The 140,227-nt window shown below is 39.2% G+C and overlaps 1 protein-coding gene across 4 annotated transcripts; it reads left to right on the plus strand.

Annotated features, from left to right (window-relative positions):
• Window positions 1-1,372: 1,372 nt before the first annotated feature.
• DENND3 (DENN domain containing 3) lies at window positions 1,373-118,596 on the plus strand. 4 transcript variants are annotated; one of them, XM_078153774.1, is made up of 24 exons: window positions 1,501-1,575; window positions 4,755-4,934; window positions 26,201-26,480; window positions 29,428-29,543; window positions 31,998-32,140; window positions 36,137-36,248; window positions 40,478-40,597; window positions 42,751-42,969; window positions 45,627-45,757; window positions 51,860-52,015; window positions 54,734-54,830; window positions 61,390-61,493; window positions 72,128-72,330; window positions 73,670-74,191; window positions 86,019-86,278; window positions 89,803-89,973; window positions 91,969-92,098; window positions 94,449-94,556; window positions 100,339-100,478; window positions 105,642-105,802; window positions 107,736-107,875; window positions 112,517-112,635; window positions 112,738-112,875; window positions 115,341-118,596. In XM_078153774.1, exons 2-24 carry the CDS (start codon window positions 4,800-4,802, stop codon window positions 115,539-115,541), a joined length of 3,906 nt encoding a protein of 1,301 aa, XP_078009900.1. In that variant the 5' UTR covers window positions 1,501-1,575; window positions 4,755-4,799; the 3' UTR covers window positions 115,542-118,596. The 4 variants fall into 4 exon arrangements, with proteins under 4 accessions (XP_020822705.1, XP_078009900.1, XP_020822704.1 ...); XM_020967045.2 differs by having other exon boundaries at window positions 107,739-107,875; XM_020967046.2 differs by lacking the exon at window positions 4,755-4,934 and having other exon boundaries at window positions 1,373-1,575.
• Window positions 118,597-140,227: the final 21,631 nt, after the last annotated feature.

The following is a 140,227-nucleotide window of genomic DNA, read 5'->3' on the forward strand; positions in this document are numbered from 1 at the left end:
CAAAATTCAGACTTGAGCTAGAGCTGGCACTCCTTCCACTGGACCATGCTGCCTCTGACTTATAGATGAGGTGATGTAGGGCAACTCAAAACAATTCTAAGATCTCAGAGCTGATGGCACCTGAGAGAGTATCTGGCCCACTCTGTACCTGATAGGAATCTCCTCTTCAATATTCCCAACAAGTGATCTTCAGTCTTTTCTTGGAGCTGTCTAGTGAGGGAGAGCCGGCTACTTCCCCAAGCAGCTCATTCTGCTTTGGGATAGTGTTGGTAGTTAAGATGGTTTCCACAAATCTAAATCTGCCCCTCTACAACTTCTCATACCAATAGTTGGAGCAGAAGATAAAAAATAGTCATCAACTGTATAGGGAGCAAACCAAAACCTCACCTCCTACTCGTATTGTTATGTGGACCATGCAGATCTGGAGAGAAAGGCTCAACTTTTTAGTGATTCTGAGCATTTTCCCCTTGTTAGGGACCTCCACCTCAAGGTAGTGCTATAAATCTGGAAGACTGTATAGGTTTCTGTGGGAGACCAGGATCATTTGAGGGGGTAGGTGGCTTAACTCTCTGACAACCTTAAGTTACTTGAGCCTTGAGGCAGGTGTGGTAGAGTGGATTGAGTTCAACCTGGGAGACTGTACAAGTCCCTGGGAGATGCCAAGACCCACCAGAAAGGAACAGGCTTGGGCAGGAGTCCCTTTGAGTTTTCTATCAGATTAAATAAAGTCTGTCTTATATTTAATATCTTGTTAGCCTGTGTGCTTGCACGGGAACTGAAGGCACTTTTCCTTTCTGGTGAAGACCTAGATACTAGCTAACTTCTGTGGTGGAAATTTTAAACACTGTGCAGACATAAGCCAAATGGCAGGATAAGAAAGGAATCCCCAAGATTGACTATGGTTTTGGTTAACCAGAACTGAGGTTCTGGGCTACTGGGCTTTAGCTTAATGCCTTATCCAAATGTCAGCTATAAACATCATTATTATCATTGTTATAAAACTTGCCAGGGCTCAGTTGACTTTCTGCGTCAGATTTCCTCTTCACCTCACTCTGTATCCTTCACACTCTGGACTCTTCCTTAGCCTTAGCTAAGGCGGCCTCTGAGGTCTCTTGCAGCCCAGACCCATAGTCCTCAGGTAAGGGAAGGGGGGGGGGGCTGGAGATGGAGCCAGGGCCCGTGCACACGTACACACGCGTACACACGCGTACATACACATCGGTGCCCCAAACTTTCCCCGCTCAGCTCCCGACGGAGGACCGCTGCTGTCGGGTGGCGGCTGGGGCGCACGCGCGCCTCTCCGTCTCCTCCCCCTCCCGGCCCCGCCCTCTTCCTCCTCCTCCGGCCCCGCCCCTTCCCTCGGGCTCGCGCATCCTAGCCCAGCTGGGCGCGGGCGCGGGCTCGTCTGGGTCGTGGCGGCCGGAGTTCCAGCTGCTCCTGCTCCCGGTCCATCCGCTTGTCGGAGCCATGGCGGAGCCGGGCTCGGTGCCGCCCCACCTGTTGCTGCCCCCGGGGCTGCTGGAGCTGTGCGCGCTGCTGGGAGCCCCCCGGGAGAGCCTCCGCGATGTGGAGCAGGTGAGCGGGGACCGACGCGGGGATGAAATGGAGTGGGGGCCCCAGTTCAGCCCGTCCCTCCTCTGACCCACACCTCCACCCATTTTACTGCCGGGGAGACTGAGGCCCCGAGAGGCGCTCTCTGGAAATGCCCGGAGCGGTTGCTCTAAGGGACTGTCCCAAGGTCACACAACGAGTGAGGGCAGAAAACTCACCTCTCTTAACTCCCTTTCTAGGACTTTCAGTAGCACTTTGTTTCTCGCCACACATTTTCCTTGCTGTTTGTCGTCAAAGTTAACCTTGTAACAGCAGCTACAACCTTTCCCCCGTTTTTCCTGATGCTTTTCTCTTCCACCGATCTCCCTCCTACTGGGATACCCATCCTCTCCCACCCCGTCCCCCAAGCTCCCCTGGTGCCTTCCCTCCCTCTTCTTCCTTCCTTGTCCAAAGAGTTGTCTATTTTACCACTGTATAAGCCCCACTGGGTGACACGCTGACCCCGAACCCAGCCAGGATGTCTTAGACCAGATCATCTCCAAGGTGATCTTAGCTCTGACAGTCACTGTCTGTTGGTTAGGCCTTGGACATGGTAGGGATGCGCCCCGACTTGGTGGGTTTGTTCATGGTGGATGGTTCTGTAAGAGAGCCCCATTCTTCCTGCCTGGTGAAATTCTGTAGGATCCCCCTCTTCCCTGAAGCTTTCCCTCCTCATCTAGCCAGAAATGAACTTTGCCACTTCTGAGCTTTTTTAAAATGACATTCTACCTTGTCTTATAGTCCCGATAAAAACCCCTGTCTTTTCCCCTTTATCTCCCCCTTTGGAGATCCTTTCGGACTGTCTGACTTTTCTTTGCGTTGTTTAAAGGTTTTGGTTTTTAGTGGGTTTTTGTTTTGTATGTTTGTACTGATTTAATTATGATAGGAGAGCTTAGGGTGTGGAACTTCCTTTGGCATAACACCTTTGCAACTATTTTTTTTTTAATTTGGTTTTGTTTCTGAGAGGTTCTTGGGGCATGAAGAGGATTGGTGACTTGTCATACTTCCTATGGGTGTGCCAGGCCTTCCTGAGCAAGAGACCTTTGCTGTATACAATATATGCTGCCTCTAAAAAAAAGCTGCATTTGCATAATAGATATATATAGATATGTATTGAATTTGAACCCGGTGTTGGGTCTTTTCCTCATGACCATCCTCAGAGATACTCACTCCATGGACCACAAACCTACCTTAGTAATTGCACCCCTAGGTCAGGTTGTCCCTTAGCCTCTGCCAGCTGGAGAGTTATGGAACAAGAAAGGACCATGGAGGATAGAGTATGCAAACCACGTGGTTTTTAGTAGAGATTAGGAAACATTTAAGGAGCATGTAAATGATGGAGGGGGTGGGGAAGAGGGAAGTGTTGCTTCTCAGATCAAAGTTAACTCTGAGGTTGCTGTAGTATGAGAAAACCAAGAACAGGGATAAGTAGCCCTGTGTCCACTGAACAGTTTCCTCGTCTGTCAGATGATTAGGTTGAACTTGGTGGATTAGCTTTCCAGACTTTACATTCTGGGACTCCATTCCCCGCTATAGTGAGAGATACTAGTAAAATGGAAAGAACCTTAGAATGGGAGCCTGGAGACCAGTGCCCTGTTCCTGGCCCTGACACTAGGTACTTGTGTAACTTGGGTAAGACGCTTGACCACTGGGGCCTTGAGCTTCCTTATCTGCAAAATGAGGTTATTGGAGGAGATAACCATGAAAGACCCTCCCAGCTCTAACATTCTGGGATTCTGTGAGCAAATGATCATACCCTCTGAGTTTTGTTCTTCATTCTTCTCCATGGACAGCCACTCATAGTGACAGTTGGAATCACTTGCACGGTTTTACCAACGTGATTCCTCAACTACAGCAATGATGACTATAATATAACATTACCTGGAAGACAGGGGAGGGCACTGAGAGGCAGGAAGCTCTGGATTCAAGTCTCAACTTTGGCATATGCTGGTTGTGTGACCCAGAGCAAATCACTTAACCCCTCAGTGCCCCCTAGTCAGCTCTCAAAGTTACAAAGAAGGTATCATGTGCATTGGGGAAGAGGAAGCTTCTTATTAGGAGGTCCCTACACTGTTGAAATCACTAGTCTAACTCACATCCCTTTCCTATCCCTACCACCAGGATAGCAATTACTTGTATTTGGTCCTGCTACTTCCTAAATGGATTTGCATCTTTTTTTCCTGGAAATATTCCTGTGAGATCTATTATTCTTTATTGCTTTGTATTGAGGTCATGTAGTAGAGAGAGAATAAGTCTTAGATTTAAGAATCCCTGGGTTACCTCCCACACTTCCTAGTGTGTTATACTTAACTTCTTTTGAGACTCAAATTACCTCATCTGCAAAATAAGCATAATAATAATTCCCGTAGTTACTTATAGGGCTATTGTGAGGATTATCCAGATAACTTTGTAAAGCACTTTGCAAACTTCAAAGCACTATAGAAAATTCATTGTTATCATTATTATTATCTTATTTATGTGCATCTGGCAGTACACCCAAATGAATTGTAAGTTCATTTAAGTCAGATACCTCTAGTCTTTTTGCACTGGTAGCACTTAGTGCAACATCTTGTTTAAATATTCAGTTAATTTTTGTTGTTATTCAGTCCAGCTCTTCATGACCCTATTTGGAGTTTTCTTGCCAAAGAAACTGGAGTGATTTGTCATTTCCTTCTCCAGATCATTTTACATATGAGGAAACTAAGGCAAACAGGGCTAAGTGACTTGCTGAGGGTCACATGGTATCTGAGGCAGGATTTGAACTCAGGTCCTCCAGACTCCAGGGCCAGCACTCTATCTGCTGAGGCACTATATAAATGTTATTTATTATTATTATTTAGAATAGTATAAATTCACATACATGCAGCTACTTTAGGGGGTTCTCACTAATAGGAGCCAACTGTACTCTATTGGACTTTGGGCAAATCACTCACATCTCAAAATTGCTTAATGCTTATAGGGCATTATCATCTGTGAGGAATTCCTATCCCAGCAAATATCAATCAATATATGTCCCATAGTTAATTACTTTTGTAGTTGTTGTTTGTCCTTCCGTTCTTGAAGAGAACCAATGACATCACACGGGCGATGTCTTGACTTGAGAGTGAATTGGATTTAAGTGAAGAAGAGTCATGCAAAGTCATCAGCCTCACTCTTTCCTCCAGAGTCATTAAAGTCCAGTGGCAAGATAGAAATGAAGAGGACTGGCAATGGCCTGGCCCTGCATGCAGTGGGTGACGTTGGCCTTTCTTGGTGAAGGTCTTTCCCAAGTCTCAGTTTGTCTGAGAGTTACTTTTGTAGAGTCAAGTCTAAGATCCAGGACATCCAATGCTTTGGAGACTAAAGTAAGTGGTTTTCTCATTTGTGATGGCAACCCCCTTTTCTCTGATTCCACCTCGCCTCATTACTGCCAAGAGAATGTCTGTCACTATCTCTGTGGAAGCTATAGAGGTTCAGATATGCCCATTCTGCTGTGGATTCCTCTAATTCCATACTGACTTCCTTTCCTACCCTTTCTCTGTTAATTCTTAGAGTTCTTAATAATTCAGATTTCTAGTTGAACTCCATTATTCTTTTCTTGCCGGTGTTAGAAACAAAGATGGGTATATTGTAATTTTTCCTTAGTGGGTGAGTGGTGTGGGAATAGTAGCAATATTTTTGATGTATTAGTTAGGTTCAATATTGACTCTGCCACTGAATCTTTATGCTTGTCGTTTAACTTATGATCTAATTTAATCATCTATAAATTATTCCAATTTTTAAAGGGGGCTGTCAATTGAAAATGAAGGCTATAGTCAGTCAATAACCATTTATTAAATGCCTTCTATGTGCCAGGCGCACTGTGCTAAGCACTGGAGATACAAAGAAAGGCAAAAGACAGTCCCTGCTCCCAAAATGCTCATGGTCTAATGGTTATAGGGAAATAACGTCCATTTTTTTTTTGTGGCATTTTACAACTAGGAAGCATAGTGGATAGAGTCATAGGAGATAAAATCAAGAAGATTAAAGTTCAAATCTAGCCTCAGACACTTACTAACAGTGTGACCCTGTGCAAAGCAGACCTTTTTCTGTCTCAGTTTCCTCAACTGTAAAATGGGAATAATGATAACACCTACCTCTCAGGGTTGTTATGAGGATCAAAAGAGAAAATGTCTATAAAGTACTTAGTATGTAGTAGGTGCTTAATAAATGTTTATTTCCTCTTTCCCAACTTCCCAAAAACCTATTGAGGTGAGTAGGGCAAATATTATTGTCTCTGTTTTGTTGACGAAGATCACTGAAATCACAGTGATTATACAAATCAGGGCTGGGGTTCCAACTCAGACCTCTGACTCCAAGTACAGCACAGTTTGCATCATACTACATTGCATTTCTAATAGAAATTAATGAATTTGAAATGACTCATTTCATCTTAATGTCTCAATTTATTACTTCTAATTATATCTTATGAAAAAAAAAGCTGTATTCTATTAGGAAACTATTTCTCCCGTTTCTTTTGTTTTTCCCAGAATAGAAATACTTCCCTTGCCTTTCTCCTCCCCTCCCACCCCAGCTTTGTGCTGTCTTACTTCCTCAAACATGCCAAAATGGCATCTTTCCCATGTCTTTGTGTTTTGAAATCGGAAGTGACCTGCTTTCAATTACTGTACGTCTTACTAGTTATAAAGTATTTTGCTTTTCAGATGGTTACAGCCTCTCTACGTATTTGCCTAGGATTGGGACATCATTCCCAGAGATCAGGATGAGTCCGTTTGAAATGTCTGTAAGTGGTGCACGTAACAAACTGAAGCTGACTGTGGAGCCCTTCTCATTTGATGGAAAGGGCTGCCAACATAAGTAGAAAAGCCCCTTTTATTCTTTTTTCTACATCGTTAAGTGGAAAAGGGGGACAGAAGTAGCCATGCAGTAGGAGAAATGGCAGTGGATGGGCAACCGCTGGCTTTTAAAGTCCCCATAAATGCCATTGTTCATGAAACATTTCATTTGGTTTTGTTTTTATAACACTGTTAATCAGAGTGGCTAAATTATTTCCATTTGTTTTGGTGGTTTTGTCATAATTCTCTGCAACATTGTGGGCAAGTTTTCCAACCTGATGTCAGTGTAGAGCTGAAGTCCACAAGACTGTGAAATAACTTACCAATTCTGGTACACCCTTTCTATGTTATTTTAGGTATGACTATTTAGAGGCAGGTAGGTGGCTAAGTGAATAGAGCACTGGGGCTGGTTCAAGTCTAGTCTTAGACACTTACTAGCTATGTGACCCTAGACAAGTCATTTAACTTTTATGTGCCTCTGTTTCCACATTTGTAAAATGGGCATGATAATAATAATAGCACCTACCTCACAGGAAAGGATCAAATGAGATAATTTTGTAAAGCGTGTTGTAAACCTTTAAAAAGCTATGCAAATACTAGCTATTTTTTTTATTTTATAATTATTTTTATAAAGGATTTTCATATATACGTGTGTATGTATTTATACACACACATATGTTTACTTAGTACGTAGATGGCACAGTGGATAGAGTGCTAGGCATGGAGTCAGGAAGACTCATCTTCTTGAGTTTAAATATGGCCTCAGCTAGATGGTGCAGGGGATAGAGCACCTGCCCTGGATTCAGGAAGACCTCAGTTCAAATGTGCCCTCAAACGCTTGACACTTACTAGCTGTGTGACTCTGGGCAAGTCATTTCACCCCATTGCCTAGCAAGAAAAAAAAAACAAAACCCAAACAAATCTGGCCTCAGACACTTTCTAGCTGTGCGACCTTGGGCAAGTTCCTTAACCCTGTTTGCCTCCATTTCCTCATCTGTAAAATGAGTTGGAGAAGGAAATGGCAAACCACTCAAGTGTCTTTGAAAGAAAACGCCACATGAAGTCACAAAGAATCAGGCAAAACTGAAATGACTGAACAACAAAAAATATAAGGTCACGTGGCTAATGAATGGTGGAGGTAGGAGAGTAATTCAGGATTTTAAACCCTAGATCCAGTGCTTTTTTTTTTTAATCTCATAAAAGGGTGAAGAGTGTCTCATGAAGTCATGATTTCTGGGTTAGCAAGGATTAAGATGGATTATGGATGCAAATCCATAACCCTTACTTGAAAAATAACTTGAGGCATGTTGTTGTTATTCAGTTGTGTCTGACTCATTGTGACCCCATTTGGAGTTGTCTTGGCAAAGATACTGGAATGAATGATTTACCATTTCCTCCATCCACTCATTTTATAGATGAGGAAACTGAGGCAAACAGGGTCACACAACTGGTAAGTGTCTAAGGTCAGATTTGAACTCAGCAAGACAAGTCTTCCTGATTCCAGGCTCTACACCCTATCCACCGTGCTACCTAGTTGCCCTGCAACTTGAGGTGTAAAGTTCACTTAATGAATGCTCATTTATTAAACAATTGAACATGTCTGTTTGTTCAGTAGTCTCATTATTACACACAAAGGTAACACACTATTACCTTTTGAAGTAGAAACAAATTAGAACTCATTTTGTTTTCTAGGGTAATTCTCATTTCTTTCTAAATCCATTAGTAAAGGAGTTCTTAACCTTAACTCTTTGGCAGTCTAGTAAAACCTGTGGACCTCTTTTCAGAATAATTTGTTGTTATGTAAAATAAAATACATAGGACTACAAAGGAAAACAATTATATTTAAATAAAGAGTCCAATTAACATTGAGAATCAGCTAGTAAAAGGATTGTCCAGTTAAGACCAAGTAGCATAAATTTGTGATGGACTTAGTCAGCAGGGTTGAGTGGCTTCCTCCAGCACCTTCAGAAGCATATGAATATGAACAGGGAAGATCGGTAGTAGGGGTACCTTGGAGTTGGGAATTTAGCAAGGCCTGAGTGGTGATAGGACAAGGGGAGAAGGGAAACAGAAATGGAGGAGAGTGTCAAGATTGGAAAGGGAAAGGGAGGAAAGTGAATCCAGAACAAGGATGATAAACTGGGAGAATACTGAGCAGTGGAGGGATTGGAGGTTGCAGTGAGGATAAAGAATACTTATGACCCTGGGCAAGTCACTTCACCCTATTTGCCTCAGTTTCCTCATCTGTAAAATGATCTGGAGAAGGAAATGGTAAACTATTTCAGTATCTTTGCCAAGAAAATTTTGTGGCGTCACAAAGAGTTGGACACGACTGAAAAATGACTGAATAACAACAACAATAATAACCTATTAGAATATGAGCTTCCTGAGAGAATCAGGATGAGACACAAGAGAGTGATGAAAGGGTAGGCTATATCCAGAGAAATTTCAGAGTTATTGATCAAGAAAGTGGAACGTTTGCTTGTGACGATCAGTTCAGGGGTATAGTGTCCAGGTCAGTAGTGCTGTTTTACTCCCTCCTGGTGAAACTCCATCTAGAGTACTGTGCTAACTTCTAAGAACCTCACTTTAGGGGGTGGATATTGACAAACTGGAATATTGAAGGGAGAACAGAATAATAAGAAACTGTCATAGAAAGAGTTTTTGAGGGGATTAGAGATCCTAATGTTTCAGGAAAGTCAGACAACCATCACCACCTTGTCCACCATCTCCCCTCAGACGCTGGAGAGAGCCCAGGACCCCTGAACCCAAGAGCCTAGGGAATAGCAATGCTTCCAGCCCAGTGCCCTTAGTCATCATCCTGGGAGACAGCCAGAGATGGTGCCAGCAGCCTGGCAGCTGCTTCTACAGGTGCTACAGCTACCGCTACTGAAGACCTAGAAGAGAACATTCTTGCCACCAAAGGTTCTTGGTGCTGTCAAAAGGTTCTCCATCAGAAACTGATATCATTTTGTCATTGGAAATGTCATTAAAGAAAAACCATGACCATCTGTTTTGCTGCTGTACCCTAAGGACCATGAGACTTTTCCCTATGACTTACAGCTGAACCCTTCCATATTTGATCTCTCCCTTATTACAATGTGGGGGCAGCTAGATGGTGCGGTGGATAAAGCACCTGCCCTGTAGTCAGGAAGACTTGAGTGAAAAATCTGGCCTCAGATACTTACTAGCTATATGACCCTGGGCAAGTCAGTTCACCATGTTTGCCTCAGTTTCCTTATCTGCAAAATGACCTAGGCAGTGGCAAGCCACTCCAGTATCTTTGCCCCACACGGGGTCACCAAGAGCTGGACATGACTGAAAAATGACTGAACAACAACAAAAACAACAGTAGCAGCAGCAACGACCTATTAGAATGTGAACTCCCCGAGAGCAGGCACAGTCTCTTACTTTGCTGTTTGTATCCCTATTGGCTGGCACTGTGTTTTGTATAAAGTCAGTATTTTGTAAATGCTTTGCTCATCACTTAGCCCAGTGAAGGGAAAGCTTGGGCTCAAGACAGCTGTCTTTCATTTACCAGCTCTTTTGGAAGAGGGATTAACTGTGTTCTTCTTGGCTCCAGAGGACAGGACCAGGAGTAATAATGGCTGACATTGATATAGCGCTTTATCACTTGCAAAGCATTTTTCATATATTTTCATTTGTTCCTCATAACCACCCTTGATAGATGCTGTTATTATTTCCCTCTTACAGATGAAGAGAGTGAAGCTGAGAAAAGTTAAAAGAATTGCTCGGGGTCACTCAGTAAGTTTCTGAGGCAGGATTTAAATTCAGTTCTTCCTGAGTCTAAGTCTAGCATTCTATCCACTATGCCACCTTGCTGCCTGGAATGATAATGTAATCTGTGTTAGTGATAGCACATGCATAAACTATATCAAACTGCCTACCATTTTCAGAAGAGGGAAGAGGAGGGAGGGAAAGAGAGAGGGAGAAAGATTTGGAACTCAAAATCTTGTAAAAATGAATGCTAAAAATTTTCTTGACATGTAACTGAGGGAAAAAATAAAATAGCATTTAAGAAAAAGAAATGTAATCTGTGTGCTCAATAGTAGAAGTTCTAGAGCCCCGGCCTTCTGAATAGATGAGGTGGAATTCTTGGACAGTGTTGAGTTCTTGGTAAATTCTGGGACCCAACCTTGTGGATAAATTCGTGAGGATTTCCTGGGAAGAGTCAAATTCCTGTAGAATTAAGGCACGCAGCTTTCTGAGAGAAGAAGTTCCTGGGCAGCACTAGCCTTCTGGGGAGAAGATAACTGTAGACGTGACCCTGAAAGTAGAACAGCAAGAGACTGAGCCATGATGCAAGGGAACAAAACACCAATACTTTTTTTTGTTATTGTTCAGTCATTCAATTGTGATTGACTCTTTGTGACCTCTATATCTAGCTAGGCCTTTTGTCCTCCACTATCTCCCAGTGTCTGTCAAAGCTTATGTTTCTTGCTTCCATGACACTGTCTATCCATCTCATCCTCTGACATCCCTTTCTCCTTTTGCCTTCAATCTTCCCCAACATCAGGGGCTTTTCTGTTGAGTCCTGTCTTCTTCAGTATTTGACTTCCCAATGAATAGTCTGAATTAATTTCTGTAAATATTGATTGATTTGATCTCCTTGCTGCCCAAGGGACCCTCTTGTGTTCTCTAGCACCATGATTTGAAAGCATCAGTTCTGTGGTGTTCAGTTTTCCTTATAGTCCAACTCTCACAGCCATACATTACTGGAAAAACTTTAGCTTTGACTATATGGACATTTGTAGGAAAGGTGATATCTCTGCTTTTTAGTGTGCTGTCCATATTTGCCATAGCTTTCCTTCCAAGGCACAAGCATCTTTCAAACTCATGGCTGCAGTCACTGTCTGCAGTGATCTTTGAGCTCAAGAATATAAAATCTGACACTGCTTCCATTTCGTCTCCTTCTATTTGCCAAACAATGATGGGGCCAGTTGCCATTATCTTAGTTTTTTTTAATGTTGAACTTTAGGCCAGTTTTTACACTCTCTTCTTTCACCCTCATTGAGAGTCTTCTTAATTCTTCATTTTCTACCATCAGAATGGTATCATCTGCGTATCTGAGATTGTTGATATTTCTGGCTTTTGATTTGTCCAGCCTGCCATTTTGTATGATGTACTCTGCATGCAAGTTAAATAAATAAGGTAACAACATACAGCCTTGTGGAACTCCTTTTCCAACCTTAAAACATATTCCGTGTTGTTCCATGTTTGGTTCAAACTGTTGCTTCTTGACCTGCATACAGTCCTTCAGGAGATAAGTAAGATGATCTGGTGCTCCCATCTCTTTGAGGATTTACCACATTTTGTTGTCATCTGCAGAGTCAAAGGCTTTAGTGTAGTCAATGAAGCAATTTTTTTTTTCCTGGAACTCCCTTGCTTTCTCCATAATCCATCAGATGTTGGCAATTTGGTCCCTAGTTCCTTTGCTTCTTCAAAAACCAGCCTGCTCTTCAGTAATTCTTGGTTCACATATTCTTAAAGCCTAGCTGCAGAATCTTAAGTATAACCTTGCTGGTGTATGAAATGAGCTCAATTGTTATATAATTTGAACGTTCCTTGGCATCATCCTTCTTTAGGATTGAGACATAAATTAATCTTTCCCAATCCAGTAGCCACTGTTGAATTTCCCAAATTTGTTGGCAGATTGAGTGCATCATCTTAACAGCATCATCTTTTAGGATTTTAAATAGCTCAGCTGGAATTCCATCACCTCTACTAGCCTTATTGTTAGCAATGCTTCCTAAGGCCCCCTTGATTTCATTCTTTAGGATGTCTGGCTCAAGATTGGTAACCACGTGGTTATCAGTGATGTTAAGATCTTTCTTGTATAGTTCTTCTGTATATTCTTTTTTTTTTCTTTTGGCTGGGCAGTGGGGTTAAGTGACTTGCCCAGGGTCATACAGCTAGTATATGTTATGTGTCTGAGGCTGGATTTGAACTCAGGTCCTCCTGAATCCAGGGCCGGTGCTCTATCTACTGCACCAGCTAGCTGCCCCTCTTCTGTATATTCTTGCCACTTCTTCTTAATCTCTTCAGCTTCTTTTAAGTCTCATCTCTTATCATGCCCATTTTTCCATGAAATGTTCTGTTGATATCTCTAATTTTCTTAAAGAGAGCTCTTGTCTTTCCCATTTTACTGTTTTCTTTTATTTCTGTGCATTGCTCATTTGAGAAAAACCTACTTATCTCTGGAATTCTGCATTCAGTTGGGTATCTTTTTCCCTTTCACTTTCCTTCTTTCCTCAGCTATTTGTAAAGTCTCACCAGACAGCCATTTTACTTTTTTGCTCTTCTTTTTCTTTTGAATGTGTTTTGCTGCTGCCCCCTGTACAGTGTTGCAAATCTCTGTCCCTAGTTCTTCAGGCACTCTATCTACCAGTTCTAATCCCTTAAATCTACTTACCACTTCCACTTCATATTTATAAGGGATATTATTTAGGTCACACTTATATGGTCTAATGATTTCCCCTACTTTCTTCAATGTAATATGAATTTTGCAATAAGAAGCTCATGATGTGACCCACAGTCAACTCCAGATCTTTTTTTTAACTGACCGTATTGAGCTTCTCCACCTTTGGCTGCAAAGTATATAATCAATATGGTTTTGAAATTGATCATCTGGTGCTGTCCATGTGTAGAGTTGCCTTTTGGGCTGTTGAAAAAGAATGTTTGCTATAACTAGCCAGTTATTTTGACAAAACCATTAGTCTCTGCCCTGCTTCATTTTGTCCTCCAAGGCCAAACTTGCCTATTATTCCAATTATCTTTTGATTTCCTACTTTAGTGTTCCAGCTTCCTATGATGAATGTGACGTCTTTTTTTGGTGTTATTTCTAGAATATGTTGTAGGTCTTCATACAGCTGTTGGCCTATTCAGCATCACTGGTTTGAGCATAGACTTGTATTATTGTCATGTGGAACAATTTGAACAAGTATCGTACTGCCATTTTTGAGATTATACACCAGTGCTGCTTTTCTCATTCTTTTATTGATTTTGAGGGCAATTTCTTCTAAGGGATTCTTGCTCACAGTAGTATAGGTAGTATCACCTGAATTAAATTCACCCATTCCTGGCCATTCCAGTTCACCAACACCCAAGACGTCAATGTTTCCTGTTGACCACATCCAGCTTACCTTGGTTTATAGATCTTATAGATCAAGTTCCTATGCAATATTGATCTTTATAGCATAAGTCTTTCCTTTCGTCACCAGACACAGCTGCAGCTGAGCTTTCTTTTGGTTTTGGCCGAGTACTTCGTTAGTACTGGAGCTACTGGTAGTTGTCCTCTGCTCTTCCCCAGTAGTATGCTGGATGCCTTCCGATCTGAGGAGCTCATCTTTCGATGTCTTTTCTTTTATCATTTTAATACTGTCCCTGGGCAAAGTTACTGGAATGGTTTGCCGTGTCCTTCTGCAGTGGATCACCTTTCATCAGAATCCTCCGCAGGTAACCCTGCGTGACATATGTCATAGTTTCATTGAGTTACTCAGGCCCCTCCACCTCAACAAGACAGTGATACAGGAGGGGACTAGTACTTTATCCTATACTATTACTGTGAATTACTGAGACAGTATAGTGGCAATAGGAAGAAGGTTCTCTCTGTAGCAATCCATCTACCCAATTTTAATTTCCAGGGGAGTCCTAGGCTTTGGTAGTACCATAACACTAGAGGCCTGTATGGATTCCTGGGGTGACAAAGGACCTCACTGGAATGATATCAGATTGTAAGCTTCTTGAGGGCAGGGACTATCTTTTGCTTCTTTTGTATTCCCAGTGCTTAGCACAGTACCTGGTACATAGTAAGTATTTCATAAATGTTTGTTGATTTATTGATACCAGGAGGATGCCTTTTTGGCAACCCTGAAGTCATTTCCCTCATAAAGAGAATCTAAATCACAAGGTGATACTGAGTCTGGAGAACTATGGAGATACCTGGGGGGAAATTGGGACTCACTGGAGAAATAGGAGAATTGGATTGATGATTTGTTGGCTCTTTTGAGACTTCTAAATATTGCCTGCATCTTCTGTGAGGTGGTATAAAAGCTATCCTATGCCTGATATGCATTGTTACCTTGAATGTTTGCGTGGGAGTTAGAGACTTTTACCCACATCTCTGGACACCTATATTCAACAGCTCTATTCAATGTATACACTGAAATTTCTCAGAGGAAACTGTAGATGGGGACAAAGAAAACTGAAGAGATATAATTTTGAAGGGGAGGTGAGTACCTCCAAAGGCTGAACCTTGTCCTTATAAATCCAGAGCTTGAAGCACTGGCCATGAGTCACACAAGGAAGAAATTAGAGCTGTTCAACAGTGGAAGAGGCTGCCTTTTAACGGACTGAGCTTCCTGATGCTGGAGGTATTTAATCAGAGGTGAATAACTGTATTAGAGATTCTGACCTCTTATTTCCCTCTAAACAACTAATATTGTCAGTGTTCCAATCATATGTGCTTGAAACGTGACAACCTTGACTTTTTCAACTCCTTGTACTCCCTGACACGGTGAAATGTGAAGTCTTGCCTTTTAAATCTTTGCAATATCTTTCTTATGATTCTTTTTCCTTCAGTTCCCATTTTTACCTCCCTAGTCCAAGCCCACATCACCTCTCTTCTGGATAATTTCATCAGCTCCATAGGTCTCCTTATCTTTCTAATCCATTTTACAAAAAGTTGCTATACTTGACAAAGTCCTTTATACTATCCTTGGGGTCAAATGGTACAGTTAGGTGGGTTCAGAACTGGTTGAATGACTTACCCTAAAGAGTAATTAATGTCAGTATCAACTTGGAGAAGGATCTTTGGTGGAATGTCATAGGGCTGTCCTTGGCCGTGGGCTGTTCCATTTTTTATCGGTGACTTGGATGAAGACAAAGATGGCACACTTATCGAAGTCAGCTACACACGCACAAAACAGGGAAGCATGGTTAGACAAGGGTTGGTGGATTACAAACTCAGTATGAGTGAACAGTGCTTACTATATGGCACTGATTTGAGGATGGGCTGCAGTAAGACAGGAAAATTTTCATATTAGTCATGTGAAAGAAAACACAGGATTAAAAAAATGAAAAATTGTATGCATTGATCTACATTCGACTCCATGGGTTCTTTTTCTGGAGGTGGATAGCATTTTTCATCATGAGTCCTTTGGAATTGTCTTGGATCATTGTTTTGCTGAGACCAGCTAAGTCATTGGCAGTCGATCATCATACAATATTGCTATTACTGTGTACAGTGTTCTCTTGACTTTGCTCACTTCACTTTGCATCAATTCATGTAAGTTTTTCCAAGTCTTTCTGAAAGCAAGAGGAGAGATAGTCTTATGGAAGAAATATTTGATTTGCTCTACTTGGCTGCAGTAAGAAGAGCTAGGAACAGTGGGTAGAAGTTACAGAAGAGCAGACTGAAGCTTGATTTTCAAAAAACCTTCCCAATAATTGAGATCATAGCATCAGAAAATTCAAGTTGGAAGAGACTTCTTCATTTTCTAGATGAAAAAATGCAGACAGGGAAATTAGGTGACTTGCCTAAAGTCACATAGGTAGTAAGTAGCAGAGCCAAAATTTGAACTCAGATCCCAAGACTTCAGCTTGATCATTCTTTCCTTGGTAATTAGAGCTATCGAACAGTGAGTAGATTTTCGAGCAAATGCTGAATGACCAGCCAACCCACTGGTTGTGGTTGTTTTAGAGGGTTTTTTTTTTCATATATAGGTTGGACTTGCTGGCTTACAAGTTTCCTTCCAACTTTCAAATTATGATTCTATTAATCTTTAATTCTACAAATAAATTCGATGAATATTTATAGAGTTCTTACAGTGTGCAAGGTATTTCTTAATGCAGAGAGCTGATCTTGTCACTTTGCTGCTCAAAAGTTCTCAACGGTTCCCATTTATGTTTTACAATTTATGACTTTATATAATTTATATATAATTTATGTTTACATGTTTGTAAACCTTCATAATTTACAAATCGTATTCCTCCTTGAGTTGGGTAATGCAAGTGTTATGCTTAAACAGTGTTTTTGATTTTGATTTTTGGTTGTAATTGGTTTTGTTGGTGTGGTAGTCTTTACTAGGCATATTATAACCTCTTTTTGATGTAAGGGAATAACCACTAAGAGTTGCTTCTGTTGAAGAATTCATTACGTTGAAGCCAGCTGGTTTGGCAATCCTTTCTGAATTTAGGCTGGTCTTTAGAACACAGACGTATATTATTTAATCTGGACTTGAAATCTTTCTGACACGATAAGAACTACTAGAGGGGCAGCTAGGTGGTGCAGTGGATAGAGCAGCGGCCCAGAAGTCAGGAGGACCTGAGTTCAAATCCTGCCTCAGACCAAACACTTGACACTCACTAGCTGTGTGACCTTGGGCAAATCACTTAACCCTGATTGCCTCATTAAAACAAAACAAAAAAAAACTGCTAGAATTCATGTTTTGCTGGTATACCCTTTGAGGACTTAGGGCCCGCACCCTACCATCACAAGGCACTGGCGTTGTAGTGTCTTCCCACTACCTACAAGGAAACTGAGGCTGAGAAAGATGTAGTGCTTTTGTCCAAGGTCACACAGTAAGTAGCAGGAAGAAGGTTTGAACTGATGCCTATTTATTTTTCTGACTTCATTCTGCTTCCTAAGATCTAAATTCCTCAGGTTGGCTTAGATCTGAAGTACACATGTGTGGAGGCAGGGCTGGGGCAGGGAAGAATAGGGTTGGAATTTGTGATTTCATTAATTTTGAGAATTATGGGGGTGGAACTAATCCAACAATGCAAGTCCACACTTTTTCTTTAACTTACAGTCTTAGAGAGTCATGTGGTTATCTAACTTTTTGTCTTAGGATTCCTTTACACTCTTAAAAATTATCTAGGATTCTTTGATACTCATAAAAATTATTGAAGACTCCAAAGACCTTTTGTTCATACGAAGTATATCCAGGAGTGTGCTGGTAACTCTTTAACCACTGGCTTTCTGGGGAAAAAAGGTACTTTGGACATACTTTTTTTTTTGTCTTTTAAAAAACTCAATCAATTAATTTTTATCATTCACTTTTAAGAATTTTGACTTCTAAATTCTCTCTCTTCCTCCATTCGCTCCCACACTCATTGAGAAGGCAAGCAGTATGATATCAATTATACATGTGAAGTCATTCAAAACATATTTCAGGACATTCTTTTACATTTAATTTGATGTGACCCTGGGCAAGTCACTTAACCCCAGTTGCCTCCCCCTCAAAAAGCCCCAGAGGTTTAATCTGCATTGTTAACATTTTCTCCATCACTTTCTAAAGTCAAAACAATCAAGAAAACAATAAATTAAATCCTGATTTGTAGTTTGCTGATTTCTGAGCTGTAAATGCTTGCCCAAAAATTGGCTTTTGAGAGTCAGTACAATCTGGCTCCAATGCACTTCAGGTTATATCTATTGATATTTATTGCATTAGAAATTAAAACTGATATTCTAAGAATGTTTATTTACTAAAAATTACACTAAATCCATTTCATGTTAGCATAGATAATATATTTCATTAAAAAACTATATTTTCCAAAAGAAAAAAGTAATTGAGAAAAATGGCATTTAAAAACCTTTTTTTTTTTTTGCAAATCTCTTTAATGTCTGCCTTAATAGAATTGAACTGGATTCTCATATCTGCTTCTGCGTTCAGTTTATTATTGTTCTGGTTGAAGTTTATGAAGAAAATTGGCTTCATGTAGGTTTGTAAGTTGAAAAAGGGAAGAATATTTTAATAGGCAAATAACATCTTAGTATTATTATGAAAAGAATTTTGACCTGAAGGACCTCTTGGAATGGTTTTGGGGAACCCCAGGAGTCCTTGGGAAAAGTGTTTGTCTAGAGCTTTGAGACGTTAAGGATTTTCCCAGGGTCATACAACTACTGTGTGTCCAAAGCAGAACTTGAAGCAGCCTTATCTCATGTATCTTCATGTACTCCACACCACTGCCAGACATGGAAATACTCTGTCCTTGCTCACCACTCTGGACTTGATCTTCTGGAATCCTGATTGATCACAGCATTGATCAGAGTTCTGAAGTCTTTTGAGGGTTTTCTTTCTTTACAGTGTTATTATTCCTGCCTATCCATTGTAAAGGGCTCACCCCTTTATGTTTATATTTCAAATTTCAACTAATGCTGAGAGATTCTTTTGTGAGGTAAAAATCCATATAGAAATGTATGGTTAGGAGTAATGAAGCCAGGCTTTCTGATGAATAGTGTTGAGTTTCAGCCAGTGGTTAAAATGGATTGCTTCCAAGAATGATGTATTGATGACCTTTGTTGGTTTTAGCCAACAATTAAAATGGATTGCTTCCAACAATGATGTATTGATGACCTTTCTTAGTGAGGAAAAAAAAAGAATGACTTCCTCTAGTTGGTCACTTCTTTCTGGAGGTGAAGGTATAAACTTTGACATGTTTAAATACTTCTTTTAGAAGCAGAAAAGTTTTTTGACTAAATTTAAAGAGTACTACATAAAAATAATCCTAATGACATGAGAGTATAGTACATAGTTTGAGCTGCTGAGGTATAAAGTGATTATTGTGTGAATTCATTTACTTAGAATAGCTTATTAGACACTGCTTTTGTAATGCTGAAAATTCGAGAAATTTTAACTGCTTTATCTCTTTAACCTATTTCCCTTCTTTCATAGGCAATTTTCTCTTTCTCATTTTTAAATTCAATTTTATTTTCAGTTCTGAATTTTCTCCTTCCCACATTCCCTTCTCCTGCTACTGAGAAAGCAAGGAACATAAATTTGTTGTTATTGTACATCTGTTTTTTAGTTGTCTGACTCTCCGTGACCTCATTTGGGGTTTTCTTGGTGAAGATACTGGAGTGGTTTGTCCTTTTCTTCTCCAGCTCATTTTACAAATGAGGAAACTGAAGCAAACAGGGTGAAGCGACTTGCCCAGGGTCACACAGCTAGTAAGAGTATTTGAACTCAAGTCTTCCTGATTCTAGATCCTGTACTCTATCCACTGTGAGAAACATAAAACCTGTTACAGAAATGTTTAGTCAAGTGTAACAAATTCCTGCATTAGCCATCTCATTCTCATTTTAACATTCATCATCAGGCCTCTCAAAAATTTTTGACCTCCCTTAAGTCTTCTTAATTGCCTGTTGTCTGCACTACAACAGCTTGTCAGTGATGTCTGTTCTTAATTTGGTGCCTTGTGCACTTTCCCTGTGCTAAAAGGGTTTACGTACCATGTACCCTCATTGAAAAAAATCTTTTAAAATTAGTCACTCTACTGTCAGCAGTTCTTTAGTGCTTAGTATTAAGCCATGAACCCAGAACTGTGCAGGAGGTTAGAAAAGGGAGAAGAGCTGAGATTTTATCTTGGTGGTGGTTATTTAATCAATTAGTTATGTCCTACTCTTCATGACCCAATTTGGGGTATTCTTGGCAAAGATAACTAGAGTGGTTTACCACTTCCTTTTCCATCTCATTTTACAGATGAGGAAACTGAGGCAAACAAGGTTAAGTGACTTGCCCAGAGTTACACAGCTGGTTGGTTGTTGTCCTTCATTCTTGGAATCAAGGTACAGTTTGTCCAACTGTGACTGATCAGACCAATAGGAGCTTGGAAGGCTCTATCACAGGTTGGCCATGAATAGTCTACGTGAACATTTGGAGTTAAGATATCTCTAAGTTTGCGCGTCTCACTTGTTTTTTTTTGGAGGAAAAAATCTTTGTCTTTTAAAATTTTAATTAATTTATTTTTAGTTTTCAGCAATCACTTCCATAAGCTTTTGAGTTTTAAGTTTTCTCCCTCTCCTTGCCCACCTCCCTCCCCAAGATGGAGTTCAGTCTGATAAAGGCTCTATATATACCTCTCACATTTCTTTTGAGCTACTGTAACCTTGCTTCACTCATAGAGCACAGCACCTTCTTTAATGTGGGCACGCCATGCTGGGTGCTCCTGTGCCAGTGTCTCCCGTGTCTCACAATTTATTCTAAAGTTCTTCAGAGAGACCCTGAGAATGTTCTTGTATCGTTTTTTCTGACCTCCATATGAGCACTTGCCTTGTGTAAGTTCTCCATACAGTAGTGTTTTAGCCAAATGTATGTTTGGCATTCAAACAATGTGTGCAGCCCATCAGAATTGTGCTCTCTGTAGTAGACTTTGAGTGCTTAGCAGTTCAGCTCAAGAAAGAACCTCAGTGCCTGGTATTTTATCTTGCCAGGTGATCTTCAAAATCTCCCTAAGTTGATTCAAATGGAACAATTCAGTTTCCTGGCATGGCATTGGTATACCGTCCAGGTTTCACAGGTATACAAGTTCAGCACGAGAGCTCTGTAGATCTTCAGTTTGGTAGTCAGTCTAATACCTCTTCTCTGTCACACTTTCCTTCAGAGCATCCCAAACAGAGCTAGCTCTGGCAATGTGTGTGTGTCAGCCTCATTATCTTATGTATACATCCCTGGAAAGTATACTGCCAAGGTAATGGAACTTATCCACAGCATTCAATACTTCTCCAAATGGTTACACATATGGATGGTGTGGTGCTGGTGGGTAGAGAACCTGTGTTTTCTTGGTATTAATTGTTAGGCCAAAATTAGCACAAGCAGCAGAGAATCGATCCATACTTTGTTGTGTCTCAGCCTTAGAGGCTCTGTTGATTGCACAATCATCTGTGAACAAAAAAAAAACACGCACCAACTCTCCCTCCACTTTAGTCTCAGCTTGTAGCCTTTTCAAGTTAAATAATTTACCTCTGTGTGCTAGGTGACCTTGATGCCATTTTCATCCTCATTGAGGGCATCTGATGGCATCACTGAAAACATCATACTAAAAAAAAAAAAAGCACGGGTGGAAGCTCCCAACACTGCTTCATTCTGTTGGTGATTGGGAAAGTATGTGAGTATTGTCCATTATCCAGAACCCATGTAAGCAAGCTATCATGAAACTGGTATACAATACTCTCTCAGGCTTGGACTCACACAACCTCAGTATCTTAAGGTCCTTCTTTACCTTACTTGTTTGTGCACTCCCCTTTTCCTCCAGGGGTGACTATACAACATAGCCTCCAGTGCATATAACAACAACAACAACAATAATAATAGTAATAATAACAAGACAGCAGAATGGAGACATCCCAGGACTGTTTCTTTCTGAAACCCATTGTAAAAGATGAAGAGAATGAGATGATGATAATAATTATTATGATTATAATAACACCTTCAAAGGTCGACCTGTCTTCCATGCCTTGGCAGGCCAGGAAGGCCAGAATGCCAAAGCCGGGGAATATCAGCCAACTTGGGCTTCATGTACCCTGAGACTATTATGATAACTTTGAAGGTTTGCTATGAAACACTTCATACTCAGGAACCCCCAAAAGCTGAGAATTAGGCTTTTGACAATACAACACCACAGTCAAAGTGCTACAATTGTTCCCATCAAAGAAATGGATGGGGCAACACAGAGTTGATTGCTAGCCCTACTTGGTGGGGTCTTGATGATCATCTTGACGCAGAAGATAGCAGGAAAAAATGCTGCTCCTTCTTGTTCTGGTACCACAAAAAGTCAAGACATATCAGAAGAAATCAAAAATAACTATCCCTCACTAGCTGAAAATTCTTTAGTGCGGATGATGCTGACCACTATAGCAGGCAAACCCCAAATAGATATTGAATGGACTGAATCTATGAATGCTTTCATTGTTCTCCAATGAGAGCATAACAAAACAGAGTTCTCCTAGAGCATAACGAAATTAGGAACAGATTGTACTGGTTGCAGGCAAAGATTTCTTTATATTCCTTTTGTGAACAATACCTTCAGCTCCAAGTCACACAATAATGTATTTCTAGCGAGTGCCTGGCTAGATCACAAGAAATCATTTCAACCCTAAATCCAGATTAGATGAGATAAGATTGAGGAGCTACTAAAATCTGAAGGAGGAACAGTTGAGATCATTGATAATCTTCACTTAATGCAAATTGCAGAAACAGTACCTAATAATGAAAGAAATGACAAAACAATGCTGATGTCTCAAATTATTTTGAAGAAGAGATGGTCTTATTTAGGCAGGAATTTTGAAAAGCCCTTTTGAATTAGCACAAATTTAACTAGCAGACCAACCGTTCTAAAACAGAGTAATTTTAAAAGCTGAGATTAGCTATAATCTCCATCAATGAATGCATTTTCCCATAATATTTGACAAATGGTAAAGTCAGTTCAGGACCATGTTCCAGGTCCATTGCAACAATAATGACAATGGGAAGAAAGGTAGAATTATCAAGGAATACTCTTAAGGAGAAACATCACATACCACCATGGAAAATTATCTTGAGAAAGCTTCCAAAGACTAGCAGAAAAACATCAAAGGATTATATCAATATCTAACATGTACACACAGTAGAAAAGTTGAAAGCCATGTCTCCCAGTTAAAGGCAATAAAAAGCAATTTGGAAAGTAAAAGCATATTTGAAATTCTAGAATTATTTAATCAGTAATTGAATATAAAAATCAAAAGATAGCAATATAAGCAATAACTACAGCAGTGTAAATGATAATCAAGAATGAATGTTGCAGAATTACAGAGAACAAACATGGCCCCAAAGAGTCCATATGAGACCCACCATATTCCTTTGCAGAGATAGGAGGTACATGGGTATGGAATACTAAATACATTTTTAGGCTGTTTCTATGTGTTGATCATTTTTGCTGATTTTTTTCTCTTCAACCTCTTCTTTTCTTCCTTTAAAAATATTATATAGGATGATTCTGTGGAATGAGGGAGGGGGAAGGATATTGGGAGCAATTTTGTTGATGTAAAAAAAAGACAAAAATTTCAAAGTCAAACGATTAAAGCAAGGTGAAGAAGAAAAAACATAATTTTATATCAGTTAAGATCTTCATACAGAGGCTTGAATTGCAAGGAAATTTGTGGAAGGAGAGAAAGCCCTTGAAGAAAATGGATATGGAAAATTTCTGGTGATCTGTATGTTTTCAAGAAGTCCAATGTAATGAGAATGCAAGCTATATCAAACATGAATTATAAATACTGACCAGTTACATATTTATGTATTTTATATAACACATTCACAGCTTGTATCACTTAACTTCTGTTTGACTAAGAGGCATATTGCTGGGTCAGTGGATAGAGCATTGGGCCTGGAGTCAGAAAGACCTGAGGTCAGATATGGCTTCAAAATCTTACTAGCTGTGTGACCCTGGGGAAGTCACTTGATCTCTGTTTGCCTTAATCCACTGGAGAAGGAAATGGCAAACTGCTGTGATATCTTTGCCAAGAAAACCTCGTAGACAGTATGGACCATGGGCTCATGAAGAGTCAGACATGGCTGAACCACAACAAAAAGTTCCAGAGTGTGTAGAGAACAATTTATTACCAGTATAGTCATTATTGAACAAGTTAGCAGAAAATTCAGTAACATTAAACTGCCTTTGTTGATTATTGCAAAAATCTTTGTTTTACTTTAACATGTTCTACAAATATATTGAATGGGCCAAAATATAATGAGAACATTAGAGTTGTTGTTGGCCACGTGGAAAACTGTTCTCTGTTTAAAACATGCTACCAACATTCAAATATGGCATCTTTCAAGTTAATGATTTAAACAAGGTATGGTTCTGCCTTGCTTTAAGCCCGTTATAATTTCTCCTAAATAGAACTCTAAGGATGGCTTTCAGATTAGGGGGAAGTCAAATCAAACCACCTTATTAATCATTTAATGTGTGTGGATGCCATCAAACTGTATAACTCCACCAAAAAAAAACCACATTAAACAGCTTATGGAATCTTCTTCCAATTATATAAAAATGGCTTTAACAGTTAATTATGAATTCTTGATGCATGCCAAGGAAAAATAGAGACTAAGGATTTTATGCTTCAATCCAGATATTGCATTGAAACAGTAAATAAATGTCTTTTATCTCCTCCAGGCAAGACACTTTGAGCCTAAAGATATCAAAGAAAAGTTAGTAGTCCTGAAACCAAAGCTAAATGGGAAGAACAAATTTAAAGCAATTAGTATGTATATTATATTATATTACTATATGATACTACTACATTGTACTTTCAGATCTGTAAAACAGACCATAACCAATTTGGAAAGCGTCCTAGCAGAAATGTTCAGTCATTTCAGTCATGTCCAACTCTTCATGACCCCATTTTGGGGTTTTCGTGGCAAAGATATTTTAGTGGTTTTCCATTTCCTTCTCCATTTCATTTTACAGTTGTGGACACTGAGGCAAACAGGGTTAAGTGACTTGCCTACAGCAAGTCTCACAAGGGCACAGAGTATCTGAGGCCAGATTTGAAATCAGGAAGACGAGTCTTCCTGACTCCAGGCTCAACACTCTATCTGCTGTGTCACCCACCTGCCCCCATAACATAAATACATCTAATATGAATGAAACTAGGACTTAAAAGAGCTATGGAAAGAGTAACAGTGCCTTGTCCAAAAAGAGAAGGAAGATGGAGCAGAAGATAAACAATGGAAAAGCCTATGGAAGTATTTTTTGAAACAAACTTACATCACTTCACCAATAATAATGGCAGGCAAAAGGTACACATTGTTGAATTTGTTAAATGTATTTGTTCCTGAAGATAATAGGGAACTGCTTGAGCTCACTGTAATGGCAGAAATGACACAGTCAAACCTATATTTTAGGAAATCATTTCAGCAAAAGATGGATTGAAGTGGGAGAGCTTAAGGTAGGAAGACCAATTTAAAAGTTATTGAGGTAGTCCAAGTGAGAGGTAATGAGGTAAGTAAGGCCTGAACTAGAGTTGTGTGAGTAGACAGAAGGACATTTATGGGATAAATTGTTCAGGTGGAAACAATAAGATTTGGCAAGAGATACATGAGGTGAGTGAAAATGAGGAGTCAAAGATGACTTTAAGAAGTGAGTCCGCAGACAGGCAAGTTTGAAAGGAGGTAGAGTATAGGGGAAACAATAATGACTTCTGTTTTGAACATGTTGAGTTTGAGATATCTGTGCAACATCTAGGTGGAAATTTCTAAGAGGAACTTGGTGATAATGTGTTTGTAGCCCAGAAGAGAAACTAGGGCTTGTTAGATCTAGGAATTAACTGCATAGAAATGATTATTGAACTCATGGGAGCTGATGAGATCACCAGTCAAGATAATATAAAGCCTAGGACAGAGCCTCAGGAGACACCCACAGTTAATAGATGTGACCTGGGTGAAGATCCAGCAAAGGGGACAAAGGAGGAGCAGTCCAGCAAAGAAGATGGTTACATAGATCCAGAGAGGAGAGAGCATCCCAGAAGAAGAGGATGATCAGTTTTCAAATACTGCAGAGAGTTCAGGAAGGATGATGATTAAAGATAGGCCATTGGATTTGGCCAACTTTGGAGAGAGCACTTTTGGTTGAATAATGAGTTTGGAAGCCTGATTGTAGAAGACAGTGAGAAGAGAGGAAGTGGAAGCATCTATTACCAATAGTCTTCTAAAGGCATTTAGCCACAAGGAGGAGGAGACATATACGACCAAAGCTTTCAGGGATGGAAGATTATATTTATCTATTACAGATGGTCTTCTAAAGGCATTTAGCTGCTAGAAGGAAGAGAGACATAGGAGCGTGCCTATTGGAGATGGATGATCATCCTTATCTGTAAATTATAAAGGAGTTGTTCTAGATGACCTCCAGGGTTATTTATGATTTTATGAATTTTGAAAGCTATAAGCCAAACAGTAAAGTACCATGCAAATGACAAATCACGCTTTTATTCCTTTTTTTTTTTGCTTTTGTTTTAGGTTGCCCAGAAGAAGGGAATGAAAAAACTTCTTCCTCTTGAGCCTGAGGTTCTTTCTGTTTTTGTGCCTCCGTTCATCAGTAAAGAGGACAGTTCAACAGCTAGTGCCAGTTGTAGTAATCTGAATAAAACAAGAAGACGATCCTTCAGGAAAAAAAGAGACAGGCTCAGAACTGAGAACTGGAAGAGCCCTCATGGAGATCAGAAAGTACCTGACGTGGAAGATGTTAGTATTCCAAATGGGGTTGATCTGAGTGCTTTGCCACAGCTATGCTTTCCAGGTATGGTCTCTTTATTTATTTTTAATTTCTAAAATAAAACGAGCATTTCCATAATATAGTATAATAAAAAAGATAATTCGCGTATGAAATTGCAAATCTGTCATATATAACTTGCTGTTCCTTTTAAATATATAATAAAGTTATCGCATAAATTATCTTTTTTTCCCTTTTTTCTTCCTTTCCCTCCCTTGCCCTAAAGATGGCTTCCATTAGACACAAATAGGTAAATATATGTAAAATTATTCTATACATACTTCTGTGTATCAGTTCTTTCTCTGGATGCAGATAGCATCTTTCTTCATATGTCCTTTTTAATTAATTTGGTTTATAATAGTCAAAATGACTTATTCCTTCAAAGTCATTCTTAAAATAATATTGCTGTTACTGTATACATTGTTTTCTTGGTCCTGCTCATTTCACTCTTATTATTTCATGCAAATCTCCATGTTTTTCTAAGATCATTGAGCTTATCATTTCTTTTTTTTTAAAATTAAATTAAATTAAATTTTTTTTAATTTTTAGGCAATTGGGGTTAAGTGACTTGCCCAGGGTCACACAGCTAGTAAGTGTCAAGTGCTTGGTCTGAGGTCGGATTTGAACTCAGGTCCTCCTGACTTCAGGGCTGGTGCTCTATCCACTGCGCCAACTAGCTGCCCCGAGCTTATCATTTCTTACAGCATAGTTGTATTCCATCACAATCCTATACCATACTTTAACACTTAAAAAAATCTCAATTGTAGGGTTTTTCTTAATTTAAAAATGTGTGTTTTTTAGTCTTATAAAATAATTTATTGTAAGAAATCAGCCCGTGTTTAAGCAAGCTCACAATTTTCATAGCACCAACCTGTGCTGGAGCTGTGTATATGTCAAGATGAGCATGTCAGGAAGCCAACATAGCTTTATCAGATAATGAGAATTGGAAGTAAACTAACTTCTTTAGAACAAAAGTAGCTATGTGGCATAGTAGGTAAAGTTTTGGATTTGGAATGAGGGAGATGAGTTCAAATCCTGCTTCAGACACATGCGAGTCATGTTACGCTGAGGAAGTGATTTTGTCACTCTCAGTCTCTGGGTCCTCATCTGTAAAATGGGGATAGTACCTGCTTCCCAGGGTTGTTGTGAGGATCAAATGAGGTGACATGTAAAGTGCTTTGCAAACCTTAAAATGCTGTATAATTGTAGCTATAATAATAATAATAGTTATTATTACTGTCTTATGGCTCTACATTTATATATATGCTATATCTAATGTTTTGACATAAAGGAGTTAGTGTGTATATAATTCTCTTAGTTGTACCTTTTTACTTTGCGTTATTTTCTAGACATTTTACATATTTTTATACGTTCTTCGTATGTGTCATTCTTTGTGGTAATAAAATCTACATTCGGGGCAGCTAGGTAGTGCACTGGATAGAGAGTGCTGAGCCTGTAGACAGCAGAACCTGAGTTCAAATTTGACCTCAGACACTTACTAGCTGTGTGACCCTGGACAAGTCACTTAATCCTGTTTGCCTCAGTTTCCTTGTCTGTAAAATGAGCTGGAGAAGTAAATGGAAAACTACTCTAGTACCTTTGCCAAGAAAAACCCAAAAGGAGTCACGAAGAGTTGTACACAACTGAAACAACTAAACAAAAACAATAATTCTAAATTCTGTTACTTTGATAAATGAACATTTCTCAAGAAGGCTTAGCAGATGGTTTAAAAGCCATCATATCCCCCCAAATTCTGTTCACCTTGTAGAGTTTGATTTGGCCGTGTTTACCTATGCTGCTTGCTGCGCACTGCCTACCTGTGACCGTTCTTCATGATGGTAATACAAATAAAGACAAAGGTGTTCCTGTGGCAGTTCTATGCAGAGCTGTCCTGCAGATGCACCGATTCCCATGGAAGGAGCATGGTATTTCAGGCACAGTTTGTTGCTATGAATAATAGAGGTTGAAGTGCTTAGTGGAAGAGAACCAAGGCTAAACACTTTTTGTTAAAAGTATAACTACCTACCTCTATCTGCCCTCCTCTGTTTCACTCTGATCATATCCAGAAGGTGATGGCTGCAGTGACCATGACTGTGGGTTGAGCAGATATGGAGTTCATCCAAAGCACCACCTTCCATACTCTTTTTGTGCTCTGGAAAAAGCATTTTGTCTGTAAGACTTTACTGTTATGGTTGTATAGCCCCAGTGTATGTAGCCCTCCTCTCCTTCTGGGCTGGATTGCTCACCCCAGATTGCCCTCTCACCAGTGGGTCTGAGGTTCTGAACAGTGGGCCATCACCTCATGACCAGGAATCAAACTCTGTTGGGGTCCTAGAGGTAACCCTGTAGTAGGGGGACAGGGGATGCATTCCTAATACTTAAGCACTGTAGCTCCTGAGCCCCTATTATTGTGCTTCTCAGTTCAACAAAATTTGCTACCGCAGCACTAACAGCTCTGAAACAGAAACTGCTTACTTAATGCAAAAGCAAAAATACTCAGTTAGCATTTATTAAGCACCTACTGTGTGCCAGATACTGTTTTTTGCCTTTCTTTGTAGCCCCAGGATTTAGCACAGGCATTATGCTAAGTGCAGTGTACAAAGAAAGGCAAAAACCAGTCCTTGCTCTCAAAGGGCTCATAATCTAATGGGGGAGACAATATGCAAATAACTGCTCACAGACCAGATATACCAGGGTTGTTGTGAGGATCAAATGAGATAATATTTGTAAAGCGCTTTCCAAGCTTAAAAGTGCTTTATAAATGCTATCCGTTGTTATTATTTACTAGCTTTGTGTCATCTGCAGATGGAGAAAGGAGTGGTCTGGAAGTCCAATTCTGGTCCATTATAAAAGAAGGCTTCGAGAGGACTTTAGTACTCCTGTGCTATACTAACTATAGGTGCCATTTCTCTAAGAATTTGTGCTGTGTAGGTGACTAACGAGAATTCCCCCCCCCCGCCTTTCTTTTTTATAGGGGGCCTCTGTGTAGCTCCTGAACCCAAGGAAGACCGGGTGCATTTTCTGGTCCTTACTGATGTTTGTGGGAACAGAACGTATGGTGTGGTAGCACAATACTACAGACCTGCACAAGTAGGTTGTTTATGTTTTACATTTTCTGTTGACATTTTGGTAGATTTGGGGAATTTTCTTATTTTAAAGCATTTTCAAAATAACTACCCAAAGATTTTTATGCCCTACTTTAGAGGAAGTAATCTCACTGCTTTTTTATTTTATTTAATTTTTAGGCGGTTGGGGTTAAGTGACTTGCCCAGGGTCAGACAGATAGTAAAGGTCAAGTGTTTGGTCTGAGACCAGGTTTGAACTCAGGTTGTCCTGACTCCAGGGCTGGTGCTGTATCCACTGTGCCACCTAGATGCCTCAATCTCCTTACTTAAGGTAGCAATAAAAGAAGAGTCCAGAGATTCTGGGTACTTTTTTCCCAGCTATGTAGTTGACTTATTGGTGACTTTTCTTTTGTAAACTGATTCTTAAACATGTCACCTCAGCCGAGGCATGTCCTGAAGAGAATTGTTTATGTTTATTCAGCCCTTTAAGGTTTGCAAAGTACTTTACATACATTATCTCTATCTTCACAATAACCATGTAAGGCAAGGGGTTTTAACCTACGGTCCCTTCACCCTGCCCAGTCTGTGGATGGGTTTTAGGGGATCCAAAAATTTAGATGGGAAAAAGGTAACATTTTTATTTTCATTAACCTCTAACTGAAATTTAGCATTTCCTTCAATTATTTAAAAACATTATCTTTAGAAGGGGTCCTTAGATTTCATTAGACTGCCAAGGTAATCCATGACAAAAATGGTTAAGAACCTTTGCTGTAAGGGAAACATTACAGGTATTACCCCCATTTTAAAGACAAGAAAACCAAGACTCATAAAGGTTAGGTGACTTGTTCTTGTTTTGTAATTTTAGCATCTCATTTAAAATCTTATTATTTCTACCCATCCAATTTCTCTTCATTGATTTCCTTCTTTCTACTCATACCGCCACCACCCTGATTCAGGTCCTTAAAACCTCCTGCCTGGACTATTGCGATAGTCTCCTAATTGGACTCCTCACTGTTAGTCTCTCCCCTCACTAATCCGTCCTCCAACTAGCTACCAAAGTGATTTTCCTAAAGCTCAGGTCTCACCATGTCCCTTCCATGCCCAGTGAATTGCAGGGCATCCTGTTAAGTCTCAAGTCAAATGCAGGCTCCTCTGGTCTTTAAAGCCCTACATAACCCAAGAACATTTATTATTAACCTTATTATACATTAACCCCCTTCATACTCTCACAGTCCGGCCAAACTAGCCTTCCTGTTTCTCACAAACAACGTTCTAGCTCCCCATCTCCATCCTTTTGCACAGGCTGGCCATTGTGCCTGTCATCCTCACCTCCCCTCCTCCCCGAATCCCAGATTCACTTCAAAGCTCAGCTCAAGCATCACCTTCTCTGTGAGCCCTTTGCTGACCTCCCCAACCCCACTCCCAGTTCCATGTTCCTTCCTCCAAATTCACTTTTATTTAAGTATTTGTTTTGTATGTATTTTGTATGTTATATATATAAATACATGTGTATCTATATACAAAGTATATATATGCATTTAGGTACTGTATATTTATATGGATATATCTATGTACATATATATGCACATATAAATGTATTTATATACGACTGTATACACAAGGACGTGTATGCATATAAATATGCATATATATGAACATACATGTGTATATATGTATAATTTATATGCACACAGAAATAAAACATTAATATAGAAATGTACATGTATGTCTATTTCTATGAGTATATAACACAAGGCATATATTAATGCATATGTATGCACATGCATGTTTATATGTGCATATAAACAAGCAGGTATATACAGATGTGTGTATATTTCATTTGTATACATGATATATATACTCCACACATCTGTATATCCATACATGCGTGTATAATTATACATGTCTATGTTAATATACATGTGCACGTGTATATCTTTATCTAGGCATATAAATGTGCACGTGTGTATTTATATATTTTATTTGTATATAGATTATACGCATATATGAATATGCACCTGTGCACATGTATATGTTTCTGTATGCACATATATGAATATGCACATGTGAATATATATACATACACATGTTACCTCTTCTAATAGAGCGTAAATACACATATGTGGGGGGGAAATGAAGGGGGAGGCTGTTTCTTTGTGTCTTTGAATCTTCAGCTTCTGATAGTGCCCAGCATATAGTATGTACTTAAGGAATTCTTGCTGATTGATTTCTGGTAAGGAAACTGAGGCCACTGCTTTCAGGTCACACAGAAAGCAGCAGAGCCTGGATTCTTACCCAGGTTTCCTTTAACTCCAAATCCAGTGTTCTCTCCACTGTGTCAGGATGTCTGGCACTCCTGACTTGTACTATCTCACCTTCCTTGGCTTGTCACAAGTTACCTAAAACTTATTATTGAGAAAGAGGGAGAGGTCTAGTGCCAGAAAAGGTCAAGATAGTAATTGTCTGACTTTACTTTCAGGATGAACACTGTTTCTACAATGGCAAAACACGCTTCGAAATACCTGGGCAGACCACACATGCCATTAGCTGCTTTGTGCCTTTTGCTATTTGTCTTATATCTAGATATCCATATTATAATGCCCTCAGAGATTGTCTTTCCTGGTAAGAACTATGGCTAATTTTTTTGTCTCAGTAGTAAAAGTTTTTAAAGTTTCAAAATAAGTGACAAATATTCAGAAAGATTGTCTGATAACTGTTAAATCACAGGACTGCCTTCTCTTGACTTTTATTTACCTTTTTTTCTGGCCACAATTTGAAGTCTTTATTTCAATACAAATAATTTATATATTGTCCATTTATATTTTGTTTAAAAAACTAAATATAATAAATAATGCAGCAAATAAAATGCGTATCACAAGAAGAGTTTTACTGACCGTATTCAATAATACAGAAATGGGGTTGACGTCTTGAGTCACATATGAAAGAGCCTTATTAATTCACAGTCACATTTCTTCTATGTATGAATTTGACTGAATTTTAGATTCCTCTATATTTCCATTATGAAAATTTCCAGTGTTATTAACTAATGACTGAATGTAGATGAATGTTCATGGTGAGAAAAATAATGAGCAAATTTATTAATTCTTAAAAGCAAACACCAGCCTGTGTCTATAGTGAGAAAAAATAATACATTTTCTGAATTAAAACTTGTTTGATCTCTCATTATGAAAGTAATTCTTTACAACTAGAATGTGCATGCAAAGTGCGTTGGGCTTAGTTGGGAATGGGTAGAACCCTGTTATGAAATGTAAGACATATGAAGTTGAAGTACATTTTCCTTTACTCATTTGTGTTGAAGAACAGAATTACAAGAGAGGCCAACCTTATTGTTCTTCACTTTGGACAGCGACGGGTGTGTTTAATAACAGATAAACAATTAATTAATAGCAATAATATATTGGATAGTATGTTTTCATATACAGAATACTTCAGACTTTAGCTGGGACACATCATGTTAAATGCTACTCTAATATTAATTATCAAATCTGCCGATGATGTGAAGTTAGTGAGTAATAATAATAGGTAGCATTTATAAAGCACTTTTAAGTTTGGAAAGCGCTTTACAAATATTATCTCATTTGATCCTCACAACAACTCTGAGAGGTAGGTGCTATTATTATGCCTATTTTACAGTAGAAGAAACTGAGATAGACAGAGGCTAAGTAACGTGCCCATGATCACCCGGTTACTAAGTGTCTGAGTCTGGCTATTAACTCAAATCTCCTTGAATTCAAGTCAGCATTCTATTCAAGTCAGGCCCACTTCCCAACCTCTAAGTGTAGCTAATTCTGGATGTCATTTAGGATTCAGAAAAATCTTGGATAGGTTACATTATTGGGCCAAATCTAAAAAGGTGAAATTTAAAAGAAGTCCTTACAAAGCTTTACACTTGGATTCAAAAAACCAATTTCATAAATACAAGATGAAGAAGATGTGGCTAGACCAGAATTTTGCAAACCCCAAGTGAGTCATAAGTGTCATATGGCAGCCATGATGTGGTTATGGTCGTAGGATATATTGAGAGGTATGGTGTCTGGGACCACGAAGGTGAACACTACCCTGATCAGACCACATCTGAGATACTGTGTTCCATTCTGGATACCACATTTGAAGAAGGACATTTGATAAGATGAATGGAGAATGACCAGAGAAGAGTGACCAGGCTTATGACTGGCCTTTGGGTCGTGCCCTCTAAAGAACATTTGAAGGGACCAGGAATTTTTAGCCTGGAGAAGATTTAGCCGCCTTAAGTATGGTGGTATGTGAAAAAGGGATCAGACTTCTTCTATATGATTCTATTAGTCAATCAAAGATATTTATTAAGGGCTTTCAGATACTCTAACAAGCCCTGGGGATTAAAAAAAAAAAAGAATGGTCCCTGCCCTCAAGGAGCTCACATTCTAATGGGGGAGACAGCCTGTAAGTAACCTGCTACAAACAAGATGGAAGGTCATTTCAGAGGGGAAAGCACTAGCAGATGGGTGGGGGATCAGGAAAGACCTCTTCTAGAAGGTGGGATTTGAACTAAGTCTTGAAGGAAGGCAGGTAAAATTGAGAGGTGGAGGTGTTGGGAAAGAATGTTCTAAGCATGAGGGACAGCCAGTGCAAAGACATGGAGCTTGGAGATGGAGTGACCTGTGCACTGAACAGTAAGTATGACTAAATTATAGAGTGCATGGAAGCAAGACCGGAAAGAAGGGTACAGGTTATGAAGAGCTTTAAATACTGGACAGGTAACTTTGTATCTGACCCTGGAGGTCCTAGGGAATCACTAGAGTTTATTGGGTGGAGAGATGGCATGGTCACACCTATTCTTTAGGAAAATCACCATAGCAGCTGAGTTGAGAATGGATTAGAATGAAGAAAGACAGGAAGACCGATTAGAAGGCTATGGCATCAGTCCCTGCAATAGGTAATGAGGGCCTGGTTACTGTGTGACGGGAAAAAAGCAGACGTAAAAGGGATATGTTGTGTAGGTAGAAACAGTAAGACTTAGCAACTGATCGGATATGTGAACAAGAGTGATGAATTGAGGATTATGATGAGCCTGAGTAACTGAAAGAATAGTGGTTCCCTTGATGCTGATAGGGATGTTTGGAAGAGGGGAAGGCTTGGAAGGAAAGATAATGAGTTCCCTTGTGGGCATGTTGAGTTTGAGATGTCAATGGGAGATTCGGTCCAAGATATCCAAAAGAGAGTTGATAATCCCAAACTAGAGTTCGTGAGAGAGGTTATGGCTAGACATACAGACCTAGGAATCATCTGCATAGAGATGATAGTAGAACCCATGAGTGCTTATGAGATCATCAAGTGAGACAGCATAGAGGGAAAAGAAAAGAGGGCCCAGGCAGAATCTTGAGGGGGATATCTCGGGTTAATGGGCATGCTCTGGATGAAGATCCCACAAGGGACTGAGAAAGAGTAGTCAGAGAGGTAGGAGGAGAACCAGAAGAGAGCAGTGTCCTGAAAACCTAGAGAAGGGAAAGACAAGTCAAAAGAAAGTCAAGGAAGAAGGAGAAGGTGATCAACAGTGTCAAGAGATGCAGAGTTCAAGAAAGAGATGGTTTGAAAAAAGATTGGTGGTGACTTTGGAGAGAGCAGTTTTAGTTGAATACTGAGGTCAGAAGCAGGATTATGAGGGGTTAAAATCAAGAGCAGAGAGGCAGTAGAGGCACCAGATACGTAGATGAATTTTTCTAGGAGTTTTAGAAGGCGAGGAGCAGTATGGGTCAGTAGCTAGTGGGGTTGGACAGAGCAAGGGAAAGGTTTTTGAAAGTGGGGCAGGAGTGGGCAGGTTTGTAGGAATAGCAGGTGGAAACTGAAGAAAAGCAGATTTAGTCTTTAGGCAAAATTTTGTAATTGAAACTCTTCATTCAGCAAGCATTTGTTAAGTACCTACTGTGTGTAAAGCACTACCCTCTCTTCTGAATGAAATGAAAAATAGTGTTTCCTAGATGAGCTTACATTCTGTTGGGGAAAAGGGGAAGAGGACAGCATTTACACAGAGTAATAAATGTAATTTGCACTCTGAGGATCAGGCAAAGCTTCCTATAAGAGGAAGCACCTGAATTGGGCCTTTAATAAATCTACAGGTTTAAAAAAGGCAGGGATGATTTGGGGGAGTTTCTTCTAGACCAGCAGAACAGACATAGAGGTGAGAGATAGAATTCAGATTTGAGGGAGTAGTGAGTAGTCTGGTTTGGCTGGAAGATTGAGTGTGTGAAGAGGAGTCATCTGAAAAAAGTCTAGAGTGACTTTATTGTCTTTTATCACCATTTATTATTAGATTATAATGTCTTATTTTAGTTACTTTTTGAAAAGCTTCCTTCTTAGGCCATAATCATTTTAAAATTGCATTCCTTGTTAGTAGTAAAAATTTTAGCTTTTTGTGCATGGAGGTATTAAAATGAAACCTTGAAGTAAATTTTCTTGATAGTTTTCATCTGAGACATGCAGTTAGGATAGGATATTTAATTTTTTCAGATGATAACATTATGTTAAGATTTAGGCTATGGTATATAATTGATATTAACCAGGAGTGTTTGATTTTAGTTTTTTCTCCTCACTAAATTAACAAAAATGACTATTTTCTTTCAGTTTATTGGCACAACTGAAACTTTGTAAGGATTTTGATGTTGATGAGCGAATAAAAGATTTTGCTGCAAAATTGTCTTTAATCCCCAGTCCTCCACCTGGACCGCTCCATCTGGTAATTAGCTAAAGAATTAACAATACTTTTATGATACCTGGCATATAACCTCACCTACTGCAACCTAACCTTGCACTTCACAAACTAAATATGTTCAGATAAATTAAATGTTTTGTTTTAAACACTTATACGGACTATACTTAAACCTTGCTTGGTGTACTATTTCTGAAGATGAAGTCTATGTGAAAAATTGTTGGAATGTGACACATGCTGTATTAATGACAAATTAATGGTTATTAGCAGGTAGGGAACATACGTTGAAAGAACATTGGATTTTGTGTCAGAATGATGCTTGAGTTCAGGCTCTTGGGCAGTCTTTTAGCTATGTAAACTTGTGCAAATCAATTAAACTTTCTGGGCCTTAGTTTCTTTACCTGTAAAATGATAAGATTGGACTAGATCAAAAGATTCTGAATTTTTTTTGTGACAGTCTGGTGAAGCCTATGAACTTCTTAGAATAATGTTTTTAAATGCATAAAACATGTAGAATTACAAAGGAAACCAATTATATCAAAATACAGTTATCAGAATTTTTTTTTAAGTTTATAGAACCCAAATTAAGACTTCCTGTACTACATAATCTCTCAAAGTCTCTTCCAAATCTGTAATCCTATATATTTTTCCTTCTAAGTTACTAAGCTGTTTCCTCATAGCAGCCTTGTAGTGTGTTTCATGCAAGGATTACACGCATAGAGGAAATTCATACCGGCTGTCTCAAAAGTCTTAATGCCATGTTATGCTATTAAAGATTATTAATAACACCATAAGCTATTGAAGTTTAAAACTGCACTAAGACTTTCAAGACACGCTGTGTTTTCCTGTTGCTCACACAGCTAGAAAGTATCTGAACCAGAGTGTGGTTTTTCACACTCTTTTCAATATTGTACATCACCTCACAGGAATGAGGACGTGTTTTAGCACTACTTGAAGCAATATCAGGAGGGTAAAATTGTGAAGAAAAAAAATCTGTTAATGAATTCCTAAATGAATGCCATAAAAGTTGATTGGTCTAGCATTCTCTCATCCAAAAATCTTGACAGCGCCTCTGTAGAGATGTATGTTAATGATAATTGATCATAATTGTAAAGCAATGACAACCATGATTTGGGAGCCTGGAGACTCAGATTCTGGTTGTGATTCATGACTAGTCACTTATTGAGAGATGTGCCGAGACCCCTATCTTTGACGTGAGAAAGTCAGAAAGACTTTTTGACTTTATCTCTTGGGGTCTCGGTGTTTTTCATCTGTAAATGAAGAGTTGGACTAAATGATCTCTAAGGTCTCTGTCCAGTTTCAAAATTCTTTCATTCCAGAAAAATGGGTAATTTTAGAGAAGTTAAGTGATTTACCCAAGATCAGACACTTTTATCAGTGTCACAAGTGGACCTAGAACCCCAAGAACTTAGTGAGAAAATGCTTTAGTAGGCCCTTTGGTTCTAGCCGGAGGCCCTTTCCATTGATGAGCTAAAATCTAGTGTGATCGTTTGAAACATGGGTTATGTCTTCATTATCTCATTGAATTTGTGAATTTCACTGATCCAGTGAGCTCGCATGTATAAAGCACTTTGGCAAGCTTGCAGTGCTATGTACATTCTATAGCTATTCACTATCATTTATTTCCTCTATTTGTGCAGTTGACATCTCATCCAGGCAGTGCTTTTTCATTTTATATATGCTATAGGTCCTCCACAGAAGATCCATTTACCCAGTGTATTTGAGGCCTTCCTCCAAGTTGTTTTGTTTTTCTTTTTTTCACATTACGTGATTACCAGGGCCACACTCTGGGCATTCATCTCTTTTACTATTGGCACACGGCTGGCCTACATAATTTTCCCATTTAGTCTTTCCTAGTCAGCATCTCCTGGCTGCATCTTATATGTAAATCATCTTTAGAAATATGCCTATCATATATCATTCCACTTCCCCTTGTATTACTCATGACTTTTTTATTCTATAGTGATTAATATATTGCAGGATTAACAGCTAGATAGCACTTCCAGAACATTTGCATTAAAAAGATAGGTTTTTGGACCAGGGCTCAGCTTAGAATCATTGGAAACACTGCACAGTTTCCTGAATACAATCTAGCTTGCTCTTATTCAGCTGAGCCCAATTCACTGTCCATCCATAGTGTTCTAAATACACACACACACACACACATACACACACTCTCTCTCTCTCTCTCTCTCTCTCTCTCTCTCTCTCTCTCTCACCTAATGAACTGGGCATCCAGCTCTATCAGAAACTTGAAAAATAAGCATTATTCATCCATTTTTTCCTTTATGGATTATTGTACCTATCTCTTTAGCACGGATCTATTTCCTTCCATCTCTATTTATGCCATACCTGGTTATTTAGATGCTGTCTCTCTCATTAGAATGTGTACTCCTTGAGGGCTTTTTGGTAGTCTCAGTACTTAGCACAATGCTTGGCATGTAGTAAGCACTTAAGAAATACTTATTTGACTGACTGAAAAAATAATGTATCTCGATGAAGAAGCCCTGAAATGTTTTGGAGATTGATGTGGTCAGTATCAATCCCAGATTTGTCGCCAGTATAATCTGTAGATGAAAGGGACAGACCAGTCCTACATAGCAGTAGCAGACAACTTATAAAATCATTATGAAAATGATCTACATGTATATTAAGGACAACCTTGATGAAAATATGAGAAGGAAACCAGCACACTTGTAACAGTTTTCTGTAGCATTCTTTGTTCCTTTTTTTCCACCTTAAATTGGTTACTCAGTTGACTGAAAAGAGCAGAGTATAAAATCTTTCCATGTTTATTGTTGGTTGATTTTTTTTCTAAACAACATTCAACTGATATCAAAACATAACTTCCAAAAAAGGATTCCCATGCATATTTTAAGTTCGTCTCAGATTCCTGATGAATATAACCATGGGGAGTGCCATTGTGCTTACTAACATTGTGAGATTTAAATCGAGAATGTAGGCTTGCCAAATGCTATCAAATAAGAATTTGGGAAGAAGTTAACTAGTATCTTCCATTGTGCATCATAATTTTTTTTTTTACTGTGGAAAACTCTTCAGGAACTTTTCTCCTCACCTCCAAGGATCGTTTTCATTCAGCCTTTGTGATTAACCATTGATAGGCCATACCTGGTAGTATTTCACTTTGTTTCATCTTTAGAATTCTTTGTTTCCCTGATGGCGGATACTTGATAAAAACAAAAAAGAGATTCTGGGTACAGCAGTATTGTGGAACCCCCTTTTGTATAGCTGTTCCTGCTGTGCCATAACTGAATTAGTTACTCAGCTGTTCCTCGTTGAAGTTTTCTAAAGTGAAATTGAACTTCATCAGGCAACCTACCTCTCACCTCTGTCAGATGAATTAACAATTAGCTTTTTGACATTTGTTTTGACATTTGTAAACACTTCTGCAGCGCATCACATTTTCATTCTGAGAACATTTTTTGTAGAGTATGTTTTCAAGAAATGTTAAATGACAAAATTATAACTGAATTGCTTTAGGAATAGTAATTGGACTCCACTCCTTTTGTGATAATTTGGACAAACAGCTAATCTGAAGTTTACTTTTGCTCTCACTATACAAAAAAGGATTTGCTAAGCAAATGAATAAAAGGTAAATATTTACAGAGCATACTCAACCTGCTTAAGAGGCAAAACAGTTTTTAAGTGCTTTAGGAGAATTCTTTTGCATGCCAACAATTGATAGGGTATTTATAAATCGTCTTTACCTATTAGAGCAGGTTTTCAAAGACTTCTATTTGGTGACACATTAGTTAGCCTAGTTTGAATTAATTCATGTGCTTAAGTCACCCAATTGACCGACAGTCATTTATTGAGTGTTTACTTTGTACCAGGCACTGTGCTAAGTTCCAGGAATACAAAAAAAGAAAAACATATAACATGAACATAATACAATAGTATTGTGAGTATTTTTTTTAGAATTTTTTTTTGAGGCAGTTAGGGTTAAGTGACTTGACCAGGATCACACAGTTAGTGTCTGAGGCTGTATTTAAACTCAGGTTCCAGTCTACAGGGCCAGTGCTCTATTCACTGCTCCACCTAGCTGCCCCGAAAATATCTTCTCATCCAGACTCTCCTCCCTCCCCTACCAGTAGATTAGTAAGATTTTGTTGCTTTAGATTTTTTTGATTTATTATTTTTAAACTGCCATGATAATCATTAAGAATCTACCGAGTCATAGCATCAGTGTTAAACCTTAATATTGATTTTCCCAGGTATTTAACATGAAGCCACTACAAGTAGTGTTTCCTTCACGTGCAGATCCTGACAGTCCCATTATAGACCTAGACCTTCATCTTCCCTTACTGTGCTTCAAACCTGAGAAGGTGTTACAGGTAAGCATCTTTTAATGTCAGTCAAATACCATTCTCATTAGTTTAATGCAGCATCAAAATAGCAGTTGTATTATTTAGCCTCTTTGGACCTCAGTTTCCTCATCTATAAAGTAGGCACTTGGACTAGATGAAATTCTGAGGCCCCAACTTTAAATCCCATGATTCCAGTATTATCACAATTAGAAACTTCCAGAAGAGGAGTTTTGGAATAGGGGGATTCAAAGAGTGGTTACAGCTGATAATAGTAAAGCTTAATTATTAATTAGACCCGTAGCATTTTAGGGCTAGAAGTGTTCTTAATCAGGACCATAAGGTAGTTTGATACTTTGACATAGAGGTCTGATGTCAGATATGTGGTATGACACTCAATGGAAACCAGAACCAAATGTGGACATTTATCTTTGTATTAATTCCTTATTTTAAAACCCTATTTTAAACTTTTTTTTTTTAGCAACCGTGTAATTGTCTTAAAATGTATTTGTAGATTGAAATGTCCTCACTCATTTGTGCCTGCCAGTGAGCTTTCATGTTATGACTGGAAGGGATGGAGGGGGGGGTCACTTGTATTCTTCTGTGCTTGGGGGAAGAGCAGGAAAGATGGTTGCCTGCAACTAGAACCTTGGCCTAGGAGCTATTGCTCTTATCTGCCATCTGGAAAATGACCGTGGAACTCAGGCAGATCAAGAGAGTATCCCTGATCTGACTGAACCAAACCATAAAAGACCTCGGTGAAATAACTGGAGATATTTAGTCTAGAGAAGAGACTTGATGGTTGTCTTCAAGTATTTGAAAGGCCTTTGTGTGGAGAGAGATTAGATGGGTTTTATATGAGGTTCAGGGGCAAAATTTAAACTAATGAAAGGAAGTTGTAGGGAGGTGGGTTATATTTTGATGTGAGTAAAGAATTCCAAATAATTAGAATTATCTAGAAAGGAAATAGACTGCCTCAGGAGCTAGGATTATATATAGGCAGCTAGGTGGCACAGTGGATAGAGAGCCCTGGACCTGGGGTCAGGAAGACCAGAGTTCAAATCCTGACTCAGACACTTCCTCATGGTATGGCCCTAGATGAGTCACTTAACCTCTGTCTGCCTCAGTTTCCTCATATGTAAAACAGGGATTATTATCCCTAGTATCTACTTTTCAGGGTTGTTGTGAAGATCAAATGAGATATTTGTAAAGCACTTTGCAAACCTCAAAGCGCTATATAAATATTAGCTATTGTTCCAAATCCAGCAAAGGCTGTTGAATACTTGTTGAGGATATCATATGGCAGTATTTCTCAAAAGTGTGTCCCTGAGACCCATTCAGGGGGTCTACAAGGTCAAAACTATTTTCATAATAATCCTAGTACGTTTTAATAAATATTGGTTAATTTCTAACATGGTTATAGTCTAATATGGTTAATATCTAATATTGTATAAACAGAAGGTCTTTGGAGATCCTGAATAGTTTTTAAGAGTTCAAGGAAGTCCTGACACCATAAACTTTGAGAACCACTGCTGCAGAGAGTATTTTTTTCGGGGACAGGTTGGATTAAATGACATCTGAAGTCCCTCCCACCTCTTAAGATTGTGTAATTCTATGAAAAGTTTATATCTTGCTTGTCCATGGTAAAGAGGCTATTCCCCATCTTGGTGATTTGTTCAGCATCTTACATTTCTAGGCTTCTTTTGTTTAAAATGTAATATGTATATAGGGGTCTTTAATGCTATCCTCGTCACAAAGTGTTAGGATGTAGCCTGCACTTATTTGACAGATATTTACAGGGTGCTATTTTTTTCAAATGCCTTGAATTTACATAAAATCAGTTCAGCAAGCATATATTAAGCGCTTTCTATGCCAAGCACTGTGCCTGGAGATAGAAGGAAAGGCAAGAAAACAGTCCACGTTCTCAAAGAACTCACAATCTAATGGGGGAACAGCACAAAAACAAGTATGTACAAGTAAGAGATCAGGTAAATTGGAAGCAATCAGCAGAGGGAAGACACTTACATTAGGGGGATTGGGAAAGTGTTCTTGTAGAAGGTAGGATTTTAGTGGGATTTTAAAGGAAGAGCATTCCAGGTGTGGGGAGCAGCCAATGAAAATAGCCTGAGTCAGGACTCAGTCAGTGAAGGAGTAGATTCTCAAAACTATTTTTCTTCCCCTAGATCATAACCTGCATTTTAACTGAACAGCGGATTGTCTTCTTCTCTTCGGACTGGGCTCTACTCACACTCATTGCTGAGTGCTTTATGCTGTACCTTCACCCTATTCAGTGGCAGCACACCTTTGTACCCATCCTTTCTGGTCAGATGCTAGACTTTGTAATGGCGCCTACATCTTTCCTTATGGGTTGTCATCTTGATCACTTTGAAGAAGTTAGCAAGGTGAGTAGTAGACTATCGGACTGTATCTTTTAACTACTAAGAACAATGTTGTTAGGACTCACGAATTAATGATAATGTATTTGAAAGGATGCCAGACTTTTCAGAAGACAGATGCTTTGGGGCCGGGAGGGAAGATCATCACCTAGTAAGGTTAATTTAAGCATATCTTCGAAACAATTAATTTTAGACATGTGGACAAAAATGTTACCCCTTTGTATTACAGAAACTGATTGTAATATAATCAGACATGGTAATGAGGATATGTAGTAATGTAAATCAATTATGTCTCTATCAGTGAAACCGTATTTTTTTTGGCTTTTATTTGATAGCCCAGTAGTGTTATGTTACATGCATTTTAAATCTATTTATGTTCACTTCAATATATAACATTCCAAGTTTTACTCAAGTTACTTATTTCCTGGTAAAGAATTCTTTAAAAATAGAGGCAGCTAGGTGGCACAGTGGATAGAGCACCAACCCTGGAGTCAGGAGAACCTGAGTTCAAATGTGGCCTCAGACACATAACACTAGCTGTGTGACCCTGGACAAGTCACTTAACTCCATTGCCTAGCGAAAAAATAGACAAACCAAAAAAAACACACAAAGAATTGTATAAAAATGAACGTTCTATGACGTATTTTAGCACATGACAGGTTATGTTTTTATATCTCACTGCAAACATCCTCCATAGCAGGTTATGGGATTCAGTTAGAGCACACATTACCCCCAGTGGGAGAAAAGGTAAATTGAAGGGGCAGTCTGCCATCAGAGCATTTGACAAGGAGTCAGGAGACCTGAGTTGGAATTCTAGTGCTATACTTATTAATTTGTATAGCCATGGGGAAAAATATCAGTGAACCTCTTTGAGTCTCAATTTCCTCATTTGTAAAGTAATATATTCTTGCTCTACATACCTCACATGATTTTTGTAGGGAAAGTGCTTTAAACTTAAAGATGCCATGTACGGGACGGCTAGGCAGTGCAGTAGATAGAGCACCGGCCCTGAAGTCAGGAGTTCAAATCCGGCCTTAGACCAAACACGTGACACTTACTAGCTTTGTGACCCAGGGCAAGTTACTTAACCTCAATTGCCTTAAAAAAACCCAAAAAACCCAAAACACCTGTAAGTATGAGTCATTTTTTTTTTTTAGTCTACTGGGATTGGTAAGGTGGCATGGGTATGAAGTCATTTTTTAAAGTGCTTTTACCAGCCAGCAGTGACCGTAGGAGGTGTGTCTAGTGTTAGTCATACTTAAGGATGTGAGTGATTGGGATAATTGGGTGTAGTTAGGCGTTGATGCTGAAATGCATGATTCACCAGGAAAAAAAATTGTGCATCAAGAAAAGGCTATTCAAATACTAATGGAAGGAACTAAAAAATGTCATCTGGTCAGGGTAGTAAAGGGGGAAAAAAACACATCGTAGTATTAATGTGTTGCTTCTATTTTTAGCCCTCAGTGAGCAAAACCCTGTCTCCAGAATTTCCAAAAGAGAAGCCTGTTTTGGCTTTTTTACTGACAGTTTTTTCCAGCTGGCTGTAGTTAAGCAGATCTTGTTAGTAGAAGGATCTTACACATATTATGACTCTGGAAACTTTCAGAAGTGAAGACAAATGTTTTAGCTAGCAGAATTCTGAATTGGGTCCTCTGATTTTATTCACCAGTAGTCTTGTGCCAGGGGAAGGAACCAAGTTGAATTCCAACAGCATCTTAGAGATATTTACAATATCTAAACATTTATGTGTGGGTCCTTCCACCCCCACCCCCAGCAGTAAAACAAAGGACACCTCTCTTTAGCTTTCAGATTTATATTTTATTTTACTTCCTAGAACTGTGAGGCCAGAAAAAGAACTGGGGTTTACAGCTACTGTATCTATCATATGAAAACATAGCCTTATTCAAGACTGCTGAACCAGAATGATTCTAAACATTTTAAAAGTTTAAAAAGAATATGGAGCTATGTACTACAAACTATTTAATTTGTAGATCTCTCTAATATTTATAAAATTGACTTTTAGGGAGTATAGAGATAAGAAGTGAGCAAGTATAGGCTTGTATTTACCAATGATTCTCACTGATTTTTTAATGTAAAAACAGTACAGATCTTTTAAAATAAAATTATTTGTTCTACCTTAATTGACTTTAGGACTCTGCCCCTATACTATACTTGTTTGTTTTCCACATCCAGAAAGATGAAAGGAGGCCTTGGGTATTGGCAAGAAGGACATTCTGCTAATTTAGACATCAGTTGCGAATTTCCTAGTGACAGAAAAGAAATAAATGCATTTCAGGTTATCAAAAATGCTCTAAGCTGGATTTGGTGGATAAGCTTATAGAGTTTGAACAGGTTAAAAAAAAGCTACCACAGACATTTACTGATATTTTTTTCTCCTAGTTCAGAGGAGAAAAGGGAGTTCAGTTGTGTTAACTGTTGTTATCAACAGCTTCTGATACATTATTAACTTTTCATGGAAGAAAATGTCAGATCTGCAAAAGCCTATAAACGAAAGGTAGTTAAATTACTGAAATTTTATCTTACCAAAGTACATTGATAAAATTGAATTCTTGACAGCAAAATGTAATATATTTGAATGTTCAAGGTTTTATATGACTATTTCATTATAAAATAACCTTTGATTTTTAATACTTATTTGAAAGGAAGCAGATGGCTTAATCCTAATAAATATTGACAGTGGAAACATTACCTATTCCAAATCCTTGGATGATGATAACAACGATATTGATATTCCAGACATCCCTTTACAAGCTGCCCAGACATTCATTCAAAGGTAAAAGGGGGTAATGTTGTATTTTAAAACTTAAATTTTTTTAAAATTTTAGTCTATGTGGTTATGTGCTTTGGGGCATGTTTTCTGAATTTATGGATTACTAGTTTTTATTTTTAATTTGTGAAAAATTATAAAAACTTTTTTCTAGAATTCTAAGTGTTAGTCTAAAGTTCTAAGTATTTGTATAGTATTTAGCACTAAATTGTTCCTTAGTGGTCAGAAAAGATGAATATCTTTCCATCTCTATAGTTCTGACATGTTTTCAGAGTTCAGCTAGTCTTGTATTCCCATCCTCCAGTTGGCTGATTCTACCTGGTTGCCTGATCTCTTAACTCAGATCCAACATGACTAACATTGAACTTCTCATCTCTCTCTAAACCTAGCTCTTCCTTATTATTTCCCTCAATGGTACCACCATTTCCCTATTTACCTATAGATACAAAACTTTAGAATCATGTTTGCCTCCTCCCTCCAACCCCCTTGTAACATCCTGTCAGTAAACAGAGCCTTTGTTGCTTCCCAAAAATTCTTACACCTACTCTCTATTAGTACCTACTGTGGCTACCCTACTTTAGATCTCATACCTCTTGAACCTGGGTTGTTTCAATCCTATCCTTCAGGTCTGCCTTCCTTCAGCTATTTCCCTTCCAATTCATCTTGGACATTTTGACACAGTAGTCTTCCCAAAATGTCATTTTGATCATGAATGGCTTTCCATTGCTTTCAAAATAAAAGTAAAAACTTCTCATGTTGGCATTTGAGGTGCTCAGTCGTTTGACACTAACTCAATCTTATCTCCCAGTATTTATCTACCTCTGTTCTTGGTTCTCATCAAACTCAGCTCCCCTCTTGTCTTGTCCTTTCCAGCTCTTCCTAACCCCTGTGTCTTTGCTTATGTCATTTTCTCTGCCTAGAATTCGCCTTCTTCTTCCCTCCATACAACCTTCAAATCTTGAAATGCTACTGGTCATTCAAAGCCCAGCTGTGAAATACTGTTTCTTCCATGAAGCTTTTCGTGCTCACACTGACCATTCAGTCACTACTTCTTCTGAAGAAGAGGAAGGACTTCTTTGTGTGCCTTTCTAACCCAGTTCCTACATTCTGTTTTGAGCCTTGGGTTACAGCAATATGTTTTGTAAATCTCCTACTAAGTTTTAAGTTTCTTGACAGCAGATGATGGTATTTTCATCTTAGTGCCTACACAGTGCCTTATACAGGGTAGCCCCTTAGCATGTATTGAATGGATTTCTAAATGTGTCTTGCTTGTAGTAGGTGCCTATGTTTATGGGGGACAGGAGGAGAAGGAGATTTCATTAGAAAAGACCTGGACTCTAGTATTATTAACCTTTCCAGGAAGGCTCTTTGATGTGTACTGCCCTGTTCCCTTTTCCTGTTTGATTACAAATTAAGTTTCACTTTCTAAACTCTGTGTACTAGGGTTTAAATATTACTGTCTGTAATATCACCATTTAAAAATATTGATTCAGGGGCTCTTTCTTATGGTTTTATTCAGTTTGAAGGCTTTAATTTTTTAAAACTCAATGCTATTTCTGAATTATCTAGCTGACTGATTTTTTTTATGGGCCCTTTTATCAGCCTTAACTTACACTAACCAGATGTGAGTAGAATAGAGTCTATAATGTTATCACAGGTTCCCTGTGTGGAAAACATTCAAAGGCCAATTCCGTTTTCTGTGGCCAGCTTGTCAGATGTTCTGATAAATAATGCAAGCAGTCACTAACAGCACAATGAAGTATCTATCCGTCACCATTAATCACGAGAATTGGTAGTGAAAACATGCTCTATGTACTATACAGTATACATAATACATCTTGGCTGTTTGAAGAACATAATCTGACAGTAGCAATGAATGAAAAGGCATAACACAAAGTGGATCCCCATAAGCAGCAAAATTCCAAGATGGCAGCTGTGGACAGCTTTTTGTCTCCCATAATTGCACTCTAGAAAGAATTGCCAAGGATACCAGTTGACTGCCCATGATACTACAAAAGTCAGGGGATATGATGGAAAGTCTCACTGAACTAGAACTTAGGGGACTTGTGTTCTTTTCCTGGACCTACTACTAATGCGTGGTGTGACGTTAAGTATATCATGTATCTTTTTGTGCTTTTGTTTGAAAGTGCAAAAATAATCTTTGCCCTACTTAACCCATGGGGTTGTTGTAAAAAGGGAGATAGTGGATGTGAAAATTATTTGAAAAGTATAAAGCTCTATATAATTTTAAAAGAGATTAGTAAACAAATGCACTTATGCCTTTTATAATATATGTACCTTCCCTTTTCTGCTTCTCCCTGTATATTATCTGGCAGATATTAAGTGTCTGATATGTAAATATACATAATGTGATATTATGTGTCAGTAAGTCAGTAAACATTAATTTAGCACCTTCTGTGTGCCAGGGGTTGTGCTAAGTGCTAGTGATACAAAAAGAAGCAAAAGGCAATCCCTGCCCTTAAGAAGCTTACAATCTAATGGGAGAGACCACAGGCAAACAAATCTATACAAACAGGCTATATGTAGGAAATAATTAGTAGAGAGAAGGGACTGGAATTGAGAGGAGTTGGGAAAGGCTTCCTGTAGAAGATGGGGTTATATATACATGCTATTATGACATGTAAAAAGATTAGTTAATATTGTTTAGTTCAGACCTGTGATTTCATTGGTATAAGGAACTCCCTGTAAGGACATTCCTTCTACCAATGCATATGGACAATTTTTCTGCAGCCTTTAGCCTTACGAATTCCCAGTGGAACTATAATTGACTTGTCCAGGGTCCCATTATCTTGAGACAAGACTTGGAAATAGGCCTTCCTGACTCTCCATCCAACTATATACACATGTACCACCAATCTGATTATTATTATTATTATTATTAACTTCATTTGTCTAATCTTTCTAATACCACCAATCTGATCATCATCATCATCATTATTATTATTATTATTATTATCATCATCATCATTAACTTCATTCGTCTAATCTTTCAGCTTGATGATCCTCAGAAATAGTCCTAGGACAAGTCACTATCTACCATTCTTTTGATCTAGTGCTTGGTGAAACTATTCTATAGGTAGATAAAATAATGGGTTTTTATAATAGAATGAAAGTAGTAGCCTCATGGCTAATTTCTGTGAACTCACTAAAAGCCTTTTAGGGACAATTGAAGTAGCAGATAGAACAACATGAATGAGAGGTACTTTCTCTTCTCACTTGGTTCCTATTATTGCCATTGGCTCCCAATACTTTGAAAGATTTCCATTCTGCGTGATTTGGATACTATAAGTTTAAAACATTGAAGATGTTCAAAACATCTTTCCAAAAGTGTTGTTCTGAGATGTTTGTGGATCACAATTGTGCTTGAGCAATTATAGGTGAAAAATTTTATCTTTGATAATACACTGGTTACAGGACAATTTTTTTTTGTTAAATTCTCAAGGAGATTTTGAGGTTTATATTTGTAGTTCAGTGATTTGTCATGTGTTAGAGTATGAAGAATCAAGTACTTCTGTTATGTAATTCTGGTCACTTGATCATATTTTACGAGTGTTCAGGTTTTCCCCAAAATTTAATTTTATTATTTTTTCCAATTAACAAGGATTTATTTTTCTCTTTTCCCCATTGAACAATCTTTAAACAGACAAATTAAACCCTCCTAATAAGTATGCATATCAAACAAATTCCCACATTGCCCACATTTAAAAATCTATGTCTCACTTTGCATTTTAAGGTCATCGACCTCAATGGAAGGAGGTGGGTGGTGGGCTTCATCTTTGAACCATCATGGTTTGCAGTTGTACTGATCATAATTTCAAAGCTACTTTTCTGTATAATTTTGTTGTTTGTTATACTAATTCTGCTTTACTTCACTCTGCATTAGTTCATATGAGTCTTCCCAGTTTCCTCAGAAACTGTTCATTTTGTCATTTCTTATGGGGCAATGATATTCCCTTAGATTCATATGTCATAATTTGTTGAGTCATTCCCAAGTAGGTAGGCACCCCTTTAGTTTCCAGTTTGGGGCCCCAATGAGAAGAGTTACTATAAATATTTTTGCATATGTGGATCTTTTGTTTCTTTTTAAAAACCTCTCTTGTGTGTATGCTTAGTAGTACTATCACTACTGAGTCAAGGGTATGCACAATTTAGTGACTTTTGCAGCATGATTCCAAAATTGCTTTCAGGAATGGCTGTGAAAAAAAAAAAGAATGAATGGCTGTGACAATTCACAGCTCCACCAGCAATGGATTATTGTGCCTGTTTTCCAATAACCTCCCCAACTTTTATCATTTTCCTCTTTTGTCATCTTTATTGAAGGGTATGAGGTAGTAAGGTGTGGTAGACCTTAGGCATAGTGACAGGGCAAATGGTAACACCAAATGGTCTTCCATCTTACTATAAGTGGGTGCCTTCTTGCTCATCCAAGTGATAGGAGAATTGTATCCATCTGGCAAGGGATCTGGAGGAGTGGACCCATAAGTTGGAATAGAGTAGGGACTCTGGGTTCTTTCCTACAGATGTGGAGATGGAAGGTCAGCATACAGTCAGGAGGAGAAAGGGAATGGGAGAATTGGCAAGAAGGTTAGGGGAGGGCAGGGAAAGGCTTTTCATGGACTTACGGGTCCCTCTAGAAAGAAACTGGGCTGGGATGCAGGTAGCCTAGGCAAAAGGGAGGGCATCTTATAGCTCCTTTTTCTCATGTGCTTTGAGAATATGTATTAGTCCTGTTCCTCCTCTTTTTCCTCCTCCTCGTCATCATCATTAATAACATTATTATAGCCAATATCTAAAGCTCACTTTTTGGGTCAACAAAAGAGTATTTAGCTTGGTTAAAAAAATTAATTTTTTGGGGGGGGGATTTCTTTGCTTTGACTTAATTAAGTTGTTGAATCACCATCACAGAATTTCAAAACTGGAGGAAACCTTAAACATTACTTAAATCTAACCTCATTTTATAAATGAAGATTCTATAATAAGCAATCCACATTGTAAAAGTAAATTTGTTCGTTTTTGAAAGGTAATGAACTCTTTTAGTGATTCCCTCTCTTCATCAAGACCTTGAATGACCCTCAGATATACCAAAATAGCTAATTTACATCTAGAAGTAAACTGTTTGCTCCCGGAGAAGGCCATATTGCCATTATTAGATTGTAAACTCCTTTGAGGGCAAAAAGTCTGTCTCCCAAGAAATAGTAGTGTTATTTATAATAGGCATTTGATGCCTGTTTGTAAAATGTTTAAACAAGATCAACACTGTCAATAAAAATGTTTTTTTGGCTACTTTAAGAATTTGGAAATGTTGAATATGGGAACTCTTTCCATTAGTTGAAGCACCTATATAATGCAGTAGATGGTCTTTAAGGGTTGCTATGGCCATACAATTAATCACCTTGTGACAAACCTGATGATGAACATCTCTAAACGGGCTGGAAAGCAGAGATGCACCATTACCAGGGTCTTGTTTTTACTACCTTTCCACTTTGTTTGGACCTACCAGAAGGAATGCTCCACTGCCCTCACCTTTGAGAACTGACAGCCATCTCCATGCCATTCTGATTTGTCTGCATTTAATAGTTTAATAGTTATCTGACTTTTATAGAGAGAATGCTGCTATTAAATGTAATGTTAATTATTATTAAAATGTGATGTTCTCCTACTGTGAATGACTTAGCTTTTCTTAGCAATATGACGATCCAAGACAATCCCATAGGACTCATGATGAAAAATGCTGTCTGCCTCCAGAGAAAGAGCCAATGGCATCTGAATACATACTGAAGCATACTATTTTTCTTTCCTTCCTTCCTTCCTTCCTTCCTTCCTTCCTTCCTTCCTTTCGTTCTTTCTTCCACAAAATGACTAATTTGGAAATGTTTTACGTGATTGCACATGTATAACCTATATTAGATTGTTTACCATCTCAGGGAGTGGGGAAGGGAGGGAGGAAGGGAAAGATAGAATTTGGAACTCAAAGCTTAAAAAAAAACCCAACGAATTTAAAAATTATTTTGTGTGTAATTGGGGAAAAATAAAATATTATTTTTTAAAATGTGATGTTATTTAAAAAAATCTCTTTTTTTCTTCTAGGGTAGAAGGCCTTCAGTTGCACTATGATCTAGAACTCTCTCATCTAATGGCCAGCACAGATTTAGGTGAGGTCCAAGCACGTAGAAGGGCATGGCAACAAAAACAGAATTCTGAAATGCAGCAAATTACTTTACAATTAATTGTCAACATCTTCAGGTATGCACTTATAACTCTGTCATTTACAAAAGCCATGCAATTACATGCTATTTTCAATTATACATGATAATGAGGGACCGTGGTTAAATTGTCAGGGAAGTTCATTTTAGTTATGAATTTCATATCTCTCCTTTACCAGATATTTTGAGTGTGAATGTTAAATGTTAACAAAATTAGGTGGCATTTTACCCTCTTCTCAATGTGTGCATTGATGGAATGCTTCCTGGATGCTTAAAAAGATCCATGATTTATTTTATCAGTGTGGATATTCCCTTTACTAGGGCAGACAAACCCTCCATGTCTTAGTAGATGGGAGCTCACAGTTCGTTGCTGGAGCTGCACTTTTGAAGCTTTTCCAGTTTGGTGTAGGAACTGTTAGAACTTGTGCTTCATTGACACAGCCTTCAAGAATTTACTGTAGGGTGGCTTTCCTGGCACTGGGGGAAACATTGGAGGAGGACTACAGCGGAGGGCAGAGGGACCAATAGTCAATTAATTGGTCTAGCTATAATTGACAGTCAACAGGTGAAGAAGCAAAAATTACACATGATTCTAAAACTGGATAAGCCAACCCTGAAAATTTGAGTCAACTGGAGTCCTATGAATTAACATTCTTCTGCTTCGTTGTTGTTGCAAATATTTTTTGTGTCTCTCTTCTTTGGTGATTATCGTCAAGAATCTGAATTTCCATTAGGTACCCAGTACTAAGGTAGATTTAGTAAAGTAGAGTTATTTTAAGATGACCAATCAATACAGGGATCATTGTTGGACCAGTACAGGGATCCAGCAGCTGTTCTTTCTGATGTACAATTTACACCCTTATAAAGAAAAGCATGCTAAATACTTGATAAAATGATGCAATCTAAATATTGATTGGAAATATTTTTTTCAGTCAGATTGATCTTTGCCAGAGAATTTAGGGTCTTTCGTTTTTCCAACCCTCTGTTCTTCCTTTTCTTTCCAGCACTTCCCTTTCTCATTCTGTAATGCTTTCTCATCCACCAGAGTCCTCTAGAAAAGAAAAACAGGCTCTTTGATATACTCTGTCCTGATAGCTCCTGCTGTCACTTTGTGTCCTGTTCCAGGAGGGAGCTGTAGCTGTCACTTCTCTGGATGCCACTGTAGAGGTTTCTTACTTCAAAATACCCGAAATGATTATCATCATGTAACTTTTGCTAACCTTTGCTCGCTATGCGTTATTTGTATCCCCATCACTGAGTGTAGTGCCTGGCACATAGTAGATTCATAATAGATATTAGTTTATTGACTGACTATGCATTTATTTCTTTGAACCAAATAATGATTCGTTATTATGGCAAAAAATTGACTCTTCAGCTTAGACAGTTCATGCTGTTTCTGACTCCCAAATGTACTTACAGTTCAAGTTTTAGTCCATTTCTCATGTTTTGGTTTTTTTTTTTTGATTGTTCTCTGAAGAAGCAAAACTTTTAAATAGTATTTATTTTATAAATTAAGTTCATAAAAAACATAGAGAAATTAAATGAGAGAAGCTTTTTTTTAGCGTATCTTCATGTAGAAGTATTTGATCTTTAGTTCACGTTGTATAGAATTTTCTTGATCATAAATTGTTTATGACAAAATTCCTTTGAGGGAAATTGTAGAGATATTATCCTATTTTACAGATGAGGAAACTTGACTCACAGTCACATGGCTAGTGAGAGGCCAAGCCAGGGCTGGAATCCAGGAATTATTGACTCCAATTCTAGGCTTCTTCCCACTATCTTACACTGCTCTAACTTTCCTCCATATATCCACATATGTGTGTGAGGAAGGACTTAATTTTCAAGGAGCTGAGAAAGCCAGAGTGAAATGTATTTAACTAGTATAAGGGGAAAACATTTAAAATATTGGGATTGCTAAAAATGGGGCTTTGTTTTAGTTGTGTCACAGTTTGAAGAAAACGCAGAGAAATATGGGAAAAAACCCTGAAGATCACCAAAAATCTTAGTATTTGATGGAGATCAAATGAAATAACATATGTTCATGCTTTGTAGACCTTAAGGTACTACATAAATGCTAGCTATTAGCAATACTAAATTAAATGCTTTCCTTAATTCACATATAGCCAAAATCATGCTGTATATTTTTCCTCTGTTTAAAAGAGACTGTAGATTAGATGTACATTCCAGTGATGTCAAACTCAAACAGAAACTGATCCCTGTTCTTGTGTTGACTTAGAAAACCACAAATTAACATTATCTATGTTGTATGGTATTTTTATGTATTTTTGTTAAATATTTCCCAATTACATTTTAATCTGGTTTGGGAGGTGCTAGGGGGGAGGCTTGCAGCCTGCAGGCCAGGAGTTTGACATCTCTGGTATACTCTATAATGGACAAGATATATATATGAAAGAATGTCAGTTCTGCCTTCTTAAAATGTACTGAATAAATAAGTCTTCATTGATTTCCTACTTCTGAAATGAGAGTGGGAACTAAGGGAAAAAAAAGGGCAGTCCTTACCCTGGAGGAGCTTATGACATTATTGTTTTTGTAAGAAGGCCATGTTGTATGCATGAAACAGCTAGAAAACAGCAAGTCCCCAATGTCGTCTAAACCATGTCACTGGGAGACAGGGCTAGACTTTCTGAAGAAGATATTTGCAAAGTATGTATTTTTCAGTAGTTATTGTTCTGTTTATATATGTTTCATATATTTTAAGATGTTTCATGACTTATAATGTACTTTCTCTTATTAGAGAAGTAAAAAACCATCTAAATTATGAACACAGAGTGTTCAATAGTGAAGAATTTCTCAAAACGAGAGCACCAGGGGATCAACCATTTTATAAAAAGGTAAAAAAAAAACCTTTTTAATTTATGTAGCATCTATAAATATATTACATGTAAAATAGATTAATTAAAATAATTATATTGATATTCTTAGATATTGCAATTATTTATTTTATAGTTTAGAAATATTATTTATTCCATCATATACAGGATGTTCCAAAAGTTTTCATGCAGGCAGAGCTTAATTAAACCTTCAACATATTAAAACTTAAAACTGTAGTAAGATGTTTGGAACAACCAATGGGCCCAATACTTTGATGAGACAAAATGAATACAAATGTAAATTGGTTTTGAAGTTCAGGAAGTCAGGGCAGAGGTGTGGAGGTGGGGGGGGGAGGGAGGATGAAGGCAGCCAGGCCTGAGCCCTTTCACGAAATGGAAACCCCAGGAAGAACTCACCACAGGGACTAGTGGGGCAGGAATATTCCAGGCTGAGAAGGTCACCTGGTCTCTACCAAGGGCTATTGTGAGGTGCAAATAATATTTAGTAAGTGCTTTGAAAACCTTTAAAGTATTGTTATTACTTTAGCTTCCCACCTACAAGAATTCTTCTATTAATCCCATATGCTTTGGATGGTATTAATTTTTGATCAAGAAAACTCGACAAATCACTAGACTGAGTCATCTTTAAAACTGAATTCAACTTCTTTAGTATATTTTTATTTTCATAAAATTAAAGATTTTCTGTTTATAAATGCCTGCCTGTGCTCTCATTTTAGATATAAACATCTTGAATAGTAAGGAATAGGCCCATCATATGCTTAACTGGATGCCACAGGCACATAAGAAAACGTCGGTGTCTTTATTAGTTAGCCTTATCAACATAATCTGTGTGTATATGTGTGTGTGTGTGTGTGTGTGTGTGTGTGTGTGTGTAATCTCTAATTCTGATACCATTGCAAATAGACTGAAATATTAGACTTAAAAGATTTTTAAAATAATTTTTTTCAACAATCATACTTTTTTTCCTACCTCCCACCCTCTCCCATTTACTGAAAATAAAGAAATGCCAAACTCACATAAACATAATTCAGCAAAATAAACACTCCCATTTTCGAAGTCCAAAAACATGTTTCTCATTCTATTTATTAGCTCTTCATCTTTGTCATGAGGTGGGCAGCATTCTTATTCATCTGTCTTCTGGAATTATGGTTGATGATTTAGTTGATGAGAGGTTCTTAAGTCTTTCAAAATTGTTCATTTTTACAATAGTTATGTTATAGAATAAATTGTTGTCCTTGTTCTGCTGACTCAGCATCAGGTCATGCAGATCTTTGCAGGACTTCCTGAAATCTTCTCTTTGTTCATTTTTTTGTTTGTTTTTGTTTGTTTTTTTTTTTGCTTAGGCAATCAGGGTTAAGTGACTTGCCCAAGGTCACGCAGCTAGTAAGTGTCAAGTGTCTGAGGCAGGATTTGAACTCAGATCCTCCTGACTTCAAGGCTAGAGCTCTATCCACTGCTCCACCTAGCTGCCCCTCTTTCTTCATTTCTTACAGTACAATAGTATTCCATTATATTCATATACCTTTATTTGTTCAGCCATTCCCCGATGGATGGGCACCCCTTTAGTTTCCACTTCCTTGCCACTACAAAAATAACTGCTATAAATATTGTAAATGTGGGTCCTTTTCTTCTTTGATCGCTTTTAGATGTTTAGGTCAGAAGAGACTTTACTCATAGCTAGTAGTATCAAAAAAGAAATAAAACTAATGGTAGCTGAAACTGCCATAATACTTTGCCATTTACAGAGTTCTATATAGGATTTCTGATTTGAATCTCACAACAAATCAGGGAAGATGGAATTATCTCAGACTTATAAATGGGGAAAGAGGCTCAGAGGAATTGAGGTTTGTCACACAGCAACTAGTAAATTTCACTTGGGGATTTGAACCCAAGTCTCCTACATTTCCAGCCTTTTTACACCTTATTCTCCACCATGTACTCTTCAGTCCAGTGACACAGGAGTCTTGATCCACAAACAACTGATACTCCATCTCTTGGCTCTGGGCATTTTCTCTATCTTCCATGCCCGTCATGCTCTTCCTCAGCTCTTCCCACTGACTTGCCTGGCTTCTTTTAAGTCCCAACTAAAATCTCATTTTTTTCAGGAAGATCTTCTCAACTCCTCTTAATTCTAGTACCTCACCTCTGTTAATTTTTCCTATTTCTCTTGCATATATCTTGCTTTGTATTTGTTTCCATGTTTTCTCCCCCATTAGATTGTAAGCTCCTTGAAGGCAGGGGATGTCTTTTGCTTCTTTTTGTGTCCCAATGCATAGCAAAGTACCTGGCACATAGTAGGTGCTTAATAAATGTTTATTGAGTGATTGGTTAAATGAATAAATGCAAATCAACTTTACATGACTTAACCAGTAGGTATCTATGGATATCCATAAAGATAGGAGAATTTATTTGAAATTATACATAAAATATAGTGGAAACCCAATTAATTCCCAGTTGAGGGTGTTTGTTATCTTAACAGCAATCTAGCTATTTTTATTTCATTTTCTGCAGTGTTTTGAACTGATTAGAGCAGGAAAATTCTTCAAATAGAAAGAATGATTAAGAGAAGATAAGAACTAAGATATAGAGACCTGTGAGTTCATTAATAAGGGGAACTCCTGGATGAGGAAAACTCCCTCCACCAAAAGTCCCTCTACAGCTTAGAGCCTTGTAGAATTTCCTGCAGTGCTGAGAGGTTAGTTAATTGGCTTGCCAGGCACCAGCATCATCAGGAGGTGTCAGAGGCAGAACTCAAATGCTCTGGGATTCCGAGCCAGCTTTCCCTGCTGTGCCACACCCTCTGAAAAGAGATGGTTATCATCAGAGGTGTCAGATTAAATAGAGGCCTGAAGGCTCCTCTGTTGGCCAAACTCTCAAGTATGGCCTGAACCAGATTAAAGTGTAACTGGGAATTGGTTAATTTGTTAACAATATCTAACGAAAATACAAGACCATATAGATAATGTTAATTTCTGTTTTTCTAAGTCAGTAGGGGGCTCAGTTTCTATTTTAGTTCAACAACATTTATTTACATGGCATATATTTAAATAAGGTTTCTTTCTAGAGGTTTTTGTTCTGGTGGGCTAGACAACAGCTTTCATGTTAATATAATGATTTACATACAGATATCTTGTTTGATCTTCCTATCTGGGTTCTAGTCCCAAATCTGCCATGAAGCTAGTATGTGACCTTGGTTTCCTGTTCTGTAAAACAAAGGTTTAGATTAGATAATCTATAAGGTTCCTTCTGATTGTAATTTCTATAGTTACCTGATGATGTGGGAGTATGACTAGCCACCCTGTTTGTGAGGTGTATCATAGAAGCATAGCATCTAAGAGCTGGAAAAGATCACCAAGGTCATATAAATCAAATCTGTACTTGAATAGGAATGCACTCTTTACAGTCCCCTCAAAAGTGGGGCATCCAGTGTCTGTTTGAAGACCTTCAGTAACAGGGAACTCCCTACCTTCTGGGGTAGCCCAATATACTTTTGGACAGCTCTAGACTTACAGAATCTCAGATTTGATAGGTTTCCAGTCTCACTTAGAGGTATCTAGTGGCACAGTGGATGGAGTGTTAAATGCTCACGCTGAAAATTTAACAATAAGCTCCCCTAAGATGGTTTGACCTGGCTCCAGTACACCCTTGATCCACATGGACATGTATAGTAGGAGGTGGGAGATACGGGATCAGAATATTTTTGAGAGATAAAGGCTAGATATATAGCTTTAGGAGTCATCTTCATAGATATGGTCATTGCAAGTCTGAGAGTAGAGACGCTGTCAGCTATTCTTACTAAGAGGTTATCAGTGAAAGGGGAAAGATCCATAGGACTATAGCTTTAGGTAGGCAGTAAAGCGAAGACTTTTTTTTTTTAAAGTGAGGTATTAGGGAGATATGAGCATGTTTATAGACAGCAAGGAAGTAGATGAAGAGAGATCGAAGTTGAGAGGAGGACAGAGATTAAGTTCATGAAAGGGAAGGGATGGGATCAGGGGAGCAAGTGAAGGGGTTAGCTTTGGCCAAAAGAAAGCCCACTTCTTCCCCTGAAAGCTGGGATGGAGCTGGTAGTGTGTGCTGGTAAATATTCAGCAGCTGGCTTTATGGGAAACAATGTATGTCTAACACCTTTTATATTTAATCAGCATTGTTAACATATTTTCCATCACTCTTTTAAATCTAGGCAGTCAATGAAATGATAAGTCAGGACCTGATTTGTAGCATTTGTTGATTTCTGAGGTGTAAATGCTCACCCTGAAAATTTAGTGATCAGCTCTATTAAGCCAGTATGAGCCCACTCCAGTACACCACTGCAGAAGACTGAGGTATGGAGGAAGGAATATGAGAGAGCTCAGCAAAGTGGAAAGCAAGGTAGAGGGGATTGGACTTGAAGCTGAGGATTTAAGGAAAGAGGAGGAGGTTTGGGTGAATAAAAAGATTTGTGTACAACAGGGAGGGCCCAGTTGAATTTAGCAGCAATGTGGTGTGGTAGAAAGAACACTGAGTTTGGAGTCAGGAGACTCCTAGGTTTGAATCCTACTTCTAACACCTATTAGCTATGTGGCCATAGACACATACTTTTTGAGTTTCCTCATCCATAAAATAGGGATAGTAAGACTTTTCCTACCTATGTCATAAGATTGCTGTGAAGATCAAATGAGATAATGTGTGTGAAGTAATTTATAACATGCTGTATCAATGCCAGATATTGTTAAGTAACATGAATTTGTAGTGGAGCCAATTCCTATGATTTTATGGCTTTCCTTTTAGGGTTCAGCACCTTAGGAGTAAAAGCAGAGAAAGTAGATGATGAGTGTGACTTACAGTGGAGGCTCAGCAGGCCTTGAAGAATAGGAAAATGAAGGCATGGGGGAATTCAAGAGCGGAAGACAATGCTTTGTTGAACTAGGATCAGGATTGTGAAGGGAAGAATGTGAAACCAAAAGGAAGAGAATGGACTAGGAAAGTAGAAATGGAGAGACTGTAGGTTATGGCAAAGACCAAGAGAAGGCTTAGGTGGAATGAGCCCTAGGAGAAGTGGGAATATCAAAGATTGTGATCAGAGAAAGGACTTTTCAGAGTTCAGATTTTGGGAGGATGAAAAGGTTTTGGTGATGCAAGGTCTAAGGTTGGTCCACTCATGTAGCTGACTGAGGTGGGATAATAATAGAGGTCATAGTAATAGAAGGTGTTAATGACCTAGGAGGTCCAGATGTTTGAAAAATCTTCTGTGTGACTTTAGTGCCAATTAGTTTAGGTATTAGAGTTTGGATTCTCTATAAGGAGTGAATGAATGGGGGAAAATTATTAAATGATTACTTTGGGCCAAACACAGTGCTAAGCACCAGGTATGGAAACAGGAAAAGATAGAGAATCCCTGCTCTCATAAATATTGCTTATAAATCAGTTTAGCTCCAGGGCAGATGGAAAGGTCCAAAAGTCTTCAGCCTTCAGTGGTTGAATCAATGGCAAGGTTCAGACATTCTTAAGTTACTTAAGTAGTTAAGATGGCAATGCTGAGGGACTGCAGGGCATAGAGGCCAGACAGATGTTAAGGCTGTCTCAGGTGGGTTCTGGAACAGCCCAGGAAGAGAATGGGGAGAGGGGGAAAGTAAGGAGATAAAGCACCCCCCAGTGGTAGTGGAGGTTCTTCCTACTGCCTGGCCATGTCAGGTTGGTTCTCAGATAGTCCAGGTCCTGGGGGGGGGGGTTAAGGCTAGGAGTGTAAGGCACCCCTGATAGGGGAAGAGGTGGAATTCATTGAGGAAGGAAAGACAATGACGTAGAAATCACTACATAACAGCAGCAAAGATCTGGATGGGGTATTATAGTTAGATTATGTGCACTTTAATAAAGAGAACTTATTGAAAGCAGCAAGAGAGCAAACACTGTGCTAACTTCTGGTCCTGTGTGGTGGTGTCTGAGAGGAGTGGGCATCACTGGAGAATGGTTAGTGCCTGAAGATGGGAGTGTAAGAGGAAGGGATAGAGGGTGAAATGGAGCTTGTTAATCATCGAGTGAGGCTTCCAAATGAAAGACTAGAATTTGAACCAGAGAGTTGTAAGGCTCAACTGAGTGGGGATAAGAACTTGGAAAAAAAGGTAGGAAGGTGAAGAGGTTTTCACTTAGTAGATTTAGGGCTTAGAACAACAGGAGAAAGGAATTTGCTAGTCATAGGCTAGGGAAGGGCTCTGCTGATGGTGTCTCTCAGGTGGGGTCCCTTCAGTTGAGTGTAATGGGAGAGGAGAGGGCCAGGCCAAAGCTCACTGTAGCCAAGACAATCCTGCATTGACCTCTATAATGTCTGTCCCCCAGGTGAAGTCACCTCAGTTGATGATCCCCTCCGCACCTTTGACTCTATAATTCTTACTTCTCACTTCAGTCATTTGCATCAAATCCTCTATAGTCACCCCTGCTTCTTGTTGTCCAGATGTGGTATTCCATTAATTAGCAAATGCTTATTAAGTGTCTATATGCTAGGAACTATGGTCAGTGGAGAAGGAAACTTGGTACACTTGAATTTGCTTAGTTGTAATTAAAATTTTTTTGTGCATTCCAGGTATTAGAGACCTACATATTTCATTCTTTTCTTAAAGCTCGTCTTAACAGAAGAATGGATGCATTTGCTCAGATGGAACTTAGCACTGAGTCTGAAGAAGACAGGTACGTGTTTTCCACCCTTTGTGGCTTACTCTATGGCTAGGTTTGGGGGTCATAATTTGTCATTTATTGGGATAATAAATGGGAAAGAAACATTTCTTTATTTTGGCTAAAAAACTTTATACTTCATAGTATATTTACTGCAAAAACTGTTGTTCCTATCTGAAATCCAAAATCAGATGGTCAGCAGCTACTTCAAACTTATCTTAGGATAACCTCATTTCTTAAGGGAATATTGAATAATTCGATATTCATTATAATTAATCCTCTCCAATGATAATTGCCCAAATCAGATCCACAAAGCTAAGAAAATGATAAGATAAGCGATTACTTCAATCCTTCAAGGATTTGTCATTTCACTGATGTAGGTATTCCTTCCACCAATGAAGATCTCAGCCCTTTTGTAATTTAGCAAATGGCTTTCAGGAATTGCTGTGGCTGAAAAATGTGTCTCCCTGTTACCAACTTGGGTGATGAGTCTTTCTGAGTTTAATTAAGCTGGTCCTTAACAACAGACACATGTTAGATTGCCAGGATCACAGGGCCTGTACTTACAGCCTTTCTGATTTGCAATATGGACCTTCTAGAACTTGTGTTTCCCTGGCACAGCCTTTGAGACTGATGACCATCCCTGTACAATGATGAGAGATTCTGTAGGACTTGAATAGCTGAAGATTAATTATCACAATAAAACTCCATTATTTGTTGCTCACATTTGAAAGTTACAATTAGATGATACAATAAGATGATCGGTAACTATTTCAAACTTCTCTCAGGATAGCCCCATTTTTTAATCTTGAATTATTATTTTTATTATTATTACTTAAAACTATAATAATGGTCCTGCATTAAAGTCCTATTCTTATGTCCCATGGTGGTTTGAGAGTGATTCCTGCTTCTTAGACCAGGAGTATGTCCTTATAGAATGACAATTTTGCATCTAGCAGTGATCTGGCATTCAAGGACCAGCCCAAGTTAAGAGATACTCATGATCAGATGACTGGCCACCAGGTGTTAGTTTGGCTATTTATAGTTAGAAAGTGGTAAGAAACGGAGAGGTTGCCATTTGTATGTAGGAAGAGAGTTTACACAACAATGAAATCATGGATACTTGGTGTATTGAAGTAACTACTACAATTACTAAGTATTTCGATTAAGATAAATAGTAATATAACTTTATTTTGGTGTCATACTTTATAATTTCGAAAGGAATTTTATATACATTATCGCTTTCGAAAGGAGTTGGTAGAGTTGTTTTTATTGCACATCCAAAGGAAACAAAAAAAAGATTATTTCATGGGACAGTTGATGAACTCATATGGTAGTACCGATGACAAGTATTTTCAAAATACCACCATGAAATTAATTTCAGTTTATGCACCAACCAGTGTTGCTGAGTATGAAGAGATAGAGAAATTCTACAAAAACTTTTAACACATCCCAAATTAAATCAATGTATACTGTGATACTCAGTGGCTTCAATGTAAAGGTGAAGATGGTGAGAAGTATGTGGGAAAACATGGTTCACAGAAAACCAGAGACCAAAGACTTTTAGACTACTCATAGACAGATAGAGTGCCAGACCTAGAGTCAGGAGCACTCATTTTCATGAGGTCAAATCTGGCCTCAGACACTAGCAAGTCACTTAACACTGTTTGCTTCAGTTTCTTCATCTGTAAAATGAGCTGGAAAAGATAATAGCAAACCATTCCAGTATTTTTGCCAAGAAAACCCCATATGGGGTCACAAAGAGTCAGACACAACCAAAATAACTAAACAAAACCAACAAAAAAAATAATCTTGATGCTTTTATATGGTGAATTTTTTTTGAGAAAAGAATTGATAGATGCTATACATGGCGAGCATGAAATAACACTAAAAAAATATAAAAAGATTGTATTCTACCCAGACAGAAAAAGATTTGTTATTGATGCGGTGGCGTCTCTGAATCTTTGAGAAGTCAGACTGTTGACTTCTCAGGGAAAAGATCAGAATTAATAAAAAGCTAGAAAAAAGAATGATGAGAAAAGTAAATGCTAAACAGTTGAAACAACGTAATCTTGAACTATTTAAATAAGTACCAGCAATCAGTAATGGTAATGGACTTCAGTAACGTCATTAATACTGCATGGGCTGCTAGGTGGTGCATTGGACAGTGTGCTGGGCTTGGAATCAGAAAGACTCATCTTTGTGAATTCAAATCTGGCCTTAGATGCTTACTAGCTGGATGACCCTGGGCAAGTCACTTAACTCTGCCTTAATTCTTCATCCATAAAATGAGCTGGAGAAGGAAGTGGTGAACTACTCCAGCATCTTTGCCGAGAAAACCCGAAACGGGGTCATGGAGAGTCAGACATGACTGAAATGACTCAAAGGCAACAACAACATCAATCCTGATTATATGATTTTATGTGGACGTTGATCTGCTGTAAATTGTTGCTACAAAAAGAAAACCAACAGAACTCTGAAAGCAGCTTATTCAGCAGACGAAGACTTACTTGCCAAGTGGAGAGAGACAGCAGCGAAAGCCAACGCTTGTTTATAAGGTAAACTTTGTCTGTATACTCTGGTGAACAAACATGGGAGATGAGTATGAACAGCAGCATCTGATGAAGTTGAGAGAAACAGTGGAGCCTGAAACCAGTTTAGGGAAAGCTTGGTCAGAGAGTAAATTGAACCAAATCATCCCAAGGGCCTTTAAGGACCAAAATGGAAGAGATCCGTAAATATCATGGTGACAAACTTTTCACTGTCCAGTACAGTGATGCTACTACACTTGGACTTCTACTTTCATAGTCCAAGATGTGCTGATAGATGAGGTAGAAGTGATGGTAAAGAAGGGGAAAACAGCTGGATTGGACCAAACATATGCAAATGAGATCCATACTAGAGGGAGGCACAAGAGTGAAAGTCCTGAGGGGCCATATGTGAAGTAGCCAAAGGACAGAAAGATACCAAAAGTGCAGAAAAAATCTTTGACCTTATTAATACCAAAAAATATTACAAAAACCAACCTATATATCTACTTTACCAACTCTGTACGATCTTTACATGAGCCATCTATGTACAAATCAAAGTCTCATCATGTCACCTCCTATTCAGTAAACTCCAGTGGTTCCATATTACTTCCAGGATCAAATATAAAATCATCTGTTTGGGGCCAGACCTCCACATGCTTCAGCATAGCCCTGGGCAAACAGGCAACCTCCAGCTGCCAGACCACCACATGCATTAGTATAGTCTCAGGGAAACACAGAAACATCCTACCAGCCTCAGTACATGCCAGACACCACCACTAGGCCCCTAGCTCAACACTCAAGCTGCCATACCCCTATGGCCTCCAGCAGTGCCAGCCGCCCCCCTACCCAACCCCCTCAGCAAAGCAGCAGACGCCAGGGTTCCCTGTAGGCCTCAGGGCAATGTCAGTGCAGCGCCAGGTAAACAGCCAAGATCTAGTGCCTCACAAAAATCCTGAGAGAGCATAGAATTTAATTTAAAGGAAAGGGAAAGGCCAAAAAAATATGAGCAAAAAACAACAACAACAAAAAGTCTGGTCATAGGAAGTTATTATGGTGACAGGGAAGATTAAGATGCTAACTCAGAAGAGGCCAACAATGGTTAAACAACTGGGCAAAACCCTAGAGGAAAATGGGAGGTAGTCTCAAGCCCAGAAAGAACTCATGAAAGAGCTCAAAAAAGGAACTTAAAAATCATATAGGAGAGGTAGAAGAAAAATTGGGAAAAGAAATGAGAGTGATGTAAGAGAATTATGAAAAAAAGTCAACAGCTTGAAAAAAAAAGAAAACAACTGCTTAAAATGTAGAATTGGCTAAATGGAAAAGAAAGTACAAAAGCTAACTGAAGAAAACAACTCCTTAAAAGTTAGAAATGGGCCAGTGGAAGCTAATAACTCTATGAGGCATCAAGAATTAATCAAACAAATTCAAAAGAATGAATAAACAGAAGAAGATGTAAAATTCCTCATGACCTGGAAAATAGATCCAGGAGAGACGATGTCAGAATCATAGGACTACCTGAAAGCCATTATCAAAGGAAGGATCTGGACAGCATCTTTCAAGAAATTGTCAAGGAAAACTGCTCTGATATCCTGGAACCAGAGGGCAAAATAGGCATTGAAAGAATCCACCAATCACTTCAGGGAAGAGATTCCAAAATAAAAACTCCTAGGAACAATATAGCCAAATTTCAGAGATCTCAGGTCAAGGAAAAATACAGCAAGTGGCCAGAAAGAAACAATTCACATATCAGGGAGCCACAATCAGGATTACTCAGGACTTAGCAGCTGCAACATTAAAGGATCAGGGGTCATGGAGCATGATATTCTAGAAGGCAAAGGAGCTAGGACTACAACCAAGATCTACCTACCTGGCAAAATTAAGCATAATACTTCAAGGGAAAAAAATGATCATTCAATGAAATTGTTCATGCTTTTGTCAGGAGAACAGAACTGAACAAAAATTTGATCTCCAGTATCAAAACCCAAGAAAAGCCTAGAAAGGGAAAAAAAGAGAAAAGAAAACATAAGGGATTCAATGGAGCTGAACTGTTTGCATCCCTACATGGGAAGATGATACTTCTAATTCTTAAAATTGTACCACTAATAATACAGCTAGAAGGAATATACATAGACAGAGTGTATGGGTATAAGATGAATTTGAGGGAATACATAAAAAAATAAAGGATGAGAAAGTGGAGAATACTGGGTGCAAAAGGAAGGGAGAGGTAGAATGGGATAAATTATTTCACATGAAGAGGCGAGAAAAACCTATTATAGTGGAGGCAAAGATGGGAGGGTGGGCATTGGGCATCACTTGTGCTTTAATATTTTCAGTATTGGCTCAAAGAGAGAATATATTCTATCAGTTGAATATAGAAATCTATCTTACGCAGCAGGGAGGGACTGATAGAAGGGAGGGCAGATCGGGGGAGGCAGTAGGTAGAAGCAAAACACTGGTGAGAAGGGAGAGGGAGAGAGGAGAGAGGATAAACAAGAGAGAAAATAGGATGAAGGGAAATACAGTTAGTAATCATAACTGTGAATGTGAATGGGATGAACTCTCCCATAAAACAGAAGCAGATAGTAGAGCAGATCAAAACCCTGAATCCTACAATATATTGTTTACAAGAAACACTTGAAGCAGAGAGACATATACGGAGTAAAGGTAAGGGGCTGGAGCAGAATCTATTATGCTTCAACTGAAGTAAAAAAAAAGCACGAGTAGCAGTCTTGATCTCAGACGAAGCAAAAGCAAAAATAGACCTAATTAAAAGAGATAAAAGGAAAGAAACGACATTTTGCTGAAAGGTACCATAGACAGTGAAATAATATCAATACTGAACATACGTACCAAGTGGTATAGCATCCAAATTCTTAAAGGAGAAGTTAAGTGAGTTATAAGGTTTATGACCAAACAAGAGACAGAGAACATTACAAAATATAAAATAGATAATTTTGGTTATATTAAATTAAAAGGCATTTGTACAAACAAAACCAAAGCAACCAAGATTAGAAGGAAAGCTAAGAAACAATCTTTACAGCAGGTGTCTCTGATAAAGGCCTCATTTCTCAAATATATAGGGAACTGAGTCAAATTTATAAGAAACAAGCCATTCCCCAACTGATAAATGATCAAAGGATATGAAAAGACAGTTTTCAGATGAAAAAATCAGATCCATCTATAGGCATATGAAGAAGTGCTCTAAATCACTTTTGATCATAGAAATGCAAATTAAAACAACTCTGAGGTACCTCCTCACACCTATCAAATTGGCTAATATGATAAAAAAGGATGTAGGAAAATTGAGACACTAATGCACTGTTGGTGGAGTTGTGAACTGATCCAACCATTCTGGAGAGTAATTTGGAACTGTGCCCAAAGGGCAAACAAACTGTGCATACCCTTTGATCCAGCAATACCACTCACTAGGTCTGTATCCCAAAGAGATCATAAAAAAGGGAAAAAGACTTACATGTGCCAAAATATTTATAGTAGCCCTTTTCATGGTGGCAAAATATTTGAAATTGAGGGGATTCCTATCAGTTGGGGTATGGCTGAACAAGCTTCAGTATATGAATGTAATGGAATACTATTGTGCAATAAGAAATGATGAACAGGCAGATTTCAGAAAAACATGGAAAGACTTGTCTGAACTGATGCAAAGTGAAATGAGCAGAGCCAGGAAAGCGTACATAATATCAGCAACCGTGTGTGATGATCAGCTATGAATGACTCAGCTCTTCTCAGCAGCAGTGTGACCCAAGACAAGTATAAGAGTCTGGATGGTCCTGGGCGCCTCTCCTCTGGGAAGCTTATCAATATCCTTCTTAAACTCCCCAAACTGAGCACAATACTCCAGATGAGGTCTGATGATGGCAAGGTACAGGGAGACTATCACCTCCTTATTCCTGGGAGCTATGACTTTCTTAACATAGCCCTAGACTGCATTAATAATAATTGGAGGGTTTTTTGGCTCCGACATTATACTGCCAACTCATTGAACTTTCAGTCCGCCAAAACCTTCCGCTGTCTGTCAGAACAAGTGCATTTCCTCCTCACTCCCCTCCCCATCCCCAGTTTTGTACTTGTAGATTTTTTTGTATCCAAATACGAAGTTTTATATTTATCTCTCTATTTTTATTCTATTCAATTCAGTCTAATGTTCTCTAGCCTAGGGGATCAGCATATTCTGGCTGGTGGTTAACCTGTTTTTGTAAAGTCCATGAACTAAGAATGTTATTTACATTTTTAAATACAATTAAACTTTATTTTAAAATGTAAAAGCTATTCTTAGCTTGTGGATGAAAACAGGAGTTTGCCTGACCCCTGCTTTAGCCTGTCAAGACTCTTTTATGTCCTGACCGTCATCTGCTGTGTTAGCCTGTGTTAGCTGTCCCTTCCAGACTTGTGTTTTTCGACAGATTTGATTAGAGTACCATCTATGCCTTTACTTATGTCACCGATGAACAGCATAGGGCCAAACCCTGATCCCTGGGGAACTCTGCTGCAGATCTTCTGCCATGTCGACATTGAACCATTAATGGCTACTCTTTGAGTCTGGTCATCCACCCAGCTCTGAATTCGTGTAATTGTATTGTCATCTACCCTGCCTTTGCCCATTTTCTCCACGGGAATAACATGAGATACTTTATCAAAAGCTTTCCTGAAATCTAGGGAGACTGTAGCCACAGCATTCCCTTCATCTATTGTCACTGGCACCTGTGTCCCTGACAGTGTTTATTTTCTGGCGATCCGTTTGCTGTCTTTTTTCAAACAGCGGGAGTCGTCTGCTTTCCGGTGACCCGTTTCCCGTCTTGTTTCAGATGGGTGGAATGCTCCTTGTTATGGCTGTTGGCCAGACAGCCCACCGTGGTCAAGGGCTACTCACCAGGGGAAACCATTCTTTCAGGCTCCCATGTCCCGGCCCCACATTGGGCGCCAAATGTCGCAGGCACCTGTGTGCCTGACAGTGTTTATTTTCCGGCGAGTATGAGACCGGCGAGTATGAGAGAGATAAAGAGATACATGGGCCAGGTGGGTAACAGGTCCAGAACCAGTTCCGTTTTTGATCTGAGGGCTAGGGTTTTTATACCCCATTCGTGGGAATAGAACCCAGAGTGGAAAAAGCCAAGTATCAACAATAATTCTTCTCAAGTTAAACAGTAACTGGGGGGAGTACCCCCCCGAAGTTGTCTCCTTGCTTCCCAGTTATCTTTCAAGGTTTGAAGTTGGTAAAAAGGAGTATGTAATTGTGTATTAATAGTAATTTTAACTTTGCTGTCTCTATATTTTGAGAGACATAAATAGATTATTTGCTAGTAGAAACAATATTAATAGGCTCAGCAAAATCCTGTTAGATGTTTGTATTTAATGCATTGGTGAATGCAGTGGGTGTTGAAGGAATGAGGTTAAATTTAACAATTTTTTTTAAATACCCATGAATAATTAGTGAAAAAGGGTTAGTATTTTGAAAGATGGTAAGTGATTATCAATATCAATAGAACCAGAAAAAATAGTAATAGGAATTTGACACTGGAGTGAATAGCACCTTGCACTTCTTTATATAAAGAAATACGGGTGAGATGAGTTTTAGGAATTTTTCTTTATGACTAATTAAAGCTCATGTTTTGTTTCAGGAGTTAATGTCCTAAGGGAATTTAGATTAGGATCTTCTCTAAATGTAAAAAAGAAATTACGCAAATGTTCTGTAGCAATTTGGAGTGGTGGTCGGAGCCAATTAATATCCTCTAGAAGTTTTTGAAAATCACTAAAATTAAATGCTGTTAAAAAAAATTTCAGAGTGTGTATAACAACTCACAGTTCAAATGCAGAGTATGAAAATTTGGGGAAAGTGCAGAAGGAGCCAATCTACAGTGATGAGTCGCCTTCCCACATGGGGTCAAGTGAAAGCTCCCTCTCATCGAGTGATAAAAGACTCCTGAACTTGTATTCTTAGCAATAGTAGCTTTACTTTCTGCTCAAGTGTGTAATGTACAGTATCCTCAGTACCAGACTTATTTTTTCCTCTTCCACCCTGGTTGCAACCCCTCATAAATATGGACAAATTGGAACTATATATATACTAATAACACCTGTATATTCAGAAGACAAGAAGATCCCTATCTCCAGGACAAAGTCAGATCTCTAGCATCCAGCACACCTATATGTTTTTCAAAAATTTAGGAACAATATTGAATCATGTCTGTTCCTTGTTACATCATTTATTAATACCAGCTTGTCTATTGGATATGTAAATTTTATTCAATCTAATACTGTTTTTGAATTGGAATGTTACTTGTGTCAATTGTACTCTCAAACAATGTATTGATCATAACGACTATATTGTACTTTTGGTAAAACAATAATCGTTTGTTATTTTCCCTATTAATATTCCACACGAATAGTTCCAGAATTCTGGTAAACGTGCTCTTGAAATTATTATTTCCTCCTTAAGTCATTCAAAACAATTTATTGGTCTCCTTATTATTGGTTTAATCATTGTTGCTTCTTTTATTGTATCTACTACTGTTTTATCTATTGTGCTACAATCTGAAATTTAAACTGCATAATTTGTATGTCGCTTAGCAATGTTTAGTACTTAAAGCATAAGAAGCTATTGATATATTGTATAAAGTCAATTTATTAGAGCAATCAGCATTGTATTTAGAAGATAAGTTAGAAGCTTTGAAAACAAGGTTGCTATTGCAATGTGATTATAGATATTCATATATTTACATTACCAAGCTATCCTATGATGCTTCAGATCCTAATACCACATGAGAGAAGAGACATACCCGCCTATTGAGGGCATGGCACAATTCTAATATTACCCTCAATATTAATACCCTTCATGATATTACTGCCAATTTTTAACTGCTCAGTATGCTAACAATTGGTCTACGATTTTACAATATCAAATTTAAATAGATACTATGGTGCAACGAGAATTGGATCTTTTAGAACAATCGGTAATTGCATTAGGTAAACATACACCATACTTAGACACGCGTTTCAATTTGAAATGTGATTATGGCTATTCATTTATCTGTGTAACCCCATATGTGTATTCAGATTTCACTAATGCTAATGTAACTATTGAACAAATATTAAAGAAGTACTCTGATGATATCACTTGGGATATTAACCAGCTATCCAAAATACAACATGAAATTGCTGATTCTCATATTTATGGTATTGATCCTCAAGATATTGCAAACAAATCCTTTTACGAATGCATTTTTTACCTTGGCTATGTTTTGTATTAATTTTGTGTTTCCTCCTTTCCTGCTTATTAAAATACACTTGCCATACTTTAGGTGAGATTTTTCCATCCCTTCAATCTATCAGTTTAGCAATTCTGTCAACAACAAAAAATTAGGAGTCTAGCATAGCCTGTTCTTGGTGAAACCATGTTCTTTGAAGTTACCAATTTTCTTTTCACCAACCATCTCTCTTAATAATCCTTTTTAGAATTTCCCCAGAACAAACACATAATCATACTTAAACTGTTCAGCTGCGTGTTTGGTGAGACTCTGCAGAAATGTTAAGCCCAAAATATCTTAAATTGGATCTCTTTAGAATATTGTTTCTTATTCTGGGACCCATGAAATTGTGTTTTAAAAAATATTTTGATTAGTATCTTTTAATTCAGTTCAATTAATTAAATTGAATTAAACCAATTAGTTTTCTTAGCCATCCTATGCATTTTATTTTATGCATTTAAAAACATCATTCTGAGAGAGGGTTCATAGCTTCACTAGACAGCCAAAGTGATCTATAACACAAAAAATATTAAGAATCCCTTGTTTAGAGACTGCTCTAGAGCTAACGATACCAGCCACTGCTAAGTTTCTGTATTTTCTTTTTGGATACAGGTTGAGTTTTAGGTGTTAGTTATAACGGTCTAGCACACTGTACATAGGAGGTACTTAATAAATGGTCATTGATCAACTCTTTAATTATATAGTATGTTTTGCCGTTTCATTAACAGCTCCAATTTCTACTTCTCTGCTTGTGTCTGCCATTCATATTGGCCTCTGAGGAATCATAACTTGTTATTCTTCAGTATATTGCAGCGTCTATAAAATATGGTTACTTAAGGTTTGTTTGTCTTTTCAGAATGAGTATCATGCTTGTAAGCCCAAGAAGACCAACAATTGAGAAAATGGCTTCTCGAAGATTTTCCCCTCAGCACATAGCTAAAAGACGAATGGTAATGAGCATGCCAAATCTACAAGACATAAAAATACCTGAATTACCCCCAAGGAATTCGTCACTTCGGAAACTAGAAACTGTGAATAGTTGTAAAGGCAATAATACAGGTGATAAAGTGATTTATCTGTGTCATTTCTTTCCCCAAACTGTGATGGATACTGCTAAAACTTTTTATAATTCAGAAATGCAATCCTAGACTTTATAGATAAATATTTTTAAAATATCCTAATTGAATGACAAGATGGTTGCTTATGTGAAATAGCTGAATTTGTAAAAGTAATTTCGCTCGTAATGTCAATTTGAAGTATCCAAAAAGCCCTTGGAATATAAATTACGATAAAATATAAATTGACAATATGACACTTGACACATTTTGTTTATCTCTAAGCTTCAGCAAATCATGTACCAGTGTAGCATCAGCTGTTTGTAAACTGGCCTGAGGGCCAACTATATCCTGTTGTTCTGCAAACACCAGCTTGTTTTAGAGTATCTGAGGTCCTTCTAAGTGTAAAAAAGAGCTGGGACACTCACCCCTGTCTGGAACTGCTGTGTCAAGTTGAGTCTCTGCTGGACTTGTTTTTAGTCAAGGGAAGCCCCTGTAGTGGAGACTTGAGAATGCTTGAGAAGGTATTCTTTGATCTCTTTGTGGGAAATAGTAGAGGGAGAGTCCCAGTTCCATTTGAATCCCTGGAGTATTTCATGAGTAGATGGGATGGGGCCCTTGGAGAGATGTGAAAACTGACTGACGTATCCAAACAAAATGAAAAGAGTTTATATATGGGTGAGGAGTTGATAGAGATGCAGTAATTAAAAGATTTTAATTAATTAATTAATTAAAATGATTAAAAAGGAAAATAGACAAATGTCAATGAAATATAAAAAATATACACAGAAGAGAACAGAAAGAAGGAATTTCAGAAGGGATACAGATAAGCAGGGCAGTTTTGTTACTATTGTTTTAAATTTAATATACATTTAATAAACTGTGTATGATAGAAGTCCACAGTTTCATATGCATTCCCTTTTTCTTGCCCTTTGCCTACTCAAATGCCCATACTTGATGTTTGTCTACTTTATAATAAAAAATTAAAAAAATCTGAGTTAAAAAAATTCAATGCCTAGCACAATACCAGGCACCAATAAGGTGCTTAATAAACACTGATTGATTGATTAAAACAGATTCTGAGACGCTCCTAGAAACAGTGTGGGGTTTAGGAATATGAGTAGAGATTGGTTCCATGGCTAATATATGGTAGATTATAAACTCACTCCATTTTCAGGTTTTGCAGCATTTGGATTTTTTGTAAGATTGAGGCATGTAGACATGGTTCCCAGGGCATACAAATATTTCACTTGAAAGTCATGATGAACACATAACTATGACTTTGAGACTATATGTCAATGATTTCCTTATTTTCAACCTTACTTTTTTTTGTTGCCTTTTAGTTCCAAAGCTGACCTCCAAATCAGTGTACACATTCAAGATACCAGAAATACATTTTCCACTGGTGAGTCAGTGCGTTTATTCCTATTATGCTGATTTTATCAACCTTCTGAGCAAGGCGATCAATTTCCCACCATCTGATAACTCTGTGCTGCTAGCAAGGTATCTCTACCTTCGAGGACTCATTAATTTAATGCAAGGGAAACTCCTGGGTGCACTTTCAGATTTTCAGAGTCTGTACAGAACGGACATAAGTATTTTTCCTGCTGATCTTGTAAATAGAATGGTGGCGTCAATGTCGTCTTCTGAACGTTCCCAAGCTGAACGGCAGCCCGAGCTCAAAAGACTTATTAGTGAAATAATGGAAAAACCAAGAGAAGTCACCAAGGTAGATGATCATGTGAAAAATTTTGAGTTACCAAAGAAGCACATGCATCTGGATGATTTTGTGAAGAGAATTCAGGAATCAGGAATTGTGAAGGATATCAAAATAATCCACCGGTTGTTTGAAGCATTGACTGTAGGTAAGAGGAAAAATATATTATGGTTCTCTCGATGTAAACATCATATTGGTGGGGTGATACCTATTAAATTGCACCTGATTTACAGGTTATTCAGTAACATGTGTGCTGTCAGTTGGAATCACCAGCGCTGGGGAGACTAAAGAGATAATGTTGTATCTAGTAGCCTTGGTTCCTAAATCATAAATCCCAGGGTTAGGGAATAATAGAGGGGGAATTGTAAAGTGGGGTAGGGAAGGAAATCACCCCTGAGTGCCATTAGGGTTCCCCTGAAAGTAACCACTGTCTCATCGGGTGTTTCATGAACAGTTTTTGTAGTATTGAGGTATAATATGAAAGGGAAATATTAAATAATGTCAATTTTATTTGTTTTTCTATTGATGTAATCCTCTTAAAGGCAGTGTGTGCATATAGCATAACATGGACAGAAATATATAATATGTAATAATAATAATAATAGCTTATATTTACAAAGTACTTTTCAGTTCACAAAATATTTTCCTCACAATATGCTGGAACTCTTTTTTTATTTTGGATTAGCCTGCTGAGAAAGGAGTGACAAAATAAATTCTACTACTCTTCCCAGTAGTTCCCTGCCATTATTAGTTTGGGCATGGTTGACGTCAGTATTTTTTTGAGTACCTGACACAAGATTAGGATTGTGTGTTAGAAGCTACATATGTGCCTTGAGAGGTAGAAGGGGATGGGACAGGGTGATATAAGAGGCAGCATCACTTAGTGGATATGATGCTGGACTTGGACTCAAGAACACCTGAATTCAAAACCTGCCTCAGAAACTTACTGTCAGACCCTAGGTGGGTCACTCAACTTTTCTAAGCCTCAGTTTCCTCATCTGTCAGGTACAGATATTAATAGCATCTACCTCACAAGATTATGGTGAAGATCAAAGTAGATAATATATGTTAAACACTTTGCAAATCGTGAAGTGCTATAGAAATTCAGCTGTTAATCGTTCTTATAGGGCAGCTGAGTGGTGCAGTGAATAGAGAGCCAGGCCTGGAGTCAAGAAGACTCATCTTCCTGAGTTCAAATCTGGTGTCAGACACTTAGTAGCTGTGTGACCCTGGGCAAGTAGCTTAACCCTGTTTGCCTTAGTTCCCGAAACTGGAGAAGGAAATGGCAAACTACTCTAATACCTTTGCCAAGAAAACCCCTAATGGGATTGTGAAGAGTTGGGCACGACTGGGCAAAAACAGTGATTGTTTTTATTGTTGATTATTATGCTTACAAAAGAAGTATTTAAACCTAATTCCTGCCTTTGAGGATCTTATAGTCTCACTGGGAAAGCAGAGATACACAAAGCAGGGGAATGATAATGCAAGACGTTTGGACATAGCTGCCCAAAGAGTAGTAGAGCCAATAGTGAGTTCATTCATTCAGAAAAGAGAAAGGTCAGGGTGGATTAGGGTGAGGATGCTTCTGATTGATTGTAATGATACCACTCATCTTCCTATAAGGATGGGTTATATATCTAGTCACTTGGGTAGCTTAACACCATTAGCTAAATAGTTCTGTGGTCAGTGACATTTAAGTGCCATTTCTTCTTTATTTCCAATAGAAATTTTGACTTTCTTAGGCTGTATACATGTGGCTTGTATTAGGCAGGCTAGCCTTTTGAACATATGCTAACATTTTTCTGCCCTCACTTTCCCTCTACACTCTCTCTCGGTCTCTCTTTCTCTGTCTCTCTTTCTCTTTGTCTCTCTCTGTCTTTCTCTTTCTCCCTCCCCCACCCCTTTTCTCCCTCTCTCTGTGTCACAATAACCAGTTTTTACTCAAATTATAAACTTGAGATTTACTATCTCGGTCTCCTTATTGGGCCTTCTGTCTCTGACTACATCTCCTTTTGTGTTGGCTTCCTCTACCCTCACATGGCTGGATTTCTCTGGTCCTTTCATTCTAACCCAGGAATTACCTCCCTTACCTCCACCCAATACTTTAGCTGTAGACATGGAATTCATTAACGTGTTTTCATACCTTATGGGGACACATCTGAAATCAGGTTACGTTTTACATTTTTGTCATTATTTTACATAGTCCTACTGGATTATGACCTTAAGAGACCTCAGATGATGTAGCAGTCTGCATAAGGGGGAGGAAATTTTACATAGTCATATTGGATAATAACCACAAGGGGCAAATCTCAGATGAAATAGTAGTCTACATAAGAGGGGGGATATATCAGCTGTCTCTGCATATATCAGCTGTCAGCAGGGTTCCTGTGTTAATATTAATGCTCATTTATTTTGTGTGAAAGGTGTAGTGGTAAAGTTGCTGAATTTTATATCGAGAGTTTGAATCAGGGTTCAAATCATGGCTCTTGGATTTACTACTTGGGTGACCCTATGCTGGGTATTTAACCTCTCAAATCTTCAGTTTCCTCTTCTGTCAGTGAAGGAGTTAAAAGGCTAGATAGCCACTAAGGTTGATTGGTTCTAGGTAGTAATATTCTGGAGCCAACTCATACTGGCTGACCCAATTGTTAAATTTTTACTTTGAGCATATAAATCTGAAATCAGAAAAGGCTACAAATCTGGGCTTGATATATTGTTTTCTTGATTATCAAGACTTAAGAAAATGATGGAGAAGATGTTAATAATGCAGATTAAACTTAGAAATGTGTCATTTGTACATCCTTCCGCCTACCCCAAGCCAGTTGTTGACCATCCACCAGCACACCCCTAGTTCTAGCTCTCCTTCTCCAGTGTGGTCCTGAAATCTCTGTTCTTTGTTCTTGCTAAGCTGTAGAGTGTGTCTTCTGTGTAGAAGAGACTGCAGTGCCACCTTTTGGCCACCAGAAGGTAATGAATGAATGAAAAACTTCCACCAGACTAGAAGTAAAACACCTAAAAACTGAGCTGCAGATTATCCAGTTCTTGTTCATAAATCACCATTGCTTCTCATTTTCACCATTGAAATAAGCTTAGGCTGGGCTTCTACGTTTATCACACTTAGGCCAAAATGGACCTGATTATGGGCTACTTTCTGTAAGGAGGCAATTACTAATAGCTCACATTGATAGAGTCCTTTTACAAAGTCCTTTCCTTGGCTTAACCCTTCAAGATAAGTGGTAAAAATATTACTATTCGTATTTCACAGCTGTGGAAACTAACCTCAGAAAGGTTAAGTGATTTCCCCAAAGTCACACCCTGAGTAAATGTTGGAACTGAGTCTCAAATCCAAGTTTATGGACTGAAAGACCAGTGATCTTTCTCAAGCCATATTGCTTCAATTCTGGGGAGTCAAGAGAACCAGGTTCTCATCTTAGTTCTGAAGCTGACTAGCCAGTGACTATGAGCCAGTCCTTTCAGCTTTCTGGGGTTTCATTTTTCTCACTGATAAAAGGAAGAGATTGAACTACATGTACTCCAATGTCCTTTCCAACTTTCAGGGTTTATGATTCTGTGATTTTTTTTTTAATAGAAAATGAATGGTGGGGCAGCTAGGTGGCACAGTGGATAGAGCACCAGCCCTGAAGTCAGGAGGACCTGAGTTCAGATCCAACCTCAGACCAAACACTTGACACTTACTAGCTGTGTGACCCTGGGCAAGTCGCTTAACCCCAGTTGCCTAAAAAAATAAAGGAAAATGAATAATGGTGGTAGAGTTGTCTGAATAAAAGTGCATAAATAAATATAAAATAATTTTAAAAATATAATATATAAATAAAATATGTATGATATAATATAATAAAAATATAATAAATATAGTATTAATATAAATACATAAAATAATATAAAATAAATAAATAGAATTGTCTGAATAAAAGTGCGTATAAGTGTGTTGTGTAAGAGGTGATATGTCATAGTAGATTGAGTGATGCTCTTAGAGTCAGGAGGTCTGGATTTGAATTGCATCTCATATATTTTATAGCTACATGATTATTGGCAAGTCACTCAACCTTATTGAGCCTCAGTTTCCTCTTTTGTAAAATGAGGGTATTTCACTACCTGCCTCACAGAGCTGTTGAGAGGAAAGGGCTTTATAAACCATAAGGTACCATATGAACTTACGTACTTATTAAGGGAACGTGTGACTGACTGGGTTGCACTGGACAGAGGAGAGACTTGAGGCTATTACTGTAGTCCAGAAGAGAGAGGATAAAAGTGTGAGCTAGAGCACTGGCTGTGTGTGTGTGTGTGTGTGTGTGTGTGTGTGTGTGTGTGTGTGAAGAAAAGGGAAGATATATGAGACATAGTGTGAAAGAAGGAATAACAAGATTTGGCAATGGATTGGATATGTGAATGGATGAAAGTGAGGAATTCATGAGCATAACATGGATGAAGAACCTGCAAAGGAGACTGAGAAGGAAGCTATCATTGAGAAGAGAGAAACAAGGGAAAGCAGTGACACAAAATACAAAAACCTAGGGGAAAGAGAGGATCCAGGAGGAGAAGGTGATTTGTGGTGTCAAAGGCAGCAGAGATGTCAAGAAGAATGAAGCTTAGGAAGAGGCCCTTATATCAGGCAATTAATAGATCACTGGTATCTTTTGAGAGAGCAGTTTTGGTTGAATGATGAGGTTGGAAGCAAGAGTGCGCAGATTTTAGAAGAGAATGAGAAGACAGGAAGTGGGGGGAAGCAAGTGTAGATGACTTTCTTAAGGAATTTAGACAGGAGGGGGAGGAGAGATATAGGATGATAGCTGTGGTTGGATCAAGTGATTTTGGGGGCATGTTTGTAGGAGCAGGGAAGGAGTTAGGAGACAGAGAAAAATTATATATTAGAGAGAATGGGGATGGTAGTGAAGACAGTGGAGAAAAGACGGCAGTTGTTGATAAACTGGAAATCAGAAAAAGATGAGGGCTAAATTCATAGACATACCTACACACACATGTGGATATGTATCTTATATGTGATATTTATATAGAGATGATATTCGATCCCATAATAGTAGAAAAGAGAAGAGCACCGAGAACAAGGTTTGGGGGTATACAGTTGTTTAGGTGGAAGGAGAAAGAGAATGAACAAACAAAAGTGAATAAGAAGTGGTCGGATATATAGAAAGAGGATCAGGAGAGAGCAGTGTCACCAAAGCTAAAGAAGGAGGAGGAGGAAGAGGAGTTAAAAGCTGTCAAGAAGTCAAGGAGAACGGGGGCTGTTAAAAGATTATTATTGCTAACCTTTGAGAAAGTATGTAGAGTGGTGATATTGGAAATGGGTGTGAGAGGAAGAAATAGAGGAAATGAGTGTGGATGATTTTTTCTAGGAATTTAATTAGGGAAAAGAGATCTAAATGATAGCTAGTGGAAAGGGCAGGGTCAAGTGAAAATTTAAAAAAAATTGATATTTTCATTTTTCCCCAATTACTTGTAAAAACAATTTTTAACATTTGTTTTAAAAAAATTTTTGAGTTCTAAATTCTCTCCCTCCCTTCCCCCCCAACCTTACCAAATGAGAAGGCAAGCAATTTGATATAGGTTATATATGTGCAGTTTTGCAAAACTTATTTCCGTGTTAGTCATGTTGTGAAAGAAAACACAGATAAAAAAAGAAAAATAAAGTAAAGAAAAAGTATGCTTCAATCTGTATTCAGACTCCATTGGTTCTTTCTCAGGAGATAAGATAGCATTTTTATCATGTCTTTCAGAATTGTCTTGGATCATTGTATTGCTGAAAATAGCTAAGTCATTCACAATTGGTTATTATACAATATTGCTGTTACTGTATACAGCGTTCTCCTGGTTCTACTCATTTCACTTTGCATCAGTTCATGTAAGTCTTTCCAGGTTTTTCTGAGAACATCCTGCTCATTATTTCTTATAGCACAATAGTATTCTATCACAATCATACACAACATCTTGTTTCACCATTCCCCAATTGATAGACATCCCCTCAATTTCCAGTTCTTTGTCACCACTGAAAGAGCTGCAATAAATATTTTTGTACATATGGGTCGATCTCCTTTTTTTTTTTTTTTTATCTCTTTGAGATATAGACCTAGTTGTGATATTGCTTGGTCAAAGGGCATGATTTTATAGCCCTTTGGGCATAGTTTCAAATTTCTCTACAGAATGGTTGAATTAGTATACCATCAAGTGAATATTTTTGAAGAATGAAGGAGAATTGGGTATGTTTGTAGGCAGCAGCAAAGGAGTTAGCTAGGAAGAGACTGAACAGGAATTAGAGGAAATTATCAGAAGAACAAACTTCTCAAAAAGATGGAAGGAAATAGGATCAAGATTACTAGTAAAAGGCTTGGTGTTGGCAAGAAGGGCCCCTTCATCCTTAAAGAAGAGAGAAAGGGAAGATGCTGTATGGGATGTTTAATGATGTGGAGGGGAGACTCATAAAAGGTGGCATCTATTTCTTCCATAAAGCAGGAGGTGAAGTCCTCTACTGCAAGAAAGATGGACAGGGTTGGCAAAATATTTGAGGAAAGAGGAGAAGGTTTGGAACAGTTGCTTTAGGGAGTATGATAGTCAAGTAGGAAAAAAGAAAAGGATTGTCTTGCAGCATTGAGAAGTCCTAGTTGAGATGAGCACCTGAATTTATAGCTGACCCCATCAGGAGATTTTTGTGACTTCCTCCAGCAGGCCCGTCCTTTAGAAGCATAAATGCAGGAGTGGAGGAGGATATGATTTAGGGTCTGGCAAGCCAATGGAGTGATAGGATGAGGAAATCAAAGATAGAGAACATGTTTGTGTGTGTGTGTGTGTGTGTGTGTGTGTGTGTGTGTGTGTAGGAGGAGAAGAGGAATGGTAGTAATGATGGTAGTGGTGGTAGTAGTAGTAGTAGTAATAGTAATAGTGGTATTGGTAGTAGTTGAACTAATCAGCTTAAGGGTCAAGACTTTCAAAAGAGGAAAGTAAAAAATGAGTGATAGACTGAGAGAACAAGGATGAAAACTGGGTTTAGGAGGAACAAAGCAGAGGTAGAGATGGAAAAACAAGAGGTTATGACCAGAAAGGGAAATTTCAGAGTTAAGGATCAGGGAAGTGATGTTTAATGGGAATGCATAAGTATGACTAACCTTTTAGGTAGCCAAGGTAGATTGGAGTTTATAGGTCATGGAAAGTGAGAAAGTTGATGAATTGAAGGTCAGGGTGCTTAAAGGATGTTTAGCATGAGTTTTATTTTGAAATCCCCAGGTATAACCCACAGGTTGGGGTAAAGAAAAAGTCTGTGAACCAGGTGAACCTTTTTTCTTTGATAAACAGGAAAGAGTGATCATAAGCAAAAGAAAATAAAATGATGCTCAGGATGAAAGGAAGTTTAACAGTGTCTTGGTACGTATACACACACACACACACACACACACAAAGTTGGAGAGCAGAGACTGTGGATTATAGTTGATCTAGATATGGCATGAGAGAGCAGAGTTGTAGGAGGGAAAGGGAGTTTTGCCTCAGCGGTTTGAATCACCTAGATTGGAGAAGGAATAGGTTCATTTTCTAGTTATGGGCCTGAGCAAGTACCACTTGCCTGAAGCCCCCAGTTCCACTGTCCTATGATAACCTTTGTGCAGGGGCAGTGGCATTATCCTGTTTTCTCTCCAAATTCTTGGAAACTCAGGGCGGGAGATGGGAAAGGGTTGAAGTCAGCAAAGAGATAAAGTTAGGTATCTAGGTTGGTCAGTGTAGAATCACATACAGAATCTCAGATTTGAAAGATACTTTAGTAGCCATCTAATCCAACCCATACCTGAAAAAAGAATCTCCCTCTATATCATAGCCAAGAAGGGGTCATCCAGTCCTAGTTTGAAGACTCCAAGTTGGTTGGGATAGAAGGAAGGATCCAATACTTGCAGAGGTAGACCATTACACTCCTGTGTGATTGTAATCATTAGGAAGTTTTTCCTAATATCAAGATTAAATTTGCCTCTGTAACCTTCACCCATCATCCCTAGTTCTGCTGTTTGTTCCATTCAAGTCTAATTGATCTTACATATGATATAGCCTTTCAGAGACTTGAAGACAGCCCTCATGTTCACCCTGAATTTTCTCCTTCCAGGCTAAACATTCTCGATTCATTCATTCAGTCCTCAGATGTTACAAACTCAAGGCTCCTTACCATCCTGGTCACCCTCCTTCAGGGGTCACCAATTTATTAATGTGTTTCTTCAAATGTGTTACCCAGAGCTGAACTTAATACTTCAGGTAGGGTCTGGCTCAAGCAGAGTACAAATGGTGTGAATGCTGTGCCTCTCAGTGTAGACTAAGATTGCATTAACTTTCTATTTTAGCACACTTTTGAGTTATACTAAGCTTGTAGTCCTCTAAAACTTTCATATGTTTTCATTAAGAATGCTGTCTAGCCACACCTCTTCAACCCTTTGCAATCTGGCTTTGGCATCATCACTCAACTGAAACCGATCTTTCCAAAATTTTTAGAATCGTAGATTTTAGGGATGGAAAGGAACTTCCATTTAGTTGAATTCCTTTTTGTATGGTTGAGGAAACTGAGATCCTGACTGTTTAATTGATTTCCCCAAGCTCACACAGGTAGTAAATGGCAGAGCCAGGATTTAAACCTAGGTCTTCTGATTCCAAATATAACGACTAGGACTATGCATCCCGCCCTGCTCTGTTTTCTGAACTCTAATCCCACGTCACCAACTGCCCATTAGGCATTTTTAACTGAATGTCTCAGAGACATTTCAAACTCAGTATGTCCAAAACAACTCATTATCTTTTCCCCAATGCTCACTCCTCTTGCAGACTTCCCTATTTCTGTCAAGGGCACTACTATCCTTCCAGCCACCCACTTTCACAGCCTTTTCCCTCTCCCTGGTCTCATGTATCCGATCGATTGCCAAATCTTTTTTTCCTTCGTCTACATCTCTTTCATCTTCCTCTTTCTCTTTACTCACTTGGTCACTGTCTTTATTCAGGGCCCTATCATCTCTTGCCTTGTCTGTTGAAATATTCAACTGACCTCCTGATTCCTTAACTTAATTAATTCCTTAACTCCCTGGTCTTTTTGCCTTGTCTTACCCTCTGTCCAATCTATCCTCCACATAGCTGCCACACTGATTTTCATGAAGTGCAGATCTGTGTTGGCTCTCTACTATATAAACTCCAGTAACACCTTATTGCCTCTATTGCTTCAATCTACCTTTCTAGCCTTACTTCTTCCCTTCATATCCTACATACACTACAGTCTATTTGTACTGGCTAGATTGTAGATTCCTTAAGGAAAGGAGCTGTTTCTTTTTTATTTTTACATCTCTAGTTTCTAGAGCAATGCCTGGAACATAGTAGATACTTAATAAATGCATGTTGATTCTTTGAGATTTTTTGAACACTAGTATAGGCCTTTATACTTATCAAACTTTTAATTTTTTAGAATTGGCCCAGTATTCTGTCCTATCAACAAAAGCTTGTTGAATCAGGGCCCAGTGTTAGCTATTTTTCCTAGCTTGCTGTTATCTGCGAATCTGATAACGACCTTGTCTTTGCTTTTTTTTCCAAGTTATTGATAAAAATGTTAAATGACACTATCTAGCATAGAATCTGGAACACCTTACTAAAGACTTTGCGCAAGTAATATCTCCTTGAGGCTGGCTATTCAACTCATTCTACATCCATCTCACCCACCTTTTCCCGTCTTTTTCAAAAGAATACCATGAAAGACTTGGTCAGGTGCTTTACTAAGGTCTGCAGTATTTCCCTGATCTTCCACAATTAGAAGTACAATCAAAAAGGGGTAATAAAGTTAGTCTGTTGTGACTTGTTCTTTTTTTAAAATTAAGTTTTATTTTTAGCTCCAAATTTTTCCCTACCATTTTCTCCTCTCCCACCATTAAGAAAGTAAGAAAACAGGGCAGCGAGGTGGTGCAGTGGATAGAGCACCAGCCCTAGAGTCAGGAGGACCTGATTTCAATCTGGCCTCAGACATATAACACTTACTAGCTGTGTGGCCCTGGGCAAGTCACTTAACCCCATTGCCCAGCCAAAACAAAATCCATTATAAACATGTATAGTCAAACAAAACAAATTCCTATAACAGCAAAAAAAAAAATAGCTATTCCTCTTTCTGCATTCTGAGTCTATCACCTCTCTTTCTTTAGATGGATGGCATGCTTAATCACAAATCCTTAGCAATCATGTTTTGTCTTATGTTGATCAAAGTCTTTCAAAGTTGTTTTTTGTTTTTGGTTTTGTTTTTGCACTTGTTCTTGAGGAAATCACACCGGCTCTTTGTAATTACTGTTTCCTTTAGTAATCCCTTTATTCCATTAATCATCCCTTTAGTAAAATATTCTAGATTTTGTCCAAGCATCAAGGTTAGAACTCCATTCTCTTATTGTTATTAAAATCGGCAGTATTTGCGCTTCTTCAGTCCCATGATTCCTTCCATATTCACTATGTTCACTTGTTTAGTCAATCAGCATTGATATGTGCTGATCCTTTTAGCACTCTATAGTGTAGTATATCTGAGCTAGGTGAATTGCTGTCATCAGAGACAGCTAAGTGGTCCCTTACTCTCTTCTCAATTTTCTTGTTTATCAACTCCCTATCTGTCTTTTTTTCTGTTTTTTTTTCTCCCTTGGCCCAGCAAACTAGCAGAATTCGAGCTGAGCAGCTCTGCTGTCTGTCATCAGTTATCATCCCATCAACCCTTATCAGTCATCTTATCTCTACTCTGATCCTTCTTGTCTCCAAGATAAAGCAACAAAAACTCCATCATTTTGTTATCTTTAGCTTTCCTAGCCAATCTCAACTTATTCTATACTTTAGCCTCATTCTTATAGGATCATTCCATATTTTAAAATTTATCCATTTATCTATACTTGATTTCATCCTCTGTACATATATTTTTACTTAAATGTTTTGTTTTGTTTTTATATTTGCTCAGAATGGAAATGCAGGGACTGATTAGCACAGAAGCTTTGATCTGTTCCCTGCCAACATGGGTCCAGTTCAGCCTTAAGCAGCAGGATAGCTCCTTGTACATCCTGCTGGTGATCAGGTCCTGAAAGAACTCACCCTTGGGGCCAGTTCCATTGCCTCATCCAAAGAACACAGGCTGTGAAACACATCCAGATTCCATATGTGAAACATGCATTCAGCTTCTAATTGACCCCTATATCTGTGTGCTCAGAGATTTAATCTTGTTACTTTTTCCCCTTCTGTGCACAGGCCACCCCAGCTCTCCACTAGAGCCTAGAGCAGAAGAGCAGGGATTCGTAATCTTTTTTTTTTTCCATCATGGACCCCTTTGGTAATCTGGTGAAGCCTATATGGACTCCTTGAATAAGGGTTTTGAATGCATAAAACGAAATACATAGAATTACAAAGCAAGCCAAGTATATTGAAATAAAAATATTATTTTTTCCCCTCTAAGTTCGTAGACTTCCTCCTCCTCTCCCCTGAAATCTATCAGGTCTGTGGACCCCAGTTTAAGAACCCTTGGCCTAGAATATTTAGAGATATCACTTTCAGATCGAATAAACTTAAAGGTCTGAAGACTCAAACTAAGGACTTGGCCTACAACATTTATCAATGGCATTCTTATAGAATTACTGACTTGATAGTACATGGACTTGACCACTGGACATTCTAGGCCCTTACCTAGAACATTTAGTGATATCATTATCAAAGAACAACTGACTTGAGGGTGCATGGCCCCAGGTTAACTACCTGGCCTACAACATTTAGAGATGTCATTCTCATAGAACAGCTAACTTGAAGATTCATGGATCCAGGTTAAGGACCTGGCCTAGACCATTTAGAGAAGTCATTTTCATAGAATTAGATTGCCAGGAGCATTACCTTGCTGTTTTGGTGAGCTTACATGAAAGTTTTGGATTTTATAGAATGTCACCATGGCTCTAATTTTAAGAGGAATTTCTGTTGAAATTAAGGGCACCAGAAGCAAATTGACCCTGAAACATTCAGAGATTTCTACAACTACTGGAAAGAGACAGAGGCAGAGGCCCAAGAAGTCAGTCTTCCGCCTGAGGTCATCGAACACCTAGATAAAAATGAGTGTGTCTACAAACTGTCAAGCTCGGTGAAAACGAGCTTTGGAGTGGGGAAGATAGCGATGACGCAGAAACGCCTGTTCCTCCTTGCAGAAGGAAGGCCCGGTTATGTGGAGATCTCCACCTTCAGAAGTATAGAGGTAAGGAGGAAGTCATTGTAACCTTATTGTCTTGTCTTAGTGTGAGAATAAGTCCAGGGTCTTATCTGAAGTTGTAAAAAAATTGATCACAGTTCAGAACCGTGACCACAAGGAGATGGGAGGGACTAGAGTCAAGGCAGAGGGGGCACCATCACTTCATGAAAGTGAGTGCTGGATGATTGAACATGGATAACCTACATCAAATTGCTTCCTTTCTCAGGGAGGGGGGAGGGGAAGCAGGGAAAGAAAAAATTTGAAATCAAAAATTTTTTTAAATGAATATTAAAAATTGTCTTTATATGTAACTGGGGGAAAATAAAATATTTTTAAATTAATTATTTTTTAAATAATTAAAAAAAATTTTTTTTAATAAAATATTTTTTAAATGAGTGCTACTTAAGGTTCAGGACAGTAAGATGCTCTGTTTAGCCAGGGCTAACTCTCTTCCTAACATCCAGAAGAAACTTACTCACTGGGAGTCTTTTTTACTTCCCATAGTCCTCAATTGATTTTCGCAGATCTTAAACCCTTCCCTCATAGCAGCAGTCAAGGAGGAGGGTCCTTGAGGTGACTCTGGCAGCAGCCCCAAAGATGTTCTTCAAATATGAACGTGGTCACCACCAGACTCTTTCAGTGGTGGATGAGACTTCCAGTTGAGGTATGAAGAAGTGGTGCTTGGAATCTTCCATTAGTAGTAGTTGGCACAATGGATAGAGTACTTAGAGTCAGGAAGACCTAAGTTCATATCCTTCCTCATATACTTACTGGCTGTGAGATGCTTGGGAAAGTCACCGACCCTCTGGGCTACAGTTTCCTCATCAATAAAATGAGGAGATGGCACTTGACATCTTAAGATGTTGTTCAGCTCCAAATCTGTGATCCTAATGATTCCATGATGATATTGCAGCTTTCCCTAGGTTCCTTCAAGGAGTCCTTCCTACATCTTCTCTCAGGTAGATGAGACCAGCTAATCCAAGAGAGTTGGGGAATATGGAAGAAACCCAGGGGCGTTTGAAATTAAGATTCTCTCTATTGGTGGCTAAGAGAGGTCTGAGCTAGAGGCTGAACTCTTAAGCATCACCTCTCCACCCCCACACACACCTTAAAGAGCCATTTATTAAGTCCTTACTGTATGCAAAGCACTATGCTAAGTGCTGGGAATACGCATGGGAAAATAGGACGGTCCTTGGTCTCAAGGGGCTCACATTCTAATGGGGAAGACAACACATATGGAAGGTTTCAACTACAATTCGGATGAAGGGGACCCATGGGCTTAAGGGCGCAACAGCAAAGGAGATGGTCATGCCTCTTCTTTAATGTAATTTCCACTGATAAAATGATCAGTTTTAGATGTTGAACCATTTGACATTGCCAAGAACTTTGGTGACAGGAATTCTCTTTTCTGGGTCTTTGATAGATGTGACTTTAGCAGCTACAGGAACAGTAGCCAGGCTGCATCTCTAGGCGCTTCCTTGGATGATGGCTATGGGCACTGGGCTGGAAATGTTGCTGTTCCCTAAGCTGTCGGGTTCAAGGCCCTGGGCTTTCTCCACCGGGGTCTGAGGGGAGATGGTGGATACGGTCATGACATCAGTCTGACTTGCCAGGCCCATGCTGCCTGCTTTCTCTCTCTCAGTGTGGCTTGCGGCTTCAGTTAGGCCAGCTTGCTTGTCTTTTGAGTTGTAGTTTGAGAGCATGGCTGCTCTCTTGTCTCAGGATTTACTCCACCAGAGGATGACTGTAAGGCCTGTATGCAGGACTGGTGGTTTCGGGGCAAGGGTAGAGAGGAGCAATGCTGCCATTTACATGGCTCAGCTGTTCATCTACTTGTTGGTGTTTATCTAGCAGTTGTCGCTGGTGGGGATGAGAAAGGTGGGCCCCTCCTCAGCGATGACTTTGGAAGCCGGACTGGAAGGAGGTCTGGCAGTTTGGTGGTCATTGCCATTGCCAAGACTCTTGGTTTCAGGTTGCTTGATGTGAAGTGGTCAGGGCATTGATCTCTGGTGAAGAAGAAACAACTTTGTTATATCACAGTGTAAAATCAGCAGTTAAGTGGAATAGTAGCTAGAAAGCTAGGCTTGGATTCAGGAAGACCCTAAGTTCAAATTTTGCTTCAGATACTAATTGTGTGACCCTTGGACAAGTCATTTAACCTCTGCTGCCTCAGTTTCCTCTTCAGTAAAAAGGGGATGATGATAACAACTCCTACTTCCCAGAGTTATTGTGAGAATCAAAAGCGATAATATATGGAAATTTACTTACAAACCTTAAAGTGCAATATCAATGCTAACTATTAGTATTAGTTTTTAGCATATTTAAGTGTTACTATTACTACTTATATTTCTAGCATGCAAGCTTTTCTATGTTTAACAGTTGTCTTTTAAATGCAAAGTTTATTCTAAAACTAATCATTTTTTTCTATCTAGGAAATGGGGAAACTTTATACTACTTGTATAATTAGCCACAGTGGATAAAGCTCTGGGCCTGGAGTCAGGAAGACCTGAATTCAACTCTGGCCTCAGATGCTTCCTAACTGTGTGAACCTGGGCAAGTCACTTAACCTCTGTCTGCCTCAGTTTTCTCAACTGTAAAATGGGGATAATAATAGCACCTACCTCACAGGGTTATTGTGAGTCTAAAATGAAATAATATTTATAAAGCACTTTGTGAACCTTAAAGTGCTATGCAAATCCTTAATATTTTTGTTGTTGTTGTTGTTATTATTATTACTATTATTATCATAGGATCTAGAACTGAAAGGGACCTCAGAGGCCAGTCTTCCCAAACATCCTGCTAGAAATCTTAAGAAGTATTTAAGTACTTAAGAAAATAAATTCTTTTAAAAAGCTTTCAAAGAAATGAATTATGTGCTAACAGCTGGCATGCTCCTAATTGTAATTTTCCCATTTATTAAAGCAGCTCTCAAATGATGCTACTCCCAGCCATGCCCCTAACCAGCTGTTATCTCAGCATGTCTCTTGACCCCTCTGGGGCTCAGTTTCCTTATCTGTCAAATGAGAAAGCTGGGATGAATGACCTCTGACGTTCCTTCCGGTTGTAGAATCTATGAACTCTTTGGCCACCCTTCAAGTATGTACTAATTAACAGATGGCAACACTGCGCATCTTTAAGAATATTCCTTAATTCAAACAAAAATTCAATTTACTTTCTTCTCCAATTAGTTGAAATTGGTAAAGGTTTGGTTTTATCTTGGGGATTTTGGGGGGATAGAGGGAGGTGCTTTGGAAGTCTATGGAGCAGCTAAGTGATGGAGTGGATAGAATACCAGCCCTGCAGTCAAGAGGACCTGAGTTCAAATTCAGCCTCAGACACTTCCTAGTTGTGTGACCCTGGGCAAGTCACTTAACCCTGTTTGCCTCAGTTTCCTCATCTGTAAATAAGCTGGAGAAGAAAATGGCAAACCACCCCAAATGGGATCATGAGGAGTCAACACAACTAAGTGACTGAACAACAATAATGTCAGTCTATAATCCACCTTTTTTTTCTTTCCCTTTTGATTACAGGAAGTGAAAAGTACAACTGTAGCCTTTCTGGTTCTGAGGATACCCACTCTGAAAATTAAAACTGTTTCCAGAAAGGAAGTCTTTGAGGCTAATCTCAAAACAGAGTGTGACCTTTGGCACCTGATGGTGAAGGAGATGTGGGCCGGAAAGAAAATGGCTGATGATTATAAGGTCAGAGAAGTTGAGGTTGAATTGTTTATTTGTCTGTTGCTTTTAATCAATGCTGATCTCATTGCCTCAGTTTCTTTTGCCAGAATGTCAAACTGCTGAGCTCTTAGGCACTGGTCCCGTAAAATGCAGTCGTTTGAACCTGATGTCCACATTGCAGTCTCCTGCAGATAACCAAGCTGTTTCTGCATTAGGTCCAATGAGGTCTTAATTATCAAAATCTCAAAAAGACCATATTGCCTGTCTCCAAAAAAAGACTTGGTAGCACTTGGGTGGGTAACTATCTCACGTGGAAAGAAAAATCAAGAACTAGGAGAGAAGTAGGTTAGGAAACAAGATGACAGATACCCTGGTGCCTGTGTTGACAGCTTCCTCCTCTCCACCCCCATCCCCCAGCTACCACCTGGTCTGCCCCCGTCTCATACCTGGCTGCCACTGCTCTAGTTCTGGGTAAGAGGGAGAAGTTACAAAGAAGCTTGACTGTGTTGGATATGGCCAACCAGGAGTAGATCTCACCTGAGATTTTTTAATTTTTAATTTTTACCCCTCTCTCCCTTGACTTGGCTGTAAACACTTAAAATGATTGGTAAAATCTTTAAAAAAATTTTTCAGTTGGGCAGCTAGGTGGCGCAGGCCTTGGAGTCAGGAGGACCTGAGTTCAAATGTGCCCTCCGACACTTGCTAGCTGTGTGACCCTGGGCAGATCACTTAACCCTGATTGCCTCACCAAAAAGAAAAAAAAAAGTTTTTTCAGTCAACAGTATTGGGCCCATTCTAAAAGACCTAATCATTGAGCTTTGCACTGAAACATGCTGTATGCCCAAATCCATTAATTGCTCACACATATACTATTTTTTCTTTTGGGTGAGGCAGTTGGGGTTAAGTCACTTGCCCCCGGTCACACAGCTAATTAAATGTCAAGTGTCTGAGTCTGGATTTGAACTCAGGTCCTCCTGACTCCAAGACTGGAGCTCTGTTCACTGCACCACCTAGCTGCCCCCCATACATATACTTCTAACATTTGTTAGTCTACTTTTTTCCAATAAAATGTATAAAACTATCTTTTGACTTGTGGTATGTTATACATGTGGTTTCTGCAGCTTGGTTACTCTTTCCACCAATACACAACTACATCCTTTCCCTATTATTCTGATGCCTCTTCATGGCATGGAAGTGACCCAGTTAAATCAACCAAAAATTAGCTCAAGTGGATCCCACCACATGGGAAAGACTTTGAGTGTGTGCCTAGGCTCAAAACTGTGCCTGTGGTTCCAGCTAAGCACAAAAAGGTACTTGATCAAGTAATGACATTTCTGGCTACAGCTATGCATGAACTGGACAAAACCACAAAATGGCACTACCGCTTTGCCTTTTTTCTGCATCTGTAGGGATAGAGGTAGACAGGCAGAAAAGGAAGAAGAGAGTACTAAGAATCTCACAATTCTGTGGTTCTGTGACCTTCCAGTCCAGCTGGGGAGTTATCCATTTGGTTTTATTAACTATGTTGTATGTTTTCTTTTTCATTAGTATAGGCTGTATTGAGTTTAGAGTAAGAAAAAAATCTATACAAAAGTCTTAAATGCATAGGACATTTCAGTCTATGTTATTTTAATGCCTTAAAAATAGAAATGTATTATTAATTGTTTCTGTAAAAACATCTTCATTTCAAGCATGTATTAAACACCTACTATGTATAAGGCATGGGGGCAGAGATAAAGAAGACAAAACAATAAACCTGCCCTCAAGTTGCTTACAGCATTACTGGAGATACTTAATTCCAGAAGAATTTATCTGAGCACAGGAGGGAGGTGGAGTACCCAGCCTGTGTTGAATGAAAGTAGTTGGATTAATATGAATGTATACGTAGAGCCTATTTCACATTGTCTTGGGAAGGGGGAGAAAATTGAAAATTCAAAAGCTAATGGAAGCTCGTGTGGCGCTGCCGCCCTTAAACAGATGAGTAATTTGACATGGATTTGCGGGTTCTTTTTCTTCTAGGATCCCCAGTATATCCAGCAAGCACTGACCAATGTTCTGCTAATGGATGCTGTGGTTGGTGCGCTTCAGTCACCAAATGCCATTTATGCTGCCTCCAAATTATCTTATTTTGATAAGATGAAGACTGAAAGTAAGATTAATATTTTTGGAATAGCATTATGCGATCCTGTTTCTCATCAAAACGGCATTTGGTGATATCATTCAAAATCGCTGCCCTAGTTGTCTCAGATAATTTCATTTCTAGGGATTGTTTAAATGGAGGGAGTTTTGAAGTTAGGGAGGATTATTTTTCCTTTGGAATTAATTTAATGTCTTGTTCTTTATTTTGGCATGCGTGCAGTTTACTTGCTGTTATTGCTTAATTGTGAAATGATCTACTGAAAAATCTTCGTTTTTTGTACAGCTCTCAGTGGAAACTGTGCAACCTCCAAGGCAAATTAGCAAATTCAGCTAGAAAATAGGACTAGAAATTGTTTCTTTTTTAAAACCTCCAATTAACTCTTTAAAGACTGTCCCAGTTAATCAGAACGATTTACCATGAGGGCTGACCACAGGAATTCCCAAGAAGACTCAGCACGGGGAATCTCATTCCAGCAGGATCCAGAGAATTTTGCAATGACGTGCATAGCATGTGCGTGAGATAGTTATTTTTATGCCCATCAAGTGACTACCACTTGTACCCAAAGTACAGGAAGGTCTCCTTTCTGTAGGAGAAGGAGAGGAACAAGGCTTCACTCTCCAGGCCATCAGGATGAATGAAGTGTTCCTTTAAGAAGCAGAATCAGGGCTTCAAGGTAAAAAACAAAGTGAAGAAGGGGGTCCTGCCCTGTGTCAGGAAGAAAGAGATATGACAGAAGAGAAGAGAAAGAGGCCTCCTTTAACAAGAGTAATAGTAGAACACACTTCCCAAGAAAAGGGTTCTGGGACCCACTTCAAGTAATAAACCGATAGGTGCCATCACCAAAGAGGTCATCTCCTAAGGGTCAGAGTGATCAGAGAGTGGTGATTGGGGATTCTCTTCTGAAGGGTGCCAAGGTGTCCGTTTGTTGACTGGACTTACCAATAGAAAGTTTGTTATATTCCAGAGGCATGAATCTATGACGTAATGGAGAATCTTCCAAGATTGTTAAATCTGAATGTGTGTGTGTGTATTGGGCAGCTAGGTGGCTCGGTGGATAGAGCACGAAGCCTGGAAGTCAAAAAGACCTGAGTTCATACCTTCCTCAGACACTTTACTAGCTATGTGATCCTGGACAAGTCGTCTCACCTCTGTTTGCCTCAGTTTCCTTATCTATAAAATGGGGATAATAGCAGCTCCTATTTCACCAGGTTATTGTGAGGATTGAGTGACCACTATATAAATGCTAGATACTTTACAAAATTGTTGTTGTCGTCGTTGTTCATTTGTTAAGTCATATCTGACTCTTCATGATACCATATGGAGTTTTCTCGGCAAGGATACTGGAGTGGTTTGCCATCTCCTTGTCCGGTAGATTAGGCATAGAAGTTAAGTGACTTGCCCAGGGTCACACAGCTAGTGAGTGAGCTAAATTTAAACTCAGGTCTTCTTGACTCCAGGCCCAGCACTCTATCCACTGAGCCATCTAAGCTATCTTTTTCATAATATAATATAATTCTTTATAATATATGTTATGTCTCATATATTGGGATTATTAATTATAGTACACATTATTAATATTATAACTCATATAATACAAATTATTGCTATACAAATATTATATGTCCTTTTAACAAATTTCCCGCCTCTCTTCTCCCCACAAAAACAAAACAAAACAAAACTGTAGTTCAGTAGAGAAAGAAGAAATCATGAGATCATTGGGTTATCCTTCAGAGTATAGCCTAAGTCCTGTGCCTTACAGGAGGCCTTTACCAGTCACCCCAATTGAGTGCTCTCTCCCTCTCACAATTACTTTATATCATTTTTCATAAAATTATCTGTACACGTGTTATCTTCCCTAGAAATAATGCCATCTCCCTTGTCTTTGTATACTTTGCAGTTAGCATCATGCCTTGCATGTGTGTGGTGGGTGATCAATAAATGCCACTCTTTTGATAAACTTAACCCTTCTCAGCAATACAAGGGTCTAAGACATCCCCAGAGGCCTCGTGATGGAAAATGCGATCCACATCCAAAGAAAGAGCTATGGAAGTTGAATTGCTATCGGTTTTTTTTCTTCTGTTGAGTTTTATCTCCTCTTTTGAATGGTTCCTCCTATTGGTTTTAATTTTTACTTACAACTTCACTAAAGTGAAAATGTGTTTAATAGGAATGTAAATGTATAGCCTATATGAGATTGTGCGCTGTCTTGGGGAGGAAGGGAGAGAAAAATTTTACAACTCAAAAGCATATGGAAGTGATTGTTGATAAATCAAAATTAAAAAAATTTAAAAAAAAATAAAATAAATGCCACTCTTGCAAACTTAACTAATTTTCAAACCATTTGCTTCATCTATTTTAGTGCCTATGTCAGTTCCAAAAACAACTTCAGAAACACTGAAGCATAAAATAAATCCCTCCTTAGGAGAAACTTGCCCACAGGCCATAGATATCTTGTTATACACACCAGGTGAGTTGGGTGCAGGGGGGAGGGGGAGGTAGGGGAGGTTGGCATTTTTAAACAAACATTAGTTTATATTTTAAGTTAAGGGCAGCCTTGGGGTGAGGTGGAGAATTGGAAAGAAGTTATATAAATGTGGGCAGGGCTGCCTGTTCTGGAGGAAGCTGTTCCTGCCTCTCTGTATATCCTACTTCTTCCATCTTGCACTCATGAAAACCTGTCTCCTCACAGAAGATGCTGCAGCCTTAGGCACTTTCTCCAGTCCTAGTTGCTTCTTCTCTCTTAAAAATCCTGACCCACTGGCCAGTAGGAGGAATTGAAATAACTATTATTCCCACACACACCTGCCACTTCCAAATCCTTTTTTAGCTGACATCACTCAGCAACTTTTTCTGGTTTGATATTCATTTTATCTGTAATAATGATGACAATAGCTCATATTTATCTGTATCATCCTACCCATATCTTAGTTGTTTTAGTCTGCTGACCCTTGGATTAGTCTTCCCCCGACCTTCTCAAGTTCAGCCCCTGCCTCATTCTTCTTTTCCACTCTAGGTGGGACATCATTGTACATGGTGATATGCCCTCAAGCATCCTGACCTACCACTTCATCAGCCTTCCCTTCGTTCCATCCCAGTCAGGCACAGAAATTATCATACCTTTGGTCTCACCATCACCCATCATTATTCAACCTACATGATCCAAAACTCTGAAAAGTTTCTGTCAATGTCTTATCTTTCTCTCTGTCCTTCTCTTCTTCTTCATTCATCCTAAAACTATTTGTCGTGGTCCTTGCAACCTCTAGTCACTCCATCCTTGCCAGCTTTCCCACTCTATCATCTCTGTTCTGACTTAAGTATCCTCACTTTACATTCTTGACTCTATAGTTGGTCAGGTCAACTTTACACTGATGCCTCCCTTTAAATGCCTTCTTCCCTAGCCTACTGCTGTTCATGCTTTCCCAAACACCACTCTCACCATCTACTTCCTCTGCTTCTCCTTACATGCTGCTGAATATTGCTGAACAAAGTCACATAGCAGTATAGAATGGATCTCCTTGTAAAATTGATCCCACCCTCTCCCATCTTCTCTGAGAGCTCTGATCATCCCTTGATCATCTCCACTTTTTTTTTTTACAGACCTTGAGTGTCTTTTTTCCCTGGCTTCTTCCTTGCTGACTGAAAACATGCCCAGATTCCGTCTGCACTCTGTCTTTAAAAAGTATCATTTGAATCTTCCATTACCTCAAGCTGTTCTCCTATATCCTTTCCTATTTTTCCAATTTTTAAGCAAACACCTAAAAAATTAGCTATCTACACTCGTTCCCTCGACTTCATTGCTTCTCACTCATTTTTCAGTACCTTGTAATCTGGTTCACAACCCTGCCACTCAACTGAAATTGCTCTTTCCAAAGTTACCTACAAACTCTTAATTGCTAGATTCAGTGGCCTTTTTTCAGTTCTCATCCTTTTTTTACTTCCCTGCATCTTTTGAAACAATTTAATCAGCCTTCCTCCTGGATACTCTGTCTTGCTTATTCATATTTTTATCTTGTGGGTCTCCTCTGACTCGTCTGACTGTTCTTTCTTTATTCTCCTTTACTGATTCACCATCCATGTTCCATCCGCAAACACAGATTTTCCTCTTCTCTTTTTTCTCTGCATGCTCCCTCTTAGTAATCCACTCAGTTTCCTTTGGTTCCTTTATCGCCTTTATGAAGATGATTCCCAAATCTACATAGTCTGCCCTCATCTCTTTCATGAGACTTCCCTGCCTGTCTCCTAGATTTCTCCACCATATATCTCACAAGCATTAACATATCCAAAACAAAACTCATCTTTCCCCATAAACCTTCCCCGTCTCCTCACTTCCCCATCTTTGTTGAGAGCGCCATCATCCTTCTGTTCTCCCAAGTTCAAGACTTGGGAGTCATGCTCATCTCTGCTTTATCGCCCATAACCAATCAGGCATCAAGTTGTATCAATTCTGAGTCCACAACACTTCTTGCATCCCCACCAGCGTGGCCATCCCCCTAGCTCAATCCTGGACATCGTCAATAGTCTCCTAACTAGTCTTCTGCTTTCCAGTTACTCCTTTCTCTAAGCCATCATCCACACAACCACCAAACTGATATCCCTAAAACGCAGGTGTGAACGTTTGACTTCTCCACTAAAGTGTCTCCCTTTGTCTAGGATAAAATACCAACTCTTCTGCTTAGCATTTAAAGCTTCTCTCAGTCTGGCTCCAGTGGCACAGGACCTCTGTGCCCCAGTGCCTAGCACAGGGCCTTGTACATGGTGGGCATTTAATAACCACTTATTCATGGTATCATAATACCCTAGATTTAGGGCTAGAATGACCTCAGATGTCAATAGGTCCTGCCTTCCCTCTTTAGGGTTGGGTAGGCTGAAGTCCGGAGACATGAAAGGTAACAGTGAGTAAGGGGCAGAGCTGGAATTCAGGTGCAGATTGCCTCACTCCAAATCCAGTGTTGTTCCCTCTGTTGAACTGTTGAAGGCTGGCCCTCTGCACGTGATAAACACCACAGTGCTTCTTGCTGTCCCTTTAATAAGATTTTTTTCGTTTTAGTTGTCAATTCCATGAAAAGTCATAGAAACATATTACCTTCTGTTAATTGAATTTATTCCAAAAAGAGTATTTCTTTTTCTTTTTATTGATTTATTTTTATTTTATTTTATTTATTTATATTTTATTTTTATTTGAAGCAATGCACATGCATTCCTTCAAATAGACAAGAAGTTGAGCCTTCAATCAATGAGAAGTTGATTCCTTGGGGTAGCTAGGTGGCACAGTGGATAGAGCACCAGCCCTGAAGTCAGGAGGACCTGAATTCAAATCCGGGCTCAGACACATAATACTCACTAGCTGTGTGACCCTGGGCAAGTCACTTAACCCCAATTGCCTCACCAAAAAAAAAAAAGGAAAAGAGAAGTTGATTCCTTCAAATAGAACAAGTAGTTCAAATGGACAATTATCACGTTCAGTTAAAGTTGCTTTTAGGATGGAGAAGAATTGGAACGACTAGGTGTTGCAGTAGATAGAGCACTGGACCTGGAGTCAGGAAGACTTGAGCTCAAATTTGGCCTCAGGTACCTAATATCTTTGTGACCCTGGGCACATCTGCCTCACTTTCCTCAGCTATAAAATGGGAATAATAGTAGCACCTACCTACCTCCCCGTGTTTTTGTGGGGATCAAATGAGATAATGTTTATAAAGTGTTTTGTAAAACTTAAAGCACTATAAAATGTAAGTGATGATGATGAGGATGATGATGATGAAGGAAACAAGTGAGAATCAGTGTAAGTGTAGTATAGTATTCGAGGTGCATGCATTCAAGGACACTTTTATAAGTTGTGGCTTTGTCTCTCATTTTGCATATACGTGCCGCATCCAGCAACTTGAAAGGAAACCTATTCAAATCCTTGTGACGTCATGCTATAAAAGATTATCGAGTCAGTGGATGTCACAATTAGAAGTGACCTCCATGACCATCTAGTCCAGGGATTCTTAATCTGGGGTACACTGACCCAGCAGGTTCATGAGTTCAGATGGGAAAAGATTAGAGCTTTATTTTCCCTATAAGAGGTTTCCCTTTTAATTCTATGCATTTGATTTTACGCATTTTGAAACATTATTCTGAAAAGAGGACCATAGGCTTCACCAGAATTCCTGGGCTGAGACTCCATGATGTAATCCAACCTAGGCCTGAACAAGAACCTCTCTATGACATACCCAAGTGGTCACTCATTTGGCTTTTGCTTGATAACCCTCAGTTATGGGGAACCCACCACTTCCTAAAGGAGCTGATCCCATTTTGGGGTAATTCTAATTGTTAGTATTCTTGCAAGCTAATATTTGTCTCTTTGCAACTTCTGTTCACTGCTCTTAGTTTTCTCTTCTTATTCCCAAGAAGAATAATTTCTTGTGTTCAGTTGTTTTCACTTGTGTCCAACTCTTCATTGACTCCATTTGGGTTTTCTTAGCCAAGATGCTGGAGTGGTTTGCCATTTCTTCTTCAGCTCATTTGACAGATGAGAAATTGAGGCAAACAGAGTTAAGGGGCTTACCCAGCGTCACACAGTTAGTAAGTGTCTGGAACCAGATTTGAGCTCAGGGAGATGTGTCCTCCTGCGCAAGACCAGCACTCTGTGCACTATGGTGCCACCTAGCAAACCAACAATGATAATACGTGACCGCAGTCATATACTTGATTGATCACTCCCAGTACGTCTTGCCAAGTCTTCTCTTTTCCAGGCTGACCGTCATTCATTTCCTTTACTGATTCTCGTCTGGTTTGATCATAAACTCTTTACCATCCAAGTTATTTCTCCTTGGGCTCTACAGCTTATCAGTGTCATTCCTAAAATGTGATGCCCAGAACTGAACCTGGTACTCCAGATGTGGTCTGACTGGGCTAAGGTTATCACCACCATAGGCCTGCACACTCTGCCTCTCTTAATGCATCCAGAGGTTTTATCAGTTTTCTTAGCTGTTACAGCTGACTCACTGGTCTGACAGGATCAACTAAAACCCCCAGTGCTTTTCCAGATAAACTGTTCAGATAAACATGCTTCCCCCATATTCTCCTCATAAAGTTGACTTTTTGAACCCAATGTCCTCATCTACAAAATAAAACATTGGACTAGATGATTTTTTTAGATTATTTTCCGGCCCTAAATTTTGCAAGTGACAAGTTTTACCATTGTGTTAAATCTGATTTTGCTCGCTCGCATTTCATTTTCTTTTTTTAACTTATGATAACTTTCCCTGGTAAATGATGCATTTGTGTACTCGTGATTCCTCAACCCAAAATTCTACTTTTCTTCTTCTCTCCCTGCTCCAATCCATCCTTCATTCAGCCGCTAAAGTGATTTCTCCTAGATCGCAGGTCTGATCATGTCACTCCTTCCTACTCAGTAAACTACAGTGGCTCCCTTTTGCCTCCAGGATCAAATGTAAAATACTCTATTTGGCATCCAAAGCCCTTCATAACCTAGCCCTTCTATCTTTCCAGTCATCTTACACCTTACTCCCAACCTGTACTCATCAGTCTAGTGACACTGGCCTCCTGGCTGTTCCACAAACAAGACACTCCATCTCTTGGCTCTGGGCATTTTCACTTGCTTATCCTCCCCATGCCTGGAATGTTCTTTCTTCTCAACTCCACCTACTGACTTCCCTCCAAGTCCAAAATAAAATCCCATTTTTTCATAGGAAACTTGTCCCAATCCCTCTTAATTTTAGTTCCTTACCTCTGTTAATTATTTCCTGTTTATCCTGTATATAGCTTGTTTCTATGTATTTGTTTGCATGTTGTCTCCCCCATTAGATTGTAAGCTCCTTGAGGGTAGGGACTGTCTTTTGCCTCTTTTTTCATCTCTCTGCCCTTAACACAGTGCCTGGCACATAGTAGGTGCCTAACAAATGTTGATTGAGTGAATGTGGTAGAGCATATGTACCCACAACTTCCTTGCCAAGCAGAATCACCATCATGTTAACAGCCTGCCTTTCTTTTTATCTCGTGACTAATCATTTTTTGTGTTAGTGATGAACAAGATTTTAAAAAGAAACTTGGGAAACAAAATAAAAGAGAAACCTGATTTCTGTCTTTTTTAATACAAAAAAAAAGACTTATTTGAGGAATTGATAGATTCCTACCTCTTAAAAGATTTGCTTATGAAGAATCATTTAGCATTTTTATTTTCTGTGCACTACAGTAATAATTTCCTTTTGAAGTTTGAGAATCTATTTCCTTTTTTTCTTTTTTAGGACATCTTGATCCAGCAGAAAAGATTGAAGATGCTCGTCCCAAACTGTGGTGTGCTTTAAGTGAAGGCAAAGTGATTGTGTTTGATGCATCCTCCTGGACAATCCATCAGCAGTCCTTTAAAGTAGGCACTGCTAAGTTGGTGAGTAACAAGGAGGGCGTGTTCTTTCCCACCTGTGGTTCTCTCCTCATGCCTATTTTCCAACTTGCTAGTATTTCTTTTCTCAAATTCTGGAAATTTTAGACTAAGGCCCCAATATAAATCAGATCCATTTTACCCCAGAATATTAGAATGAGTGTAAATAGCAATTGTTTTCTGTTCTGGCCAGAAACTTTAAGGATCTTCCTTACCCAGATTGATACTTTTATGAAGGTAAGTTAGACTGTCTTTAATCTCAGTTCTTACCTAGCCCTTTGTTATTGGATAGGCCTGCCTCAGACATACTGAGACCTGGGAGGCTAAGGTCACCCACTGCATCCTGGGCCACTGCTAGTCATCTTAACGTTTGTCTTGCTACTGGACTTTGATGATTCAGAAGGAGAGAATGAGGACTTTAGCAGCCCTGCCTCACTTACATCCAGTGTGAGCACAAGTCAAGACATCACACTCATGCTATCGTTGGTCTTCTTCAAGCATGAAGGATGAGGGGGCAGCTAGGTGGCGCAGTGGATAGAGCACTGGCCCGGGAGTCAGGAGGACCTGAGTTCAAATCTGGTCTCAGACACTTGATACTTACTAGCTGTGTGACCCTGGGCAAGTCAATTAACCCCGACTGCCTTAAAAAAAAAATGAAGGATGAACACCAACAATAACAATGTGTTATAATATCATATAACTCCTCTTAATTTACTGAATTATCAAACTTAAATCTAAAATACTCTGCTTCATATAAGTTGGCTTCATTATACTTTAGTTGCTGTCATTTAGTCAGTTTGAGTTGTGTCCAACTCTTCATGACCCCATTTGGGGTTTTCTTGGCAAAGATACTGGAGTGGTTTGCCATTTCCTTCTCCAGCTCATTTTCCAGATGAGGAAACTGAGGCAAACAGGGTTAAGTGACTTGCCCAAGGGTCACACAGCTACTAAGTGTCTGAGGCCAGATTTGAACTCAAGTCCTCCTGATTCCAGGGCCAACATTCTATCCACTGCACCACCTAGCTGCCCAAATAAGAGCAAGATTATTGTTCAGTTGTTTCAGTAATGTCCAACTCTTCGTGACCCCATTTTGGGGTTTTCTTGATAAAGATACTGGAGTGGTTTGCCGTTTACTTCTTCAGCTCATTTTATAGGTAAGGAAACTGAGGCAAACAGGGGTAAGTGACTTGCCCAGGGTCACACAGCTAGTATGTGTCTGAGCCCAGGTTTGAACTCAGGAAGATGAGTCTTCCTGATTCCCAGCCCAGTGCACTATCCACTGTGCCACCTAGCCGCCGTGTTAGACTAGCTTACACTTACATTGTACTTTATAAATGCTACAAGTTACTTTTTCACTAAAACCCTGTGAGGCAGATTGGGGAAATGCTATTACCCCATTTTACAGGTGAGGAAACTGAGGTGTGGAAAGGTGCAATGAAATCATTTTCCCAGAATTACATGTGCAGTAAGGGCGGGAGCTGAGATTCAAATCAAAGGCTTCTCTCCAACTCTGGCATTCTTTCCACTCTACCAAGTATACTTACTGATGAATACCATGATGGGCTCAAAGGAACAGAATCTATATGGATAGGCAGCCAGGTAGCACAGTCGATAGAGTGCTGGACTTAAAAGTCATGAAAACCTGAGTTCAAATTCTGCCTTATTCACCACCTCACTATGTGACCCTGGTCAGGTCACTCAGCCTCTTTCAGACTTAGTTTCCCGATCTGTAAAATGGGGATACTAATAGCTCCTACTTCACAGGATCGTTGGGAGGATAAAATGAGATGATATATATAAAACACGTTGCTCATGTTTTTCTGTCCAGTAATTTAAAACAGAAATTTTAATTACTTTTACGTGCTTTGAGGATTAGATCTCAGACTGCTTCCAATCAAATTCACAAAATAGAGCAATCATCTCGTGAGTCTTTTATGCTGTTAGAGTGTCCATTTTTTTTTTGTATTTTGATGTCTCAAATGCTAAGAATAATTGCTTGTCTTCCAATTTGAAGAATCGTCGTTAATAATTTGACGAGTCAGATTCTTGCTCTTCTTTTGATCCCAGGCATAGAACATTGACTGTTGTGCCAGCGTACCAGAAAATTAGAGTTACCATTGGCCCTTCCCCATTTCCTCCCAGAGTCCTTTGCTTGTTAGCTTGTTACCATGGAGAAGTCATGTTATCTTTCTAGGTCTCACTTTATCCATCTCCTTTTCCTCAGGGAAGAGCCAATGGTAATGTTCATCCCTGAATATGCTGACATATTTGGTAAACCCAATCCTCTTCCTTTTAGTAGTAAGTTAAGTATTTAGGGATGTATGTTAAATAGCATTGGCTATTTAATTATGTTAATTCATACCAATAACAAAGGTTAAAAACCCACCGCCATTAAAAACACACGTAATAAAGGAGAGAAGACCACAGCTTTCCTGGAGGGCTCCTGGAAATCTTGGGCCACCATTTGAGAACTATTGCACTACACTAGCAGTGCATGAGGCAGTTATGGACCAGTGATACCTCCCTGACCCAAAAGAGCTCTGACAACCCAGATTTAACCTCAGCAGCATGTCATTAGTCGTAGTGAATTTGCATTTGTAGTTGTGAGTGGAAGGGGGAGGTGGAGCAGGTGTTATCTCCTGGACCCTTTGGCCTTTGATGTGATCAGTGACCAAAAACCTGATGACAAATAATAGATAAGTGAACAACAGTAGCGTGCTACTAATAAAAAAGCATGGTCGGAATATTAATAGTTATTAGGCTTCATTTTCTCCAGATCTAGGTTATACCACTGCTTATAAGTTGGATGCTTGGAAAACATCAGCTGTTTCTGGCCATGAAAGTATTAACTGTCAGATTTTTTAATCACAATGTAATGTTTTTCCCCATCCAAGTTCATGAGGCTCCCTGTAAGCCGTCCACAGATCCCAGATTAAGAACCCCTGATTTAAGTGTTCTGTTGGCTAACCATCTCCATTTCCTTGAAATGACCTTCATATGCCACAATCTCAAGGCACTTCACTAACCTGCTTGCCTTCTTGTGGATGTTCCCTAACTCGTGTAGTATCCCACCCTGTGATTCCCCCATCTCAGCAAAGAAAGGAGGGGATTGAAATTTCTCAAGTCTCCCACAGGCTAAGCTTCTTAGGAAGAACAAGATTGTGGCAGGCAGAAGTGAGGAGGGGAGTGAATTCCAGGTGTGAGAAGACAATCTGTTCAGTGAAAACAGAGTAGATAAGTGTGAGGTTGAGTGTGTGCAAGGGGGCTGAATGTGAGAAGTGTAATGGTGAACAATTGCATTATATATTAAGAAAATATACTGGGGCAGCTAGGTGGCACAGTGGATAGAGTCAGAAGGACCTGAGTTCAAATCCGGCCTCAGACACTTTAACACTTACTAGCTGTGTGACCCTGGGCAAGTCACTTAACCCCATTGCCTAGCCAAAAAAATAAAATAAAGAAAAAAAAAGAAAATGTATTCATGGACTAATACAAAGTGAAATGAGCAGAACCAGGAGAATATTATGTACAGTAACAGCAGTATTGTAATGGTGATCAACTGTGAATGATTTAGCGGTCCTCAGCAGTACAATGACCCAAGACAGTTCTGAAGGACATGTGATGAAAAATGTTATCCATATCCAGAGAAAGAACTGATGGAGTCTGAATGCAGGTTGAAGCATCCTTTTTTAAACTTTATTATTCTTGGGGTTTTTTTTTCTTGGTCTGTGTTTTCTTTCACAACATGACTGATAGGGAAATAAGTTTTGCATGACTGCACTTGTCTATGAAATTGCCTTCTCAATGAAGGGGGGAGGGGAAAGAGGTATGGAGAGAATTTGGTGCTCAAAATTTTTGAAAACGAGTGTTAAAAGTTCTCTTGGCATGTAATTGGGGAAAGTAGGATATTAAATAATATATTAAAAAAAGAAAAAAAAGAAAACATACTCATAGGAGGCAGTCCAAGAACCATAAAGTCAGAGAACTTTTGAGTAAATATCTACAGGAGCAGGAAGGGAAGAGAGAAGGTTGTGGGGGAAATACACTGCAAATCAGCTGGACAGAATAGATAAGAAGTTTGGGGAAATGGATAACAAGCCTGACACAGACACATGATACAACTGTGGAAGGAGACTTAAGCTGGACAAATGCTGCGGCGTTCCATTCTTTCACGTGTTCCTCCCACCCCCAAAATCCTGTCTTAAGAGTGTTTGGTGTCAACCTGGAAGGAAGTCTTTATTTGAGTTTCCCAGAGATCTGTAGTTGACCTGTTGTGTTTAGTATTTTATTACTTAGGTTAATAGAGTATTTATTACTTAGGTTATTTTCAGATACTTAAGTAAATTGCACAGATGGCATGCGTGGTGTATTTATGAGTAATGTACAGTAGAGACTTTACATGACATTCAGGATACAAAAAGTTCTTGGTTAGCTAGAACTTTGGACCCAGTCTCTTAAGATGAAATATAATGAGGATTAATATAACATTTTACACTTGGTGTTAAAAAAAATCAGCTTCACAAGTACAGAATGGGGAGAAAACCAAGCTTATGAGCTATTTGTCATCTTTGATGCTCTCTTACATACACAGACACACACAGAGCTTATCTTCTCAATATTTCTCATATACACCTTCTATGACACCACAATCACTCTGGCACAGGCCTTCATAACCTCATGCCTGGACTATTGCAATAGTCTGCTGGTGGGTCTGCGTGCCTTAAGTCTCTTCGCACTGCAGTCTATTCTCCACTCACCTGTCAAAGAGATCTTCCCAAATATGCAGGTCTGACTGTCTCACTCCCATATTCAGTCAGCTCCAGTGGCTTCCCGCTGCCTGCATGGTCAAATTTTACATTGTATTATCTGTATCAATAGATTAAAATTAGAGAGAAGCATCATGGAACACAAAAATGAAATAATTGCATTTACTTCAGTCCTTTGGCTAGATTGAACTGTGTGTAAATGGTTAACATGAACAGCAGTATTTTATTGGTTTCCATAATTTGCATCAATTAATACCATTTAATATAAGTTAAAAATCATTCATTTTTGAACATTGTTTTAAAGCTATAAAACCAGACAAAAATCTTGAACCCATATCTCCCAACAGAATGTTCAATTTTGTTCATTTGTTAAGGAAATTCTCAGTCTCTTTGCTTCTTGCAGAATTGCATGCTGATGGCAGAACAGAATCAAGTTTGGATCGGCTCTCAGGACTCCATGATTTACATTATTAACATTCATAGTATGTCCTGTAACAAGCAACTCACTGATCATCGTTCTAGCATCATGGATTTAATTGTAGAAGATGGAAATAAAGAAGCTAGGTAAGTTAAGGCTGAAGAAGTGAAATAAATGGTGTGTCTTTTAATAAGAATTAAAATGCTAGAAAAAGAAAAAAGTTTTAAAATCTGTTTCTGGAAAGAGGTCATAATCTGAGTGAAATTGTCTTCATGGCTATAAAAATGGGCAGTAATTTTTTGAATGACATTTTTCCCTTTGCCAAATCTTAGAATTTTAATTCTATTTGGACCTTAGATCATCTAATCCAGTGGTATCAAATTCAAATAGAAATGCAACCCTATGGGCTGCATATTGATTTAGAAAACTACAAATTAATATTATCTGTGCTATAGTGTATTTTTATATATTTTGTTAAACATTTCCCAATTACATTTTAATTTGATTCAAGAGTGGCACAATTTTGATGCCTCTGATCTAGTCCAACCCCAGCATTTCACAGCTAAAGATGCTGAGGCCCAGAAAGGTGAAGGGACTCATAGAAATCAGTAGCAGAGCCAGACATAGAGAAGCCCAGTAATAGAATACCATTCAGTGCTAATTTGACTGTATGACACTTAACTTCCTTCCCTCCATGATGTAGTCCTGTCTTCATTTTGGATAATGGAAGCTTTTTCACATAAATTCGCTGACTGTAAGTTATTAACATGAAAATTAAACAATAAAAACAAGGTGAAAAGGTAATATATTGTCTTCATTAGAATCTAATACTATAAGGCTTGTTTTTGGGTATCTAGCTGTCATTTATGTTAAAAATTAAACTTCAGCATTATAAATTGTATTTTAGCTTTTCAGCTATTTAAAGTTTTGTTTGTATAGCCTGGGATCTTTGAACTTGTTTTTTAAAAAAAATTTTGATAAATCTGTTTCAATACAGTCCTTTGTCATTGTTTGTATTTTGTTTAATAAATGTAAAACCTGGTTCTGAGAAGGGGCTTGTAGGCTTTACCAGATGCCAGAGGGGTCCATGACACAAAAAAATATTCAGAATCCCTGTTATAGGGGAAGGGGCCCTCCAATATCTGGTTTCTGATAACTGAGTTGTAGGTCTGACTGCTCCATGTATTAGTTGTATGGACAGGGAGAGGGATGAGGGCCTAGCCTGGTGTTTTCATTGGCTTAAGAAACTCCCTCTATCCATATAAGTCAACACCTTTTATACTATTTATAATCTCAGAGATTTGCACAGAGCAGTGAGGGAGTACGTCACTTGCCCAGGGTCACACGGCCAGTAAGTATCAGAGGTGAGGCCTGAATTCAAGCCTTCCTGGCTCCAACGCTGGCTGTCTCACATGAACACAGGCCTTCCTGGTGCTGTGACCAACTCTCTTCACCTTACCCCACTGCCTCTACAGTGCCGTGGTGGGCCAGATCGCTTCACAAGATTGGCCTGTTTGCTTATCTTATAAATGGATAGTAATAATATTACTAATTACTAACCATATAATATTATGCCTCAAAGGGCTGTTGTGAGAGTAACACTTTATGGACTAAAAAGTCCTTTAGAAGTGAGAACTCTTATTATTCTTATCATCAACATTGTCACCATAAGAATTTAATAAGTCCCTGTAATATGTAATTGAATACTGCCGGCAACAAGTCCTAGAATCACAGGGCCATAGACCAGAAGCTGAAGAGGTCCTCAGTCAAGCCCTCTTATTTTACAGATGTGTAAACTGAGGCCAAGTGACTTATACAAGATCACATGTAGGTGGTAAGCATCAGAGGCAGAGGAATAGTCAGGGATAGGAAGTCATGCCCTGACTTGATTAAATTTAAGTAAACTTTTGGCATTATCAAATTGCCGTTCTTATTTCTTAGCATTGATATTTTAACCCTACTTCTCCATGTAATTTGTTCACTGTTCCTATGGCTTCCATATAGTTTTATTTAAGGATAACTTATGGTCTCTCTTGAATTAAAGTATACACAAAAGTAAGTCCTAATTTTTTTTAACAGCAGCAGTGAAGTCTATTCATGCAGTTTGGATGGAGTAATCATTGCTTGGAATGTCAGTACCCTGAAAGTGAATAGGAAATTTCACCTGCCATGCCAAACTCTAACTTCCATTAAGCTTCATAATGGCCGCCTTTGGTGCTGTAAGTCTGCTGATGCACACCGTTAAAATGTATTTTGGAACTAACAGCATTGTGATTTTATTTAAGTTCATTCTCACTCTTCAGTCAGCAAAACAGCAAACACTGATGAAGCCTTTTTATGTGCTGGGGATATAAATAAAAGCCAAATAAAAGCCCTCCAGGGGCTTACATTCTGAGGAGGGAGACATGTAAAAACCGGGGATGGGGGTGGGTATGCATAGATGTGTGTGTGTGTGTGTGTGGTTGTGTATACACACACACACACACACACACACATACATACACATGTATATGTACTTACGTGTGTATATATATATATAAAAGCTATGTATCTTAGCACTTAGATTCTCTTTGTATTTGTTTTCTACTTTTTCTGTTTTTATTTTCATAAAACTGGTTCTTCTCTCTCTCCTATGTCTCTGTCTGTCTTTCTCTCTGTCTGTCTCCCCCTCCTCTCTGTCTTCCTCCTTCTCTCCCTTTCTCTCTACTCTCTCTGCCTCTCCCTCTCCCCTCCCCTCCCCCTCTTTGTCTTTCCCCTCTCTCCCTTTCTCTCTCTTTCCTCTCTCTTCTCTTCTGTCTCTGTCTCTCTCTCTCCCCCCCTCCCTCTCCTCCTCCCCTCTCTTTGTCTTCCCCCTCTCTTCCTTTCTCTCTCTCCTCTCTCTTCTCTTCGCTCTCTGTCTCTGTGTGTGTGTGTGTGTCTCTCTCCCTCTCCCCTCCCCTCTCTTTGTCTTCCCCCTCTCTCCTTTTCTCTCTCCCTCCTCTCTTCCCTTCCCTTCCCTTCCCTTCCCTTCCCTTCCCTTCCCTTCCCTTCCCTTCCCTTCCCTTCCCTTCCCTTCCCTTCCCTTCCCTTCCCTTCCCTTCCCTTCCCTTCCCTTCTCTTCTCTCTCCCCCCTCCCCCCTCTCTATCTTTCCCTCTCTCTCTCCCTCTCTCTCCCTCTCCCTTTCTCTTCCTCTCCCTCTCTCTTTCCCTCTCCCTCTCCCCTCCCCACTCTTTGTCTTCCCCCTCTCTCCCTTTCTCTCTCTCTCTCTCTCCCTCTCCCTCTCCCCTCCCCTCTCTTTGTCTTCCCCCTCTCTCCCTTTCTCTCTCTCTCTCTCTCTCTCTCTCTCTCTCTCTCTCTCTCTCTCCTCTCCTCTTCACTCTCTGTCTCTCTCCTCTCTGTCACCCTCCCTTTCTCCTGTCTCCTGTCTTCCCCTCTCCCTCTCTCCTCCTTCTCTCCCTTTCTTTAGCAGTAATACATAGCAGTGCTTTAAGGTTTGCAAAGCCTGTCTCATATGATCCTTACGACAACCTTGTGAGGTAACTAATACAGGTGTTAATAACCCCATTTTATGGAAGAGGAATCTGAGGCTCAGTGGCTCATCCATGATTATACAGCTAATAGTCATCAGAAGCAAGATTCAAACCCAGGTCTCCCTTGACTCCTTTTCCTACTTTATCATGTTGCCTCTAAGCCTAATCTGCTAATTTTTTAATGCTTCGAATCAGTTATTTTTAACCCAATAGTTTTCATTAAAGGTCCATAACATAAAATCACAGAAACAAAGTAGGGGCAGGCATAGCTTCCCTAACGTAATTAATTGGTTGTGTGAAAATATGACATTACTCAGAATGACAGGGGATAGTTGCTTCCATGGGAACAACATTATAAATGGGGATCTCTCTAAAAAGGGCTGCAGGGTTTCACAACATCAGGGGGGTTATAACATATTAAGGACATTATTGTGAATTAACATTAGTCAGGGAACATTATGCAGAGTGGTGAGAATCTACTCAAACCGTTCCCCAAAGACAGTCATCTGTCTTCTCTGAATTTGCTGTAAACCTCCTCACTTCACTGAGGTTGCCAAGCTCTCTGCAGCATCCCTCACTCTGGGCCCTTTCGCACTGTCTCCACCACTGCCATTCTACACCCTCATCCCCCAGCGGGATTTCTTAGGGTAGCTCTTTAATTGTTCTTCTCGCCCCTAATCTTTGTCAGTCAACAAACATTTATTGAGCACCTAGTGCACACAGGCTACTGTGCTAAGTCCCGAGGATACAGAGAAAAGTAAGAAAGAACAAGGTCCCTGCCTGCAAGGAGCAAAATATGGTACATACAAGAAAGATATGTACAGGTGTGAGTGGAGAATAATCCTAGAGGGAAGGCACTGGAGAGGGGGTCAGGAGGAAAGATTTCTGGTAGAAAGTGGAATTTGAGTTGAATCACTGAGGGAAGCTAGGAAGCAGAGGTGAGGAGGAAGAGCATTCTCTTCTAATCTATCCTTACTAATGCTACCAAATTATTCTTCCTTGTTCAAATCAACAACCATTTATTAAGCACCTACTGTGTGCCAAGTATTATACTCGCTGCTGGGGCCACAAAGGTAAAAATGAAATAGTCTTTACCTTCCAGGAACTTACTGGAAAGTCTCATGCAAAGATCTGGTCATATCATTTATTTGGTAGAGGAGAGGGGAATAAGCACTCAGGGAGCACCTACTATGTGCCAGGCACTGCACTAAGGGCTTTTGCCAGTAACATCTCATTTGAGCTCATGAGTGAGTTGGATGGCACAGTGGATAGAGTACCAGACCTGGAATCAGGAAAAGTGGAGCTCAGATTTGGTCTGACACTTTTTAGCTGTGTGACCCTGAGCAAATGATGTAACCTCTGTTTACCTCCGTTTCCTCATCTGTAAAACGGGGATGATAATAGCACCTACTTCTCCGAGTCGTCGTGAAGATAAAATGAGATGCTAATTATAAAGCAATTAGCATGGAGTCTGGCACATAGCAAGAGCTGTATAAATGCTGGCTATTCTCATTATCGTTGTTGTTGATCCTTGCAACAACCCTGCAAGGTAGGTGTTATTATGATCCCATTTTACAGTTGAGAAAACAAAGGCAAACAGGTTAAGTGACTTGTCCAGGGTCACACCTATTTGCTCCTCATTGCCTGACACGTAAAATTAAAACTCCATTGCTTGTCATTCAAGGCCTTCCGTCACTCATGTTACTCCCCTTCATGTCCTCTGTGTCTTAGTCAAACCTGTATCCCTAGAGCCTATCTTGTGTTTTCCTACCCTTGTACTTTTTCTTATGCTGTTCCTCACACTCACTGTGACCTCCTCCTTCTCCTATTCATGCATTTATTGTTTACATTTCAATAGTTTTACCAAAAGGTCAGTTTCTGAATATTTGAACTTAATGCTGGTTTGTTGAGTTACTTCAGCCAACTGAAGTTTGCCTTGATGAATTAGGAAGGAAGTTCTTCAGAGAATCAGGTGTTTAGGGGAATAACTGAAGAGTGCATCTGCCAAATGCTTTACGAAATAAAGCATAAGACAAATGAGACTCATCGGTCCTGTTCTTCCTTTAAAGCCTGAATCAGGCTCTGCTACCACCTCTGTGATACTGCCTCATACTTTCCTCTTCCAGCCTCCCATAGCATTTGGTTTGGTACCATTCTAATGTACTTTACATGATGTATTATAGTTACTTGGGTTCACGTTATCTACCCATTAAACTGTTTAGCTTTGTGAGGACAGAGACCATGTCTCAACTAAACTTATCCCTCTTAATACCTAGCATTTTTTTTTATTATTCAGTTACATTTGACTCTTTGTGACCCTGTTTTGAATTTTCTTGGCAAAGATACTACAGTGGTTTGCCATTTCCTTCTCCAGCCTGTTTGACAGATGAGGAAACTGAGGCAAACAGGGTTAAGTGACTTGCCCGGGGTCACACACTAAGTGTCTGAGGCCAGATTTGAACTCAGCAAGATGAGTCTTCCTGACTCTATCCACTGTGCCACCTAGCTGCCCCAATACCTAGCACAGAACTCTGCAAGCATTGGGCACTTAAATATTTTTTGGCTGAACAGTTCATTCCTCTGTCCCATGGTCATCACTATAGGTCTTTTTCCTTTTTAACAAGTGCATTCTAAATAAATGTTTAAAAAACTATTTTTCTTTTATATATTACTCATGCAGTTACCATTCTGTTTTATTTTATAGATATCTGGGCATGTGGCAAGCCCCTCACTAGAACATAAGCTCCTAATCTTACTCATCCTTGTCCCCTACCTCCACCCCAGCAATAATATTAACAGCTAGCATGTATTAAGCACCTACAGTGTGCCAGGTGTTTTACAAATATTGTCTCATTTGATCCTCACAACAACCCTGGGAGGTAAATGCTATTATGGTCCCTATTTTGCAGATGAGGAAACTGGGATTGACACAAGTTAAGTGACTTGCCCAGGGTCACAGAGTTAGTTAAGTGTCTGGATTGGCTTTGAATTCAGATCTTCCTGACTCCAAGTGCAACCCTCTATCTGCTGTTTCACCTAGCTGCCTTTCATAGGGTCTTGTACATACTAGGCATTTAACAAACATTTGAATTTTATATTTAACATAAAGATTTGAAAAGCACTTTGTAAAATGAATGGATGAATGAATGAATGAATGAACAAGTGCTCCACAAGCCACAGTGAGGATATTTTTTCTTTCACTTGACCCACTTCTCCCTGAACTCTTTGCTTGGTTTATTATATGGCAGTTAAGCTGTATTTCACTCTTATGTTTCCTTAAAAGTATGGCTTCTTTATATGTGATTTGGATATGTCCATTGTGAGCTGGTTTTTTTTTTTAAACATTGCAGGTATAGGCCCTAGCATTATGGTCGTGACAACAAACGGATTTCTTCGACAAGAACTGAAAATTGATGAGCTCTTTAAGGGAATATTTGCTTCTTTCCTCTGTTTCCAGCTGGTTCCTGAGGTATTTTAGAACAATTCATTGTGGAACATTATCAGCAAGTCTGATATTGCTTAGCAGTAAAATGCCTGAATAAAAATGTCACACTGTCACTTGTATTTTTAGCAAGACCAGGTCTGGACAGCATGTGCTGGACACAGAGACATATATGTCTGGAACATAAAGGACTTCTCAAGGCCGCCTCATAGAATTCAGCTTCAAGACTGTTCAGAGATCAGCTGTATGATCAAAGTAAAGAACCAGGTATGAACCTTGTAACTGTCACCTGTCAAAGTCATAGGGGTTGATCCCCATCCCAGGGCAGCAGAAAGAAGGGTTTAGAGATGTATTTGTGTTTGTACAGGTAAGCAGATACAAGCCTATTAGCCCATGACTGCATGTCCCAGGACCAGCCATTGAGCCATAGAGGAGTAGCACTAGGAATAATCTTTGGGCTGTCTAGCCCAATCTGCTCCTTGTTTTATAGATGAGGACAGCAAAGTGGGGAAGGGCCTTGTGCAAGTGTAGAATTCACGAGATTGAAGCAGCCTGTGGGAACCTCTTGCCCTAACTCTTTTGGAAGCATTCACTCCCCGTGCAATCTCCCCGTGATTGGAAGGATGGTGGTACCCTTGGCAGTAATAAGGAAGTTTATATAAGTGGGGAGGGTTTGGGGAAGAAATGAGTTCTGTTCTGAAATGTTGTATTTGAGATGCCTGTTCAGAATGTCCAGTAGGCAGTTGGTGATGAAAGATAGGAGAAAATAAGAGGGCTCAGGATAATGTGAGCCATGGGCACAGCCACTGTTTGTGTGTGGGTATGACGTGGTTGAAAATCCAGCAAGAAAAAAAAAAAGCAAAACTGATGGGCAGACAAGTAGGAGAGTGTTGAGAGAGGTCAGGAAGGATTTATATTGAGAAGGGGTCATTGGATTTGGCAAATAAGAAATCAAATACTTATTCTTCCTAATTTAGAAGGTCGTCATGAAAGTCAGATGAGACGGTGAAAGTGAGAATGCTTTAGAAAAATTATAAAAGTCCCACAAATTAGAAGAAGCAGCCATGATGTAAGGGCAAGAATGTGGTCTAGCTGTGTGACTTTGGGCAGATCATTTCTTCTCTCTGAGCCTGTTTCCTCCTCTGTTAAATGAGGCTAATAATCTTATGTCACAGAATTATTAAGTGGATATTTATGTATGTATAACCTGTGGCTCAAAATGAGTTCACATGCCCTAGATTCGGTCTTGGAGGCTTCTCAGTAATTTTCTTGGATATACACAGTTGTTGTTCAGTTGTGTCCAAAACTTCATGACCACGTTTGGGGTTTTCTCAGCTGACATACTGGAATGGTTTACCATTCCCTTCTCTGGTTCATTTGACAGAGGAGTAAACTGAGACAAACAGGGTTAAGAGACTTGCCCAGGGTCACACAGCTAGTAAGTGTCCAAGCCAGATTTGAACTCAGGAAAGGAGTCTTCCTGACTCCAGGCCTAGCGGTCTATGCATTGCACCACCCAACTGGAGTATCAGAATTTAGCTCATGCCTAGGTCTCCCTTTTAAAAAAAGGAAAAGAAAAGAGGGGCCTTCAGTTCTCATGCAAAGAGTCAGACTGACAAAACATTGAATGTAGGACAGGTTATGTTTAACACGATAGGAAATTCAGAGGACCCATACTCAATTCCATAAACAGTCAAAAACGATGATTTTCCTCTAAAAGTTCTGCCTTCCCCAGGTATCTGTACCATCCCCTTAAGTCATAGTCTCAGCAGATGGAAAGGTTGAAGTTGTTCCTTCTTCAGGTCTCAGCACCATTTCTCCTCTGGGGTTGAGGTGGTGAGGACATGCTCTATAAATGTATCTTCACCATTATAATTATCATTATTTTTATTATTGCTTCACTGTTGTCGTTTTCCCAAGGTGCCTTCTTATAAGAATTTTTACCTTCAAGGTTTAGTATAGCAATGTTGCTTCTGATTGTGGAGGACCATTATAAAATTAATCAGTCCAGAGTTATTTTCATATCTTTTGTTTGTATTGGTGGTGTCCACAATTGGAATGTAAGTAGCTAGTAGAGAAGGATCTGTGTCACATGTGCAATGGATAAAGTGCTTTTGGATGATGGCGGAGGCATGAAATGCTTTTTTAAAAAAATTAGAGTTCTTGATGGAGTCTGAATGCAGATTGAAGCGTACTTCTTTTACATTCTTCATTTTTCTCCTTTTATCTGTGTTTTCTTTTGCAACATGCTGTTGTTATTGTTTAGTTGTTTTCAGTTCATATTTGATTCTTTATGACCCCATTTAGGGTTTTCTTGGCAAAGATACTGGACTGGTTTTGCCATTTCCTTCTCTGGCTCATTTGACAGAGGAGGAAACTGAGGCAAACAGGGTTATGTGACTTGCCTAGGATCATACAGCCAGTAAATATCTGATGCTGGATTTGAACTCAGGTCTTCAGGCCCAGCCCCTCTATCCATTATGCCCCCAGCTGCAACATGGCTAATATGGATTATGTTTTGTATGACTTCACCTATATAATCTATGTCAAATTGCTTGCCTTCTCAAGGGGGGAGGGTAAAGAGGGAGAAAGAGAATTTGGAACTCATAATTTTAAAAAATGAATGTTTGAAAAAAACTTGTGTACATGGAATTGAGAAAAACAAAAAGAAAAAAAATTTGAAATTATAGTTTTTAATGTACTCCTGTGATTTTTTTCTTCTTCTTCTTCAGATCTGGGTTGGCAGCAAAGGACTGTCCCAGGGAAAATACAAGGGGAAAATCTATGTGATTGATGCTGATAAGAAAATTGTGGAGAAGGAGCTGGTGGCCCACGCTGACACGGTGAAGGCTTTGTGTTCAGCAGAGGACCGATATGTGCTGAGTGGTTCAGGCAAAGAGGAAGGAAAGATTGCTATTTGGAAAGTTGAATAATTTTTTAGCACTTTAAAATGTGTTTCCCATGAACTATCACTATGATGGCCAGAAAATAGGACCATTGGGAGTGATATTAAATAAATGTATGCCTTTGCTGTTACCATACAGTCATCACTTTTTTTAAAGTCGAAGAAACCTTGGAAGTCCTTCTGACCAATGCATTCATTTTGTCAAAGCTCAGAAAAGGGAACTTACTTATTTAAGGTGCCAAAACTGTCACTAAACTCCACCATGATGTTTTTATAGTCATGTTGCCAAGACAATCGCAACGTTTGTCAGGCTAAGTTACGCTCTGGTCCTTTATCTAGAGCAGAAAGTGGGCTCAGACGTAACTATGAATATGAGGGAATGTCAACATTAGGCAGCCAAACCCTGCTTACCTAGAATCCCCCAGATTAAAGCCATTAAATCCGAGATTATCCCTGCAGGGAATTCTTGGCTGTGCTTGAAAACCCCAGTAACAATGGTGCTGTGACTTGTAAAAGCAAATTGGAAACCTTTCTGACCAAATGGGATAGAGATTCCTGGGTGTTTGCGTGACACCATTCGCCTTGTCATTGGGCACGCCATGGGGCCACCTGCATGACCACAGGTTTGTGATTAAATGTTCTGTATTTTTATTTTGGTTTTTCAGGTGCATTTTTCACGCACTCTTATTTTCATCATTAAAACTTCCATCATGACCAATGTATGTGACCAGGCTCAGGACTCTTCTGTATTGACAGCAGAGTGATGACTGATCTGGCCACCTGTGGCCAATGCCTGGGCTTTTTTCTTAGTGACTCATGTAATGAAGAAACTTTCATAAATATTTTTAAATATCTCTACTTGTTACTTGAACAACGAGATTCTTAAGTAAGGATAGCACTTAAAAAAGCACACACCACAAAATGTACTTTTAAAGTATTATATAGCCATCTGGTTGGTTGTTAACCTTACCTCCATAGAAGCTGCCTACCAGGTATACAGGGATAACTTCAGGGTTTTTTCTATGCTTACTTACATATGTATATGGTGCTGCATTATTTAAATTAGAGAGAAAAAAGTTCTGGGAAATTTCATATAAATATTTAAAATATTTGTGTTTCAGTAGTACAGTTATCTGTGTTTTCATCAGTGTGAGTGCTCCATTCATACAAACTGAAATTCCTCTGTTCTTTAGTAGGCAGTTTCATAAGTTCCTATAAATTTCCCCTCCCTAACCCCAGCCAAAAAAAAAAAAATCACCTGGCTGCCAGCTTTCTAGTGATGTAAGTTGTACTTGGCTGGGCTAATCCTCACACTGCTAACACCATCAGTCAAAGGGTCCATATTCCAAGCTTTTCAAGCTCGCTGTGGAACTTTCCAGAGCTTGCCTTTTTCTGACGTGAACGTCAAGCCACCCAGCTCACCCCCTGCCACGAGAAGGCATTACAGGAGGACTTTGATGGAGATTGAAAGCAATTTAAAATAATTCTTTCATTAGAACTGCATTCTCTTATTGCAGACAAAAAAGTCCAGGACAAAGTCAATACAATAGAAACAAATGCTTTTATCCGTCCATGGGAAGAATTTATACTTTGGACATGTTGTATGTGCAACATTGGAGAGAACACAGCACATGCAGTAAGCGTGTATGTCTATGAGTATCCATCTCATGTACCATGTACTATCCTAGGCCTTCCATTCGAACACTAATAAGGCATCCCTTATTCCAGGGGTTCCTAGTGAAATTTCTTTAGTACGTGGAAATGACTTTCTTTTTCACAAGCTGTTTGGGGCTTTCTCTCCATTAGGTCAGACATAATGAATGAAAACTGAAATCTTGAGTCTAAAGGCCATGTGTCCAGTTGCCGTGGTCCAGGTGTTTAGATAAAGTCAATAATTGACCCATTTCTTTCTCCTCCTGCCACCCCCTCCCCCCAGTGAATCCAAAATTTTAAGTTTTCAAAGACGGTGACCTTTATGTACAGGTCTACCCAGCCTGATCTCAGTAATTGATTCCTCAAAAATAGGACACTGGCTGATAAAGTGGGTGGAATTCTGGATTTGGAGTCAAGAAGACATGAGTTCAAATCCTGCCTTAGACACTTCCTAACTGAGACCCTGGGCAAGTATAACCCCTTTAAACTTCAATTTCCTCATTTATAAAATGGGGATGATAATAACAGCACCTACCTCCCAGGGTTATTGTGAAGATCAAATGAGTAATATATGTAAAGCACTTTGAAAACTCTGAAGTGTTATATAAATGCTATAATTATTATTATTATTATCAAAATCATCATCATATAGTAATATTACTATAGAGTCAGTGTGAGGATCAGTGAGATAATGTATGTAAAGTGCTTTGCAACTTAGCAGGCTATATAATTGTGAACTCTTACCATCATTGTAGCTTTACAGGAACTTAGCTCCCCAGAAAGAACGTTAGGAATGGACACATCAATGAATCAATCAGTCAACATTTATTAAGCACCTCCTATGTGCCAGGCACTGTGCAAAGTGCCAGGCATACAAAAAGAGGCAAAATACAGTCCCTGCCCTCAAGGTGCTTACAATCTAATGAGCATTACCTAAAAACATTCTGGTGAGATTATGATAAAATCTGGTTATAACTGTAAGTGATATGGCTGCAGGATGACCTTGATCATTGCAACTTTATATGGGCTATGCATGTAAATGCGTCTGAAGGTTAAGGTTTATCATAATGTGATAGCCAGTGATTTAAAGGTGTTTCTGGGAATGCTATTTCAGTGCAAGTGTAGATTCCCTATTTTAAATCATGGTTTCTGTGCACATATGTTTTATTTTAGTTGAGTTACTGGCCTTTCTACATGGGGTTGGAAACTTCCCTCCTTACAGATGATTCTATTTGATCTTCGAATGAAGGAAAGTAAATTTTTCCGTTGTGTCCAAAGTTGTAAATAGTTTTTTTTAAAGATAGATGACTGCTTTTATGAACAGTTATAACAGAGAAATAAAATCTGAATAGTTTAAACTATTTAATACCATGTTATATATGCTTATATATTAAGCCTATCTCTAATAAAGAGCATTTTTTATTTTATAATTATTGCTCATTGGTTTCTTTATTTTCTCCAATTTTAGTTTCACAAGTAGGTCTTTAAATTGTATAGTGTTATTTTCTGTAGTGGTAAGAGCCCTGGCCTTGCAGTCCATCAGAAGATCTGGTTTTAAGTCCTTAGTTCTGTCTCAGTTTCCTCATCTGTAAAATGAGGATAATACTTAACATCTTCACAGGGCTGTCATAGGGAGCAAATGAGACAGCATATATAAGTTCTTTGTCACTTGTAAAAGAGACAGAGGAGAGAGACAGAGAGAAAGGAGAAACAGAGAGACAGAGAGGAAAGAGTGAGAAAGAGAGGGGGGAGACAGAGAGAGAGGGAGGGAGAGAGGGAGGAAAGAAAGGAGAGAGGGAGAAAGAGAGACATAAAGACAGAGGAGACAGAGAGAGACAAAGAAGAGAGGGGCAAGAGAGAGGAGAGAGAGTATTTTTGTGTGTGTGTGTGTGTGTGTGTGTGTGTGTGTGTGTGTGTGTGTGTGTAAACATTTGTGATTGCTGATAACACTGGCAAAATTCATTTTCCTGCCAGTAACAGCAGCTGCCTACCACACCAGGAGGCCTGGCACTTGCGTCCCATTTCCTGCATGAGACCTTTTGTGGTCCACCAACTGGTAGCACCTCCCCACTCATCTACCATGTGTGTATTTTGTACAGAATAGATATGTACCTAGAGAGAGAGTGTGAGCTCTTAGGAGCAGGAACTGTTTCATTTTTGTCTTTGTATCCACAGGGCACAGCACATAATAGACATTTAGTAAATGCTTGTTGATGGATTCACTGGGAACCAGCAAATTGGCATGGGATGTCCAGTGGCTAAGCATACCTAGAGGATGAATGAGAAGGAATTCTGTTGGTCTCCAGAAATCTAAAGGATCACCAAATTTCAGTTCCTTGAATGACCATCCCTGAACTATTAATCACTTAAAGCAAAGAAGGAGGAGAAGGGAAGAGGAATTGATATTTGCTGGATTGGTTTTCCCAAATGAAAATTAATTTGAATATATTCAGATTGGGAGACAGCCAGGTTGTGCAATGGATGAGAACATTGGCTTTGGAGTCAGGAAGGCCTGAGTTCAAATCCATCTTCAGATGCTAGCTACGTGACTTTGGACAAGTCACTTAACCTCTCAGCCTCAGTTTCCTCATGTGTAAGATGTAGATAATAGCACCTATCTCACAGAGTTCTGAGGATCAAATGAGATAACATATCTAGAACCTTGCAAACCTTAGAGCGCTGTATGAATTCTAGCTATTATTACTATAGCTGTTACTATATAGTGGCAGTTTGTCATGCTTTGCAATTTGCAAAGCACTTTTATGGTTAACAAGGTGCTTTCATATGCATTTTATTTGTCCCTTACCAGCAACCCTTTTTGAATCAGGCAGCATAAAGATTATATGGACTTTACACATGGAGAAACTGAGTCTCAGATAAGAAGCAACTTGCCCAAAGCCACATAACTAGGGATGGTACTGAAACTTGAACCCTGCCCGCGATTCCTGGGATCTTTTTATACCTCTAGGCTAAAGCGTGTCCCTGATTTATTATCCTCAAGTTCCAAGCAACTTCCTTACTTCCTGCATTTGGTTAAGATCTTTGATGTCTTATTTCACAGGGATTATATTTGAAACAGATGACACAGGAAGATGAGAGGCTTTTAGGAAAGCCATCAGTTATACAAAGAAGAAAAATCTCAAGACTTTTGTATGAGGGACTGAATGTTTGAGTTGAAAAGACCCAAATTGGCAGGTTCTGTATTTATTTAAAGACAGTCCTTTGTGCTGCTTTATTTTAACAGGGCCCCTTTTGTCCCTGCAGCTTTCTCTCTTTCTGCACTTTGGAACTATTACGTTATGAATTGCATTGTCCTGGAATGAATTGAGATGAGTTTGAATTTATTAAGGGGGTTTTCAAGGTCACAGCCGTCAAAAACCTGGACTCAATCAGGGTGAATATGTTTATCCTAAAGTAGAGAAGAACATAATTGAATATCAGGAATCGAGTTTTAGCCCCAAAATGGGTAGTGAGAGGAGAAAGCTTGCATTTCAAGGCAGGAAGTTGTTTGGTGGCCTTGGTGAGAAGCTTGTGCTCAACTTTATTTAACTGCTATAGAAGTTGGAAGGATGGTTGTACAGTAATGGCTTTATGACCAGCCCCGGAAAATGTGCCTGGCTTGGCTTGTATCTCATTGAAGGCATTTGGTTGGACACGGTCATATTGCAGCTAAAAATTCAGAAGTTATGGTTGCGTTTGAATTACTCGTGAACTGCCTTCCAAGTTGCTGGGATAACAGCAGCTTGGGAACAGTTTTGCTGTTTCCAGCTATACCTTTCAGACAGGTCTGTTTCTTACAGATGTTTAAGGAGGCATATAAGACAGGAAGTCAATGGAATATAATCTGAACAATGATGATCTTTCACTCCTGGACTCTCACCCACTTTGCATTGTTGGCCTCTCTCATTCTTGACCCCTTCCCCTTCCTTGATCACCATATTCAGTTAGTTGCCAAGATTTGCTGGTTATCCCATTCATCTCCTCTCTATCTCCATTGCCATCTCCCTTGCCCAGGCAAGTCCAATCTTGACTGGACTATTGTCACAGCCTCCTAATCTCTCCCCTCTCCAATCTATCCACCACACATCTGTCAAAATATCCTATCTAAAGCTCAGGTCTGACCATGCCACATCCCTAGTCAAAAGCTTCCAGGATAAAACAACCTCTGGAATAAAATGCAAACTGCCCAGCTTGGCACTTAGGGTCAGGCTCCAAGCTACCCCTCCAAGCTAATATTATTCCATATTACTTCCCTACATTTACTCTGTGATCCAGCCAAACTGAACCACTGATCTTTTGTGAATTCAACATTGCATCTCCTATCTCCATTCAGATAAGCTCTCCTCCATCCCCTGGAATGCACGTCTTCCTCTTTGCCAGTCTGAACACTTGTCTTTCTTTAAGGCTCAGCACAGGTATCTCAGCCTATGAGAAGCCTTTCCTAAGCCTCCTGCGTGTTTGTTAATGCTTTCTCCTTCCTCAAATTACTTCTGATTTACCTTCTATTTACATGTTGCTTCCCCCAGTAGAATTTAAGCTGCTAGAGTTATATGTCCCTAAGGCCTAATACAGCTCCTGGAGATACGTTGGCTTCCATCAAATGTTTATCTGTTGGGTTGACTCTCTCATAACATTTAAAGCTTCCTAGCTTGAATTAGTCATTTATGAACTCTTATCTCATTCCTTCTAGACTGTTACCTTAATCTGTTGCTTTTATAGAAACAAGCACATAGTTGGTTCTCGGAAAATATTTAGAAATATGTTTTGAGCTAGCTCTTTTTTATTTTCTTTTTATTGCAGACTTAATCATCAACAAACATGAACATTTCGGCATTTGGTATTCAAAAAGCAAAAAAGAAGATTGTATATAAATTGTCACCTCCTATGGCATTTTAAAAATATGTTTTAAATTTAATATGGTAGCAGTAAAATTTCCTTGTATACTGTTCAAAATTTTGTTTGTTTTCTCTTGGTAATTCTGCTTTACTGATGTTCTTTCCATTTTTTAAACAATGTAACTTTAGGGGCAGCTAGATGGTGCAGTGGATAGAGCACCAGCCCTGGAGTCAGAGGACCTGTGTTCAAATCCGGCCTCAGACACATGATACTCACTAGCTGTGTGACCCTGGGCAAGTCACTTAACCCTATTGCCTCACCAAAAAAAAAAGTAACTCTAATTGTTACCCACTGATTCAGCCCTCCAAACAAAAACAGATATGCATAGTCAAGCAATGGAAGTCAATTGGTGGTGTTTGAAAATTTATATCCCATTCTGTATCTCTAGTCTATCACCTTTCTGCTGATAAGAGGATGGCATGCTTCACCATCAGTCTTCCAAAGTGTCTAAGTGGTCAAGACTGCCTCAATCAGAATTTGATATCTTGCAAAGTTTGAACCAGCTCTTAAAGAAGGGGAGGGACAAGATTTGGTAGGGAGAACATGTGTGTAGGCAGAGGGGCATTTCAGTAGGAGGAGGCAAACATAGTCACCCCCTGTTCCATTTGTACCAGGCCTTCTCCAGAGGGCTGGGTCATAGGCAAAGATGGGGGAAGAGCTGTTGTACGGCTGAGAAAGACTTGGAAAGGAGCTCTTCTTCCCAATGCCCCATTTTATGTGAATGGTACCACCATCTTCTCAGTCTCCCACGCCCTGACTTGTCCAAGGCCACCTAGGCAAGTAGCAGAGCAAAGATTCGATCTGACATCTTTTAAAAGTCTACTTCTTAGGGGCAGCTAGGTGGCGCAGTGGATAGAGCACTGGCCCTAGAGGCAGGAGGACCTGAGTTCAGATTTGGCCTCGGACACACAACACTCACTAGCTGTGTGACCCTGGGCAAGTCACTTAACCCCCTTGCCTAGCAAAAAACCTTAAAAACAATAAAAAAAAAGTCTACTTCTTGTTTTTGTGGGGAAAAGACTTAAACTGAAGAAAGAGAAGGAATTGTGATGGTGATTTGAAGGGCTTTGGAATTGTGAAGACCAGAGATTGAATTTGGAGAGAGAAAATTGGGGATGATTTAAGGACTCAAGTAGAAGGTGTAGAAGAACTGAAGCTAAAAAAGAAGTATAGCGCATGCCCTGAAACTATTTTCTTAGCCCCCTACTTGTTCCAGCAGGTCAAGACCATAGAGTTCAAGTAGCTACTCATCCCTTTAGAGTCTACAGATAACCCTGAGGTTGGGGCATGTCTTTTCTATTACTAAAGCCCATGAGCCTTCACCACTGCAGTCACTTATGATTATCAGTTGTTATCAGCTAGTCAGATTGAGTCCATTTTTTTAAAATATAAATTTATTTATTTTTAGTTTTCCCAGTAGCATGTGAAAACATTTTTTTTAAACATATGTTTTTAAAACTTTAGGTTTCAAATTTTCTCTCTTCCTCCCTCCCCACCCACCCTCATTGAAAAGGCAGGCAACTCAATATAAGTTGTACATGTGCAGTTATGCAAAACATGTCCATAGCAGACATGTTGTGAAAAACTAACTCTATTTCCCTTAATCCTGTGCTGCCCTCCCATTTATTCTATTCTTTCTTTTGACCCTGTCCCTCCTCAGAAATATTTACTTCTGATTAACCCCTTTCCCAATCTGCCCTCCTTTCTATCATCCCCCTGCTCTCTTGTCCCCTTTCCCCCTATTTTCCTGTAGGGTAGGACAGATTTCCATCCCCAATTGAATGTGTATGTTATTCCCTCCTTAAGCCAAATCCTATGACAATAAGATTCATTCATTCCCTCTCACCTTCCCCTGATTCCCCTTCCACTGTAAGAGACTTTTCTTTTCTGTTTTTTTTTGTGAGATAATTTACCCCATTCTACCTCTCCCTTTCTTCTTCTCCTAGTATAATCCTCTCTCATCCCTTAATTTTATTCTCCAGATATGACCCCTTAATCTTCAACTCACCCTGTGCCCTCTATCTATCTATCTACATATACATACATATAATTTTTTCCTCCAACTACCCTGATACTGACAAAGGTCTCATGAGTTATAAATATCATCTTTCCATGCAGGAATGTAAACAGTTCAATCTTAATAAGTCTCTTATGATTTCTCTTTCCTGTTTACCTCTTCATGTTCCACTTGAGTCCTGTATTTGAAAGTCAAATTTTCTATTCAGCTCTGGTCTTTTCATCAAGAATGCTTGAAAGTCCTCTATTTCACTGAATGACCATTTTTTCCCCTGAAGGATTATACTCAGTTTTGCTGGGTAGGTGATTCTTGGTTGTAATCCTATCTCCTTTGCCCTCCGGAATATTATATTCCATGCCCTGGTCCTTTAATGTAGAAGCTGCTAAATCTTGTGTTATCCTGATTGTGTTCCACAGTACTTGAACTGTTTCCTTCTGGCAGCTTGTAATATTTTCTCCTTGACCTGGGAACTCTGGAATTTGGCTACAATATTCCTAGGAGTTTTCCTTTGGGGATCTCTTTCAGGAGGAGATCTGTGGATTCTTTCAATTTCTATTTTGCCCTCTGGTTCTAATATATCAGGGCAGTTTTCCTTGATAATTTCTTGAAAGATGATGTCTAGGCTCTTTTTTGATCATGGCTTTCAGATAGTCCAATAATTTTTAAATTCTCTCTCCTGGATCTATTTTCCAGGTCAGTTGTTTTTCCAATGAGATATTTCACATTGTTTTCTAATTTTTCATTCTTTTGGATTTGTTCTACTGTGTCATGATTTCTCATAAAGTCACTATCTTCCAATTGCTCTATTCTAATTTTTAAGGAAGTATTTTCTTCAGTAAGCTTTTGGACTTCCTTTTCCATCTGGCCAATTTTTCTTTTTAGGGCATTTTTCTCCTCATTGGCTTTTTGGACTCTTTTGCCATTTGGGTTAGGCTATTTTTTAAGGTGTTATTTTCTTCAGTTTTTTTGGGTCTCCTTTAGCATCACTCTCAGTTTTTCCTCTACTTCTTACTTGCTTCTCAAAATCGTTTTTGAGCTCTTCCAGGCCTGGGACAATTCATATTTTTCTTGGAGGCTTTGGATGTAGGGGCTTTGACTTTGTTGTCTTCTTCTGGTTGTATATTTTGTCTTCTTTTTCACCAAAGTAAGATAATATAGTCTGACTCTTTTTGCCTGCTTGCTCATGATCCCGGCCAATTACTTGAGTTTTAAACTCTTTGTTAAGGTACAAATCTGCTTCCAATGTGGAGAATGTACTGTCCCAAGCTTCAGGGTTTGTACAGCTGTTTTCAGAGATACTTGTAGGGCCCTGTAAATTTTCAGTTCTTCCAAGGTGGTATGATAAGGGGCAAGGTGTTTACTCCTTTCCTGGCCTTGACTACAAGTACTCCTTTCTGTCCTGTAACTGTGAGGAGGGGTTCTCTCCACAGCCACTACAAGCTCCACCAGCCAGCGCTCCTCCTCACCCCAGCACCGCCCCAGAACTGTGACCTGCCAGATCCAAACATGGGCAAAGCAAGAGATTCCTGCCTCAGCACTGGCAAAGAGATCCCTGCAATCCCTCTCTGATCAGCCACTGGATTCCCCCTCAGTCTGTGGGCCGGAAGCTCGGGAAGCAGCTGCCCCCCCAAGCGCCACACTCTTGGGGAATGGAGCTGAAACCCGGCCTTCCTTCTTCAGCACCGACAGAAACAGACTTTTCCCACTGACCTTCTAAGTTGTCTTTGGAATTGGTGGATTGAGGAGCCTGGAAACCTCCACAGCTGCCCGAGATTCAGTCCTCTGAGGCCTGCTCCACATTCGCTGCGGCCTGCGCACCTGCGCCCACGCTGCACTGCGCTGCACTCCCAGCCCCTCACGATATACCTTTCTGATCAGTCACCCAGGTTGTCTTGGGCTGGAAATTTGTTCCACTCTGTTTTTTTGTGGGTTCTGCTGCTTCAGAATTTGTTTAGAGCCATTTTTTATGAGTATTTGGAGGGGTTTGGAGGAGAGCTCAAGCAAGTCACTGCTTTCACTCCACCATCTTGGCTCTGCCCCCTGATTGATTCCATTTTTGAAACGGGATATTTATAATAGGGTGGCATGATAAGAACAACTGGTATAAAACTTCCTCCCAAAAATCTGTGTCACACCCTTCCACAAATATATATGGAGTGTAAGAGGTGGGTAGAAGGTTAGAGAGCACATGTAGCAAAGTGGTAACTTATAGCTCCTGGAAGTTCTCAAGATATTACCCTTAGGTGTAAATGCCTGGCATATAGTAGGCACTTAACAAAGGTTTATTGAATTGGAATGGATTAGGTGTACTCTTTCTGTGGGCTTCCTGTAGAGCCTTGAATCTATATTTCTCCATCCCATCCAATCTGTCCTAATTTCCTGATATACACACTGCCATTGATCATTGCCTATTGCTGTCATAGGACCACTGCTAGGATTATGATTTTTTAAAAAATCCAAATTCTGTGGTCCTCAGAAATTCATGAGGTCCTCCTCCTGCCAAAGTGGAAAGGGAGAGACCAAGGCAAAGGCTGAGGTGCTTTCTTCCCAGGCTTCCCAAGCAATTCTTTCTTAGGGCCTTGGCTGGAGGCTTCTTTCCTCTGCCAGATGCTGAAGTCCTCAATTCCAAGCTATATCAGTGGTGTCTTACATGCCCCAAAGGTTATGGCCAAGCCCCTCAACCAATACAAAACAGACTTCCTGTTGCCCTTAGGTGAAATGCCAGAGCTGCTCAGGCCTTGTTCACACCTGTGTGTTCTCAACCTGATGAAGGTTTTAGAGCACAGCCTCTTAGAGACCCTTACTTTAAATGGGATGGGATAATTGATTGAATAGCTCAAGCAAGCCCTGCCCTTACAGAAGGATTCAAAGAAGAGAAGGACCTGAGAAATAAAAACTGAAGCTGACAGAGGGTGGGCTCAAACAGGGGGAGAAGGTAGTTGGTAAGAAAAGGTTACACATGACAGACATGAATTCCTAAAAGTTTAGCAACCAACTCTCCAAAAAAAAGTATGCATGACACACTTTTAAGTTTAATCTGCATTATTAACATTTTCTCCATTATTTTCTTAAGCGTATATCTGTTTTTGTACAGTCTGAGAACTAAGAATTGTTTTTACATTTTAAATAAATAACTTTATTATTATTTTTTTGGGGGGCTAAGCAATGGGGGTAAGTGACTTGCTCAGGGTCACACAGCTAGTGAGTGTTATGTGTCTGAGGCCACATTTGAACTTGGGTCCTCCTGAATCCAGGGCCAGTGCTCTATCCACTGCGCCACTTAGGCGCCCCAATAAATAATTAATCAAATAATTAAAACAAATTTATTTTTATTAAATAAGCTCTTTAAATAAAATGAAGGCATGGGCTAGATTTGGCTCACAGATTGTAGTTTGCTGACCCCTAATCTAGATAATCAATGGAACAATTGTTCACACTCTTTCTCTGAAGTGTTTGCTAGTTAAATGTGAACCTGTGTGAACTCTGAAAATTTCCCAATCTGCTCTCTTCAACCTAGGAGTTGGTTCTAGCATGCCTTTGGTTAGCAATACAACGCAGACAAAGCTGGGTGGAGCTATTGAGATGTTCATGAGATTAGAAGGGAAGTGGTGAAAAGAGCAACAACTCTGGAATAAACCTCCTAGAGTTTACCGGGGTGGTTCCACAACCCTACTAGTGAGAATAAAAAGATGAAGCATCTCCCTTCCAGCAAGTGTGGAGAACAGGAATATTTTCTAGTAACCTGCATAGTGAGCAATGTTGGTATTTCTACTTAAGTTTAGTGAATGTCACCTATGCCAAAAGTGCAGGCTGCCCTTGACACTAGAAGAGAAAGTAAATGGACTCAAGAAATGTCCCTCTAGTCTCCAGGTCATCTGGGAGGAAGAAGTGTTCTTCCAAAAAAAAAAAAATGAAAGAAAGGTTTCATTGTGAAAAGAAAGAAGGAAATTACAATTAAATGGAAGAATTCCTTGGAGAGGCAAAGGCAGGAATTGATGTAGGCTTTATTGTATGCCCAAAGCCAAGAAGAATATAATTTTGTGGAGCATCTGGTCATCTCACATAGCAGTGCCCATGAAGAGTAACTTGATTGGCTGACTCACTGGGCCAGCCAAACTCCTGAAGGTTTTAAATAGCAAAGGAACTTCAATAGTTGATTCAATCCTGAAGGATCCAGACTAGTGGATTCCTAGTTTGAGAACTGAGGATTTCAGTTTGAGAGTTGGAGTCAGGCTCCTGAGAGAGAACCCTGAAGAGAGTAGTAATTAGTCACACTCTGGGGACCCAGCTGACCAAGGCAAGTCAAGATTTGGGGAATTATCCCTGAAGGGGTGCTCTAAAAGAATTATAATTTTTTTTAAACAAGGAGAGGGAGATGTGACATTCAATTGATCGATCGTTATTAAGTATTTAAATAAGTAACTGATTGTGAGAATGGGCTATAGGCAGCAGAAATGATATTAATATGATAATTTATGCAGTGTAATTGATTCAGATGACTTGCCATAACAAGCCATGAAAGATTCCAGAAAGTGCCTTAGTCACCAAATACTTCACTCATTTGCCAGGTGAAGAGATGGCAGCCAAAGACTTTCTGGGCAACCAAAAACCAATTTAGAATGTAAAGTCATTTTTAAAAACTTATGAAGAAGGATCATAGGTAATTATAAATGTATCGCCTCCTAAAGCAGCAAGAAGCAGTGGAGGATGAAACCAGTTTTTAAAAAGCTTTGGAATAGACACAATTCAGCAAAGTCATTCTAAGGGTCTTTAAGGGCAAAAATGAAAGCAGGACAATCAACAAAAAAAACGGGAAAGATCTGCAAAGATTTTTCATAGCACATTTTTCACCATCAAAGACGGTACAGTCAATGTCCTTCTCATCACAGTCTCAATATGCTTATAGAAGGGATAGAAATGGGACAACCAATTAATCAACAAGCATCTATTAAGTGCCTACTATGTACCAAATACTCTGCTAGACATCGAGGCAACAAAGACAAAAAAAGTTTTTTTCTGTCTTCAAGGAACTTACATTCTTATGGGGAGATAGAGATGGGAAAGGTGGCCAAATTGGACCAGTTGTCCATAGAGGAGATCTGTGTTAGAGGCAACACAATTGTAAAAGCATGAAGAGATGAATTCACGAGGTATCTAAAGGAGGGGAAGATATCAAAAGGCATGGAGAAAAATCTTGGACCTTACTAATAATGAAGTGAGGTGGCTGAGAGGGCAGAACCTAGTGAACTATATTCCTACTTTGCCATGTATCCAAAATCTTTATCCTATTCTTCCACACAAACACATTAAGGTCGTCCTTGACTAGTTTATGAGTAGTAACAAACAAGCTTTCACACTTGATAGTCTGCAGTGGACTACTCATCACCATCAAGTGATGAACTGAAACATTTAGATAAAAATATTCCACTGATCATGTTATGTTCTATTCTATTGTGTCGCTATTGTGCTAGAAATGTCAGCTGTAGCAATGAGAGAAGAAAGAGAAATGGAAGGAATTAGAACAGGCAAAGAAGAAACAGTCTTTGCAGATGACGTGATGGTATACTTAGAGAATCCCAAGAGAATCAAGCAAAAAATTACTTGAAATAATAAGCAAATTTAGCAAAGTTACAGGATATAAGATAAACCCACACAAATCATCAGCATGTCTGTATATTACTGACAAAGCCCAGCAGCAAGAAATAGAGAAATTCCATTTAAAATTATTTATTGTAGACATTATAAAATATTTGGGAGTCTACTTGCCAAAACAAAACAGGAACTATATGAACACAATTATGAAACACTTTTTACACAAATAAAGTCAGATATTGAACCAGATCTTAAATTGTATTATAAAGCAGCAATCCTCAAAACTGCTTGGTACTGGCTAAGAAATAAGAGCGGTGGATCAATGGAATAGATGAGGTATACAAGACACAACAGTCAATGACTATACCAATCTATTATTTGATAAATCTGAAAACTCCAGCTTCTGGGATAAGAAATCACTATTTAACCAAAACTGCTGGGAAAACTGCAAAAATGTATGGTAGAAACTGGGCATAAACCAACAGCTTACACCCTACACCAAGATAAAGTCAAAATACCAAGGGACAGGATTTAGATATAAAGACTGATACTATAAGCAAACTAGAAGAGCAAGGAATGGGTTTACCTTTCAGATCTATGGAAAAGGGAAGAATTTATGACCAAACAAGAGATAGAGAACGTTATGAAATGCAAAATGAACAATTTTAATTACATTAAATGGAAAAGCTTTTGCACAAACAAAGCTTCCTAATCCAAGATTAGGAGGGAAGCAGAAAACTGGGAAAGAATTTTTACAACCAGTGTCTCTGATAGAGGCCTCATTTCTCAAATATATAGACAACTGATCCAAATTTATAAGAATACAAGTCATTCCCCAATTGATAAATGGTCAAAGGATATGAACAGGCAGTTTTCAGAGGAAGAAACTAAAGCTACCTATAGTCATATGAAAAAAATGTTGTAAATCACTATTGATTAGAGAAATGCAAATCAAAATGAGGCTGAGGTACCACATCACACCTATCAGATTGGCTAACATGACAAAACAGGACAATGATAAATGTTGGAGAAGATGTGGGAAAATTGGAACACTAATGCATTGTTGGTGGAGTTGTGAACTGATCCAACCATTCTGGAGAGCAGTTTGGAACTGTGCCCAAAGGGCTATAAAATTGTGCATACCCTTTGACCCAGCAATACCTCTTCTAGGTCTGTATCCCAAAGAGATCATAAATACAGGAAAAGGACCCACATGTACAAGAATATTTATAGTAACTCTTTTTGTGGTGGCAAAGAATTGGAAATTGAAGGGATGCCCATCAACTGGGGAATGGCTCAACAAATTGTGGTATATGAATGTAATGGAATACTATTGTGTAATAAGAAATGATGAGCAGGCAGACTTCAAAAACACCTGGGGAATAGTTACATGAATTGATGCAGAGTGAAATGCAGAACCAGGAGAACATTATACACAGTAACAGCCACATTGTGCGACGACTGATTTTGATAGACTTGGCTTTCCACATCAGTGCAAGAATTTAAGACAACTCCAAAAGACTCATGATCGAAATTGCTATCCACATCCAAAAAAAGAACTATGGAGTCTGAATGCAGATGGAAGCATAAAAAAAAAAAAGACATCTGATTCAGTAAAGCCAAATATTTCCTTGAAGGCCTTCTTACAAGATGTCCCTTATCCATACACCAAAATCATTCAAGATACCTTAAAAGATAGAATAGAAGTAACTGTGTTTACAAATCCACTGGTCACAAATAGTAGGCAAGGCATTAAACAAGGGAATGTGTGCTCACTAAATGTGTTTGCCATTATGAAGAAGATTCAGTGCAGGTCCAAATTGAAGAGGGATTCCCTGTGGATGGTGAGGTACTCTAGATATTCCTGTTTGTAGATGAATTATTTTCATTGCGTCAAGCCCTGTAAAATTTCATTGTCCTAAAAGAGATCCATAATCACTGAGAAGACTTTGTCCTGATCATCCACACAGGAAAGATCAAGTTGATGAAGAATATCTCTTGCCCAAATTATGACATACAGTCGGATGGACAGCCTATAGAGCCTGACTATTAAAGTCTCTAGGGGCAGCTAGGTGGCAATGCTGAGTTTAAATCTGGCCTCAGACACTAACTAGCTCTCTGACTCTGGGCAAATCACTTAACCCTGCTTGCCTCAGTTTCCTCATCTGTAAAATGAGCTGGAGAATGAAATGGCAAACTGCTCCAGTATCTTTGCCAAGAAAACCCCAAATGGGGTCACAAAGTGTTAGACACAACTGAAAATGACTGTACAACAAATTCATGTCCATATCTGGTACAGATAGTTCAAATGAGCAATGATTGGGCCTGATATTGAACAGGAGGTGAGTGGGTTGCATTGCCCTCAGGAAATTGCAGAGTTCTTTGATGACTCCAAGCCTCATTAGGCATTCTGGGTCTTTCAGTCTTGCACTTTAGAACCTTTTGGCTCTATCAGGAGGTGGATAGCATTTTTCATCATTAGTCTTCTGGAATTGTGGTTGATCATTACGCTGATCAGAGTTACTAAATCTTTCAGAGTTGTTTGGTTTACAATATTGTTGTCTTGGTATAAATTGTTCTCCTGGTTCTGCTCACTTCACTCTGCATCTTTTCATACAAGTCATACTAGGTTTATCAGAAACCATCCCTTTCATCATTTCTTATAGTACCACTGTATTCCATCACATTCATGTGCCTAAACATGTTCAGTCATTTCCCCAATTGATAGGCACCCCCTAAGTATTCAATTCTTTGCCACTGTGAAAAGGATTTTTTTACGTTTCTCTCCACGCCTGTCTTTTCATTTCAAAGTTTCTACACAGCCCTGGTTTTTCCTCAGGAATGCTTGGAAGTCCTCTATCTCATTTAAGGCCTCGTTTTTGTTGTGTGTTTTTTTTTCTCATCCAAGACTATACTCAGTTTTGCTGAGTACTTCATTCTTGATTGTAAGCTGTTATTCTTTGCTACCTAGCATATTATATACCAAGATCTCTGCTCCTTTATAGTGGTGGCTGGTAAATTGGGTGTGACCCTTACAGTGGCTCCTCAGGACTTGAATGCTTTTTTTTCCTGGCTGCTTGCAGGATTTTTGATTTGATCTGAAAGCTCTGGATTTGGGCTATAATGTTCCTGGGAGTTTTCTTTTTGGCGTGCCTTTCAGGAGGTGATTGGTAGATTCTTTCTATTTCTGCTTTGCCCTCTGGATCTAAGACATCGGAACAGTTTTATGATTTCTTGAAACGTGATGTCTAGGTTCTGTTTTATTTTATTTTGATGATGGCATTCTGCTAGTCCAGGGGTGGGGAACCTGCAGCCTCTAGGCCACATGTGGCCCTCTAGGTTCTCAAGTGCAGCCCTTTGACTGAATTCAAACTTCACAGAACAAGTTGTGTTAATAAAAGGACTTGTTCTACAAAATTTGGACTCAGTCAAAAGTCCACACCCAAGGACCTAGAAGGCCACATGTGGCCTCGGGCTGCAGGTTCCCCACCTCTGAGCTAGTCCAATGATCCTTAAATTTGTTCTCCTTGATCTATTTTCCAGTTTACGTGTTTGGTTATGAGATGTCTTAAAATTTCTTCATTTTTTTTCGGTCTTTTGACTTTGTTTTAATATTTCTTGTCTCATGGAGTCATTAGTTTCTATTTGGTCCATTTTAATTTTAAGAAAATTTGTTGCTTGGGCAAGTTTTTGTATCTCTCCTTTCCAATTCTTTCTTTCGTAGCTCTCATTTCTTTCCCTATCATTTCCTTTTGCATTCTCATTCTATTTATAAAAACATTTTAAATTCTTTTTTCATCTCTTCCAGGAATTCTAGTTGAATCTGTGCCCAAGCTGTGTTTTCTTTGAGGCTTTGCTTTTAGATATTTTGGAGCCATTATCTTCATCTGTGTTTGTGTCTTCAGTGTCCTTGTCACCATAATAGCTTTTTATAGTGGGGTTCTTTTTTTTTGTTTGCTCATTCTTCCAGCTTACTTTCTGACTTCAGGCTTGATGTGAGGGTCAGGTTCTACATACTTCAGGAGAGAAAGTCTGGGCTGGTCTGACAACTATTTTCTGAGGGTATTGAGTATGTTCTGTTCTTCCAGGATCTCAGGAACAGCTTAGGTTAGAGACCTGTGAGCTTTCAGTGCTCACAAAACGGTCTGATCTAGGGTAAGACTGCGGCTTTCTGGTCTGAGTTCTCCAAGTTCAAGGCCATGGGTTTAGGTTTGAGCACTGTGGGCTTTGCTTCTTTGAATTTTCAATAGACTGCTGATGGATTCAGTCACTATAAGCCAGCTGGAATGCTCTTGGTTCAGAGTTACAGAACTATAGGTTTCCCTTTGGTCTAGAATTCCAGCTCAGGTGTTATTCGTGTACTTGCTTCTCAATAACTTCCACCCCTTGTTGCTGGTTCTGTTCTCTGGTACCAGGTCTTGTGGGACTAACCTCATTTACTTTTTTTTCATATGGTAACTAGCTTGGTAGAGCAGGAAAAGGTTATAAATATAGTTTAACTAGATTTTAGTTAAGTATCTGACAAAGGCTGTCATGTAATTCTTGTGGGAAAGATGGAGAGATTTGGACTAGATGATAGAATAATTAGATGGATTCTGATTTGGTTGAGTAGATATGCCTCTACATTTTTTAATGGATTTATATCAATTTGGAAAGAGGCCTGTAGTGGAATGCCCCCAGGAACTGTGCCTTGCTATGTGGTATATAAGGGAGGGGCTAGGACTTGAACCCAGGTCTTCAATGCACCTCTGCAGGGGACTCACTACTCACAGTGCCTGGGCATACTGCTCTAGACTTTTGCCCTTTGCTGAAGGGTGTGGGGGGTTGGGGGGGAGGCTTCCCTCCTGGATCTCTATTTGCTCCTTCCCCTTATTGATTAAGTCTCAGGCCTTTGTCTGGAATATCCCACTGGCCTAAGCCTGGGGATTTCCTTGTGGGAGAGTTGGAACCACTTCTCCATTTCTTTTGGCTGGCAAGTCCAGAGGCTTTGACTATTTTAAGACAAAAAAATCTGATCTCAGACACATTCTAGCTGTGTGACACTGGGTGAGTCACTTAATTCCTATCTGCCTCAGTTTTCCCAATTGTGAAATGGGGATCATAATAGCACCTATCTCATAGGGTTGTTGTGAAATTTTCAGGAAAAATGAGATTTCCCCTAAGCCAGGTTTAGGCTGGGCAATTGATAGACTCTCCAAGATGGGAACAGAGCTACCCTAGTGGGAGGATGGGTCCTACAGAATCCCCAAACTAGAAGGGACCTCAGAGGGTGTCCAGTGCCACACACACTTGATCATGAACCCCTTCTATAAACTCTCCAAGTTCACCGAATCATGGAAGTTCAGTTGGAAGAGATGCTCAGTGGTCACCTAACCCAGGCCTTCCTGAAAAAGAATCCCTACTACAATACACTCGAGTGGTCATCTGGCCTTTGCTTGAAGACCTCCATTTCAAGTTTGCCTCTGCTATTTCCTGTGTGATAGGGCTAACTCCAGACCTCAGTCTCCCCCTCCGTAACAGGAAGAGGTTGAACTAGCTGATCCCTATGGTCCTCTGTTGACAGGCCAAGTTGGAGAGCTGATGCTCTGGCCCTTTGTCAAGTTGGACAGCAGGGGGTGCTGTGATCCTACTCAAAACCCACCTCCAGTAAACTAGATTGCTTGGTGCAGGGCTCCTGTAAGGGTATTCACAGACCTAGATCTGGGTTCCCTTCTAGCTTTGCCAGCTCAGGTCAGACGCTATTGCTTTTCTCTCCATACACTTATTCTATCTTTGAAAGTATAGGTTGCAGGAATAAAAATTTGTAGCTTTTTATGTTACCCACAATTATATATTGCTTTAAAGTTTACAAAACTCTTGGCATACATTAGCTCATTTGAGCCCTATAGCACCCTTCTAGGTAGGAATTAGTTATTGTTATCCCTATTTCACAGATGAAGAAACTGAGGCAAAGAGAAATGTAACGATTTGTCTAAGGTAAGCAGGAGGGGAAAGATTTAAAGCTAAATCCTCCTGATTCCAAGTCCAATCCACACTCTATCCACTGTACCTCACTTCCTCTAACTACTCCACCGATTTTCTGCAATCCTAAATGAGGCCTTTGCAGATATGGAGGCTGCCTGGCCCTGCCCCATCTGCCAGAGGACTGCATCCCTCCCAAACAAACAAACAAAAAAAGATGAAAGTATCCTTGCACTGGAGTACTAGAAAGAACAATGGATGGGTTCTAGGGCAGGGGCCAAAATTCCAGCTATGTTATTTGAATGCATGAATAAATGAATGAAAAAGCACTTCCTAAGGTGCCAAGTACTGGGCATATGAGTACAAAGCAACTGCCCTTCTAATAGGGAGGAACTACAGCTGGGGGAGGGGTGGTCAAGGTGGGATGTTTTTGTTTGGAAAGTTACAAAGATAACAAAAGTGAGGGCACTGGAGAGTAGACTGATGTACTTTTCCAGTAACAATGGCAGCATTGACTGGACTATAGTTTCAGAAAGGCAGAGAGACCAGTTGAATGTTCACGGCAGCGGTCCAAGTAAGAGGAGATCTAGAGATGTGGTTGTCCAAGTGGAGAGAAGCACACATAAGTGACAGACGTTGTAGAGGTAGAAAACACAAGATTTAGCAATGGAAAGGATAGGGGAGTAAATGACACTGAGAAATAGAAGAGAAGACTGAAGTTTGGGCTCTGGGTAACTGGGAAATGGTGGTGTCTTCAATAGTGAAAGGGAAATTTATAAAGGGGAGGAGAGTTGGGGGGAAAATAATGAGCTCTGCTTTGGACGTGTTCAAGTTTGAGATACCTGCAAAGGGCATCTAGTTTGAGACATCCAAGAGAAAGACAGAGATGAGTGAATACAGCTTAAGCCCGATTGCTGAACAATCGGTGGGCTGGTTGTTTTGGAAGAGGACCAAAATGGCATTACTATGTTGGAATCAAGGTTGATCAGACCAATACGAGCTTGGAATGTTCTACCACAGCTTGGGCACAAATAGTCCATCTGAACATTTGGAGTGGATTCTCTAAATTTGCCCATCTTGGGTTTCTTTTGAGCTACTTCAATTTTGCTTTGCTCAGAGAGCACAGCCTTCTTTTTTTTGGGGGGGGGTAGGCAATGGGGTTAAGTGACTTGCCCAGGGTCACACAGCTCGTAAGTGTTATGTGTTTGAGGCCAGATTTGAACTCAGGTCCTCCTGAATCCAGGGCCAGTGCTCTATCCATTTCCCCACCTAGCTGCCCTTACGGAGCCTTCTTTCATGCAGGTATGCCATGCCATGTTGGGTGGTCTTTTGCCAGAGTCTCACAGGAAAGCCTTCACCTCCTCCTGCTGAAAATGTGACTAGGTGGGACTCAGCTATCTCCAGCCATCTGGACAAAGGGATCCATCTTAAGTTGAACAACTGACCAGAATTCACCTACGTTAGATTCTCTTTACCCTTTCATCAGAAATAAGCTCTCCCAGTTGGGTGGGGTCCCACCCAAGGTAGAGGAGAATGTTTCTGGAGGGTTAGGCCAATATCATCAGCTCCTGTCCTTCAGAGACTGATTGACCTAGAAGAACTAGTCTTTAAATGAGGAAATAAAAAGAGAAAAAAACCTGAACCCTGATATTAATCATTGGTTATTAATGATTTCCTCACCTACAGTGGACTTGGTCTCATAATTTGATCTCATAATATAACTTAAAGATGATAAACAGTAAATGACATTGAGAGGTGGCAATTATTGCTGGATAGGTCACTTACATAGTTAGGATACTGATAAATATCTTGAGAATGACCTTGAGAGAAGTTCCTGCTGGGGGGTAGGGGTGGGAAGAGCAAAACCTTGTGCTGAAATTTCAAGAAAAGGAAAAAAACCATTAAACTTTTAGCATGCAAACTTAGGCAATTCCAAGTGGCTAGGCTTCAGAGAAAACTACTGACTCAATAGCTAGCAAAAAAAAAAAAAAAAGAGGCTAATGACAGGTCATACCTAATACAAAAGTTTCTTTTACTTATTCTCCCAAAGTGGGTTGCAATTAAGTGGGTTTGGGATACAAGAAGTAAGTAGTTCTGATAGAAATAACATGATCAAAGCTTTTGATAGTAATCATGTTTGCTACTAGAATCGTCCTTTCCTGCTCTCTTTGCTCTGTCCTTCCTGAACAAACTGTTATGCCCAGAACAACCAATACTCCAGCTGAGGTCTGGGAGCAGGACCATCAATTGCCTTCTTCCTGGAAGAATGCATCCCAAGATCCCATTAGCGTTTATGGCTTTGAGTGCCGAGAGGACTATCTTTGGCCTTTCTTGGCATCCCTGGTGCTTAACACTGTGCCTGCACAAGGTGAGTACTAATAAATGCTTACTGATAACACACAGATCGCAAACTTGACTGACAATTCCCAGATCTTCTTCAGACAAATTGCAACTTAACTTAACATCCCTAGATTCGGGCCTACCTTTCAAGATCTTTTTTGGGGATATTGTCATCTGGTGTTAGCTATCCCTTTCAACTGTGTGTTGTTGGCAAACTTGATGAGGATGCCAATTATACCTTTATCCAAGTCATCAATTCAAATATTATTCAAAGTGCAAGGCTAAGCACAGATCATTCCACTGGAGGCCTTTTTAAAAAACAAAATACTCCTTTATTATTCTGTACTTAAACAGCAGTTAAAACGTGCAAATTTCTAAAAAAAAAGAAAAAGAATTTAAGAAAAGGGAGCTGGATATGAAAGTGCAGATCTCCACACCTCCCTCTGTCCTTATCTTTCAAAATGCTTGATCACTGTCACTCTTCCCCCAAGTTACTCTCCTGAATTTAAAAAAAACCCCTTGCTTTTCTAGATAAACATTATTTTTTTTCCCTAGCTCTGGAAAGTAATTTGGTGTGGTCCTGCATAAGTAAATAAGGTTGGGTAGCGTGGTTATTTTTATTATGTTGACATGGTCTAGCCATGCACAATTAAAACTTCTCCAATTAATCTGGATTAATCAATTAATCTCCAATTAATTTGTAAATCTATTTCCTTTCTCAAGGGGGGGGTATACAATTGGGCAGAATAACGTCTTTCCTTTTTCATCCCCATTTGACATTGTGTTTGTTTTTTATATTGGTAATGACTTTTCTTTGTAAAAATAGGATTTGTTGCTTATTTTATTGGTTCTTAGTTTATTTATTGATTTTTTTTTCTTGCTTTAAACCTTACCATTACTTCTCTAGCTTTCAGTGTTTTAATTTTTGTGTTTAGATAAGGCTTTTGGAATAATTCGTTGCTTTTCTATTATTTTTTTAAATCATATGCTCCCTATTTGTCTTTTTCACTAATACAAGTATCAGAGAAATGCATTTTCCCTTAAGGACTTCTTTGCTATATCTTCTAAGTTTTGATCTGTTGTCACATCCTCATTTTATTTGATGAAATTATATATAGTTTCTTCAATTCACCAATTTTTTTTTTTGTGAGGCAATAGGGATTAAGTGACTTGCCCAGGGTCACACAGCTAGTAAGTGTCATGTGTCTGAGGCCAGATTTGAACTCAGGTCCTCCTGACTCCAGGGCTGGTGCTCTATCCACTGACCCACCTAGCTGCCCCCAATTCACCAATTTTAAGAGATTGTTAGTCTCCAGTCAATTGCTAATCCTTTTTCCAAAGGATTTTTATTACCTATAAGCTTTATTGCATCATGTAAAGTATGTATTTAAAACTCTTGATTCTTTTCTTCTAGGAATCTTAACAGGACTTGTGACAAAGCTGCACTTCGGAGGTATTTCAGGTAGTCATTGAAAAATCATTCTCTTCGACAGGGTTTATGGCTTGGGCATCCCTGCATCAATACCACTTCTTGCCAGCATTCACTTCATTCACATTTCTACCTTTACTTCCTGAACTGGAACTTTGTGTCTGGTCCAGCCTACATGCACTTCTTCAAGGATGATGTGGCTTTGCTCCTCATCTGTATCATCTTGGGTCCTGGCACTGCTTTTTCTAGGTATGAGTGCTGTGTCCTTCAGGGCTTCAGAGCCCGAGGCAACAGTCTAAGCCTAATCACTATCTTCTAGTCTGACCTTTGTAGGATCTCAACCTCAGTCCAAGGTTAAAGTGACACAGGTATAGGCCTTTGGTATCCTTGACTCATCTCTGGTCTAGGATGCAGTCTCCTGCCCCCAAAAACACAGCTGCAGGCATCAGGTATCCCTGGATCGCCCCTGGTCCATGCTCCCAACTTCCTACTCCCAAGCTACATAAGCATCAGCTGTCCCTGATTGGCTGGAAGGCTTCTATCCTCTGCACTCTGTCCAGGCTTTCTGGCTGGACCCTGCCCTTATTCCTTCTAGGATTGTGGTGATCTCTTTGAGACCTGGGCTAGAAAAAGTCATTTATTATAGTTTCTCATTGGATTTCTGGTGCTCTTTATTTGTTTGTTTATTTGCTGGAGTAATTGAGCAATTTGGAACTATGGCCAAAGGATTATAAAAACGTGCATACCCTCTGACCCAGCAATAGCATTTCTAGGGCTATATTCCAAAGAGATCATACAAATGGGAAAAGGACGCACATGTAAAAAA

Source organism: Phascolarctos cinereus, unplaced genomic scaffold (assembly GCF_003287225.1).
Source record: "Phascolarctos cinereus isolate Bilbo 61053 unplaced genomic scaffold, phaCin_HiC Scaffold_4;HRSCAF=312, whole genome shotgun sequence".
Taxonomy (NCBI): domain Eukaryota; kingdom Metazoa; phylum Chordata; class Mammalia; order Diprotodontia; family Phascolarctidae; genus Phascolarctos; species Phascolarctos cinereus.

What these genes read in the sequence shown, in the direction of transcription:
- DENND3 (XM_078153774.1), top strand. Translation starts at nt 4,800, where the DNA reads ATGGCCTGGCCCTGCATGCAGTGGGTGACGTTGGCCTTTCTTGGTGAA. An exon ending in AACCTGAGAAGGTGTTACAG is followed by an intron (nt 40,598 to 42,750) that starts GTAAGCATCTTT and finishes TTCTTCCCCTAG; the next exon opens with ATCATAACCTGCATTTTAAC. An exon ending in TATCTTGTTATACACACCAG is followed by an intron (nt 94,557 to 100,338) that starts GTGAGTTGGGTG and finishes TTTCTTTTTTAG; the next exon opens with GACATCTTGATCCAGCAGAA.